Source organism: Aptenodytes patagonicus, chromosome 12 (assembly GCF_965638725.1).
Source record: "Aptenodytes patagonicus chromosome 12, bAptPat1.pri.cur, whole genome shotgun sequence".
Lineage (NCBI taxonomy): Eukaryota > Metazoa > Chordata > Aves > Sphenisciformes > Spheniscidae > Aptenodytes > Aptenodytes patagonicus.
In genome coordinates, this window is record NC_134960.1 from 13,454,998 (window position 1) to 13,599,176 (window position 144,179).

Here is a 144,179-nt window from a genome sequence, read left to right on the forward strand (position 1 = left end):
TCAGATTCCTATCCCTGATGTCAGATTATCCGGCCTATATTTACCCGCGTCTTCATCTTTGCCCTCTGTTACTCCACTGACCTGTCTCTGTATCCAGCATTAAGCCCATATCTGGGCTTATTTTCAGTCCTGTTACTGTTCTGCCTGGGTGCTAACAGAATGGCAAATACACCATCCCACTTGCTTTAAATTGAGAAATACCCAACACCAGTACTTTTATGGTCTGCAGCAGGCCCCCACCGCATTTTGAGCACTGCTTTTGGTCCTAATAGATTAAAATTTCTCTTGTGTCATCTTTGTTAGTCACGTCTTTTTTAAGCTTTCCTTATCAAGACTGTATTCTCTTCCATCAAGTTTATAGCAACTACCTATTTTGTCTTCCCATATGCTTTTTTTTTTTTATTTTTAATCGCTGCCTTCATATCACTGTTGAACCTCCTGGCTGTATAACCAAAGATTACCTCATTTTGTAGTTTTTTTAAAAAATTATATTTCTTTTGTCTAGCGTCTTAAAAATTTACATTTTGTTTTTAATTTTCTTATTTCTAGTCAAGTTTACCCAATTTTTCCTTCTAGTTTTAGTTTTTTTAAAGGAGGGGTAGAAACGGAAAATACGTACATTTATATGTGGGTAGATGTGCATAGATCTGTGGGTAACTCCAGACTCTCTGTAACCACCAACTTCCAGGACACTGATTTTTGTCTCTAGACATTATAATACGGCTCCAAGTAACATATCCAGGATCTCATATTGAAAAGCCCTTCTAGAAATAATTTCAGGAAGCGCAGAGTGCCCAGTTTATCCTGGGCTCCAGGATAAGCAGGCTCCAGCAGTTTATCTTTTCATCACAATGATGAGCTTAAAAAGTAGCTCATCTGTTTTCTGGTGGGCCCATTAGTCCTGTTTCCTGAGCTTTATCATCACGCTCATTGATACGTGCTCGGTAGCCGTTTTAGTCTATAGAGTATGTAAAATTGCTGCTGCTTCTTCCTCCACTTACTCGACCCTTCCTGAATAGGTAATACCCAGTAATTGCCAGTCCAGTCATTTAAGTCATTCCGTTGCATTACCATATTCTAAAGCTTGTATCATTATTTTTTCTCAATTGTGAGACTGTGCAAACGTTCTTATTGTACAGGAGTACTAGGAGTAGGAATGAGGAACTAGAAACCTCTATGCGCTCGCTGATAATTCAGTACCGGTTATTTACAACGCTAAATTTCAGATTATATCACTTTTGTTACCTCTACCTCTTCCTCTTCATGTGTGATGGGAGCAGGATACCCAAGAGAGCCATCTTCACCCTCCACTTCTCTGCTGCCACTCAAGCCAGCTCCACCTCCTGAGTCAGACCTGGACACAGAGACAGTTCAGAGTGGGTGTTTGAGTTAGCACAAAACCTAAATTACTAAAAATCCAGCAGGTGAGCTGCCTCAGCAGGGCTTGCACGCTGGACTCAGCCCAGTCAAGATGACCTTCCCCACCATGGAGCTCTCCATGCCATAAACCCAAGATGTGCAGTGAAGTACAGCCATTTCCAGCGTCTGTCTTCATTTATTCAAGGGATCAGAAGAATCGCTGAGGTTTTATGAATAACTTTACAGGGTCCCTGTAGTGTCCCATACTCGGTAATTCAATCTGTTCTCCTTCCTGTGGTTATTCCCAGCAGCAGACCCTTGCTGGGTGTCTGTAACCCACCCAGTCTTGCACCACCGTGCTCGGTGGTGGCTGACCCACAGGGCTTCCAAAACTGACACTTCACAAAGCTCTAAGGTGCATATGTGGGTTCCTGAGAAAGCAAACACTCACTTATCCCCAGGGAAAGCCTTGTCTTACTGTCTCCTCAGCAAAGTGCAGCTATCCGCCCAGCTACAGAGAAGGACTCCACAAACCTTGTTAAAATCCCATTTGCTTTTATTTGACGTCACTTTGCTGCAGCGGGAGGTGGGATGCCCCGAGAAGGTCTCTCCCCCAAACACTCGCCCTGCCATATCTTGCCACGCACCCTCATGAGAAAACCCAATGCAGCATCACGACCAAGTCGACAGAGGAACAAAACCAGGGTTGTTTCCGTTACCGCGCAGTGGACGCCCTTTTGCTTTTGGCTCTTTCTGCCCCTGGCAGCGTGCAAAGCCCCATCCCCCCTTTCTACCCCCACCTTGCTCCTTCCCGCCTGCTCTTGCCTTTTGGCTCCTCAATGAGGAGATGCGCCAGATCTGTCCCTTTCCGCCGCATACGTGGCACAGCCACGCTGCTGACCACCTCTGCGTGCTCTCGCCTCCCCTCAACCCCCAGCATAAACCACAAACTCAGGTAGGCTCCCTCACCTGCGGCTGCCGACCCGCAAGGGCCGTGCTGGCTGTGCACCCTGCTGCTCCGCTGCCACCACTGAGCATCCCGGGCAGCAGGTCCGAGCTCGCCTCTCGCTTCTCCTCCCCCTTCTCCCAGGTCTCCTCTAGGACCAGCGCCTCTGCTAGCAAATTAACCTGGCTCCGTTGAGCAATGAAATACCACTGTAGTCCACTTGTGACTGTCAGACCACAGCCGCTGCCCTCAGTGGCAAAGCAGCAGGCAGCTCGGCTGCACCCTGTCTGAGGCAGGCACAGCTGCCTGCCCTTAACTGGGATTACCAGAGTGCCCAGCTCTGAGGCAGGTGCTATAAAACACAGGACAGCCCAACCCATTGCAAATCAGGAGTAACCAGCAAAGTCCATCAATTTCCCCTAGGAAAAGAATAAAACCAGGTCTACGAGATGAGCTCGGCTTGCAGAGCACCCTCAAGGGGCATAAAACATCGGTGCCCTGACCCGCATGGGCTCTGCCAAACCCCCAGGAGCGCGGTGCTTCTGGGAAAGGCTGCTTGGGCGAAAGCAGGTTTTTCCAGCTAATTCTGGATTCTGACTGCGAGAGTCCCAAGGCCTGGCCTTCGCAGGAGCTGAACACCTGTAGTTCCGTCAACCTCACCAAAGATTTGGGGGATTTAGCATCTCTTAAAAGAAAAAAAAAAAAAAAAGCAGCTCTCCATTCACATCATAAGATCTGTCTCCCAAAACACCAGCCCTAAGCGAGGCAGCAGGAGGCAATACTCGGAAAAGAGGCCGTGGGACTGACATATGCCATGCCCATGACTGTAAGCACAGTGTTTAATAGCACAGTGCTATTAAGCAGGGATCTGGAATCTCTCTCAACTCATCGCATTGGGATATTTAGGATTTGATAAAGCACCAAGCTTTGAAGCCGAATCCTTCCTTCCCCAATTAGCACATTTCAGCACAAAACTTCCTTGAGATCTACTTACCTCTGATTAGCACAGGCACAGCCAGAGAGAAAGGAGAAGCTGCTGGTCACCAGTTCCTAGGCTTTAATTAGCTGTGTTATTCCCAAGGGATTATTGCAACAGCCAAGCTCTGTTGCCGGCTGCTGCAGCCAAGAAGCAATTATATCAAAGTGCCACCTCTTTTTAACAGTAGGTAAAGATGTTTAGGGGCACATCTAATGTGCAGCATTAATACGTTGCTCATTCACAAGCTTTCCCCGTTTGGAAGAATCCCAGCATTTTCTTGTTCAGCAGCTTAGCTTAATTTTTTTTAAATGTGCAGCCTCCTGCTCGAAAGGATGTAATTGCTGGGGAGTATCTTTTATCGGCAGAGGCTCTGGTCAGCCCGTTTGTCTGCCGAGGCACAGTAAATTGTCAGGCTCTCGGCTGCTGTGGCATTAAGCCAGAGTCATTACAGCCTACCCTGACAAAGCAAAGTCCTTTATAGATTAAAGATCCTAAAACAACTGAAAACTATTAACCACATTTTTCTGATTCTGCATGTTCAGTGTTAATCCCCCCAGTTGGAAACTTCACCATCTGCAGCTACGACTCCAGCCTGGAGTCCCCGTACCAGCCGGTTTCTCATCCACCGGTTCCCGAGAAGGTGGTGTACAAAGCCAGTATTCCTTAAGCGGACGCAGCAGATGATACAGGTTTGCCTTTCCTAGCCTGGCTGAGACCGATAGTCTGGTCCTGGCTCCAGTACTGCCTGCACCGCATCCGTCAGCACCCTGCAGTGACTGGGCGGGCGCTGGTCTCTGGGTGCAAAAGTGTGGGTCCCCCCGCGGCTGCTGACCAAGAACCTGACCCTCCACCAGCCACAGTAAATAAGACTTCAAGTGCTCAGGCATTAGTCGTGCCCGTTCATCTGGGATAAACATGCATTGTCGGCCGGGTTTTTTCTTTTCAGTTTCTAACTCTGGCATGTGAAATGAAGCCTGTCCCCGGTACAGCCCCGAGCGCGGCGGCGCGGGAGGTGCTCCTGAGCAACACCCTCCCCGCAGACTGACGCATCGGTGAAGTGGGATGTCAGGAAGAGCGGGGGAAATGGTATTATCTAGACTAGATGGTAGCTTTGTGCCTGGCTGCTGGAATAGCTTCCTAAATGTATTCCTGGAGTGGTGCTGGCGAGTGCCAAGCGATAAAACGGGCCCCTGGAGAGGCAGCGGGGCTGTGGGCTCTGCTTGCCTAATTGCATTTGAGCACAGCTTCTGACAAGTGCATCTTTCTTTATCTCGGTGAAGACTGACACATTTCCATTAGCTCGTTTGGCTGCGGCCTCCATTGTGGGGCACTTTTCTACCTGAGGAAGCAAGAATTGTAGTGTTTGGAAACTTTGGGAAGGGAGGAGGCTGGAAGCTGATGGATTTACTGCCTACGGCTACGGCCCCCGACCTGCCCTTGAAGCGACAGTTCTCTCTGTGCCCCAATGTACTTGTGTGTCCCTGCTCCAAGCTCAAATACAGCTGAGGCCGTGGTACTTGCAGCCAGCATCAAGTTTACTAAGCCAAGATGTGGCCGATGGCTTCTGATATGATTTTGCAATATTAATGAAAAGGTGTATGACGTACGGCTACCCCAGCCCCTTCTCACAGCTCATTCGCAATGTTGTCTTTCTAAAGGCAAACAGAGCAAACTGAGTGAATCATGAGAGGATTACGCGTATCTATCTGTGCAGTATTAGTATTTCTGGGATCTTATATTTAGCATAGTCCAGTATTCATCCTTTTACACTCTGGAGCCCCCAGCCCCTTCCTCTGATGGCTCAGAGTGCTTCAATGTTTGAATGAGCCCTCCAGCAGGCACAGCCTCAGTTTAATATTTAATGACCAAGACAACCACATTTGGTAATTCCAGTCCCTAAGCTCTTAAGATGCAGAGCTCTTAGCTGAAAATCTGGATTTCAAAATTAGAACTACCCCTCCTGGGCTTTGAAAATTTACCCCAAATTCAGAACACCCCAAAAACTTCCGCAAGGGTGTCCAGCCTGCCCAGCGCAGAGCGCCCACGGCTTGTGCTCCAATCCCAGCAGGGGAGTAAAAACAAAGACCACAGAAACACTCAAGGGAAAAGCAGAAGAATCATAAAAACAGGCTACAGAATGCGAATAAAAACCAGCTGCCAGCACTGTACGAACCAGCAAACAACGTGATCCTTTTCCTACTGCCACCCAGCACACACTGAAGCTTGCCGCGCACTGCCTTTGGAAAGCCCTGACTCCACTCGCCCTCCCTGCACGAAGAGGGAAAACAACAATCCACCTACGAAGACTTGAGCAAGGACAAGTGAGCAAGAGAAAAAAAATGACGACAGCGAGCGGCAGTTGATATCAAGGCCATATGCACATTGGCTTGTTTCTGCCCCGGCAGTTGCTTAGAGGCCTGCTGGTACTGCTGCGTCGTGCTGCTGCCAGTCTCTTTGCGCGCTCGTTAGCATTTGGCAATTTGAGCATTGCTTTACCTTTGATTCAGCAGAGGGATGAGCTGCTTTTCAAAACGGCTCAGGTTCTCTGCTGCACTGTGGGTGCTCCTGGCAATGCACAACCACACCTCACGTGTCAGAGAATCGTTCCAGCCTGGTGGCATCCCCAACTTCCCAGAAAGCGCAAAAACATGAAAAGGACTTCACCATGCAAATCTCAGCAGCCCCTTACACTCTTAGCAGCCTTGGAGGATGCTGTCGGTTGGGGAGATTAGCCCAGGGAGCACAAAGGTAATGCGAGAGTATCCCTTGCGTGATTTCCTCAGCCGCAGATGAGGCTTCAGGCGGGCGACTGCTTGCATCCTCCCACTGCGCTCCTCACCACATAATGCTTAAAAATAACGAGTACGTGACAGTGCCTAAATTTACTACATCATCTCTCTGTCTCTGATCTACCCGATTTCCTTAAGAAATCTGCTCATTGGTCTCACCCTAAAAGAAATCTTATTCCTCTGTACCGATCCCTCACATTCTAGCTGGCAAGCTATCACAAAACCTTCCTGCGCCAGGAGCTGCACTGAGCAGCTGCTCCGTGCACTTTTGCCCTCATTAAGTATCACCCTTTTGATGCTTCAGGGCAGCAGTAAACACTATTGCTGAGCGGCATTGTGTAGGACTGGCTTCATCGCTGAAGGTTGGGTTACTTTTATACTTTTGTCACCGAACTACTGGAGTGAAGATTAATCAATGGAGTAATTGCAGAACTCTGAAATCTGCCTGGCTAACCTCTCTTGTGGGCTTCACAGTCACGCAGCAAATCCAGCAGACTCCCACAGCGAGACGCTACCAACACAATGTCACAAAGGAAAAGCCATTAGTGAGCAATTACATTTCAGCAGGATTTCCCCTCTCCACCACAGCCTAATGAGGATAACCAATTCAAGAGGAACTGCTGCAAGAATGAATGAATAATGAGAGAAAGAGGATGGGAGTTCCTGTAATCGGGACAGAATAAGAAACAACCCCACGAAGGAAAAGAAAAACACATATGCTGGAGCTCTGCTCCAAGCAACAGACAGATGTGGACGTGCGCTCGCAGTTACAGGAGGCACCAACTGGTTTCAAAAGCATCATAGAAGCCCAGGGCCAAGACAACAGTCGCTACAGACAGCGTACACGCACGTGATCACTTCACTCCAGAAGCTAATTCAATTTTTGGGAAAGACTTCTGGCTACCGACAACAGGTCACTGCAACAAAACACCTTACTTCTTACAAAAGGGTTAGCACCTCTGTATCACCCACTAGTTCCTGGCATACCGTGCGCCATGAAAAAATTAATGCTCCCTTGAGATAAGAACTTCCTAGAAATCAAATTTATCTGAGCAGCTTATTTTTTGTTTAACCTAGGAGCTCAACTAAAATTAGGATATCTTTTCTTTACAGTAATAAAAATGCAAGTTGAAAAAATCTATATAAATGCTACCTTCTATTCAATGGGAGAGTGCAACTCTACAGATTCTGCCATTTGAAGAAACATTTGCCGACGTGGCCCTCCTTTGACCGCAGTGCCGGCGATGGAGAGCTCCGGTACAGGAGTTAGCTGTTAGGGCACAACTTGCTCCCCCTCCTACAGGGCACCATGGCAAGATAAAACAACTCAGTGCAAGGCATTTCTTCCCTAAATGGAGAAATACCCAATTACACTTACCTGCAACGGACAGACTTGCCTGAAACTGTTAGTATTGCAGTAAAAACCAGCCAAAGAAAAGATCAGCAGGCAGCACGCAGGCATTCAAAGGCCCAGCAATTTTTCTGCGTTTCAGCTGCTCTGTGCCTTGCTGCTGCTGCGACAGCATGGACCTCGGCTGCGCGCAGTGACATTTGCTCTGCCCAGCAGAGCTGGGGGAGCCCTGAGCTCACCCCCAGCTCCGCAGCTCGCTCGGCACTCACCGACTGCGCTGGAGTCACGTCTGCAAGGTTCAGCAACCTCTTCCCATGACATCCACCTTCCTCCTTTTAACTGGGACTTAGCGCGTCTCAGTCACAGCCATGGAACAGAGCCATCAGGGCTTCTTTGTACCTGTCTCTACAACGTACACGTAATCTTTTCTTGCTAGTTACACAAGAAACAGAAAAGTTTTTTCCCATTGCTTGCGGGAAGCATCCGGCTGGTTGAGCATGACTTGGTATCTTTTAGCCACTGTGGTGAAAGGTAAGGATGGATAGAGACTTGGCCAGGTGACAGACTTCCAGCAGTGGACTAGTAACCTCAGTTTAATCTTTTGTTTAATTCAGAAAAAAAAAAACCAAACATAAATCAAAGGCTTTTGGGTCAAGGACTGATAAAACAAGGAAGTTATGACATCAAAACATTATTCAACATTATTTCCCTTTAAAAGAGCACTGAAAAAAATCAAGGCTTTATTTGAATAAATGTTACACAACATTCTTTATCATTTACTTCTCAGCAAGCCTTAAAGGGTGAATCATATTTTCCTCATTCAAGTCTACAAAATGAAAGAGGCATAGAGACCATTCAATATACAGACAAGAAGGTAGCACGGAGCAAAGCTTAAATATTAAGCAACTAAAGCAAAAAAGTGAAAAGCAATACATTACTGTAATTCTCTATCATTAGAATATCCCTGACAATTTCATTTCAAAATGAAAATCTGGTTTCAAACAAAATGGCTGCAATACTTTCTGTGAAAACAAACGCAAATACAGTTAGCTACCTTGTCTATTTTTATGCTATTTGCTTATATACCCATATTCTCCAATGCAGAGACCTGCATCTCTCTTAAGTGTATTTTTTATATTTCAGCTGCTGTGCACAAGTGCTCACAAAGGTGAGGAAATAAGAGCACTGGTTAAGAGTCAGATGTCACACAGGCAGGCACTACTGGCTTTTACTTACAACATCAATCAGTTTTCAATCCAATGTGCAATAACCCTGCTATTACAGTCCTGGGCCTTCTTCCTGAGCAGAAACTGTTTTGTACCATGTTGTTTGGTGGCTTCTTTTTTGTTTGGGTTTTTTTTCGCGTGTGTGGATAAAAATGTAATTTATTAGGCCAAGACCCTCATTCATTGTCAATACAATCGGGGTTTGGTCTCCGGAGGTGAAAGGCTAGCATATACACAACATCAAATCGCTTCCCCTTTCCTCAAATGGGCTGTCTTGATTTTTCTAATTTGTAGTCAAATCTCAGGCCACGAACAGGACCAGATTGCTGATCCTCTTCAACTGGTGAAAAGGAAAAGCACTGTGGAAGAAACATTAATCTCAAATTTAAAAAAAATTGTAGTTTATTATGAAAAATGGTACAATTTGAACCTACTGTAAAGCATTATACAGCTATTTTTTAAGAAGTAGGCAGTAAGTATTCAATTTCTGGCTTTATACTCAGAGTTTACCTCTGAAAAATAGAAACTGAACCAACACGAAGCATGAACCGCCTCAGCACGTGTGTACTGCTGATACGCCTATCCTGGATTTGGATGCCTGTCCCAGCCTCTCACTTCCCCCCCCTCCGATTGTTTAACAAGTATAAACCTGGTGCCAATATCAAAGCCAAACGATAGAGTTGTCCTAACTTCAAATTCTACGTGATCAATTCAGGCTCCATACGCGAAGGCTGTGAAACTGCCTTCGAGCCGATACAGATGCCTCTCAGAAAGGTACCTGTTTTTAAATGATCTAGACAAAGACACTCTATTTTCTCCAATCGATTCAGGATATTAGTAAGGAGGAAAAGAGTTTACTACAAGTCTTTTCACTTCTATAGAAACAAAAATTTGACTTTTAATAGATTATGTGCACATTTTCATTTCTTCAAAACAAATATTTATTTTCCCAGGTTATATAATAAATCCCCTGCTAAGAACTTTGTAAGAAATGATACTGCTGAGAAAGTGTGCACACAATGTCAAATAATTAGTGACAAATAAATTAATATTTAATAACTCAATATTTCAGCAGCGTGTCCAGCATTCACAAGTTCCACCGAAATAAGTCTTACCGAACACCTTCGGGGGAGGGGAATAAAATGGATAAAACCCACCGGGTTTCTCTTTTTGATTTACAGCTATTCAAAGAAGTCAATGCGACTCAGATCAACAACCATCAGAAACACTAATAAAACCTTTGCTCTACTAGTTACCTATCTGAAAGATATTTATGTCAAAAGGAAAAATTAACCCATGATTTGAAATAGAAATGCCATTCCATTTAATCACTCTCCGTTCATGATTCCCATCTTGTTATAGTATTATAAGCAAAACGCTGCTCTCTGCGTTGTAGCCCTTCTTAACGTTATTCCACAATCCTCAATTCCCTAAGTGTTACAATAGCATAAATAAAATGCAACCATATTCACACAGAAGGAGCTTTCCCATAATACAGGGAGACATGGAGTTTGCGGTCACTGTCCTTTCCATCATCCCTATGGGAAATATTGGTCTCATATAGCAGGACTGTTCATATTTTACAATACAATTGGTTTTGGACATGCTTTTGATCACAGATCACAGCTCTGCTAACACCTGCACTAAATACTAACTAAGCCTCATAGAATGGAAAATCGCAATGCTAAAGTTAAGAATTAAAATAAAAGTTCAAAAGTTACAGTCAACTTCCCAGGCAATTGGCTCCATCACTGGCACCTATCAAAACATACAAACGTGACTGTCACATTACGAAAAACCCCAGTTATTTGCAGTGATTCTTCATACTAATAATTCAAGTGGTTCCTTGCATGTAAGTGTCATATAGTCTTTAATAATTTCATGCGTCATTTATTGCAAAAAAGTTTTATAAAATATTTCCTAACATCTTTTTAAATTTTAAAGAAAATGTACATTAGGTACAGATGCCCTAACAGGGTGCGAGGGGGAGCTTTAACATATTTACCCCCTTTCCCCTCCAAAAAACGTTTACTACTTGGTGAAGATATCAGAGGAAAAATAGGACAATTCAGTCTCAGATTTCTTTCAGTCCTGATGAGCTGGTGCTCTTCGTGGCAGTGTAGTGAGGTTCCATAAAAACAGCAGTTGACTAGTGTCTCTGAGCTGAAAAGGGGAGAGAAAGGGAAAATGGTTAAATGTCTTCCAGTAGATATTGCAAAAGTAGGTAAGCAAAATCTGAGGTGGCCAGAAAAGTTACCAGTTCACCTGCTTTGTGCGTTGTGTGCAGAAGACAAAAAAAATTATTTACGTTATCACAAGACATACACAAGTGAACAAACTCCTCAGTTGACTGGAGTTTTAAGAGAAGCTACCGTAGCAATCTATGCTATATCTCACCCCGTTTCAGCATCCAGAGAGAATTTCAATTTTTAAAGACGTTTAAAGATAGCTAACGAAGGAGGGACATTGATACACAAAGTCTATACGATGATGGGTAGTTCACAATACAAAGCTAAATCTGACACTCTAATGCCATTCCAAATGCAAGACCTAAGCGTGCACGGGAGCACTGCAGTATGAAGCTGCTAATGGTGTTTCTTTTCCGTTAGTGCTTATGTTTTCCCATTTGCTCCACAGAACTGGAATAAAATGATGATAAAGCAGATAGAAGCGGTCCAAGTAATAACTGCTGCATGAGACCACCACCAGTCAGTAACCATTTAGGGTAGTGCAGCATCAGTGCAGCCTGCACTGACCTGCCTCTTGCAGAGCGTGGAGAAAACATTGCTCTAGAATAACCTAAGTTGGAGGAGACCTCTGGAGATCATCTGCTCCAACCCCTTTGCTCAAAAAACACACAGGAGAACAAAAAAGGTTCCAACAGGACCAGGCCAGTCTTGTTGATTCCTTTTACCATTCCGTTGAGCTTTTGACTGCTAGGATTATTTGAGAGGTATATACACATTTTCCAGTACTGACAACAGCATTGTGAATAACACAACTGAATTTAAAAAGAGAGACTCATAGCATGGGCAGGAAAATTCTAAAGTTCTTTCTGAACAGACAACTCTTCTGAATAGTATCGAAAAGAAATATAAAAAAAATGAGAAGTAGGAGAGAGGAATTTGTGAAAACGGTCCTGCCACAAGAGGAGGCAGGGAAGACAAAGGGGATAACTATGGAGTTTCTCAATTGCCCGGTTGCTCACTGTGCCACAAAAGGACAACATAAAACACAGAAAAATAATTCTTTTTATATCCTATACAATGCAGTAGAATTAAAATAGGAATGAAATTTTGGGAAAGTTGAAACAGAAGCAATGAGGACTAATTATGAAATTTAACAGATCCAGGCAAAGACGCACTGAGCTGCTATATGCTGACAGTAGACTAGCAGGCATTCATTCCAATACCCAATAGGTCCTCATTGGGGTATGATACTCAGGATTGATATATAATTAAACCTATTTTAGCTACGGTCCACTCCAAGATGCACGAGATAAACCTGCAGAGCCTCTACAAAGAGAAGGATGCTAGACAAAGTTCCGCTGTATTCAATAGTACTTACTGTTGGTGCAGGTAACTAAACACCACAGTATTCCAGGCTGCAAAACAACCAATATTGGGTATTAAAGCATACGACCAATAAGAAATTCTCCAAAATAAGATTAATACTACATTAGCATCATGTATCCATGAAGTCTTGCAAAAAGAAGCTTTTATAGTATGTCAGAGAACCAGACTCTACTCAGAAATATCAAAAAGCCCGTAAAAAGTTGGATGACAGTTCAGCCAGTGTGTCCAAACACCCGCACTTCCAAATCCAAGCCTCAGCGACACTATTACTAGCCAGCAAACTTCTGTGATCTACAAAGGAATAAACGAGACAAGAATGCGGTTCAGTTATATGAGCATGCATACAACTACGACTAGGTGTAAGGAAACGACCAGTTCACTTTAACCCGGGTGTTCCCTCATCCTGATGGCAGGCAGTTTTACTTTTCACACCCCGTCTACCAACTTAGCAACCCATGCAGTTGCAGCGATTTTCAGAATCAATACTTGGCAAAGGCTGTTTGTTACAAACCTGGCACTCGTGTTCCTGCCCAAGTCAGTTCCTACAGCTTCCTTTTGCTCTTCGATTCTTACCGTTGAGAGATTCCAGAACGCCCTTAGCGAACACCAGGAGCTTCGCTTCTCCCACTGACGTTTACATGCCATCCCTAGTGACTCCAGAAACATTACTAGTCTTATTCTCTATTATAGTCCAGTCTTCTGTTTTACCAGCAGCAAATCTCAGTTTATAAAAACTGAAACCAATGCATATCGAATATCTAATCCCAGACCTAATGCAACGATATAGTACTGGATCAAACTTTTTAATGTTAATAAAGTAAGAATCATGACTTCTTCATGTAAATCTAGCTCCCTTTACAGCAACTGTATGTTCTCCTCACTGCCCTATTTCCTGTCCATGGCAAAAAAAGGTACAAGAGACATGCATACATCCCTGACAGATCTAAGTAGTAAATACATATTTGGGCTAGAGTTCCCAATAATGTTCAGTATCTGCTTGGCTTTAAACACGTGCTTTAAATTTCCTGACAGACTTAGGCACGCACCAGAAGTTAAGCATGCCCGTTAAGCGTTACTCCCCCAGATCAGGGCTTTGAAAAGGGGGGGGGGGGGGGGAAGAACCAAGAAAACAAACTTCATTTTCCTAGAAGAGTGGCTCCCTAACTCTGGTCCGTATGTCATCTGCGAGTTTCTCACTGAGATCTTCCTGCTCACGTTTTCAATTCTTTTCCTTGTTTTAGGTACTGAACTTCTTTAAAAAGACTAAAATGTTACTAAATTCTTTCCTGATTTTACTTTTACACATCAGCAAAGGCAGGAAGCCGTGCCCACAATCGCAAGCAGCAGATGAACTGCCCACAAGGCAGATCCTACTAAGGCGTGATCCACGTAGCAAAAATGTTCGAGGATTGCTGGTTTAGGAGACGAAAATCTTTATTTTTATTTTTAGGGTTTTTTTTACCTTTACATTATACCTGTCAAGTTATTTAATCTGATCATGTAACGCAAACTTCAAGAAGCAAGCCTAAAGAGAAACTTAGCGTGGATCTTTCCAATAAAATATGTATCAATCCTGACATCAGGTTAGCTCAGGGACAACAGCTGTATCTGAAGTGTTCAAACAGAAGAGGGAAATAAAATAACAGATTGCTCATTACCTCTGTCCTAACCTGCTTTGCATATGATTAGTTGATAGCATAGTGCACCCTTCACTTAAGGCAGGGCTTAAACCAGACAGACCTGCCAATTTCACTGATAACTTCAGTGCCCCCAGTCTGAATCCACAGTGGTCTGTCAGACACTGTAAGGGAGCAGCAGGACTCGTCAGTCTGATGTAAAATGCTGCCATTTGTTGAGACCTATGGTAGAAAAAATCCAGTTAACAGGAGTAAAGAATTGACGATGGTTTAAAAAAGAAAACAATTAACCTCCTTGCCTGCCTGAATTCTTACTGGGTGTACTACTTTTGCTTTTCAGAAAACAGCATACCATGAAAAGATGCTAAAAACTCACAGAAAAATCAGATACCAACTTTTCTGAGCTTGCGCTGGACTCTACCAGCAGAGTTAAAGGGAAATTACACATCATTTAGCAAACAAACTAGCAGACAGCAAACCAAAGTACCTACCTATACAAACACCTATGCAAACACTTACTGCCCACTGAAGAACTTGGTGCTCAAAGCCAGGGTGATACTATGAAATTTTGCTGGACAAAGTAACTACCTAGAATAAGTAGAAACTGAAGCAATGGATTATAATTCATGGTTACCATGACCTTCCTGTATTTTAGAGTAAAAAAAGCAAACTTAGGGCACTATCTATTCAATATTGATAGCATTTTACAGCCATTGTGCAATGCAGCCTGTGATAAACCAGATTTTTTTGTATACTGAAAAACGCAAACAAGTGTGACAGCGAGGCAGACGACTTGCCATTGCAGCAATACAACTGGTAGCTAAATCCAGTTAATCATTATTTTCTTCCACGTCTTAGATTTGTCTTGCTTTCTAAGATGTGAAAACCACCAGCTCTTCCTCCCCTTTTTAGGACATGACTCAGAGGAGACACCAGTTTTCCCCTCCAGGTAAAAACCATAAAGATGAGATTGTGCCTTCTTTTGGCTTTGCACCTTCACAAAAAACGTGCATGTACACTGCGTTTGTTATGGTCAAACTACCAAGAATTTCTTTATTATAGTAATTAAATTTGCTTAAAAGAGAAGCAGATGACTCACAGTTGCAGAGTATATTGGAGTTTCTCTGTATTTTGCCTCTCATTCTTTATTACAAGTATTATAAAAACTTTTCCCATTTGGTCGCTCACACAGTCTTCAAACTGAAATTCAAAGCCTTCTTGCCAGTAGCATTATAATCTTTGTTGAAGTGATTATAGGATGGAAGAAAACTGAGACAACAGAAGGTGAAAGAGCAAATGGACCACTCACTCTCATGGATGTTACGATTTGGAGGCAAAAATACAGGGTAAAAAGTAGATTAAAAAAAATACATGTTTATTAATTTCAAGAGTGTTTCTAACTATTGCAGAATCTCACTATTCCAATACATACTAACCATACACTTGTTACCTGTGTGTTTAGAAAAATTAATGAATATGAAATATTTTCTGTGGGAACCTCTGTATTGTCACAGTGAAGTTGACTTCAGAGTGCTGCAAGTGGATTTAGTCCAGACTGGTGAGGAATAACCTTGGGCTGGATTGCTATAAGGTATGAAAACCGATTAGGGGATGTCTGATCTGCCCAGTTAAAATACAATCGGTTTTACATTGTTTTATTTGGATCAATAGCAGTGTTTTGTATAGAAAAGGTTTAAGGCAGGAGTATACAAGATTAGGCTCCTCAGATATAGTGACTGAAAAATAAAGCCACACACGTGCCGTCACATATCTTATTCTCCTTTTATTGTGGAGGAACGTTTCTTACCCTGCGGATTTCCCTGGTGTGAACCATGCGGAGCAGGGACCGGCGACCCAGAGAACAAAAGGTACAAAGAGCGGAGTTGCCACAAAGGATGAAGTCTCCCTGGGTCCTCACAGACAGCGCTTCTACACTTGCAAGCCGCCTGCGACGGCTCAATATCCATGTCATTAAACTCCCCGACCCTCGTGAAGCAAGTTGTCTGTTTTATCAGTCATTCAGTGAGTTCATTCACTTCATCATGTAATCCACGCTTTTAGGTCAGTGATAGCAAAGCCTAGGTCTGAGGGTACGGCTCTCCAGTGATGTACAGTATGCTCACAGCAGCCTGGACTCTGTTTTGAAGCAGTTTCATCCAACCGCTGGAGACTATGGAGTCATCATAAAAATTACCACCAGTAATATACATAAGCATGTGTGTTAGGACAAGCACTGACGTGGCTTATGGCCTTTCACCACTGATGTCGTGAACGTCTGCCCCACTCAACTGCATTTTACACAGCTGCTTTCCTGGGAGTCATCACTGTAATATGGATTCTGATTTTTTTGATGTGAAAATTTTCGTGATCCTGTGTACTCACTAATGCCCAAAGAGAAGCACTGCCTTTGAAAGTATTTGTTTTCCTCTCCAAAGGAAAAGCAGAACGACAACAGGCAGCCATCAAGAGGAAGAAAAGGCAGCCCAGAAGGACAAGGAAAGTAAAAATAGCAGCATCTCCCATCACATACTGTGAAGGAGAAGATACATAGCTCTTAAAGTAGAGCGCCCAAATTTAAAAACAGTCACAGTAACATATATGCAACTTCTTTAGGGGTCTAATACTTTGTCTATATGCCAAACTACGTAACAGAAGAAACAGCACATTATTTTACTGCTACAGATTCAAATTTTAACTACTTAGGAAGAGTTAAAATAGGCTTCTCTTCCAGATAATGAATTACAAAAAAGCAAGCAGAACTGTGGCATTCCTCTACAGCCCAAGACAATCTTCAACAACAGAGCCTCAACTACAAGGAAAACCAAGAGCAGTAACACATTCTTCAGTTTACATGCCTAATTCCCTGAAATATATAACACAGTATCAAGAATTTCTAAAACCTGGCCAAAACCAGCTTTTTCATATAAACTTATCGGAAGATATTAGGTTCCTAAATCCCTCAACACTTGAAAAATCTCAAGGAAAGATTTTTTTTTTCCCCTGAAAATAATTGAATATTGCTAATGTGATATTCCAACCAAAAAATATTCAATGCTCAAAACCTTCAGCTATGATTTTTAACACCAACTTGTAGAGAGAAAAAAAATCTGGCTTTTTGTTTTTTTGTTTTGTTTTGTTATTTTCCCTAGCAAAAATACAGGAAAACAGGTTTGCTTTTTTTCTTTTTTTGGGAGCAAAGGTAGAGGGGGGAGCTATTTTTAGTATCAAGCCTTCTCTCTCTTGTTTTTCTTGAAGGACTCAGGAATCAGGAGTGATTTGGGAGCTTTCACAAACACATTCCCAGCGTCTTTCATGACACCCAAGTTAAATGAGCATCATGAAACCAGTAAGAGTAACCTGATAATAATTTCCTTCTCCTACTGCTCAGACTTCAGCCACTTGTTATTACAACCCCTAGCAAACACATTTCTTGGTATTTTTACCAAAACAAAAAAAGTTTGTGTGTCAGAATCAAAATCTCTGCCTACTAAACAAACACAACTTTGTTGTCAGCCACCTTCCAGTTGAGGTTCCACACGTGTCACCAACAGGAGAGCAAAAATAACTAGACCATTCCTAGTACCAGCAAATGTAAGGACGTGTTCCTTACCACATTCATCTGCATTCCTGTATGAAGTACTAACTGATTTTAGGGCTGATTTTAGAGGTGACCTCTTAGAAAAGCTGCCACAATATGCCCCTTACTAAAATCAGTATCAAGATTACTTCAGTTTTAGATGACTAAAGAACTAGATTACATGAAACAGTCCACAATTATTTATGAAGTGCCATTCATACAGATACCTATGTGTCAACTGAAGCATTTAATCAGGTCATACAGAGCATCTTGAGCTTCTAATCCCAACTAAACTTCTTTGAAAAATCCAGTTTTTATGGATTTAGTTCCTTTTCACCAGAGATACTAATTACCAAAACTGGCACCATATGCTTTAAAACTCTGAACCACTGCAGACGTACAATTAAACACTAGTGTTTCCTAAAGCCAAAGAAAAATCCTAAATGTTACTAAATAAAAGATGATGCAAAATTAGCATTTAAGTAAATATTTGCTTGGAATTGTACCTGCTTACTTTGCTGACAAAGCAAGTACCCTCTTCCCCTTTATGCACCTGTTAAAAACAGGCAAGGACAATTCTGTCACCAGAATTATGCTGCGTTTCTGTTACAGAATCTCTTAGTGATGGTAACAAGCTAGTGAGAACACAGCTTGCCTTCCAAATCACAGATTCATAGCACATGGCTGGCACATATAAGAATATTTCTTATTCATATTGCATATTTGACATCAAAACCATTAGTAAGCAAACATGAAAACTGACCTAGATCTATTTAAAAAAACAAACAAACAAAAAAAACCCACCTAATTTAAAGTTGACATGTTACATAAATGATGTCATCCAAACATGATTTTGCATAGAAGAGGCCCCTGGCAGGAGATGCAGTGCAGTTTTACTGCACGTGGACGCTAAGACTCCATTGTTAGAAGCCCATACTTCCATTATACCAAGCGTGATTCCTGCATGACTGTGAACAGGACGCATGAGGCAGAATCCTTCATTATATGCATATTTCTACAAAGATCCTGTTTTTCCAAAATCAGAATTGTTAATAACAAAATTACAGAAAACAGAGATGTGACAGGGTCAAGATAGATGATCTATTCTATCCCATACCCAAACGCAGGATGAATTTAACCCATTCCTGACAGAGGTTAGCTTAATCTATTGTTTTTAAAAACCTGTAATTACGAAAACTATGCAACTCTCCAAACAACACCCAGGGTTTCACTATAACAACTGGAATAAATATTCTAGTGCCTAATCTGAACTCCCTGTCTCATAATTTTTAATATTATTTCTTGTCCTAGTTGCAACTAAACAGAAGCGTGTTTCCCCTCTGCTTCTGCACCTATCCTGCAGGTATTTGCAGACCTCGAATACCCTCAGTTCCAATAGTCCTTTCTTCCTTCTCTGGACTGAGGAATAAAATCATTGGCATAGAAACTGCATTACAGTAGTTCAAAATATGCATGGTCCTGATTTTGAAAATAACTTCTCAAACACATAGCCCAAATAAATCCCACAGATCCATTTGTCTTCATGCACTGAACGAGCAAAGCCCAAATTTAAACTCACAGCAGGGGACCCAATTTGTTCCCTGTGCCAACTTATACCTGCAGCCCACGTTGTTAACATTATCCCCTCAGACCACAGGTAGGTAGGTAGAGAAGATCAAAGACTATACATCTCCATCGGCAGAAGCACAGGAAATCACAGTTTTCAGCCCTGTGCGTACAGAAACTATCTGGGAAGGTTATGCAGGCACGCAAGACCATCTCTTACTCCCATTTGTCTCCCTATTGGATGTGGAAGTTGGCTCACGTCTTCTAAGGTATAAAAGCCCTGGTCTTATCAATGACATTCATCTTCCACGCTGCTGCTTATCCTACTTCACGCCAAGAACATTGATTGCTTTTTCTTGGGGGAAAAAAAATGGAGCCATGGATCCGAGTTCCCTTCAACAATCGGTACCTGGCAGTAAGGTTGCCAGTGCTGCCCCAGGGAGAGTTATCCCCAGCTGCTGAATTTGGTAGCAACAACAAAACTGTGCAGGGGAAAAGCATGGTAGCAAGCCAGTCACCAAATCACTGTCTCCACAGCCATGCCTGGGAACTGCTATTTTGCCTTGTGTTCACAGAAGGGCAGTTGTGTCACAGTTTAGTTTAAGAAAAAAAATCATAAATTAATCTAAATTAGTCTGGATTGGTATACACATCCCAGGTATTACAGAAGACAGACTGAAATGTATGAGTAAATCATAGGAAACTATAAGGTGCTATTAGGATCTAACAATTAAAAACCAATGATCAGAGATATTTCTGACTTAGGAAGAGCCACTGCCGTTCGGTAAGAGTTTTGTAAAACCCCATCTAAATTACCGTGAACAGTTCTTGCCACCGATGTCAGAGAAAGATGAGTTCAAACTAGAACAGGTGCATAGAAATGCCAGTAAGATGAGCAGGCAATAGAAAAGCCATCTTACAAGGGGATCTTATTTTATCTAGTTAAATGGCCACACTCTATAAATACGCTAACAGGATGACACCATAGGATTGAACTATTGAAACTAAAATACAAAGTTGTCACACAGAACAGTAGTTGAGGTATTTTAAATGTTGAATAGGAACTTGCCATCATAATTGTTAAGGACATGTATCAAAACAGAGGTTCTTCCCATTACAGATTAAGAATAATTTGAAGCTGGATCCTTACATCCACATCTCACAAGCTTGGATCTAACGGATCTTTAGATAGCTTGACAGCTACTACAAATTTTTCAATGCTACAGACCTTCAACTGTCCTGATGTTAAACATGGATGATCTCTGATCACTACAGTCATGTCAGAAGAAGCTTTAAGGAAGTTAGTTATGCAAAACCTGTGTTGTTATTGATACTTTATTTTATTTATAGGTACAATTTTACTATATTATTGCAAGTATAGCCTGTCTATATCCCCAAAAGGTATGCTACTATATCCTATCCAAAACAACCAAAAAGACGCACACACTTAATGTAAGCACAGCTTAAACTGACAAAATCCTGTAGCAAGTCACTCCATTTCCACAAGTATGAAGTAGATTCTAGATGAAGTTCAAACAGTTGACTGTGGGACAATGACACACATTTCACCAAAATTCTCCTACAAGCTCTCTAAAATAGGAGAGCACTACTCCCTTCTACTGAACTTGCAGAGTAATGTATTATTCTCCAACAGCCAACTCATAGTTCTCCTTCCAGTATCACATCTAGCTCAATACACCAAGTTCCTCTCTTTTCCTTAAGGTTCCCTATGACCTTTCTATTTATACCCTTAAAAAGTAAACTGAAAATAAGAACGGAAAGCACCTCAGCCTTTAACCACTATAAACTCTGTACTGTAAGATCACTTTCAAGTTTGTTTTTAAATAGTATACCTACACTTTTACCAAGTGGCTTATGACACAAAATACTGCCATCTTACTGACCTTTTAATCATAAGCTCACTCTACTTAATGTCCAGTTCACAGTCTTTATCTACAAGTTATTGTAGTGATCCTACTGCATTGACTGAATTTGCTTATTCCTGTAGGCATTTATTAGAATACAATTATAAAGAAAGAGGAGATGAACTGAAATAGCCTTTCACTGATTGTCAGCCTCCTCCTTTCCAGAATTCTTCAGCCAAGCGGGCAGCTCTATTTTTTCACTGTACTTTGCAGAACATGCATGAGGACAGATGATAATGCTACGGAGGACTAGCTACTAAGCTTTATTTTCCTAATTCATGTTCCTATTCTACTCTGACAACTTTAGCAAGAGCTTATAGAGGATATGAATGGAAATCAGTTTCAGGAGTTAAGAGAGTTAACTAGAAACAAACCTAAGGCTACAAAAAGCAACTCTTACCCCTTCCTCACTTCCACTGATGTGCTACTTCTTAAACCTAATCACATTTAGAAACTATGTTTTGTTTTTTTGTTTTGTTTTTTTTTTAAAGTATTTTACAACATGCTGAAAAAAATAAGTCTTCTCAGCCTTGCACAGTTGACCTTAATTACCCCCACTAAACACACCCCTCCTGGTGAGGCAGCCGTTAGTTGTGTAGGTTTCAAACTAAAGATAGCACTGTCTAAAAGAAAATACCATATAATCAGAGATGATTATCTCATTTAAGTGTTGACATAAAGTTGCAACTCCGATTAGAAAAATAACAAATATTTGTTCAATTTCCTGTAGAACTCCACTTCAGAGACATACAAGCATTTCACATTTGCTTCTAGCTTCACTCATGAAGCGATCACACCTTCAAACACTCCCGTTAAAGGAAATCTTTATAAGTTTTGGAATAACTACTCTCTCCCAAAACATCTTAACTGAAGCTAAAGATCTTCAAAGAAAAAGTAGGCTTGTACTAGAAACTCATCACCACCTGTCATGTTTTCCCCCCTAAATTGAAAGACCATACATATTCAACAACTACACTGAGGAATTTCATTAATTCAGAAAGACATCATTTGCAATTTATTATATTAAGCTGATAGAAAACTAAGTCACTCTTTCTACTGATGTTTGTCTTCTCAAGACACAGGCTGCTTGTAACAGTTGCACAGCTCAATTACACAGATGCACTATCCTGGCACCGTACAGGCGTGCTCCTGTCATGAGTTATTTGATAAGTCATTTAAACTGTCAAGCTAACTCAGAGGTGATAGATGCGTACCCAACCGCAAGAACAGTAGTCCACACTCTTAAGAGTAGGCACATAAATATGTGGGGTTTTTTTCAGTATATAGTTAAAACAGCACTAAGCTTTGTCTAAGTCTTCAAAGCTAATCTACATGCAGCATCCATACTGCCATAACCAAGGTTACTTACTGTAACCAGACTTTACATTAAGCCAAACATTTTCTCCACTGTAAACTCTGTTATATCTAGGGTGTTAGCTACTTCAGAGTGAAAGGAAAATCGTGGACAAGTATGAATAGGATATTTTCAACCTAATGTAACATGGTGTTGTAAAAAAAAAAAAAAAAACCCAAAAAAAACCCCAACCCCTATTTGTTTTGAGACCTGTTAAGTCTGAAGTGATAATGCACATTCACTATAAAACTTAGGAAAGACTTCTTTAAAAGACCAATCAACTACAAATCAAAACTAAGACTCTTTAAATGCCTTTCATAAACAGTTCTTTTGAATATAAAACAATCTGAAGAAACCCCTCTCATACTTGTTGCTCTCCCATCTTACCAGTGAACACCTGAGCAAACTTTGACTATATATGCTTTAGTACTATTCTAACTTTATAGAAGTTAAGAGATAAGAGTACAAAGCTTCCAGGTCTTTTAAAGAAAAATTAACAATGTAAATATTGATTTCACCACTACTTGGCTCAGAACAACTAACTTAAAACCAGTTCACTTGAGCTTCTAAACCTCAAGGAACTAGTGTAGACACCTAAACCACGCTGTATGGGTTCTTGACTTCAAAAAGCAGTCTGCTTTAATAACAAAGTACGGCTTATTTACTTAAATAGAGTAACTGTTTCTGTTTGCAGGAAAGAATACATAGAAGTGAAACAGGATTTTTTTTTTCCACGTTATGAAATTTATTGTGTGTTTATCACATTCAAAAAGCATTGACCAGTGGTTTTTTTTGTAACTGTTAGAATGCCAAGGTAAAGCTGGTATATTTAGAAGCTTAATTAGCACCTAACAGATTACTGTAAACTTGAAGAAAATTTGAACGGCCATGTATTTGACACTTTAGACTTCCAATAGTTCTGTGGGCACAACAGAGTAATTTAAAAAGGTAAAAAAGAAACTGAATGCTTTGGAAAGATCAGACAGAATCATGAACGTATGAAATTTAATCTTAAGTTAAAAAGATTTTAAGGGTTTGATGATTAAATCCTTACCCCCATTTTCATGTCTGTTTAAAATCTCAGTCTAAGCTTAAATTTTTACATCTGTCATGATTGCCTACATGGGCAATTATGGAAAAAACAGGATGAAAACTGCTTTGGGATGAACGCTGAGAGATTCTTCACAAGGCATTGCAAGGCTGAAACAGGAGTGGGTTGGAGAAGCGACAGTAATTCACATGGAAAAAAATGTAAAGTCCGTTGCATGAAAATGCCCCAATGTTGAGCAAAAGACATGCAAGAAAAGCTGAAGTAGCAGCGGAGAGTGGGTCTGATTAGTTTTTGATAGATGGAGAAAACTGAAAACATTTCCCCACTGTATAAGTGACATTATCCACAGTCTTTATTCAAATATAGGGAACAAAATCTAATTAAGAGAGAAATTTTATAAGCTTTACAGAAAGCCCTCTACAGAGCTAGTTTTGAAAAAGGGACAGATAATTGCTTAATCTCAAAATTAAGACTGAAGTATACCAATAGTACTTTACATCAAGCAGTTATCTTTAAGAATGCATGAAAAAGGACAATTTATTTTTAAAAGGGTGTCCTCTAAATACGGCATACATATAAAGTACTCTAACATCCTGGATTTTTTTCAAAGCTTTTTGAGAAACACACACAAATAATTCAGATTTAGTCAATTTTATTTACAGTTTGTTTTTTTTACATTTCAGAGCATTACACAATTACATATTCTCATTTTCTGACCTGCAAACAGATACCTTAAACGGAAATATTAAAAAAAATGAAGTTAGATACATCCAAAATGCAACAATTACACATCTGACAATTCACAAAGTGTAATTTACTAGGACGTATCCTAAGAATTTAGGAACAACCAGTCAGGAGAAAATCTGACCAATTTCAGCAATCAATTATTTACACATTCAAAACAAAGCCTCTCTTAATCTAAACCTCCAGGCAAATGGCCTGAAAGATTTCTTCAGGAAGAAAGACCAGAAGTTACGATTCACACCTATGCAGCATTAACAGCCCTTGATCCCAAATACTGAGCGACTTCTCAGCTTTGTCTTAGAGCTACAGGCATCCCTCTCAGCTTCTCAGACCCTGAAGTGTTATATTTGTGCCCCCATGTGCATAGAAAGGCTGAGTGTTTAAGTGGTCACTACGATAAAACCCCATTTAATCTGGTCTTTAAGTTACATGAATTCTTCTTCCTTAAAAATTTCAGCAAGTCTTCTAATGCCATTTAAACTGGCCTATGTGGATTGGGGCATGCCTCCTTCAGATGTTTAAGCGTGCTTTGAACCAATTTGCACTGGGCCAGACTAAATACGTTAGAGACTATTTAAAATAATCTTTAAAGACCATTTCGACAAGGCTTACATTTCTACACTTCCCTGATGGGCCACCTAAAAAAAAAAAAAAGTCACAGCTACTACTTTCATCCCTTGTGTTAACCCTTTGCCACACAGCAACTAGTTATATACTGGGTAGAAACTACTAAAAAATTCCCTGCAAGTAAGCTGCCTTTCAGCTGAGGCTATGGCTCCTATGCATTGGGTGTTTGAGGAGTTTTTTTTTCTTTAAAAAAAAAATTCTCACTTGAAAAATACTGAAGTTCTCACTTTAGGCTAATTTTGATTGCATGTTCAATTTGTTTAACTGTCAGGAAACCGCTACAAATGGAACAACTTTAGTATAAAAAGAGCAGTCAACCGAGTGCAACTTCTGACTTGGCAAGTCCTTCATGGTAGTTCTCTAACTAGGCTATGAATTTTGTGGAGCCTCCAGATTTCTTGCCTACCTTACTTTCCATGTTCACGTTTCAAACTGTGTCAGCAGGGCCCGAACTTCGGGAGTCAGCTGCTTAGCAGCCTTAGCTGCCTCTGTGACGGCCTTGCGGTAAAGACCCTTTCTCTTCTTATTAAAGCGCAACTGGAAGCTTTCTAAAAAGGGGGATAGTTGTGCAAGAGCAAGAAAAGATGTTGTTGTGGAGCCAAACCATGAGATACGAGCCTCCTGTCGAACTAAAAGGCCATTATCTTTCCGGCTCACAGTTATGGTAAGAATACGGGCTGGCCACCAAGGGAAGCCATAAATCTTGGCCCAAACAATGTCCCCTACACATACGGTCCTGCCATCTGGTGTGACACACTTAGAGACGTTTTTGGAAAAGACTTCCGTTTTCAAGGAATTACTGAGCTTTTTCTCTTCCTTTGAAGAGGAGGAGGAGGAGGAAGGTGCATGCATGCTGCCTGGAGGAAAATCAAAGCTTTCAGTAGAGCTACACTCAGAGTTGGTAGATTTCAAATCATCTGTGCTATCACTACTACAAACTGATGCACTGGAAGAGTCAGATTTCTTTTGATTAAGGGTCATGTAAACCGTTATATTGCTTTTGCTGCCTCTCTTGCCCAATGTCTGGTGTTCATCCTGATCAACAGTTACATGCACTTCACTTGTGTCCTGAACCTCACTGCTGGCCTCTTCAGGGCCTTCTGAGGGGCTCTGATTTTCTGAAGGGGCCTCACCTGCTGAGCGGGTGGAGGAGCAGCGAGACTGGGGCTTAGTTGCCATCTTGCCACTCCGTATTTTCTCAAGTCCTGTCTTGAGAGAAGAGTCATTTTCTTCATTCCGATACCTTTGTGGCTTTAAACGCAATCGGGGTGGGAGGGAACCTGAGCTGGTGTTCTGAAGACGCCGTGTGAAGTGGACCTTTGAATGTGCATTTTTGGAAGAGGAGGTTGCACTCTGCTTCTTTTGTGCCTTTTCTTTGGCCATTTTCAAGACTTCCCGAGCTTTTGCATGATCCATGTTTTTGCTCTGGAGAACTTTTTTTGTATTTAACTGCGCTTTTGAAGTGTTTGCTTGTGCGGAAACTTTAACTACTCTGCTTCTGCTGTGGGCAATATTTGAAACCTTGACCACAGCATTCCTTTTCTGGCTTTCATTTTGGCTTTTTCCATCCACTTTATGATCAGTCTTAAGTTTTTTATTCACAGTAGTCACACTCTCATTTCTTCGTTTTTTGTTATCCTCATATTTTGAAGAGTCACTTGCATTGCCACCTTTTTTTATTTCCTTTTTTTCTGCAACAACACTGTTTTTGCACTTGTCACATAAGACCTGCCGGGGTCGTAGTTTGATAGCATTCATGATAGAAGTGGGTTCCTCCCTGTACATTTTACGCTTGGGCCGCTTAATTTTCCGGGGTGGAGGCTGAGGTATTGACTGGTTATATGTGTCCCTGATAAACAAAGGAGGAGGATATGGCGCTCCCTCATGAAAGAGAGGAGGTGGTTTAGAAGTCCATAGGCTTTTAGCTATGCTAGGTTCTGATGGCTGCGTGAGAGAAGAGTCATCAGGGACTGCAGCATTAGATTCACACTTCACCTGTGCCTCATCTTGGAATGGTTTACTTTGGAGCTGCATGGCTTCAGGTTTATCCTTGTATTCCCTTTTAGGAAATATGGTCACAGGGATTCCATGGGGTCCAAACCTTAAAGAGAAAAAAAAAAATTAAAGGTTTTGAGGGATCTTTTGCTGCATTTATTAAAAACCATTTGAAAACCTGTCCAAATTACGTAGCCACCATTTGAAAGACATGAGTCCCAGGAAAATTAAAGCTTCATATCTAGCCTTATGGTAAGCTTTGAAAAAGCAGGACACCAAAACCAAGTCAGTAGAGAACATGAAATACATAACCTCACTTATTATCAGTTTCTCTTGTATCAATAAGATGCCCTGAAAACGTAACAAAAAAATATCACCTAGAGACAGCAGTAAAAGAATTAACTTTGTACTTTTAGAAAATGCTTATGAACATACAAACTACACACTCATCTCATCAACTCCAAATCTACCCAGGATTAATTTCCATACTAAGTCAACTTATGCGAAGGAGGCATCTTCAGTAACTTTTACAAAATTCTTCCACTTATAGCATAGCACAAAAGGCCGAATATGTTTCAGATTTAATCAAGGCAAATACGGGCTGCATAAATACTTGCATTGAACAGAGTGCCATCATTCTTCATCCACAAAAGATTACCACTTGATCATCTGATGCATTACAGCCCAAAACTTGCTAGCCTATTAATTTGAGTTTCTTCCAGCAAATCTACCCTTATTTCAACACAGTACAAACCATTCCTCCCTGTTTTGCGAGCAAACACTATTTTAAACCTTTGCTTACTTTCCTCCAGACAGCTCTAGATATCTGCTGCCCCATTTGATACACACAGGACTTCTCACCACCCTGATCAGCTCTGAGAGAAGAGAATAAAACATCCCAGTATAACTTAAGACTTTAGCTCAACTTTCCTATAGTAACAGAAGTAGCATGTTGCCTAACAGGTAACCAGTACTTTCTGCAAAGGGTTGTGCTAAGGGAAACGTTTTATCAGTTTGCAAGGCATTATGCTTGTCTTCTCCTGAGAGGAATCAAATGATAAATACATTCATTTTACAACAATGTATCTTTCAGTGCCCAGACCAAGGCAGGAGGGATTAAAAAAGCTTGTTTAACCTTCCTTCTGTTCCATTCCACAATCTACCAGCTGAGGTACCAGCCTTACACAGAGCTGTCACTAGGCTGTTCACTGCTCTTGAGCCCTGCCTGACTCCAGCTCCCCCCCACATACTAGTGTTTGGCTTATATTAGTTGGTATTTTAATAGTTTGACCTTAATGCAGTAACAACATGATAGACAAGGTTGCAATTCAAATGCCAAATCATCCATTTTGAACCACTAAAACACCATTGTGTTTATCCCACCCCACCTGACATGAGAATGAAGTAATTACCCAAGATTTGTCCTCAGGTTAACACTAGTTCATGTTGCACTGCAGCTACTCAACTGCAACATCCTCTTAGCTGACTGAACTGAAGTTTATTTACAATCTATGGTTGCCTCTCAACTGACGATAACTGCTGAATACTGGTCTATTTTCCATTCACACTCCTGCAGGAAACATGCAGTTTATACAAGTGCCTACACGTTGGCTTTATTTCTTCAAAATCGGTTTTGAAAAAACATCAACGTATGTGTCAGAAGATTCTTTACACTGTCACCAACAAAAGCTACCACTTGTTTGTCCTTTTGCTTATCTGTTAAGCCTCTTTTTACACTTAAAAAGAGTTGCAATTGAAGCAAACCACCCATCCAAGATTAAATTACCCATCCAGTTTGCACTTCATTACAAAAGGAGATCAGAAACAGCAGACAACCTAAAGCAAGGGGCAACCAAACACTGTTTTCATCATAAAAAAAAGGGAAGTTGAACAGGTGACAATTTACAGCTTAGTATCAACATGGGCACTGTTGTTACCCTACACCTAGGTACTGTTACATCCATACCTTTGAACTCTGGAGACAAAAGCAGGAGCCCAGGTGGGCAGCTAGAGCAGTTCTGTCCTTATCCACGGGCTGATGAGTGCTCTTGACCACAAAATATCCCACCACCCCACAAAAGTTCATTTCTGAGGTTTGGACCCACTCCAGTGGAATTCCACATGTCCCTCCAGAAATGAGCAGCATAACTAAATGCAGTCTACTGCACTAGTGAAGGCTACAGTGAATTATAAACATTTAGCAGCTGATACAGGCATTTCTCCAGACTACAGTCTGGCATTAAACCACAAGGGACTCACTCATAACGAAGTTTTAAGTTCCCTAAAGCCCCAGAAGTCCACCAAGCGTAAAGAAGTTGCTTTTCCACAAACACTTTTCCTTCCACTAAGGATTATGCGTAAGTTATTCAATTCCAAGTAGGGCTTTAAAAGAAACTATCAGCTGATAATAATTAAATTAGTAATATTTTCAGTGTTACTTGCATCAAGAACTTCAGCTTCTTTAAGAGCAATTAAGATCCAGATCCCATCTTTCACCACCTGATAAAGATTACAGGATTTGGGAAAAAGTTAATTTATGATGAGAGTTGAGAACAAGACAGGGCAAGATCTCTGCTGTGCAAGTTTCAATCCCAGACAAACACCACAAAAGTAGAACCAGACAGGAGTGTGGTATCAAACGGGCAAAACCCATGCAGAAGAACATCACTTACAACTCTTTCCACTGTCTCAGGAACTTCATTTCCTAGCCCCCCACAAGACATTTCCATAGTCCAATGCACAAGCCTTTCTTCTAGAAGACATTTATGCTGACTCCGTATTAGGAAATTAAGCATTATTAGCAGTGACCAGGGAAGAAGTGGATGAAGAGGACTGCAAGGAGGTTCTCCAGAAGGATCCCATTTAAGTACTTCATCTCTCTTTTCCTAGATTTTCGTTCTACACCTCACAAGCAAAGTCAGCACAATGAGCACTCCAAATGCATAAAAAAGCCTAATGGAAAGCTCAGCATGACTTGTACCATGAAGGCATCAAAAGATTAATATTGCACCTTAGACTATCCTTTCCTTCAAGCATTTGCATAATATACAGGCCAAACAGCTGAAGAACAGGACAGACGAAGTGGAATTTTAATCTAAGATGCAAACCTTCTTTAGTAAGATACAAAACCAATCCAGACACTATTCCTGTAAACGATGTGTCAATACATAAAGATATGACTAGTCAAGGCATAGTCCACCTGAAGTACAAGATAAATTTGGTAAGCCCAGAGACTGAATATTACTTCCAACAGCTGAGTGTATGGTGCCTTCTCTTTGGCCTCATCCAATAGCAGGTTGCATCCATAAACATTCAGTTTTTAGATGATCTTTGTTTCCTTCTTGCTGAATGAAGTTCTCCAGCTACGCAACTTGGAAGAATGATATGAAAATTAAGAAGAGAGAACAACGGCAGAAAAACTTAGGAATGAAACAGTAAATGATACAGGAAAGAATGAAGACAAACAACAAAGTAAGAAGAGAGTGAAGGCAAAACAAAGAATGGCCTATTTTTCTTAAAAGAAGCAGCAGAATGAAGACGTGATCTTAACAAACCTATTCAAGACAAGGTATGACACAGCATCTAATTAGTTCAACAGTGAACACAAGTATTTATTGCATATACTAGAATTTCAAGCCCTATTTTCATACGTCAAGTTGGTGGACCTTGAAGACAAGTGCTTCTCATACAATCACAATAGTAATTTTTGTTATACCAACTACATGTTTGAAATAGCTAGAAGTGCCACATGTATGTAGGTTAGACGTAAAAGTTGCGAAAGCTAGCATTCGGTTCATCTACTACAGAGATGAAGATGGACTAAAAGGCTACCATATAAAAAAGGTTAAAAAAATCCAAGCAACATAACTCAGTTGTATCATCATATTTACTGATCCACACATCAGTCAACGACTGGGCAGTAGAAGATCACCTCTTAAAAGAAACTATTTCAGTTACGCTACATCAGTGGGACTACCTACATATTTCATTTGTCACATGTTGCATGTTTAAGTACTATAAGGAATTGCCTTGTCTTTATTCTAACAACAAACTATTTTTTTTTTTTTTTTAATATATTGATCCCGAGTATCACCTGTCCCTACTATAGTATTACTTTCCTCCAGAAAAGGCTATTCTTGGAAAGACATACACGAATTACTGTCTGCTTAAAAAAAAATCCATTTGTGCATAAGTTCCAGCTGTTCATTGTACAACCCCCTCACACATAACATAATATAGTTCTACCTCAGACTATCACTTGAAGGAATAGACGGATTCATTGTCGGGGGATCTAAAATTGAAGTGTTCGGAAAACCAAAATAAGAAATAGGTATTTCAACTTAATTTAAGGCAGTTCTGGAAAGCAGTGCACTGCTGCTTCATACCTATTCAAAATTAGAACCAGTTTTCTGTGTTGCCAGCTTCCTCTCCTGTAAAGGTGTCCTGGCTCTTTTTTGCTTTGAGAAGACGGTTGAGACCCATCATAAGAATCTTATCTCCAAGAAGTTTTACAAATAACCAGAGCAATCAGTAGGACCTAATCATATTTCTGCTATACATATCACTTCAATATACATATGCATTAAAGACATAAATAGCAACAGGAATACCAGGAACTATAAATAAGAGACTAATGGGGTAGAGGAGATCAATTCTGGCAGTCCAGTGATCTTTACCCTAGGAAGAGCTTTCAATTGACTAGGGTATTCAGAGAGAGAAATATAAGAACAGTCAGGTTTTATTTCCATAGTTTGTCAACTGCAAGTTAATGAATAGGTAGCCATGGCATCTTTTGTAATGATGTAAAAGCTAGCTTAGGTATTGAACCTAGAAGCCTATCACTTAAAGCCATATAGATTTGTATTACAGATATGGAAACTTAAGTACTTCAAGCAAAGTAAAACCACTTTTTCCAAATCTAAATTCTATAGCAGAATTACTACAATGAATACATATTACTATTCAATTTGTATGCAAAACACAGCACAGTTAAAGAGTATTTCTTAAAATAATAAACATGAGATAAGGAACAAATGCCATTTAAATTTGTAACTGTATGTACATAAACATCTAAACAATACATCCTGGGGCAAAGCGTTTTTACTTTACTATGTAGTCTTAAGCTCTCATCTTTAGCCTCCAATGTCTAACTTCTCTATTAAAACAAAAATGAAAAAGCACCTTGTTCTGCCAAGAAGAGCCAGAAGGAGAGAACCCACTGAACCAGTTCAGAAGTATTTCACATTTGTCTGCGAACACACTGAATTAACGTCAAAGCAGTACAGTAACTTCCACTGTTGTGATAAGTGTTAAATCAAGTCTGTTGTAAATGACCACGATCAAAACTCGTCTTCACCATTAAGTGAGACTACAGTAATCTCTGATTACCTTTTTATGCATTGCTCTTGTACTCAATATCATCCTTAGTGTTTTGCAAAAACCAAGACAAGCAACAACTGAAGCAATTTTTATTGCATGGATAGAAGTTCAAAGACTCTGAATGCTGGGAGTATAATAATATGCAGAAATAATGTAGAGCTAAGTATATATTTCATGCATGTATCTAAACTGAGGGTTTAAATTATAATATTCAATGTAATATACAATTAGATCATAGCTATTTGAACACAAAGTATTTGAGAACTCCTCAAAATAATCTGTATTCAAAATGCAGATTATGCAATAACCTATTTTTTAATATATGGTTTACTTGGTGTGATAAAGCATGATATGGAATACATTGCTTTAAGCGGTAGGTACCTTACTGAAAAAGCATATACAGAAGCCCAACTATCAACTCAATGGTTTACTCACCTCCTGAGCAATGTAACACTAGGCTAAATAAACTAGAAAAATGCATATCTCACTTAGAGCTCTAAAAACATGGCAAAGGACTGCAGCGTAAGTGACTCTGGAAATAACCCATCATCAAGAATAGATGTTACCTCACCATCACAAACTCTCAGCACCAAGAAGAATTTGGTTAAAGATATCACAGTTCCAGTTAAGTAACATGTGACAATCCACATCTAAGCAAACTAATAGGAAGCTTACATACTCAAAGACTTTTACTAATCAATGTTATGCTTAAGTGTTTTTCAAGCAGGTACACTTGCCTGAAATCCAAGCTCTTGTTTCTGGCACACTTTCAAGGCAGAGGAAAGACAAGAGCAGGGTATGTGTAGACTTGAGTTTGAAAGAGTATCTCAAGAAAGCCGGTTAGAAGTATCCAAGGCAGCAGCTGATTTTAATCATCCCAATCCACTGTCACCTGGGTCTCCTACTGCAATCACTACCCAAGTGGAAACCAATTAATGGATACCAAGCAATACACAAATATACCAAAGGCTGTATTAGCTTACAGTACACCTCTCCATGAAGTTAGAAGCCCTTTGAAAGGCTTCAACTTCCAGGAAACTGAATCACAGAAGTCCATGTAGTCAAGAGGCTGATGCAGACTTTGAAGAATTATCCACTGTAGAGACAGAAGAATCTCTAAGTTGACAAGCTTGAAGAGTATGCAGGTGGTCCCCTAATCACTGCTTTCTCCCCACAGAAGTGGGAAGGTACCCCTCCACCTTTTCATTGCAAAGGATTTACAAGTGAATTCACAGAATTTCCTTTGGTTTTCTGTTACTTGGAGTTCTATCAAGGATATAAAAGTAGACTTCAAAAGATAGAATGCTTTAAGTTTAGGCTTCCCGCTAACTACCACAATTTTACTGGCATGCTTATAAAGCTGCAGGTCTGTTTAAACTGAAATTATCTTTTAATTTTTACATCTGTTGGCATTATTAGTTTCAAATGTCAGTTGCATTTTAAAGGAGATGCTTTGCTGATATATTTGGAAGCGTTACACAGTTGCAAAACTTTATGATTAAGATAAAATACCTTGAATATACACTTCAAGATCATCCACATACCAGTCAGACCCAAGACACATGGAAGAGAATGATACCATTCATTAATGGATGAACTTTAAGCCAATTCAGTGTCAAGATGGACAAGATTCATCAGTCCCGTAACGGTGTAAAGAAACAAAAATTAAAATCATTTAAAGCATACCAAAAATTTCACCTCTACCCTGTCTCTCAACACTTGAAGCCCAGTCAAGTCAAGCTACTCTCAGAAAGTAATGGCAACCCATGCTGCTGCAATACAGAACAGCATACCATAAGAAGAAAGGACAGTTTAACCATCATCTGTTGCATCACAGTCCAACAAAGAACAGTAGTAGACTACAGCTACTTTAGGAAAGGAAAGTTTGAGGCACAATCCACAGATGTCCTATCTACCAGCAAGATTAGGGCTTACTGGTTTGAGAAAGAAAAGTCACGCTCCTCGTACCGGCTCAAAGCCAGAAGCAGACTGGCAAGTGTTTTCAGTATAAGCAGCAGCTTTAACATGCTTTATAACTATACTAGCAAAGTCCTAAAAGCTAGTCCAGTTTTGTTAGCCATTTTCACCTTCCAAGTGAAAACTTGGAAATGAGTAAACCTTTCAAAAAGCGTTTGATAAATGACCACAAATAACACTAAGTTTTGGATGTAGATAGAGACACAAGAGAAACTATTTTCATATAGAAGCTGAAACATTACAAAATCATAGAAAAATTTAGGTTGAAAGCAATATCACAAGGTCTTCTGATCCAACCCTGTCCTCTAAGTGAGGCTAAATTTGACACTATACCATTCAATATAACCTCTGTAAGTCACAAGCAAAGTACATGTAATTTACTCTCTTAACCACACCCACACATCACACCTATGCTTCGTGTTCTGGGGATAAAAGCAAATATCAAAGAAGTGTTATGGCTGTTCTTTAAATGCTAGAATTTTGCCAACCTCCTTTATACATCTGAGAAACAACAAAAGAGAACAGGTGATGAACTGTAGGAACACCTTGCAAACAGAGTGTAAGTTTAAAAAAAAAAAAAGAAAAAGAAAACCAAAACACAACTCTCACACAACCCTGAGTAACAGACATTTCTTTACTGTTGAGAACCTGTATCATAGATCAGTACTTCTACAGAACTTAAACCTTCCCCAGACAAGGACAACCAAATGTTGTCCCTATTTATTAAACGAAGTTATTAGTAGAAGAGAACTTAAGAGGAGGGAGAAACGTGCCAAATTTTTTCAAGTAAGACTTCTGCTGTTTCCTTCTCGCATCAGTGAATCTTGAATTTCTCAGCTTGGGAGTTCCTTTTTTTCCCCTCCCACCTTTCTTGGCGTATATGGTTACAACACACTAGATTCACCCTGTGGAGGTAATACAGACAGAATGCGAGCATACATAGACTGCAAGTTTCAAGAAGTGCTACATGTAAATGATTTAAAAAATCTAACAGATCTTCTGCAGATTAAAACAATACAAACTAGGGAATGGATGCAACAGTTCATTATCTATCCTTATTCTTCTGCAGCGGAAAGTTCAATGAATAAACTGGGAAAAGCGTAGGATTCAAGAGTCGCCAAGAAAGAATGCTGACTGAAAACTGCTACTAGGATTATAAGAATTTGAAGCTGTTTATAAAAGTTTATTTTCATCATATAGTTCATGCATACCTTGCTGCAGGAAGTCTTTCCTTATCTTCCACAACTAAACCCCAATGAAGATATAATTTCAAACACCTGTCTACTAGCAATACACTGAGCATCTTTTGGATATCTAAGGATATCTACACTCATCAGGTATTTCCTCACTGTCTACTTCCTCCAGGTGCAGAGCAAGATTTCCACTAATTCTGAGCCAGCAGGTGGCATTAACATCTCATATACCCTAAGCAAACACAGTGTTAGCCAAATGCTGGATACAGACAAGCTTACAAGCCCTATTTAAGCCCCATACCTAACGAGTAGTTTTCAGTGACAATTTGTACAATGGCATGGAAAATTCACTACAGTCGTGCATGAAGCATTCCACTATCCACTCCGACAAAGTAAGACAGGATTGCCTTCTCCTGCCTGCCTGATGGTTGGCTGCATTTCTGGTCTCTCCGATCAGCACAACTATCAGGTATCCACTGAGGAACTCGCATCAGAACCTTATCCTAGCATGCAATAAGGCACTTAAAAGGTAATGGCAACAGTAGTAATAAAGTATAACAGTAGGATCACATTTTTAATTTGTGCAATAAGCCTTTAGAGTAACAGAAGTGGAGATATGTTCCTCTTTAAATGATGATTTACTGTGTAAGAAATTGATTTGGGACTCAGTAGATGTGGGTTCCTATTTTCTGCTGATTTTCAAAACTTCCTGTGCTGGTGCTGACAGATACACAAGACTGCCATTAGTACAGGCAGAGAAAATACTTCCTTACCTCAAATAAATGTAGGAATAAAGTCCACTGAACACTGATGTGCTTGTGCTCTTGTGTTATAAACTCCTAAGTGGACATCCTATTTACAGGGGGTAGGAGGGGAAGAGGAAATCGGACCTTTAATACAAACACCACTGAATTCATATCAAAGTCCACAAGAATAAAATGCAAAGTCAGTGCATCATTTCAACAATGGAAACAGAATTAGGAAAAAAGACAAAAAAAAAAACAACCAAAAAAACCTTTAAAACCAGAAATATATGGGGACATTTTTCCTTTTCTATCACCTTGAAGTTCAAGTAATTCAGAACATGACTTGAGAAGGCTAAAAAGAGTCCAGTGGACAACAGTCATTCAAACTTACTCTTAGTACTGTACGGAAATAGCACCTTCATTGCCCTGGAGGGGAAAGCAGAAATTAAGATCCAAAAAGGACTAGGAATTATTGTCTCTGAGTATACGATGAAAACAGTATTAGCACGTGCAGTGAACACATCAGCCACTTTTTGAAGCTATTGAATGAGTAAACTCTAATACAAAATTTCACTTTTATTTAATAAGAACTGGCAGTCTTAAGATATTGATCCCCTTTGCGTTAGGAAAGTTTATAACATTATTCCCATGCACCTGAATAAGCTAGTGGAGACAGCTTTCAGTAACCACCCATCTTCCATACTAGAAATCCTAGTGTTTTCATGTAAATGCATGCTGGAATTCAGGTGGTTTTGATTTAACCCTACCCTTCCTTTTTTTTTTTCCCCCATATATTTTTTTTTGGTCCAGTGGAAAAACTTGTTATAAGAATTCCAGGACCTGCCACAGATACGGAAGGAAGTTAATGAAAAATGTTAATATTCTACAAGTCCATGTACTGCTACACAAAACAAAAATAAACAGATATAAAGAAAAGCTGATACCTAAACAGTACTATCATTCAGTCACTTACCATCGAAGTCATAAAGTCTAGAATAAAATTTAAATCTCGGACATTCATGTAACACCTGTTTTCTGATAATGCTTCAATTTCTTACAGGTAGCAAGTTCCTGGACTATTTCTAGAGTTCACTAACCACTGTATTTCCTGCTCCGAGACATTTGAACAGAGACTCCTATTCATTTATAAATATTTACTTGTCACCAGCCAAATATTATAGACCTTACATCTAGAAACTCAATTCTTCTTGTCCAGGCACTCTGAAGAGCTTGGCTTTTGGAATTTAAATTTCACCTTCTGGATTCCCATGTAACAAGCACCTCTGAAGAAAGTCCAAGATCATATGAATGGAGAGAAAGGAATAAGTGGTTCCACTGCATAAGAGAATCTGGGAATAATAGCACAAGCCTTCATGTATCACTTTTTCACAGTTCTTACTGTAAAGACTTGCCCGAGGGCCTGTGCTTAAGAACAGGGGAAACTGAGATACATGCTTCCACTGAAGCCACAATGCAAAAGCAGCAGACAGTTTGCCTGCTACAGATGACCTTTACTGCAAAGGGCTGCAGTAGATCTGCAGAGAGAAAGATCTTCAGCACGCAAGAAAACCTCAGGCAAATCAGTGGATGTTTGTGGTCAATGTGTGTTTAGTAAGATATGATCTCTTTCAGGAGTATGGGAGAAGCTGATGCTTTCCTTCTTCACACATACAGACCCCTAGAAGTACAGAAGCACGTGCTTTGTCACCCTGCTAACCAGGGCAACAATATAATTTTGCTGGTATAACTTCAGACCTACAAAAGAATCGATGTTAACTAGCATTACAACTTAAGTTGTAACGCCTCCTGGCCTGCTTTGAGACATTTAATATTTCACACTAGAGGTGAGTACAGTTTGCAGATCACATTTTAGTACGTGGCTTCAAAAGACAAATTGGTAACTTAGCATTTCCAACCACAACAACTGACAAATTTAAAACTTACTTCCACGACATTATCCAGAACTTGGGTTTTGGAAAAGGCCTTCTGTTTCAAAAGCCAACCAAGAAGCTAGGCCCAGGACAAAAGTGCTGGTCCCTAATACCTTTCCTTTTAGAAAGCATTGACAATATTGATATTACAGGAAGTTATTAAACAGCTACTAGTAATGTAAAAGGGAGTGATAAAAGACATATGACCACACATGCAGCTTAAGTTGGGGGGGAAAAAAGCACTGCATTTTTTGCATACCGATTATTTTAAATAACAACCCTGGTCAAATTTCACTTTTCTCTCATGTTCTTCCATAGTCGTTATAGGTCTAGAAAACAAACACTAAGACGAAGAGGTATTTTCACCTGTAAATAGTAGTTAGATTGTTTATAAGATATACAGTATCACTGATGACTTCTGGCCTCCCAAGAACCCTTTGCTATATGAAGGCAATGAAAAAGGCAAACCCCAAACCTCACAGCCTGATAAGGCTTTAAGTTATTTTGTGATACGTAAGTTCCCCCTCCCCCCCCAAAACGGTATTTAAGAACTATTAAACTTCACCCCATTCATTGCATATAAGGAGCAATCACTAGTAATAACTGTACTTCAGGACTATAACAGCCTAGCTTGAAAAGCATTATTCTGAAAAATAGTATGTACTGAAAAATAAGGTTACCTAGGCAATGTAAGACACAAGTCAACAGGAAAAACAGATCTCTGGGTCTGTACGTTTGTACAAAGACTGGAATAAACGCCAACATCAGTAGCTCAGGTCCTTTTTCCCCGGCAGACAGGGATGCTGGAGGCCCGACGTGAATCCCAGCCGAGTCAAAAGGATGTGCCCATGTGCTCGCCCCTCTCCCGGCTCCCCCATTTGCTCACCCCCACCGGGGACTACTTTTGTTAAGAACAGCGCTATAAAACGGGCGGCCGGAGAGCCGCCGGCCACCGCTCACACCCCGCGCTCCAGGAACGTCCCGCTCCCCGTCCGCGAGTTGAGGCCGGGGGCGGGCGGGGAGCGCGGGGCTCGGCCCCGGGCGGGAGGGGGGGCCCTGCCCGCCCCGCCGCGCTCCCTCCACCCCCTGCTAGAAGGGTCGAGGAGGAGGATGCCCGTGAGCTGCTGCCACCGTCCCCCGGGGAGCACGCGGGGGCAGGAGCCCCTTGCCCCCACGCGGACCCACGGCTCCGGCCTCCCAGGGCGAAGGAGGGGAGGGGAGGGGAGGGGAGGCTGCTGCCGTCGCGCCCCTCGGCCCCTGCCCAGGCCGCTCCCCGCCGCGTGGCGAGCACACGAGGGCCTCGGGGGGGGGGGGCTGCCCCCGAGGGCAGGAGAGGGGCAGGCGGCTCTGGGCGAGCTCGCTGCCCCCGTCGCTGGATGGGGGGTCGGGACGGCTCCCCCGTAAGATCTCACCTTTTAGAGAGGTCCATGAGGACCCCAGAAAAAAGCTTCTCTCCCAGCCGGAACGAGACCACGAGGGCGTCCTCGATGATGTGATCCAGGGTGACCCGCACCTCGGAGCCAGGCAGCAGCGCAGCCTCCGCCTCCCCTCCGGCCGGAGCCAGGGGCACCGGGGACTTGGGCTCGACAGCGGCGGCATCAGCAGCATCCGGCTCCTCCTCCTCCGGCCGGTACGGCTCCTCCCCGGGCTCCGGCTCCGCGGAGCCCCCAGTAGCCGGCGGGCAGGGCTGCGGCTCCTCCTCGGGAAGTTCAGGGTGCCCAGCAGGCGGCGGGCAGGGCTGCGGCTCCTCCTCGGACTCCGGGCTAGGCGCTCCGCGGTGCTCGGCCTGCGGCGAGCCCACCTCCGGGGTGGAGGGCGGCAGCTTCTCCGTCCTCTCAGCTTCCGGCTCCCGAGTGCCGGCCGGGCTCCGGGCGAGCTGCACAGGCGGCGGCTCCTCGGCCTCGCCGGGAGCAACCTTCCCCCCGTCGGCCTCCTCCCCATCAGGCACCACCGACTCCACGGCCTCGGTGACGGCAGGGAGAGGGTCCGCGCCGGCCTCGCTGCCCGGGATAGGCTCCATCTCGGGCTCAGCTTCACCAGCCCCCCCATCGCCCGGCACCGCTGCAGTCGCTGCCGCCTCCGCAGCCATAGCCGCCATTTTCTCTGCTGCTTCACCGCCGCCTCCCTCCAGCAGCGGGATCGATAACCACGGCCTTCCCCGCCCGCCTGGGAGGGAGAGCCCGCCCCCTAGGCTCGCATCCGGCAGTCTATTGGTGGGCGCGGTGTAACTTTCTACTTCTACTGGAGAGCGGAGTAGTCCGTCAAGCCCAGCGGGAACTTCTCGTTGGCCAACGGGGACTTCATTCAATGAAGAGTCGGGAAGAGGAAGAAAGGGTGTGGCTTAGTGCTTTACGGGCCGTTACAGATTAGAGGGGTTGGGCCTCTAGGGCTGCTCCGTCATCTCATTGGTGGAAGGAGGAGCCGCTCCCGCGGGAGGCTGGTAATTGGCGGCGCCAAACGTCCATCGGGGGGCGCGAGGCAGGAGCCGCGCGGTGGCCGGCATGCGTGCTGCAGGCGGCCGGGAGAGGGCGTGAGGGAAGATGGCGAGGGCAGGAGGGCGGCCCTCAGGGGGGTTAGTTCGCCCTGGAGCGGCACCCCCGCGGGGGAGAGGCCGTCTCTGCCTCCCAGCTTGTACAGCGCCGCGCTCGCCGCCGCGCGGGTGCAGGCGGGGGGTGCTACCGGTCTGTGGCGCCACCTGCCCCCGTGCTGTGGGGGCGAGCGGGGCCCTTACTGCGGGGCGGGGGGGTGAGTGAAAAACAGTGCGGTAAGCGGGCGGGTCGCTGGGGAGAGGGAAAATGTGAGGAAGGCAGAGGGCCTGCTGTCTTTTGTGAAGTAAATCGACACCTTAAAAGATTAAGTGGCATGAATTAGGTACATCGGATAAAGGTGAAAAGCGCAGTGTTGAAAAGGGGAGAAAAAGAGTTAACGTTTTCCCTTTAGATGTTCTGAATCAGTGATTTTTCTTCCTGTGGGATCAATAGTTGCTACCGTGGGGGCATTTTTTCCCCCCGGGTAGGAAATCTTGTATTTTCTAAACAAAAATTAATGAAAAAGGAAAGGTTTTAGTCTGTTATATGTATGATTTTACATTTTGGAAGCCGAGTCCTTTGTAGAAAGGAGGGATTTGTTAGAAGGGAGGATGGATGAGAAAGAAAAGTGAGAGCAACTAGAGACAGAAAGACAAAAGTGATCTTAAAGCATGAGTGGTTTTATTCTTCCTAGTGCTATTATGAGAGATATATTGTTCAGCAACAAATGAAATTTTCTGAAAAGTAACAAGTCAAATCTATAAGATTTTCTTTAAAAATAAAGTATTCCTTTTCTTTCATGTTAGCGACTTTTATTGGCAGACTTCAAAGTTGCTAGCAACCATATGCTTACAATAGAAACAGCTACACCCTGGGTTGTCAGGTAAAAAACTTATAAATAACGGGCATGAAGAACTAACGAAATTTTTGCAAGAGTTATGAGAAAAAAATCCTTGATCAGATTTAAGGCCTGGTACTACACTCACCTTTTTTCTCTTCATTGTAGGAAAAGTGAGTGATACGTAGTTAAAGGACTACAGTAATGCAAAGAATTTTTTTTTAGTAATAATAAATGAGGACATGGAATAAATAGTCTTCTGTAACAGCAAAAAAGCTATGTATAACTGTTTACAGGTAAAACATGATCTTGCAGGCTGCTAGCTATAGGATTTTAGTAAGTAATAAAGACATGATTAACCTACTCTGTTGTCCTGATCATAGTGGTTTGACTTACGTAACAGGCATAAAGACTTCCTTTTGTATCTGATAGTGGTTCACTTTGCATGGCGAACATAATGTTTGCATTGTTGGTGGTGTAAAGTGTGTAAGGAACATATGGCAGCATCAGGAAGAACAGCCAGACACATTTCTGGAGACAAATACATTAGAAATACAGTTAAAAGAATTTGCTAATGGTAAAACTGCTTGCTAAAGATAAAACTGCTTAATAAATTTTTGTATGTTTTACCACCATATCTGTTAAATCAATGGTTTGGTAGTGTGGGTGGGCAGAATAGAATGTGTTTATTGGGGGAAGGAGTAGTAGATACTGAGTTACAAATTTATTTTTTTCCAGCCATGCTTGCAGCTTTGTCAGTCTGTATCAAAGAGAAACAGCAGATGGATTCAGCATATGATCTGTGGCTTAAAAGAAATCAGATTTGGTAAGCTTTTCCAAAACTACCTACCATTAATATTACATCCTAAATCATTTTGAAACAATTTTGTTAGACCATATTTGTAAAAGATCTGTGTTCCTTATCCTGAGGCCATAATGCTTTGAAAGATGGCAACTGTCTAGGCAGCCCTAAGGCTGAATAAGTTCTTTGCCAGAATTCTGGAGAATAACGAGAAGATTTGTGTTGCTACTGAGTTACCTTCGTTTCAAAGCTACCCCTGTGCAAGGATTTCAGTTTTAATTCAGATCTGAGATTTCAGGTTTTTCTGTATGTTCTGCCAAGGAGAATGCAATAGTGGTTCTGGAAGGTTCACAGGAGTTGCAAATGGTTCGTAAAGAGTTCTCATCTTGAAGAAGCCTGGTGTAAAAGAAATGGGTCATAGGAGTGGAAGGAGGATTCTGCTGTTCTTTCCTCTCATTTTTGTTCTGTGTGATTATGATAACATACGATGTAGAAAATGAAGATTTGTTTCCCAGAAACTTTTTACCTTATTCAGATGAGTCCTTGGACAGATTAAAGAAACATATTAGTGAAGGTAGCTCATACGTAACACCAGAATTGTTTTTACATTGCTCTCCTACGCAAAGAATTTCACTGTGCTTGGAGGTACTCCAACTCTATTTCAACAGCAGACCAAACCATACTCCGCATGCACAGGACTGTTCTGCACGTTAGAGGTATGATCATCTGTTCGAATGCTGTTTTCCTTATTACTGTCTTACACTAGCAGTAATCTATTTGTTCATTCCAAGACTAATATTGTGGGGAAAAGGCATGACGTTAGCTAGAAGGGCTGGCAGGGTACAGGAGTATGTATTGTCACATTCTTTTTTTTTTTTTAATTATTTTTTATTTTTTACTCAGGAGACATAGTAGTATATTTCAAAACCTTACAAACACTTGCACTCAGATAGAAGTTTGCAAAAGCAAAGTTGCCAGACAGCTTTCATGCAGGGGAGGCCAGAACTGTCATGGTCCTTACTATAAAACAGCATGGCTTGTGTAGATACTTTGTACGGTTGGTGATTTTAATTGTGCTAGCCGGTCAGTTTAGTTAGCCACAGTTCATTTCTGTGGTGCTGCTGTGCCATGGTATAGAAGGATGGCAGTAAATTCTGAGCCTACAAGAAATTACCAACTAATACAAAGAGACTACTCAGCCCTTGAGCTGATGGGACATTAAGATCCCATAGCTCAGCCCAGCAGGCTTTTTGTTATGTTAAGTTCAGACTTATGTAGAGGATGGGCGTAAAATGGAAGATTTCCTCTTGTAAAACTTCAGCGAGGTTAATGCTTGCTGAAATCCACCTTGCTTTTCAGCAGGTGTTGCTTATGGCAGACAGTTACCATTAAAATGCTAACTGTCATCTTTTACATCTACTGGAGTCCCCAGCAATCCTTATGCTAAGCATAGGAAACAAATCTGGGTGTATGGCTTGTTAACACTCTGAATTGTTTCATTGCAATAACAGAGGAGATTATGTGCTTGACCCAAGCAGTTTAAACTACTAGGGGGTCTTAAAATAGAATGTAAACAGCTCTTTTGCAGTATCATTTGCATGTTGAAAGGTGTTATATGTGCTTTTAAAAAGAGATAAATAAGGGCATTTATATACCACTCTAATGGCCAACAGAAATATGCTACCATAGGTAACCCTTAAATGAAAGTATACTAACAGTAGGCACGTAGATGCAGGATGAAACTTGTAAGCTTAACAAAAAAGCACTTGCTATAGAATTTTTTTTCCATCCCAAATTCCTTTGTTCAGCATTTAATTTCTGTTTATTTTAAATCTAGCCTGTAATCTCTTTAAGATAGGGTTTGTCTTTCTGTGGCTGGTTTGCATAGTGATTGGCATAGTTGGGGCCTTGTTTCTATCCTGGAACTTTTAGAAACTGCCAAAATAAAATGAATGAAGTTAATGAAACAAATTGCACTAACACACTTTCTGTAGATCAAAATGAGTTTCTGTGTCTTCAGCAAGTGGCAGAAAGGACAGAAGTAGAAGGGAGAAACTATGAATTCAAGGGAGGAACTGATACAATTAGAGGGAATAAAATGATGAATTTGAAGGCAGGAAAAATGCAAAGCTCTATGAAGATGTGTTAACAGCATATTGGCAGGCTGGGTAGCTAAAGAACTTGTAGTAAGTTTGGGTGAGTGAGTGAACAGATGTGATATGGTTGCATGATGCCTGTAAGAAGTAGATATGATTGTATCTGTATGCATGGGTATATGCAGGTAAAAGAATTGTTTCTGTGTGTGTAAGCTGGGACGCGATAAGGATCGGGTCTGGCACACTTGATTGTTTAAAGGCCTGTGCTGCTCAGTATTAGTGATACTGATTTGTTCTGTCATGACCAAAATGTATTATTGCACTGACCTAACTATGAATAGAAAATCTTGAAGTCTGTGAATAGTCACAGCCTCTATGTGTGTTTCAGTTAATAAGTGCATTGGGTTAGGGTGAGTGTAGTTTAAGATGATGTATAGTGGTAATATCTGGGCATCAAGTTCTGTGAAAGTGCGCTACCATGAAAGAGCCAACACAAAATGCAAGGTTGTAGTGGAACAATATACATAACCGGCGTATAATCAGGGTTGCGGTGAAGCCAAAGTGCATGATTGCAGCACATCTACAAATATTCAGCTTCCTTGAAGCTAATTTAGCTACCAATAACAGTGAAACTGTGATAGCAGTCTCCAGAATGGGCTGCACCCTGGTAATTGCCTAGTAGCTGGAATTTGTGGTGTTACTGGTATCCAAGCTAGCTGGATATGTATTTAAGTTCACTATGCCTGTTCATGCTGCAACTGATCTTTCTTACTGTAGGCATATGAAAGCTCTGAACGAGTGTGTGGATTTATAGGGACTATTTATAGTGTCTTGGTAGGATAGTAGATATTTTTCCTAATATCTAGACTGGGACATAAGAATTCTAGATTAGAGGTTTACAATTTGAAGTTCTAACAACCTTGCTGAGACTTTGTGACTCCACACATTAAAGGGATTGTGGTTTATATACATCCAATAGCTCCAGTCTTTTGCTGGCTCTTCAGCAACAACACCGAGAAATATTGTACTACAGGAAACATCATACTTTTCTTCCTGCGTCAGTCTGAATCATAGTGGTAATAGCTTCCTGTGACTGCTATAGTGACAACAATTTCCCGTGACCCTGAGGAAGGTCTGAGGGTCTCTCAAAAACTTCCACAAGTCAGGGTTTAGGGACCACAGTTTTATGCTGTGTTAGTAAATCCATTTTAACATTATTCAGTGTTTGCAAGGCATGATCTGCTATTGTTGTGAAATTTTCAAGGCTTTCCTATTTAAAAAGTAAAAGTGTAACCAATGAAAGCTGATGTATGTAAGCAATGCAGAGGAATATAAGCAAACAAACAAAGTAAAGATTGGGTCTTGATTGTATGCTGCAGACTTACTGCTTCTCTAACAAGTTAGGAAAGTAGTGCTCTTAAAACAATTGTTAATTACATTTAAGCTGTTTTGAAACTTCATTATTGATTTATTACAGAAAATTGGTATGGGAGGAGAAAATCAGTCATTCCCGTAATGTTTGGTAACTGATTTTTGTAGCCGTGTGAATGTAGAGCTCATTTTGTTAGATTTATGGATGATCATTAAAGGATTTGTAAAATCTCACTGCATGCACACACGCCCCAGAAGTCTACCCTGCAATTTGAAAAGTTAATTATATGCTAAATTTCTTGTGAACAGGAGATGAAGTCAACGCTTGGGGCTTTACCTAATGTCCATATGGAGAATTGATTTAAATCAATTACCATAGTTGGGGTTGCTTAAAAAAAAATTGCAACTGTAAGTGAGCCCTTGGGGCGAAGCACCAGCATTAGCTCACTGCTGACATGTCTCACACTTATTTTATAATTTTAAAGAAATGTGAGTGTGAAACTACTTCTTGTCTTATCTTGTAATCTGACTGATTTCTGCTGTCTTCTGAAATGTGTGCATCTGTAGGTACTGGTGGTATCCACACTATATCTCCACATATTTTTCCATTCAGATAAAATAAAACAACTTTGAAGATGCAAAATTGCTAATACTATTACTGTTTCATATTTTGGCATCTAAAACCTTATCTCTAGTTTTGCATGCATACGTTATAATGGTCTTTTAATAGAAGATCTTTCATTATTTTAGTATAAATAAATAAAAATAAATTCATAATGCACTAAAAACTAGGTCTATAGTGTGTCTCAAACCGTGATCGTTGTTGTTAAATGATTAACTTATTGATTATAACTAATTCTTAGTAGATCAAGTGCTAGTCCTTTTCCCACACATATATGCTAGTCGTCTTCCACAGTTACTTATTATCAGTATTAAAAGTTCTGGGTGTGGAATGAATTCATTCATTTATATGATACAATTTTGGAGTGCCCAGCTAGATCAAGCAATTTTATTGAGTCTTGGAGACTGAGTAAATCAAAATTAGTCTAAATGTGACCAAGACATCAAAGAGCAGAGTTTGCAGGGTATCCTTTTCAAAAGTATTGTCAGGACAATTCAGCCTTCATAGTGCTGTAGGCCAGAGATGTATCAGTGTACCTACAAGAGGCTGTTGGGTTATGACACCATTCTGTCGGCACATGAGCTGCCTTGTGTCTGAGTCAGGTGTGAAATACTCCAGTTCATTCTTGCTGGAGCTACAAACCTCATGATGGGCTGGCAGCCCATCTGACCACCTCTTCATCAAAAGTGGCAGGCAGGGAAGTACTTCTTCCATTCCCCTCCTCTGATAGACCAGCTGGATTCAGTCTGGGAGACGGTAATTGATTGACGTGGGTCTAAATGACTTACAGTTCATTTTCAATAGTGGTTTAGGTATAGAGGAAGGTACTTACATGACCTAATTTAAGTGCCTAGATTAAATGGCCAGTTCAGGAGCTCTGTTAGTAAAGAAAGTAATCGCTCTCAGGACAGTGGTTCAGAAAGGGATGCTAAGCTAACTCTGAAGTGATCTCGGAATACCATCTGTCCTTTTGACTATACGGGTACTCTAGTTTCACAATTTAAACATTGAAATTGTGATTATCACCTGTACTGCCATATTCTCAAGAGGTAAGGAAGGTTCTACAAATGTTAACAAGTGTCTGTTTGGGCAGTAAGTGATCAATCTGTTGAGGCATCTAGCTTAATTTTGTCTTAATTTTGAGTGCTAAGACTAAGTGTTTTTGAAAGCGTAAAGGCCTTAGGCTCTCTGAATAATTTTGTAGATAAAACAATATTTATGTTTTCAGGGCTTACATGAAACATAATGCAATTTCTGACTCTATTCAGGAATCAAATTACTTATATACATTCTTTAAACAGACTGAGTATTACTTATAGAAGTGTTCTTCCTCAACAATTTTTGATTAATTTTCCTTGATGGTTTTAGGAAAGTTTAATTTCCCTGTTCTAAAAGAATGTGGTTTGCATCTTCTGTGTTTTGCAAAGAGCAGAATTGTAGCTAGTGTATTCTCTTTGGATGACTCTGTTAGTGCCAAGAGCAGCATACTTGGGGTCTGTGTTACTGATTTTAAGATCTAGGGAAACTGAAAACTGGTTTCCTTCAGATGTTAATCTTTTTTTTCTTTCTTTCTGCCTGTTTAAAGATCTCCCTGTCTATGATTTGTAGTGAACAGAATAGGATATATTATTAGTCAAGTTTTAGATGATCTTTTAGCCAGAGTCTCATGGTGTTTTAGCATAAATATAAGGCTGTATAAAAAATCTAATGTAAAGGAAGCCATTTGCTTCAACTAGTCTATACAATGTTATTCTTTCCTGTGAAAATGCAAGTCTGTATATTTGGATATGGTCAGTTATTTCTAATTTTGTGACTTAAATTAAAATGTGTATGTTACAGTTTTCTCACTTGTCATGAATATTTGTATATGCTCCTTCCTACCACATGTGGCTGCGGCTTTGGCACCTTGATCACACGTCCATTCACAATTGCGGATTTTTGCAAGTAAAAACTTATATTTCAGTTTCAAGATGATAAATTTATAGGAAAGTCATGCATGTTCTCAAAGTGTCTAAATATTCCTAATCAAGCTCCCTGGGTTTGATAGGGGATGGAAAAGCAACTGTGTCTTGCCAGACATTTAGTTGTCTTATGTAGACATTTAGTTGTGAAATTCTGCTGTAGTTCTCCAGATTCCTTTATCTTTAGGTATAACTTACTGCTCTAAAACACAGTCATGGCTTTCAGAATCCATAGGGTTGCTGAAAGCTTAATTTAGCAAAGAGGTTGTTTAGTTTTGTCTCCCATGTTAATTTAAGAATTTACACTGTCAATCTTCTAAAGATCTCCCCTGTGGTTGTTAGATTCCAGCTCCTTTCCTCCTTAATGATCTGTGATGATACCACCTCCTTTGATATTCTACCAGTAATTAGTTAAAAGATACCTGTTCTGTATTCTCTAAATCTTTACCCCTTCAGTTGTAGATTGAAGAGAAAACTTTGAGTATAATTTTTTTTCAGTCCTTATTTACTTGTTTTGCAGTGAAGTTTACGGCACAGTATGTGTCAGTTACTCATTGAAATATGGTCCTGATGTGGCAAGCAGGACTGGGCCTTACCTGAATTTGAGTAGGAGATCCTTACAGAATACTCAAGTGATTTACTAATTGAGTCAGTAACAGTCTTTCCCTGAATCAGTGCTAAATCAGTATCCTACACTGAGTAATGGCTCACGTAACAGAAGAGTTTGCTCACAGAAACCATTACAGAACAATTCCCTTTATGGATACTCTGTTCTGATTGAATAAGGCTTTCCAAAGTGAGGCCTTGCCATGCAACCTGTAATTTTCATAGTGCAGTTTTTAACTGTGACTATCCTTCGCAGATACCCTTGCTGCTGTGGCATAATCTCTTCAAGCTGCCCTAGCACTAGTAGAAATGCCCTTGATGCTTATTGGTGCCACAGCTGTCAGTGTGGAGAGCCCTGCAGTTGTGCCAGTTCTAATTGCTAACTGAGTTATTTCTTTTACTTTGCATAGCAGAAGAAACAATTCCAGGATTTGTTGTAAGGGCCAGTCATTGCTAATACCGGTATGTTACAGGGCCAGTCATTGCTAATACCGGTATGTTACGTAGCCTTAGCTTGAGGTTTCATCCTTTGAATGGCTTTCTTTGAACCTGAAGCTCTGCTCTAGGACTAAACTCACTTTTGTCTCTCTGTATTTTTAAAGTAATTGTCCAAGAATGAAGAAAATCATTCCTTCAAGGAAGCTGTTCCAGAATAGGGATTGGGGAGTAGCCCTTGGAGTGTTCCTGGAGGTACTGTCTTTGACTTGAAATGTAAAACAAGCAACTGAAGTTCTCCTGGTACTTCTCCTAAGAGTTAAGACATTAGTCTTGATGACTTGGATATTTTCTTTTCTGTGGTGGTGTGGTTTGTTTGTTGGGGTTTTTTGTTGGTTGGTTTTTTTTCCCAGTTAAATTGAATGCAGTAGCCTTAAGTATTAAGTTGTGGTTGAAATGTGTTAAATTCTGCTCTGGAACAGGGTTGGGTTTTAGTGACTTTCCCATCTGAGATGAAGGTTTAGAAGCTTCTTTTTGGCTTTAATTCCCTGCCATCATGTCCTCTTTTTATCTTGTGACAGGTACTGCATCAAGCCATGATAATGATGTTTTTTAGAATCACTAGGATACTTCTGAATCACCCAGAGATCACTTGTAAAAATGGCAGGTTCTGCAAGATTTGATGTCGCTTTATATCTCGAGCAATATAAACCAGCTTCTTAGGATCTATGTCCTCCTTCCTTAGCTCCTGAGTTCCAGTCAAGAATGTCTAATTTAATGAATCCTGTGTGTTATTCATGGACATTTAGGTATTCTTTAGGATGAAAGGGGCTATTTGTAACTAAGATTGTGTAAGAATTTACATTCTAAGCTCTAGTTCTCTCTCATTACTTTGGGACACCTATGGGAGAGATTTCTAGATTTCTGTCTGAAAAGTATTAAGGGAATAAATGGAAATGAAAAAATGGTTAATTTATCAAAAGCCAAACACTCTGTAGCTCTAAGTCTCAGACATTCCAGTTGGCAAAATAAAATTGCAGTGTGATTAAATGATCACGAATTATATTTCAAGTAATGCAATATATCTTATGAATATTTTGTATGTAAGTGAGTTCAGAAGATCTCCTTGGAAATGGAGAAATTTGTATGGCTGAAGGTATGAAGAATGAGTGATACACTACTGAAAAATGCAATCAGGTACTTAAACGCTATCTAAACAAATACATATTAAGGGACAAAAGATTTGTGTGCAAACTTACTGTTGGCATTGCCTGACTCTTCTGTTCTTACCCATGCAAAGACTGTCTTTTCTTGTTTTTTTGTTTTTAAATTAAGGTACAAATACAATTATTTTATCTATGAATACATCATCTTGATCCATTAATTTCTATTCAGTCTCCTTTAATTATTTAAGAATGCTGTTTGTGAGAAAGCTCCTTGGAATGTTTGTGACAAATAAGCAAGGCAATAAGTATTAGTCAAATATGTCAGGGAGACCTTAAAGCAGCCTTTCAGTACCTGAAGGGGGTCTACAAGAAAGCTGGAGAGGGACTTTTTACAAGGGCATGTAGTGATAGGACAAGAGGTAATGGTTTTAAACTGAAAAGGAGTAGATTTAGATTAGGTATAAGGAAGAAATTCTTTACTGTGAGGGTGGTGAGGCACTGGAACAGGTTGCCCAGGGAAGTTGTGGATGCCCCATCCCTGGGAGTGTTCAAGGCCAGGTTGGATGGGGCTTTGAGCAACCTGGTGTAGGGGAAGGTGTCCCTGCCTATGGCTGGGGGGTTGGACTAGATGAACTTTAAGGTCCCTTCCAACCCAAACCATTCTATGATTCTATGTGACAGGAATATGTTTAATATGAATTAAAAATGTTAGAACTATGAAAGATGAGTCTTTTAAGTCTTACATAAAGAGAACAGCAAGAAAATATAGTATACAGATATTTCCTGGAAATTTCCAAGTAAACCAAATCTTTCAAATTCCTTTTAGCTTGTCAGTAGTTCTTTAACATTTTGTAGCTTTGGTTGTCTCTATCAGATCACACCCAGCTTGATTTTCATATGGGATGAGCACAGCAACTGTATTTCCTTGCATCAGAAAATGGGAGCTGGAAGTATTTGGGCAGCACCTCTGAAAACCATATTTACTATTTACTGATGGTCACCTGTGTTTTGGGAGAAGAAGTTGTATTGAATGTCAGGGTACCTGGAAAAAGCAATAAAATCAATAATCAAATAATAGTTGGTATTCAGCTGAAACATTAGACTTCCAATTACAAGTACTAAATCTTATTATTTAACAGAGGATTTTGCATGTTATTATATTACACTTGTTTTAAAATATCTGACATCATATCTGTTGCTTAGGATTCTTCACTGAGTATTTGGGTTTAATATTAGTTGTTTGCAGAGTGTCAATTAGATGTTAAATAATTCTTTTTATTGTTGCTGAAGAAGTCTGCTGCTGCAGGTGAAGAAATGTCTAGGAGGTCACTGTCCTTTTGGAATCTGAAGTGGAGTACAGTACATCTATATTCAAATTTGTGTTTAATGAAATAATAAAGGGGCAAAGATAGGGACAAAAAGTGTCCTATTTGGATAGGGTAGCCAGAACTGTTACTTACAACTTGGATTATGTTTGATTTTGTGAGGAAATAGGCAATCAGTCAATTACTGTTGCATACATGTCGGGGAGGGAGATTACTCATATGGAAGTGGAAAGAAAATTTTTTCAGAAGGACAAAACTGTCACTTTGTTTTTCTTTCTTAGCTGGTGAAAGACTGAGCAGTGAAGAAGTTGGGGTTTTTTGCCTTATGACTGAACTACGGTGGGAAAAAAAACACCTTGATAAGCAAGTTGAAAAGAAGATTGAGAGTTTTACTTGCCCCTTTTGATTTCCATTTCTTTCTTTTACTAAGCCCATATACTACCTAATTCATCTGGGACTTGTAAACTAACTTGTAAATTATATGGGCATATAATTAAGTAACACTGCTTTAACACATTGCCCGGTGTAACCCTAGTTACTGTAGCAGCCTATATGAATCCACTCCAAGGGGAAGGTAGAACACCATTACTTTAAACATTGTTTCTCTTCTACCAGAGAAAGTTCCTCTACAAGTCCGCACAAGGGGGTGTATTCTACTGCTGTGTAAGCTGCTATTATTCATTTCATGAGAGAAGGACTGAGATCAATGTCTCATGCAGTAGTTTGGCTGACTAGTAGCACTCTGTTAAGCTGCTGAAAGTTGTTTGTGTTTGATTATAACTGTTTTTAAATGTTTTTTGTTTGGAAGGGACCAAATTGCAGTAAGTGAAAGTACTGTTGAAAAGTTTCTCAGGATTTTCCATGCCATTCCTAAACCTTTCCCCAAAATTATTTTTGGTGTTGAGCACATGCATTGCTATGTATTATGTAGTTAGTGTAAGATACATGAGTATTTACCTTTAAATTATATGCAATATGTGTGTTTGCCAAGTTAAACAGGATACACCTTCCTTTAAAGATGAGTGTTGGGTTTTTCATAGAATCATTAAGGTTGGAAAAGACCTCTAAGATCATCGAGTCCAACCATCAACCCAACACCACCATGCCCACTAAACCATGTCCCTAAGCGCCTCATCTACACGTCTTTTTTAAATACCTCCAGGGATGGTGACTCCACCACTTCCCTGGGCAGCCTGTTCCAATGTTTCACCACTCTTTCAGTAAAGACATTTTTCCTCACGTCCAATCTAAACCTCCCCTGGCGCAACTTGAGGCCATTTCCTCTCGTCCTATCGCTTCTTACTTGGGAGAAGAGACCAACACCCACCTCACTACAACCTCCTTTCAGGGAGTTGTAGAGAGCGATGAGGTCTCCCCTCAGCCTCCTCTTCTCCAGGCTAAACAACCCCAGTTCCCTCAGCCGCTCCTCATAAGACTTGTTCTCCAGACCCCTCACCAGCCTCGTTGCCCTTCTCTGGACACGCTCCAGCACCTCAACGTCCTTCTTGTAGTGAGGGGCCCAAAACTGAACACAGTATTCGAGGTGCGGCCTCACCAGTGCCGAGTACAGGGGCACGATCACTTCCCTGCTCCTGCTGGCCACACTATTTCTGATACAGGCCAGGATGCCATTGGCCTTCTTGGCCGCCTGGGCACACTGCTGGCTCGTGTTCAGCCGGCTGTCGACCAACACCCCCAGGTCCTTTTCTGCCGGGCAGCTTTCCAGCCACTCTTCCCCAAGCCTGTAGCGCTGCATGGGGTTGTTGTGGCCCAAGTGCAGGACCCGGCACTTGGCCTTGTTGAACCTCATACAGTTGGCCTTGGCCCATCGATCCAGCCTGTCCAGGTCCCTCTGCAGAGCCTTCCTACCCTCGAGCAGATCAACACTCCCGCCCAACTTGGTGTTGTCTGCAAACTTACTGAGGGTGCACTCGATCCCCTCATCCAGATCATTGATAAAGAACTTGAACAAGACCGGCCCCAAAACTGGGCCCTGGGGAACACCGCTCGTGACCGGCCGCCAACTGGATTGAACTCCATTCACCACAACTCTCTGGGCCCGGCCATCCAGCCAGTTTTTTTACCCAGAGAAGAGTATCTTGTCTAAGCCGTGAGCCGCCAGCTTCTCGAGGAGAATGCTGTGGGAGACGGTGTCAAAGGCCTTGCTGAAGTCCAGGTAGACCACATCCACAGCCTTTCCCTCATCCGCTAGGCGGGTCACCTGGTCATAGAAGGAGATCAGGTTGGTCAAGCAGGACTTGCCTCTCATGAACCCGTGCTGGCTGGGCCTGATCCCCTGGTTGTCCCGCTCATGCCTTGTGAGCACCCTCAAGATGAACCGCTCCATCATCTTCCCCGGCACCAAGGTCAGGCTGACAGGCCTGTAGTTCCCCGGATCCCCCTTCCGGCCCTTCTTGTAGATGGGCGTCACATTGGCAAGCCTCCAGTCGTCCGGGACCTCCCCTGTTAACCAGGACTGCTGATAAATGATGGAGAGTGGCTTGGCGAGCACCTCCACCAGCTCCCTCAGCACTCTCGGGTGGATCCCGTCTGGCCCCATAGACTTGTGAGCGTCCAGGTGGCATAGCAGGTCGTTAACTGCTTCCTCTTGGATTATGGGGGGTTCATCCTGCTCGCCGTCCCTGTCTTCCAGCTCGGGGGGCTGAGTACCCTGAGGATAACTGGTCTGCCTGTTAAAGGCTGAGGCAAAGAAGGCATTGAATACCTCAGCCTTTTCCTCATCCTCAGTGACAATGTTGCCCCCCGCATCAAAAAAAGGATGGAGATTCTCCTTGGCTCTCTTCTTGTCATTAATATATTTGTAAAAACATTTTTTGTTGTCTCTAACGACAGCGGCCAGATTGCGTTCTAGCTGGGCTTTTGCCTTTCTCATTTCCTTTCTGCATGACCTAACGAGATCCCTGTACTCTTCTTGAGTCGCCTGCCCCTTCTTCCACAAGCGGTAAACTCTCCTTTTTTTCCTGAGTCCAAGCAAGAGCTCCCCGTTCAGCCAGGCCGGTCGTCTTCCCCGCCCGTTCTTCTTATGGCGTATGGGGACAGCCTGCTCCTGCGCCTTTAAGACTTCCTTCTTGAAGATCATCCAGCCTTCCTGGACCCCTTTGCCCTTCAGGACTGTCTCCCAAGGGACTCTCTCAACCAGTGTCCTGAACAGGCCAAAATCCACCCTCCGGAAGTCCGTGGTTGTGGTTTTGCTGGCCCCCCTCCTTACTTCACTGAGAACTGAGAATTCTACCATTTCATGGTCGCTAAGTCCAAGACGTTATTATATGAATAACATCTAAGACGTTGTTATATGAAAAAGCAAATTAATAAATTCTCTAATTATTTCCCCTTCATAAATGTTAGTGCATTGGATACACAGCAGATAAGAAACATTGTGATGTCCCTCTGTTAAAGCACTGACATCAAAATACAAAATATATTCTAAGGTGTGATGGACGAACACCTCCTTCCTTCAGGGCAGGAATTAAACCCGTTTGCTAGAATGTGTTTATAGGCATTTAGGGCCTTTGAAAACAGACCTTCAATCAGTTGGTGAAAATCCTCAATGTCCAAAGCAAATGGTAATTTTGAAAATTTAGAACTATTTTTCCTCCATAGTCACATGGCAAATCATTGACAGTGGTGTAAACACCACCATGTTCCTGTAACTGCTGGAGGCAGCTGCTCAGCAGGCCTAAGTAAGAGTAGCTCTCTTAAACTGATGACTTCAGTTCGTGTCTGCTGAGCATCAAGACCCAGTTCGTTTCTGACAAATGGAATCCTTTTATTTCTGCAGTTTTACCTCTTCCTCATTAATAGCTCTTATTTCATCTAGGCTTTTGTTCTGTCATGTTCCTTTTGTCATAAATATTTCTCTTAGCCATCTATGAATAATATACAGGAAAATCATTGAACAAGATAATCTCTTTCTAAATGAAAATAATTTGACCAAGGTCTCTCAAGTATATTTAGTTCTTGTGCTTAATTCTTGAGCTGTTTATTCACGCTGTCCCTTTTATACAATTCTTTTTAATTTTTAGTGCTATTAGTAATTACCTTTCCTCCTTTAAATACTGTGTTGAGCTGGCAGTTAAATTGCTTGTTACAGTCACTGGCTCTTAAAGTGCTTTACAGAACACTGACTTTACATAATCTACATTCTTTAAAAGAGAAGGAAGGAGGGAAGAGTAGGATGATTGTCTTAAATTAATACTTGATTCAGTCTGCCATACCGACTTGTCCACTAGCCTTCAGTTAAGAGCTAAGATCGAAGCAAAATGATCAGTGGGTAGCTGCAGTAACATCAGTGCAGGAAAGTTTTACATGGGAGTATGCGTCTCATGATGGATCTGAATTCAGCCTAGAACTGTTTATTACATACCAAGATCATGAACATTGCATGATTACAGAAAGTGAGTTGAAGATAATCTATTTCCTTCCAGATAACTGTCTGCATCTGAAAAGTTGCCTCTTCTTCAGGACACAGAGCCAGTCAGTAGGTGACTCTTGACAGAGCATGTCTATATAGACATGCTCAGATGGTGTCACATTAGCTTAGCCTATGAAGCTACATTAATTAAGGGCCTTGCAGGAGGACAGCTCTTTTCCTGCAAAGGCAGTTGTATATTAACATGTCTAAAAGGTGGTGGATTGACGTTGGTTTATGCCCAACCATTGCCCAGTTCAGGAAAGCAGCACAAACATGAGCTGCATCCATCTCAACATATGGACAGGTCCACAGATCAATAAATCCTCTGGCAGGGATGGAACATACTAGTGCTGTAAAGAAACTTATTTTGTGGATGTACAAATGATTTGCTTTGCAGGACTGTGAAATTAGAATATTTTATCAGATGTTAAATGCACAAAAGATAAAATTATAGATACATGTGTGCTCTTTAGGATCAAATACCTGTTACTATGAGTTGACTTACCACAGCAATGAGTTCAGTATAAACAGATATTCGAGCTTTTGTACTGTAAAGTTGTTCCCAACAGTATGACCTCCCTAACCCTGTTCTGGAAGTTATTCTGGAAATTATTTCTTGCTTGATCCAAGTCAAGAAATCTCCTGGTTACTGCAGCATCTTTATAAGAAATAACTTGTGTATGTAGTGTTTCAAAAGTTGAAAGGACGAAAAAAAGCCTAAGGCAGGACTGGCATTTGAAGTAAAAGAGCCTGTTGGGGCTTCTGAGTACTTCCCGGTTTTGTTTGTTTTTTCTGACCTGTTCCTTTGTCCCCTTATTTCTAGGAACATCCTAGCTAGTTAATATTACCACTATTTGAATGAGAAGAAACTTAGGCACCGGTCTTTGTTTTATCTGTAAAATTGTTCCCGAGTCTTGTCTTTTCCGCAGTATTTTCTATGTACTTGTGTATGAATTACATGAATTTTATTAGCTCTTGATTTCTGTGGAAGTGTACAACACAAGCGGGCAGCAGCATTGCTCTCTTCCCCAGTAATGTATGGCACCTATCCCTTTAGCTCAAGGGCTGCTCCACAAACACATCTCACTCTGATTTGACACAAGCTACCGAACAGGAGTACAGAGATGGAAATATTTATTTGGGCAGTATATTGCCCAAGGGGGTTTTTTGGTTTTGTTTGGTGTTTTTTTTTTTTTTTATTTTTCCTTCCAATTAAAGTACTTTCAAAAATGCAGATTGCAAGGTACGTGGAGGTCTCTTTATACATTTGTATGGAGCACAAAACAATTGGGCCCAACCCTGGTTGTAACCTTTACCTGCCACTGTAATACAAACAACTATGCAGCTTTTCCTGCAGTGCTGGAAAGACTATTTGTATCACATATAAGCATGTTGCATTTTATCCTCCAGCCCATATTATAACTGCAATGTTGTTCCTATCCTGATCCCTGCCTGTCTCCATGCAAAAATACCCATCTCAAATTAACGGCTATATTGTTCAAGAATTAGTTGGTTTGGCGTATGTTGTGGGTTGAAATGCATATGCTACTGACATGCCTGTAATGCATTGGTGACATTATCACTGGAGCTAGGATAAACTGGGAGGCCTAAACTCAAGTATAGGTAAGTTAGCATGGTAATTAATTTAGAATTTATCATAGAAGTCTTCTGAGCAAATTACAAAGTCTCTTTTGCCTTAAATAATATGTCAAAGCAACTCTTTTGTTCTTTGGTTGTGGAAACACAGTAGTGTTTCTGAGGTTGTTCTACATCTGTAGACCAGCTTTGTTGACCCCAAGATCAAGAGAACTTACAGCTGTTGAGGTGTGGCTTTTCCTTACCTGCGGTCCCTGGAGATAAATCTCATGTCTAATAGGAATAACAGGAATGGTAAAATATTGACCTTAATTACTTACAGAAATGGGAATCCTACATAGTCTATTCTCATTTAGGTTTTTGTGCTGACAGAGCTTAAGAAGATGGGACAATAGAGGAAATAGAATTGACTAGTAATCATTTGGAACCATTGTACTTCCCAAGCTGAAGCAAGCAGCTGCCCACACATCTCTGACACTGTGTCCTTCTCTTTGTCACTTTATTTGTAGCCACAGCTTTGCTGGCTGTGAAATATGGACAATAACTTTTCATTCACAGAAGCGTAATGTGGTTTAATTATAGTGAATGTTTAAAAACAATTTGAGGATGAAAAGTGCCGTGTAAGTGCTAAATGTTATCCTTGACAAAGACACGGTATCCAGATAACTAGATGCATCTGAAAGACTAATTATTCCATAAATTACAAATTAATTTATCTCCTTAAATTAAGAGTTATTGACACATTCAGCTTTCTTGCTAATTGGTTTACATGACCAATTGGATGTATTTCAGTAAAATGGCTGGTGAAGGCAAATGTGTTTTCCAGCTAGACATTGCCTTACATGCAACAATTATATATGGAGTGGCTACAAATCACAGCTAAGCACTGCAGTAAGGTCAACAAAATAGAACAAATTTGTATTGGGATTTTCTAGGTAGATTTCAAAAGTGTGCTTAAAATTGGCAGTCCCTCTCGAAGTCACCTTGACTTCATGGTTTACCTGAATAAGAGTGAGTAACTTTTGTCTCACATCCTTGTCTTATTGTCCACATGCCATTCCTAACTGGTATGTTTTGTAATTGGATCTTCCTTTGAGTTTGCTATCTACTATCTATCCGATGTTTTGAAAGTCATAAAATGGAGACACTATGGAGCCTAGGATTCCACACTAACTTGGTTCTTTCTGCCTCTCTTGTGATACAGTTTTGAAACTGTTCAAAGGTGAAGGGTGTGGCATAAATGACAATGTATCCAAGTTTTTCAAGCCTTTCCCCCTCCCTTGAAAAGGCCAAACATAAGTATTGAAAGCTGTAGCATACTGCATAGCTGTGCCATCCAGTTAAGCTCTCAGTTACAAAAAACCCCCTAAAAACCACAACAAAAAAACACCAACAAAAAAACCTCCCAGCTGGTACTGAGGTCTGCAGTTCTCATGTGAGGAAAAAGCCACTCTGAGCTGGAATCTTCCCATACCATGTAAACACATCAATATAAAGATATTCAGGGTAATATTCATTTCTGATATAATTCCACTGACTTTTTAATCCAATTACACTGAGGATGAATTTGTCCCTCATGGTGTCTGCAAACACACACAAAAAAGCACTAACAACAGTTGGAGAGGTCATGGCCCATTTGTGTATGCTAATGTCTCTGTGCCTGATGTGCACATTTCATCTCTTTATCAGATGCTCTGTTCTCTGACTAAAATTAGAATAAACACTTGCAGTTAGCAATTTTCAATGTCAGACTTTTTTTCCCTGGAATTTTTTTTTGGTAACATTTTGCTAGAGGATTGGTTCTCATTCCTTCTTTGTCTATCTGTTTCTCTTTTTTTTTTCTGTCTTTCCACAGAGTTCCCTTTTATCCACCCTCTTACTTCCTCAGGCCTCATCTGATGTGCATGGTTTACCAAGTCAAGAAATGCTATCATCACAGACAAGTATTTTCAGCTCTTCTGATCTTAAAAATGTACCTCAAACTGTATGTGTCCCTGTCTACTCTGTGTATTTTTGCGTTCTTGATAAAAATAATGGTCGCTAATGTTTAATAAAAATGACAAGTTTATTATTAATTTTAAAATATCACAGCGATTGAAGGGGAATATATAGGGAAATAAACTACAGAGGTTGCTCTCAGTCAGTCTTTTGGGGAGGGGGGTGGAAGGGGAGAGTTTTTGTGTCCTTATGACCTTACTTTCTTTGGAAGACAGTACAAATTTTTAGCTATTCAAATTAAGGTCCTTCTCCCCCTTTCACCTCCTCCCCCAAAATGAGGACTAGCTGAGGACTTAGTTGCCATCTTGTCAGTAGCCTAGGGGTATGCATATAGCATTCAGCAGCTGGAGCTGAGTGCTGTCATCCCACCTCATCTTTAACAGTGAAGTTAATCTTGCAAAGTCTCTTCATTTCTCTGCCATGTGCTGAACGGCTTTTCATTTGGATCAAGAAATATGTGGTACTTGGAGTTTCAGGTGGGAAATATCTTCCTTCACCTAATAAAGGATAGCTATGCTATAACACTGTGTTGTCACATGCCTTAATTCCATCAGCAATTTTGTGTTTGTGCGATTGTCTAACCAGGCTTGGTTAGCCTAAAGTTGTAGAGACCTTTCTTTGCTAAAACCGTATGAGCATTAAGTATGCAAGGGAGAAAATGCTGTACTGCTTTCAGGACGCAAACATTCCCCTGCACATTGACAACAAAATATGCTTGGCATGCAGTGACTTTCAGTACTCCCTGAAATAAGAGCACTTAAAAGACACAGTCTGGCCACAAGACTGCAGAGTTCAATCATTAACACAGTGAAATGACAATGTGAATGTTAGGTCCTGATTACTAAGATATCTGCACTTCTGACCACTCTAATTCTTTCTAGATCTTAAACCATTTCGCTCTTTTCAATATATCACATTGTGTTCCCTTACAGATCTTTATTCTTGCCAGTGTCTCATGTTCTGTTTTCTTGTGGACTTTAAGTTGTAGAACCTGTTGTGCTAAGTGTATTTCAAAACAAGGAAAAGTGTATCACCTGTATTTTATGCATATCTGATACGCATGCTTTTTTACCGTTACCTAATCTAATTCCAGGTAGGATCAATTTATGGAGTATTCAGGCTCAGCCTGTCTTCCTGTCAGAGCCCATCAGCAACACTCAGCATGGTCCTTGGCAATTCACTTCCTTTGATGAAGTCAGGTCACTTTTTAATTGCTCTTACCAGGTTATCTTGTGACTTTTAACTCTGAGAAAACACTATTTGCAATTGGTTTGCACATCAAGAGAAAGAATCCTTCAAGCTAAGAGCTTGCTCTGTTATCTTTCAAGGGTGTGCTTGATTGTCAATGGTTGAGAAATTGTGTTGCCCTCATTCAGAGACTCCCTTTAACTCAGGCCTTATAACTATAGAAAAAACATTCCATCATCTCCAAAACAAAATAGGCCATGGTTCTGATACTGTAATCGATAAACCACTGTGGTTTGTTATGTCAGGGTAAGTGATTGGCAGCTGGTCCACAAAACCATGTCAGAGATGATTAACATAAGAGACTTGATTATCCTGTCACTGATAAGGACACAAGGTGATCAGTGGAAAAATTTGTAGGATGGTAAATGTTGCTTGTCCAAAAGTTTTGGGAATGTAGAGTTGGTCTGACGCAGTCAAAATGGAAACTCTAAGAAATCCTTTTCTTTGGTCCTGTCACAGACAAGTCCATAAAATTACAAATGTCAGGGTATAACAACATCTCTGTCACTGTGTCATTCAGCCTGTGTTTAGCCATGACTTCTGCATACCTATCTATTGGCAACTCTAAAGGCAGAAGGTGAATGTAATTAGAACTAATCTTGGTAATTTGCAAAACATTGTTCCTTTTAACTGCATTCCGTAAGATAAGAGTGGCTGGATTTTGCTTTGAGCTCTGCATTTGTTGTTTGTCACAATCATTTATCTGTGTTCTACTGACAGTTGAAGTCAATGGAAGTTTTGCCAAAGCATAATATGCAGAACTGGATTCAGAGAGGGTGGTTTTGTTAGCAGGAATCGGTGAAAAGTTTTGACAGGTGATTTTGGGACATTGAGCAGGGTTTCAGAGCATTTCAATGAAATTTGAACTGTTGCATTATAGAGGTGGGCATTACAAGGACCTAAGCAGGAAGGCTGTGTTGTCTCGCAGAATGTTTTTACCCACGTCACGCAGTTCTCCAGAGCTGTGCGCAGCCCATGGAGTCTGACAGCAAGGCTGAATTCAGGACTGCGAATGCGCCTCTGTCAGAAAGCTGGAATGGGGTTGTTCAGATTTTTGCAATTCTTCCGTTGGTCAAGTGACTTCTGAAGCTGCAAAAGCCCAATTTTTATGTTGTTGAGGTTATCAGGAACGCTTGCATTTTTGTCATGTACCGAAGTCCTGTCTTTTTCTGTCTGGTTAATATCAATTCTTTGTGTGGAATCTACTGAGGCTGTATGGTATTTTCTACAAAGTATCTTGCGGTATCTGTAGGCCAGGAGTTTCAATGCTGTAATTAAAGCATATAACATTGTATTTTCTAGGCAAATGCTCAATGTCACCACACTTTTCGTTTGTTTGTTTTGTTACTGGCTAATTTAAATACTAGAGAATAAGTTGTGAAGTGCAGTAATATGCCTGCCTTAGGGAAGGAAACTTGAATAGTGGTGCTCAGTAGGTACTGCAGATTCTTAAATGGTAGTAGAATGCATGAAAATAGTGCAGAATGTTTAAACACACTATGTTATTTCACTGGGGTAATAGCAGTAATGTCTGATCTTGAATTACATATGAAGGATGATGCAGTATTAGTATCTTTTATAACACAAATTCTCTTATTTCTAGAGTTGTCTGACTGAAACTCTCTCGTCCCACCCCCCAGCAAATAATAAAAAGAAAAATGAAAGCCTTCAACAACTGTTTCACCATCCTTGTGAGGAAATATATTGGTGTACCTATGCTGCATTTCTCTATAGTTGTACTAATCTAATTCCCCATGTGGAGGCTTATCACAGAATAAGGGCCAAGTCTGCAGTACCAAGGATATGCTGATGTAGCTGTATAGCACAGGGTTTTTTAACAGATGGAGTTCCTTCCCCACTACAGCTAAAACCACCATGTGGAATGGTACATACTCTACTAGGCTGGCTTTGCCAGCCTAAATTTATTTCTATTCACTGGAATGGTTGGTTAGAAGTGTGGTTGTTTTTCTTCATGCTTCTAGTAGGCAGAGTTAGGCTGCAAAAACGTTAAGAACTGATTTAAAAATGCATTTTTCCCAGTAAAGTTTATACTAGTTTGAAAAATACAGAAATTAAACCACAATAGGGATATGTCCTTCCTTTTCAGAATGAAGTATTATCTTGCAAAAAACGCATTCATTAATAGGATTCCTCTGTTTAGGCTCAACCTAACTAATGGAATAAAAAGAGAGGGAAAACTGTTAGAAAAACAAATGAACTGTACCATGTCATTCTATTTATTATGGGGGAAAGATTGAGAATGATTGAAAACTGCAACACTGCTTCCAAGCAATCTGCCCTTCATACAAGGTTCGTTCTTTGTGGTTTTGAGGTCTGCAGTCTAGATAATTAATGCTGGAGCACCACTGGCATTTACTATTACTTTCACCCCCTTGTCATTGATTACTGTGTCCGTTAGATGTTATGTTTACTGAATGTTCCATCACCAGTTCTTGTACTTCAATCTAGTATATGTCTGGGGGTGGTCAGTTTGTTCTGCTTTGGCATCTGTTCAAATAACAAAAATGTTCTGAAATGCAACTTGAATTTCATGATGTATCCTGTCAAGTGACACATTTCTGTAGTAAATAAGGTATGGTGAATCATACAATGCAATGTAAGGGTCTGTGTCCCAAAAGAATGAACAGAATTAAATCATGCTATCTCTTAATGATAATGGAGAAGTTGCAGTTAGGATTCCGCATAAAAGCTAAAGCAGCCAAATATCTTAGCAGTGGAGGGGAAGGAACAGAAGAAGGAAGGAGAATCTTTCTTATTCTCTCTGACGTGAAGAATCAAAGATGTAAAAATCAGTATTGTTTAAAATTCAATAATTGGAATATAATCAATCATCACAAAGCATCCTCCATACCTTTAAGGAAGATGCCTTTAGGAGCAACTTCTGATTTGATACATTTTTGTTATAACATGATTGATACAGTTATTCAGTCGCCTTGTGCTATCAAATTACTTTCACTGAGGCTCTCTTGAAAAAAGACAGATAGTTACACTGTTTTTAGGTTAGATGTCTAAACTACTGATGGCTCCAGAGGGAAAACTACCTATCTAAACTTTAGTGTTGCTCTGAGTAACTTCTTTTTTCCCAAAGGGTTGCCCTCATGCAAAAAGTTAGGAAGTTCTTAAGGTCCTTGAAATGAGTAAAGGCAGCAATCATATGGCATTGACACCCTTTGCTGATGAGGTGCTGCAATCAAATGGTAGATGGGTTAAATTCTGCTCCTTTAGGATTTGCATACTAAGTTTTTCCAAACCTAAATCCAATCCATTACTTCTTTTTCAACAGAAATTTTGTTTTGATTTTTTAGTAAAGAGATGTTGATAGCTTACACACAATAGTAGCATCTTATCAAATGTTGAACAGAATGGAACTAATCAGGAAAAACCCAAACACTTATTTTCGCAACCTAAGCCTAGAGATTGCATAAGTCTCACTAACTGCATAATCATAAGTAGTACATTAGACTTTAATATTGTAGCATGTTTTGTATTTTTAATAATCCAACCTTTTTGTAATACATTTTTTGTTTGTTTGCTTCTCTTTGAGTATTACATTCCTTGTTCTCCACTCAGGCAAAATTCCCATCAATTTCAACAGGAGTTTGCCCAGCAAAGAACTGAACAAGTAGGCAGTAAAGCCCTTGGAATTTTGCCCAGTGTTTTTCACCTGGCAGTGTCCTTTTAAGCATATTTCATAACCTGGCTTACCCTGTACTTGCAGGCATAGAACAGACTTTGCAATTGTCTCATGTATGAAATATGAAAGTTTTTAATGCTTGTGTAAGCCACTCTATTAAAACAAAGTATTCTTTTATACTTCAAAACACTGATGTCTATTTTAATACATTGTAATTGGGGAAATTTGGTACTATTTCTCTGGTTTTTCATCATGGGTTCGTATATATGTATGAATGGGTTTCTTAAATTTTTATCTCTGTGGTACAGTGAAATTTTTGTAATTGTAAGGGTTTTTTCCTCTATGGCATACATTTAATATAAAAGGGATTCATGATACTTACTATGTTTTTCCCTCAGAATAAAATCAAATTGGCTGATTGATGCAAGCTTGGACCAGTGATAGACCAGATAAATACTGCTTCTGCATTCAGATTGGAGGCCAGGAATTCTTTGTCACATCAGTAGAGAGACTGTAGTTACAATTTGACTGTAGTTTTGCTTTTTCTACACCAATCTCAATTTGATTCTAATTTCTGAAGTCACCCAGGGTGAGTCAGACCTGGTCAAGCCAAAATAAGCTCTTGAATCATTCCCAAATGATGGAAAAAATGAGTCAATTCAGAGAGCTAAGCAAGTAGAGACAGTCATGATAGGCATAAAGCAACCACAAAGCTTTATATGGTTCAATGGGAGAGAAGGTCCACCCAGTGAGTCAAGGCTGAATATAACTGGATTTCAGAGCTTTTTTGTTAGCAGAGCTGGTGAATGGCCAGAAGAAAGGTATGAGAGCTATGAATGGAGAGGAAAAATGGACCGATACTTATGTTATGCGACTAGTTTTGGATTAATGTAAAGCAATACACCCAGAAGGGAATAGATTTGAGCTGGGGCTTGGACTTAAACGTTCTTTTGAGGGGAGACTAGGGTAATTAACAACATGGAAATAGGCAGTGGACTTAAAACTCTGAAGGCAGGTGATGAGGCTGTGACACATCTTACACAGTGAGAACACAATTTCTTGCATTCATTAGCATTTTTGTTGCCAACTGTATTGGCCTGGGTACACATATTGCGATTAATAACTGTGCTTTCTCAATAGTTCTGGGAAAATCTGTGCTACTGTCATATAACACAAGGAATAGTTACTATTTTGCACAAACTGCTGTTAGCTGTGGGAAAACTTCTCATGCAGAGACCTAGAAAACAGGAGAACTTGATATAACACAGTAACACATCAAAAGTCATGTTTAAATATGCTTTATTTTTTGATAGTACCGCTTCCCGGCTGTTCATGACCGTAGGCAAAATACAGTGCATGTGCTGAGTCAAGAATCAAGAAGAGTTACTATAATATAGAGTTGGCTGTATGAGTGTGGTTACAAAATTTGGTGAAAATTCCTTATATAAAGGCAGGACCTCAATGATAATTTTAATTTACAGTCAGGTATGTACCAAGACAAAATCCTTTTCTTTTAGCTCTTTTCTCCTCATTTGTAGCCTATTGCTACTACCTCATTACTACTCTGTTCTTTGCTAGTGCAGTAAATCTGGAGACCTAATGGTGCACAAGCCCCTTTGAGGACAGCACTGACTTTTAAAATATTCATTTCTATGCGGATCAGGGATATCCCAGTCTGGCTGTAATCAGAGGAAGAAGGAAGGAGACAAATAATCACTGAACATGACTGTTTAGGGAGCAATTTCTGTCAAAAAAACAATCAGCAGTGAAGGTGGATATGAGCTGGCCTTGCACCCCGAAGCACAAGTAAGAGTGATGTGGGCTTGTTTGATAGCCATAGTAGTATAATTGCTTCTTTCTATTCCTTCATCCTCTAGCCAGCTGCTTCTCCTTCACTATGCTGAAATGCCTGTTGTTTCTCTCTGCTAACCACTGAGTAATGTAGGGCTAGTGAAAGGTGCCAGACTGAAAGCAGTGGGATCTGCACTTCCTTGTTTATACCCAGAGTGCAGGTATATCACGAGCCCCAACAGTGCCCCTTGCTATACTGGTGAGATACTGCCCTGACCTGCAGGGACAAATCATAAAGCAGGGGATCCTTCAGGGCAGTTCAGTTCTTGGTTATTTTTTTGTTTGTCAAAATGGTGCCAGCTGTGGTAGTGAATTGCATGTTCTGGAACAGCAGTACAACTCTGCTTCCAGCCAGTGATCCAGACAAAGATCAGGTCATAGCCTGAGTTATTCCAAATGGAATAGACCTTTGTGTTATGAAATCAGTTTGCAGCAAGTCTCCAGCCACTGGGAGTTGAACTGACTACCAAATTTATCTCACCTAGGCTTAATGAACAGTCATCAGGTAGTAATGATCCTACCAATCCTGATTTAAATGTAAGTTATAGCAGGGGTTGGATTCCATATCCCTAGAGTAATTTCTTGTGCCGTTCAAACTTCACCACAGTGTCTTGGTGAAAATGATTTAAGCTAACATGTTGTACTGCATGTTGGCCAGCAGCTAAGGGAACCTGTGTGTCAGTTACTGTGGCTTAGTGGTAACATGTTAACTCACAGTAACTTCATTGTGTGCCTCAGCCCTGTGTTTTATTCAGAGGCATAACTCTATGCTTTTTTTTTTTTTTTTTTAATATCAGGATAACAACACTAGCAAGGGTGTGTCCATCAATGCCACCTTCAGTGGGTAAACTCTAGATTTTTTTTTTTTGAGAGATATTTAAACATTCATTATGATAGTGAAGAAAACAAACAAACAAAAATTATATAAACTCATATCTGACCCTGTGTGAAAAAATAATACAGAGGCCACACCAACTCCAGAGCTGGTTCAGCCAAGCAATGTCACATAAAGCTCTCTTTCTCTTTAATTTTTTTTTTTGGATCATGTCTGTATGTAGGTCACAATGACTTAAAAGAGAAGGTGCTGACCAGACAAAAAACAAACCTTTCAAAAAAATACCGTTGATGTAGGAGAAGGATTCTTTTTCAGACAGAAGACTGAAAATCAGTACTGAAAGGATTTCACTGTTCACTGCTATTTCAGTTAGTTGTGATTCCAGTTACCAGCGGCTGAGCAGAGGGGGGACCTGCCGTGGTTGTGTTCTCAGCTTGCCTGTCTCCTGCTTGTAAGCTTATCCAGTGCACAGCAGCAAGATGCTATGAAGCTGGTTCAAGCCATTTCTCTTCCTGACTTTTTGTGCTGTGATGACCCCATATAAATCAATTCTAGCTTGATCATCCTTCCTCAGGAATAAAGAAGAGATGTGAAACCTCTCGCTGCAGCTCCCCATACCGGTCTACGTTTCTGCTTTCCTTCAGTCCCTAATTACAGGGTCTGGACAAAACCTGCTCCTGCTGCTTCCACCCTTGTGAACATCACTCAGTGGCCAATAGCCACCCTAGTGATTCTGTGCTTCCCTGCAAGAATTGCTCCTTTATGCAGGGACCTACATAGTCCATACATCTTTTCTGAGCAAACTACTTCTCAGCTTTGAGGAGCCTGAAGAGGGGAGGGTAAGCAGATCTATCTAGCCCTCTGATCAGCCTTTGTGCAAGCACAAGAATAGCAGCATGTAACAATAATCTAATAAGCATTTCTTCCAGGAGAGGAAGCTGGAGGCAGTGTTGCAGCTGTGAAGAGTTAGGGAACAGAAGGTCTAAATGCCTCTGGTCAAAGAGCTCTTAGTGACACTTGGGTTACAAATAGTAATGCTATTTGGCAACAGTGCAGATAAAAAACCCCCACAAAACCAAGGTATAAACTGGGCCTAAGAGTACAAATCACTTGTAGAAAAGCTGTATAGAAATGCAGATTGATGTTTTTGAAATCAACAGTGGAAACCAATAGATTCCCCTTGGCTTTAAAATCCGTATTATGCACCCAGATTTTGTATCACAGTCCGTGCATGTGTGATTAGCAAAATTTTTTTTTTTTTTTTCTATGCCAGTCCCTGGAGATAGCAATAACTTTAAGGCATTGTGCAGCAGTGGAGGTGTACTTTTATGGTGGATTATCTTTTCCAAAGATTAAGACTTTTGCAACAAATATGCTCTCAAAGGATGATGTTCCTCTGCAGGAAAACATTTTTTTATTTTGAATGAGAGTGGTCTTTCTGATACTTTTTTAAAATTTCCAATTTTTTTTTGAGTTTTCTGCAATATTTTCAAAAGATTGTGTTGATTTTATCATCTTACCAAGTTACTGTTATAAAGCCATTATTTAATTACTACATTTTCTAGTAAGCTAAGAGTTTTGGTAAACTCTTAGCAAAATGAACTTTGTCAAAGTTCATTTGCATAGTAGTAAACAAAAAAAATCAAGGTGATTGACACTATTTTGAATCCTTGGTGGATTATAAGTGGTTTAAAACATTTGAAAATTATTTTCCAGGTTTGTGCCAAGTATAACTTTTGGGAGAGATGGGGCAAAGAGGTGGAATCTGTTTCATGTTTGTATTTTCCTACTACGTTGTGAGTTTCATTTGTGGACAAAGGACATTTTTCATTTGGCTCAGCAGCCAAGGTAGAAAAGGTTGATTATATTGTCGTAGACTCATAATTTATGTTGGAAGGGACCTCCAGAGGTCAGCTAGTCTGACCCCGTGCTCAAAACATGTCTAGTTAAAGGCATGATGCCTTAAAGTTTAGATGGTCAGGGCCATCTCTACTTGAGTCTTGACCAGTGCCAAGGATGAAGATTCCACAGCCTCTCTGGGCTACCTGTTCCAGTATTTCACCAGCCTCATGGTTTAAAATAAATAATAAAATTTATAATAGCTAATAGAATTTCTCATGTTCCCAGTTGTGTCTGTTCTTCCTCCTCTTATCAGCATGCCTCTGAGAAGTGTCTGACTTCATCTTCTCTCTTTCCTCCAGTGAGGTAGTTGTAGAATGCAATAAGGTCTCCCCTTTGTCTTTATTTCTCCAAGCTGAAGATCCCAATTCTTTCAGCCTCTCCTCATACATCGTACTCTTAAGTATTAGCATCTCCACAGGTGGCAAGAGGAAAGCTAGGCATAAAAATGTAGGCAAACCAGAGGTTTAATCCTCTAAGTATAGCTTTAGTTGCTGTTAATTATGAAGTGTTTTATTGCCGATTCCAGTATTGCTCAGTGGGAGACCTGCTCCTGTTTTGTATTAGCTCTATTTTTTCCATATGTTAGCCTTCTTTCCCATCTTCTTCTCTCTGTTTCAGCATTTTTGTTTCTCCCCTATCCCGTCTGCCAAAATGAAAGTCATGAAATAGTTAATATGGGTATGTAAAGCATCACAGGCTTGCATGAGCCTAACATTCAAAGGAGATCAATAGAGCAGGATAAATGATATTTATTTCTCTTCAAACCATTGTCTCGGCCTGCCTGTTTTACAGGCTCCAGAATACAGTAGGACAGTGGTTTACATCCAGCATACCCTTGAAGACTATCCCATAATCACAACAGAAACTCAACAATCGTAAGAGAAGGCGAGAGCTAATTTTCAGATATGCTAAGCAGCAGTGGACCCACAGACATCACTCTCTGACCTTGAGAAAAGTACTAGCTCAATTCCTCTGGCCTTTGCAACACATTATTTGTAAAGGATATTGACAGCTTCAAGAGAAAAGTGTACTAGAACTGTAAAGAATTAGTAATTAATAACCACAAAGGGCTGAAGAAATTTGTATTTCAATCCTCAGAGACAGAACTTGCAGTTCAAATCAATATCAGAATGTCCTCATCACACTTCTCTCTGCATTAGCAAGTTGAGAGGGATTTCTATGATAAAGCCTGATCTTGCCGTCATCCTGTCTTTGCATGCAGGAATCATTATCATGGCTTATTCTGCATGAAGAATTCTGCATTCTACCAAGAAGCAAAATGAAAAAAACAAGCACAATGAAAGCAAAAGGCAGCCCACCTTGAACCAAGCCAACATTGTGTTGCAAGGTAGTCCTTAGCAACCTGAAGCCAAACAGAGCCCCTTTGTGTTAACAGAGAGTAAACTCAAGCAAAGATGATAGTGGCTTGTTTACAGAATCTCATCAGGTGCTTCTAGCAAAAAAAGAGCTTTGAAGGTAGGTGGAAGACTTGCTGTTAAACAAGCGCAGTGTAGCATTTTCAATCAATATATTTAATAATCTGCCTATGTCTCGAATTTTGTAAATAGGACAAAAATTCCAGTATCGTGCAGGAAGAGCTTAAGTATTTTGGTTTCTTTAAATCTCCTGTCTTTTAGGACACAAGCTGCAGCTAGCCTTATAAGCCACAGATTTTGGCACAGAAGTCTTACCTGGGGCATACCTGAACGTTTATTCAGCTAAGAAGCAGAATTAAAGCTTTATCACTAGATGGCAGTATGGCTTATGACACAGATGTCTACCTGATTTTCAGAGTCTGCTCTGAAAGGCCATGCCTACTCTGGAGAAACATTCACAGAAATTCAGTCTGGGTTTAAAACCACCTCAGCATACTCCCCAGGGGAGTCACGAGGATAATCCTGGGCACTAGAATCCTGCATTAATGGTGGACGCAACTGGTTTTTAAACTTTGTGCAAATTTTGTCAAAGCATTTTCTGTTTGAGGAACCAGAATATTGGGAAGTTGACACCCTATCCAGTCACTGAACTAAACATCCATATTTTTAAGGATCCTGAGAATGATACGTGATCTGTGTATGTTACCAAACTGAGCCATTCAAAAATGCAAGTTTAGGTTAAGAATGAAGTTAAAAAAATAAACAATTGTCACTGTTTAGGTTTTTTTCTTCCCTACCGCTTTCTCATCATTTAGGGGGAAAACAGCTGTTGTTTGGTACTATGAAGTAAAGAAACTTTCAAGTGGAAGTTCAGATTTCGAAGTGTTTTCCAGATTTTCCTTCTGATTCCAGAAGGAAGCTTCAAGAGAAATATGGCTTATTCCAGAGTTTAAGACAAAATCACAGGTGTTAACCACACAGTCTCATTTTCCCAGTTTTACATCAGTGTTTTTTGGTTAATAACAGCAAATTTATTGCTAACTGACTCAAGAATAAATAAAACCATTGAAGAGGGACACTACAGGCTAGATGTATTAAAAGCAGTTAATAGAACAAGCAGATGCAAGGATCTGCTTGTTTTGGAGATGGTGAAGAAATGGCATGTGAGATGTATGTATTTTCTCTGCTACAAAAGTATATTTATTTCTCCTGTTAAATGTATCTAAGGAAATATAAACAATTTCAGATTGTTGTAAAATATGCAGTGAGATGTGACTGTGTCTCACACAGATCAAAGACAGCTGAAGCCTAAAAAAGTACTTCTATGCAAATAAAACTGGCTTTTCTCATATTCAAGAAAAGAAATGCATCCTTCTCTGCATCACATATTTTCAAACTCTTTCTGTTCTTACACAATTAACCTGCATCAGTATTTTCGGTGTAGCACATTATAAAAACTGCACTAGCGTAAGAAAAATTCACTCAAATACTGGTTTCTCATGTCTACCTTTGAGATTCTTTGAGACAAACCCCTTGTTTGTTTGGCTTACTGGGGTAGCAAATAGCTTATCACCATCACCAGATAGCTGTCTGTTCCATCTAACTCTTCTCTTCAGGTGAGCTGCAGGAGAAGAGAATAGGGGAAAAGCTTGAGAGAGTGAAGGAGATGGCAGGGAACTAGTAAACATTATTTTAAAATATAAGAAAAAGTCAACTGCAAAACAGATGTGCCTTCAAAAAAAAAAATAGTGGTGTCTAAATTTAATGTTCCCCTCAACAGAGATTCAGGAACTGCAGCTGAAGGAATCCTTTGGAATAGCAGAATTTAACTGTGCTTGGGGTTTATGTGCACAAATACAGCGGCAGGCAGTGCAATAGATGGAGGTTAATACACTTCAGGAAAATCGGTGGAGATACAGGGCAATGTGCTGGAAAAACCATTCTATCTAAAAGATGGAGGGGTGTCTATTGTTTTAGCAGACAGCAGTGAATCAGGATTTCTGGCTATTAATCCCATCTCATATGACCTGGGGCAAACTACATAATCTGTATTTAAAATACAGTATTATTGCTTTAATGATGGGGGGCTGGGGAGCAGCAGTCTGAAAAGCAGGATGCATAATAAAGTATGCTGTGTTTATTCCATGCATACTGAACTCTGAGTAACCCTTGCAGTAGAAGAAGTTCCCCTGGCAGGCCAAGTGGGGAATTTGGCCTTTCTTTAGCTCTGCAGCTTTGTGTATTTGCTTCAGTAACAATTGATGATCCAGATACAGCGATGCTGACATTACAGAAGTAAAGATGCATGAAAATAAGGAAGTTGTGAAATTGCAGTATCTTAAGAAAAAAAAAAGAAAAAGATTTTTTTAATGTCTTCCATGTTGGAAATAAGAAAACGTTGTGTTGGCATTTTCAGTAGAAACAGTCTGTTTCAAAATCAAAAGATGTATTTCAATTTATTGGAATGACCTAGAAAGTTTTCTTTTGAGACATACGAAACACATATCTGTATTTCTAAATGGGAAATTTTCTTATTGAAGCTGAAAGCTAACCCCTTGCTCAGCACCCGTTGCTAGCCTGCATTTTTCATCATATTAAAGAAAATGCTCTGAATATCCCAAACCAGAGGGAAAAGGTGAAGGGAGTAGGACTGCTATCAGGGTACAGTTATTAAAAGGCACTCAAATATAATGTATTAATGGATTTGAAAACAAACATTTCAGATATTTTAAAAATGTGTTTGTTTTATAGCAAATTAAAAATAAATATTTGTGGTTTTTCCAGTATTAACTTGGATTAAAAAAAAAATCCAGAAGCAGCATGGTATGTAAAAATTACTCCAACAAAAAACCGTACTTTTTCATATGTAAGCTATGTATAAGCTTGCATGTTGAACAGAGATAATGTAATTCAGCAACTACACTGCAAGTAGAAATATTTTCTAAGGAGGCAGCTTTAGTTACACATTTGATAAAACTAGGCTGGCCATGGATATGGGAGCAATTTAGACTAGACATAGTGCTGGGGTTATTTGAGACCCTTACATATCTCTCTGGACTGCTGTCACTCTCTTTGAGCACATTGATTCCTTAAAATAAAGGAAAAACAAGGAAAAGACAGAAGCTCTTAATGTCTTTGTGCTTCCTTGAAACAGTACTTAAAACTAATGAGTTTTTCTTTAAACAGTATAAGGCAGAAACAGAGACAAGTGGAAAAATCATCTGTCCCTGTGCTTCAAAATGTGGTCTTTTTTTTTTAAATGACTCCTTACCAATGTGAAGAAATCTTGTGTTAAATAAATATGACACAAAGTTCTGCAAAATCCTGAACACCTCCAATTCCTGTTAGATTCTCAATTAATACAATAAAATACATTGCCTTGCAAGACTAAAAAGTAGTCTTTTATTAAGTAGATAATGTTTGTTGTTAAAAGTCCATCATTTCCTTCCTTATTATCCATAGGGTACACACCAGTAGCCTATGCTTAACAAGCCAATAATGTGAGTAAAATTGAGGAAGGCAAATAATGTGTAATTTCCTTTTTTTAAAGAACTTTCCATTTTCAATGTTCCTTATATTATATCTCTGTAGATTTTGAAAACCTCTCTCTTCTGTATAGCAGACAGCACTTAAAAACTGATTTATTGTTTTATAATGTGATTTGTTTGGGAGGAAACAGCGGCTCTTAGCAGAATTCCTACAGAAAGAACAAGTTAAAACATTGTGTTACATATTGTTCTTTATCGACTTCAGTAGACTTAGTTAAAGGCAAGCTCTGTGCAGCATTTTTCCAAGAAAGCCTAAATCAACATTATGTACACTAAACCATCAGTTGCTTAGTTTCTTAGGTGGAGCAAGGCATTCTGTGATTATTACAGTGCAGTGAATGCTGCCTGCAAGAATGCAATCATAGGGCGCTGCAGAAGAGGTATGCGAGAAGTAGTAATAACTGTAAAATATGCAAGTCAGTTCAGTGCATGTGAAAACGCAAGCTCTAGGACTGGTTTCATCAAGTTGTCCAGCTATCATGAGAGGCCTGCTGCCACCAGAGTCCATGCAGAACTCCAGTTTATACTGTAGAGGCAGGATAAGTTCCTGAAACACTGCGTCCTGGTGTCATCCCATGTTCATCCTGCTGCCTTCTAAGCCTAATTTGAATAAATTACCATGCAAATTTTGTAGGTAACTATAGCTGTAGAGAGGAGGCTTCCAGAGCATGATACCTTCCAAATACATTGTGGCTAAGAAAGAATTTGATTTTTTTTTTTCTTGGTGGTGGTGCTGGTCTGTGGTGGTGACAGCCTATCGCATTCAGTTACCCTCCCTGCTTTCAGTTCCCACTAATTTTAAATGCAGGTACAGTGCACGTTCATTTTATATTGGTACACAGCTTTTTTCCCCCCTTTTGGTGGTGACTGAGGATTGCTTAGAAGACCACAGCCATGTGACGGAAGTCTTCAAATTAGACTAGATTGCCTTGAAGATAAGCTCCCATTTGGAACTATGTTGTCCTGATGTGTCAGCAAGTACAATCATATAGATACTATCAAGTAATAAAATCTTTACAACACGTCACATGAACTATGTAGATAAAGGAGAGATGACTATTGGGTTTTGGTCAGAAAAGTCCAAAAGAGTAGTTGTAATGATTCCTATCTTTAGGGATGTCAGTTACTAAGTTTATTAGAACAATAGTTACTTTCTGTTAGGGACTTCTAGTATAAACATATGGAACAAAGAAATATATAGGGGTAGTATCTTTAACTCAGTTTGCTTTTACCAAAAGACTCTGCAGATGAGGTTGGATTATATCTTTCATTTTAGCAACTTCTTAAAAATTGTCTGTATTAGACTAAAACCATTGAGGTTCAAAATGTTCCATAGTGGCTCTTAATCCAAAGATGATATTTCAAAGAAACCTTAATAGTTTTGTGTGAGCCAAATCAATAGTAGCCAAAATTAGTTTTACTGTGCATTTTCACATTACATGAGTCAGAAGTGGCATAACAAAAATCTTCAAGTCTTCTGTTGTAGTCATTACTAAAACTTAAAAGTCAAGATAGCTTCCTATTTCTGCTATCAGTCCCCATTACCATTGAATTGGATGCAATTGATAACATTAGTATAAGATAACTAATTAAAGGGAAGAATCCTGAAGAAAGAAAAGAACAATTAGATTCACAAGAAGTTGCTGGTATGAATCTTACTGTAAAACCAAAACATTTTAGTATGTCTGTTAATGATCTTAGTTTAAAAGGTGGGGAGCGTACCAATGAAACTTGTTGTTGAGCTGGAAAATGTTATAGGTCCCAGTCACCTCTGTTCCAAAAAGGTTATCTGAAATTGGAGTAAGTGAAGAGGAATACTTGAATGACAAGAGGAAGACAAAGTCTGTCATTTCAGATGCGTCTAACAGAGTTTGGCATGGCTTAGCCCAATTTATTTACCCTAGCAAAAAAAGAGGATGTAACTGCTCGCTAAAGCACTTCGGGGTAAACTCAGAAAGAAGTCCTACTTAAGAGAAGGGGCAATGCTGGCACAAGTACAAACAGGCTTAGAATAACCATGCATTAATTTAAACTAGAAATTAAAAGGAGATTTTTACATACCAGGGAGTAAGCTGCCTGCTAGAGTAACAAAGACAAGAAATTGTATAGGGTGCTATCGTTTCTAGAAGAGACTGAAATGATAACAGAGATTTCCCTCCCAGTTCTTTGTTTTGGTGCTTCTGAGTCCAGGAGTGCTGATTTGATTTACTTGGGTGTTGGACTCTGAAGAGACAACAGGAAATAATGAGTTCAGAGAATTTGTACTGAGCCTTCAGCTTGCAGAAAATTTGTTCGGTGAACCTGAACCAGGCACACTTCACTAGCTCAATTAGCATGAGCATAATTCTGCTTTTCCTCTCCAGAACCTTGTTTACGATTATCAGTTTGGACTTCTTTATTCTTTTAATATAGATGATAAAGTATAACTCATACCATGATTACAGTGAGCATTTTTCAGTGGCATAGCCACCTTGTGCCGATATTCTACCAGCTGCTTGTTCTCTTCTCCATGCCAATACTTGCGTTATGCCAGTACAGCTGTTTGTGTGACCATGTGAAGAACTGGATCAGAGCACTGATCCAGCTGAAAAATACCTTTTCATTTTATCTTTGGTATTTTTAATTCTGTCCTGGTTTCAGCTGGGATAGGGTTAATTTTCCTCCTAGTAGCTGGTATAGCGCTGTGGTTTGGATTTAGTGTGAGAATAATGTTGTTGATAACACTCTGATGTTTTAGTTGTTGCTGAGCAGTGCTTACACTAGTCAAAGACTTTTCAGCTTCCCATGCCCTGCCAGCAAGAAGCTGGGAGGGGGCACAGCCAGGACAGCTGACCCAAACTGGCCAAAGGGCTATTCCATACCATGGGACGTCATGCTCAGTATAGAAACTGGGGGGAGTTGGCTGGGGGCGGTGACCGCTGCTCGGGGACTGGCTGGGCATCGGTCCGTAGGTGGTGAGCAACTGCATTGTGCATCACTTATTTTGTATATTCCCCCCCCCCCCCTTCCTTTTCTGTCCTATTAAACTGTCTTTATGTCAACCCACAAATTTTACTCCCCCCCCCCCCTCCCCCGGATTCTCTCTCCCATCCCACTGAGGGGGGGAGTGAGCGAAAGTCTGTGTGGTGTTTCACTGCCTGCTGGGTTAAACTACAACAAATTCAAATCAGACCCTTGCTCTGGTTGCTACACTACTGCATAAAAGGTTGTGCCAGCACAAAACAGGAGGTGGCTCAAGAACAGCTAGGAATCACTTGAGCAATTTAAGCAGCACTGTCATGTCCTCAGGCTGCTCTCAGTCGCTGTGTGGTTTGTAGTCACTGCCAGCCCAATGAAAGGGCTACATGTTGTTGATGATGATGGTGCCATTCATCTTCCCCTCCTCTCTCATACCTCCTGTTGTACTGGCAGGGCCTGACCATGCAATTGAGACAGTTCAGAGAACCAAATCAGCTGAAAACTGATGGAACCACCTGAAAACTAAGCACTTTTTTCTTTTTTTTTTTTTCCCTTTAGGTTTAGTTTTCTGTCTTTTTAGTTGCCCAAACCAGACCTCAGCAGTCCCATTGAGGTAGCACTCAGAGATCAGGAACACCAATCAGGGGCAGCAGAACCAAGCACTTCTTACAGAAGCTATGCCAGCTTGTACAGCTTGAATGAATTTGTTATCTTGCCCTCTGGAAACTACCTTTCTAGAGATCCAAACAGACTAAAGGTTTTTCTGATAGAGTGTTTTGGCAGGAAATTATCAAATGTCCTTTTAGGGAGTCCCAAGAATATTGGCTTTTTGGAAGATCTGTGCTTTCCTCCCCTGCAAATGTTTCTCTCTCTCAGCTTCTGGTAGGATTCTTTCTTTCCTGTTTTTGTTAGGCAGATCCTACCCATCAGAATGTCATAAGTGGGGCAAGGACAGGGTCTGTACTGTGTCACCTGTAGAAGTCCTGTAGAGCTGGCTGGTGCATTTCTGTTAAATATTTGGACTCTGTACAAGCATTAGCTTTTCAATAATTCAGCCACATCTTGTTGGTAATTTTCTGCTGCTTACGAGTTTAGAATAGTAACACCTAGTACGATACTAAATGGATACTTAATAAGGCAATATTATAATAGGACTCCCATGGAATTACACATTACATTAACAGCAAATGAGTTCATTCTGAATTCATTATGAATGATTACTCTGAATACCAAAGGAATTAATAATCATTAGCCATTTACTATGGAGGGTTTCTGAATAATTGCCAGATACAGCTGTATTAAGAATTTACAAGCTTTCCTGATCAAGTTTCATTCTGAAAGAATCATTAAGTGTAACTTTCTTTTCACTGGAGAGTTCCTACTTTTATTCTGAATCTGTACTCCTTGTTCAATTGCATTCCGGTTCTAAAAGCACTTCAAAGATAGTCACTCAGCCTAGTTCATTCACTAATGGAATTACTTTCCTTATCTCCATTTTGTCTTTGAGTGTATCTCAGTTGGCTTTATACAACACATCTGAAAGGTTAATAAACTTTAAAGCACGCTGGGAGACATTCAAGGGCAGGGTGACTCCGACATGACAAAAAGAATGCAAAAGCGTTATATTTATGACTTTGTGGCAAGTAAATTCTGAAAGTAAAGATATCCAAGGCCTTTGATTTGGTTCCTGAAAGTTGCCTCTGTTCCTACTAGCATTTGAAGACTCAGCTGTTTTACATATCAGAGGTAGCTGACTTGGGAGACAGAGGGAATTAACTGCTCGCTTTAGATGAACTTTTCCTTTGGGTATAAGCTTCCACAAGAGTTTTACTTCTTTGACAACTTATTCATGCTAACTGTCTACAACAGCCACACAGTTGCAACTCATGTCATCCTGATAAATTCAAATACAGTGTTGAGCCTTCCTGCATAACTTCTCATTGTAACTAGTAGTTTGATTCCTGCCCATAGTCCTGACAATATATATTCAAATATGAGATTTGCCATGTGTTGATGTTAGATCAGTGATTCAGGTTTCAAAGTTAGGTAAGCACAACTGTGAATGCATGGTTTTGGGTTGTTTTGGGTTTTTTCCCCACTCAGTGAGACAAATTCAGTGTAAAAAGCCTGTGCACCTTAGACCTTGCAGGATAAGGTTATGCCATTTCCTTGCTTTCTGCCTGCAAACAGTGCTGCTCCATCGAAGCATGCACACCCTTACTTGTGTTTCTCTGTGGCAGCTGAATCCACTCAGTGGGTTTCACAAATGCCAGCCTGCCACAAAGAGCATTTGCACATAAAGTTAAATTCATTAAATTGTGTTGAAGTGTTAGTTCAACTGTAGATGATTCCCACTGATTTCAGGGGAGCCAGCATTTGGCCTCTGATCTATAATGTGTAATTAAATCTGTATGAAGTAGTCCTGTGTGTTGTTCATTGCCAAGTTAGCAATACAGATGTATTTGTGTTTAAGCAAAGGCTAATACTGTATGATATTTCAGTGATGCCATAAACCAATACTTAGGAAATCATCTTCATTTAGAACTATGTCCCAAAATGGAACGTATGAAGATAATTGCTTGTATAAATACTGATGTATTTTTAGATATTATATAAATATAAATGATACATTTAACATGACTCTTACTGAGCTGATTATAACCAGCCCAGGGGGACTTTATTTTTTTTTTTACAGTTAGAGAACGAGGGGATTGGCGATTCATCTTGGAGATTCAGCTGTGGCATGGGGCTAGTTGCAAACACTGACATGCCGTAACTGAAGTCAGGTGTTTGCATGGGTGAGGTGGGGGCTCAGTTTAGGACATGCTGCCTGGCATACGGACCCTGACAGTTGGCCACCAGATGGCAGACACAGTCTCCTAAAGAATAATGATATTTTCTTTGACCTACATAAAGAACAACTACATCTTTCTCCATTGAAAATGATAGATAGTGCCAAGTACACTGAAGATAATGGCCACTTTCTGAAAGCTGTTTTCAGCTTTTACACCTGAAGCTTTTTATTCTTTTGCCTTTCTCTGTTATGATTCTCACCTTGTGCCAGGGAAATATCTTTTATTTTTCCACTGGTCTCAGTTATAGCTGTTAATTCAGTTGGATTTGAACTGAGTTCTGTTAAGCAGAATTATAACATAACCGAGGTTGTTTGCAGCAGTGTGCAGGCTCTACATTGTAGTAGTTGGAATGGATTAAATACATATAATGTGTTTAAAATACATGTATACATAGACATAGATAATTTTGTTTTAATTTATTCTTTTTTTTACTGGATAATTCTGGAGTTCTCTGCACCATTTATTTCAATGCTCAGCCCACTAAGGATGAAGCACTGCTGTAGAGGTATGCAAAAACAACATCACACGCTCACAGCTCTGAAGAGGCAGGAAAATCACAAATATTGTAAATGCAAAGTGTAAGGTCATTAAATGGATGCTGGTTTTAGCTGAAACTGAAGAGAGAGGGACTTGGATGACTAACCTTAGCAATTGTGCAAGTGACTGTAACTTCAGTAAAGTCAGAGGGCCTCCATTCCTTTATTCTTGGAATAAACATTGTCTTGACATGGTATTTGGAAGACTACTTAAGGAAATTCTTCATTCTCCAATACACTATTGAATTTCATTACATTTTATAACAAAAAAGGCAGTAATGAAGATAAGGATTTATTTCAGAATAAGTGAGCAGAAACATGGGTGCAAATTCACAATGCACACAAAAACTCCTCTGCACAGACAGGTACAGATGACGGCACGTTTGCTCAAAACCTGTCCTGGAACTCTCACGTACAGCGTAGCGTACAACTCCTTGGAGGTGAATAAACTCATACTTAGTGTGTGGCAAGAGTGACCCACCCAGTCAAATAGTTATTCATTGGTAATTTACTGTACTATACTCTGGCTCTATGCCTACCACATTCGAACTGCAGGCAAGCTCTAAGTATTGCATAGTTGTGTAGACGTCAGCATTTTTATATCACATCACAAGAAAGCTATCAATATAATTTGATCTTTAGAGAGAGAGAGAGAACATAAAAGCTCAAGTACTGTTCATATAATCTGATTATCTTTTTCCTGTTTCACAGAACTGTGGTGTTTTTCTTATCCAGTTTGATCTATCTTCCAAGGTCCCTGTGGTGTTACTATGCCGGTGGTATTGTCTCCCAATAAGTTTTAAGTAAACACAAGAGTTTATGGCTTGAGTTCAGTTACCTTCTTCACAGGGTTGTGCATGTCTCTGGAACACTGAGAGCCTGGTGCAAGACAGAGGCCTTCAGTGCTCAGCTAACCTGAGGACAGACTCACTGGTCACCCACTCCCCAAAAGCACAGTTGGGGCTGGACACTGGTTATCTTTCAGTATACACAGAGCCACATGGAGATGGCAAGTATCTTAACTAGAGCCTTGCTCAGCCAGTTGTGCTAAGCAGCTGTAAAGATTCTCACAGCCCATCAGTGGAGCAAGTATAAAACTCCCTGGGTGACTGTTTGAAAGTAATTGGTCGCTCAGAGCTCTCGTCATTTGCTTCTGAGGGCTTGTTTATTATAAGAATGTTTAAATGAATGTGCCATCCTCTGGACACAGGGTTAATGCCTGGACTTAGGATTTCTTACTAGCTGCATCATCCATTCACTATATCATAAGCTCTGATAGGTCACTTTTTCTCAGTGTTTAAGCTTTCTCATGTATGAAATAGGCTTGATGATACTTTCCTCTAAATGGTATTTTCGAACCTGTGTATGACTGAAATTGCTAGGGTTTTTGCCTCTATTAATGGCATAGAGTTTACACTGTTCCAGCTTAACTGGTATCTACTTAGCTTTACCATAGCAATAAGAACTGAGGCTTCTACATATGTGCAACCACTTCATTGTTTTCCATGCTAATGCTGTTTTTCTTTATATAGATAGGGCCTAAGCATCTGGGTCCAGCTGATAAAGTAAGTTTCCTTTTCAGTTGTCTGCTCCTGCACAATTGGTCATTGAGTTCAGCAATCTTGGGATTAAGCTGAACGAGTTTTAATTAAAAAACTAAAAGTGTCAAATATGGTTGCGGGACAGTCAGAATCATTTTACAGACACTTTTATATCAAAAGTGCAAAGGAAACACTAGCAGTGAAACAAGTTTCTCTGTTCCTTCCCTGACTCTTATGTATTTGTAATTGATACAGAAACTCCCAGTTTCATACTTTTCTCCCACACTCCTGTGTTTTGAATGCTAATCACAGGACACAGAGAATGTTCACAGAGGGAAGGTATACGGCTCTCTTTTATTTCAAGTATGGAGACATCCTTTTAATTGCATGCAGACAGCAGATGGTATGGCTTTTGTGGTGTCATGAGCTCTAGCACAATATACTCAGCCACTGCACAGCATGGTACGATTTAAAGCTGAGTAAATATGGGGAGAGTGGAGGGTTAGGGGTGGGAAAGCAGTAATTCCTAGGACAGTTGTTCCATTTTTATTTTACAAATTGTCCATGATTTTGTTATGCTTCACTCTTGTTCACTTTCTGCATCTGTTTTAGAAAACTGCTTTCCTGCCAGGAACATACACCCAAACAGTTTTAAAAGGATTGTTGTCAACTTCAAAAACCACATCTCCATTTGAAAGTTTTATGTTTTCTTTCATAAGAAGATGTAAGATTTTGAAGTTACTTTTTCTCAGACTTCAGAAGAGGAAGTAGCTAAAAAACCCCCCAGAAATAATATAAATTCCCAACTAATAAACATGAGGTAAGATCTTTTCCAGTCCACAGGTATAATCTCTCACGAAACTGACTCTGAATTTTCTGAAGCTTTTTCTGGTCAGAAAATTCTTTTCCATTAGAAGTCCCCTTCTCGCCTGATTCAGACTTTTCACCCATCAATCAGTATGTTATTCTGGAATCCCTCTCATTTTTCCCCTGTAAGGAAAAGTTTTGAAACTGCAAAAGTTTTCCTAAGACAGGAAATGTTTTCCTATTCAAACCTCGTATGCCCTGTGTATCCTGTAGTTGGTTTAAAGGCTGTATAACTTAGAGCCAGCAGAGGCTTTGCATAAAAGAAAGCAGCTTAGTAAGTAAAATAAAAAAATAATACAAATTAGAAAGGATTGTTTTCATTGAGTTGCAACATACCCTGACAAGTAATATGCCATTAAATATATATGTATATATAGCAAATATATTTAAGTAAGTTTAATAAAACCTTAAACACCACCCCCCCCCCGGCAGATACTAATTTAAGGAGTTATTGTGCACACTGGTATGCTGTGAAAGAACAGTTGGGTACAGGCTGTCTTATTTCTAGCTCCTCTTGAATTCAATGCAGGTATAACATAATCTACATCCAGTCCCGAATCTGTGAGGCTACATCAAGACACAGCCAGTATGTGACCATACGAGAGAGGACCCGTAGGAGGCCGGATTCATTAAGAGGCACCATTCTGTCTCAGCTCAGTAGAACAGCTTGCAAACTACACTACGCTCTCCAACATGCAGGATTTAGAGCACAGGCTGAGGGAGTGTACAACTGACTGTGTGAACTCAAAGACAATGTTATTGGTAATAAAACTGTTAGATGTAGCAATGCTTCTGATTTGTATAGTTTTACTGTAATGATGTACCATGATTTATGATATTTAACATTTTACTGAAGTTTCATCCCATTACTGAAGTTTGTCCATTCTCTGATAGAGTGGAGTATGAATAAGTCTGTTAAGTAGAAATACAGAAATGGTTACATAGAATACATTAATTTGAAAGTATAACAAGGAGAGCAGTGGTGAAGTTTAGTGGACCTTTGTTTTCCATGTTTTTAATCACCCAGCCTGTGTTCCTGTTCTTCTGATCAGTTTCTTGACTCTAAATAGATATGTTCTTGCATTACCATGTGGGATTAAATTCATTGCATTTAAGAAATGGAACCCACATATTATATGTGTTTTGCATACAGCAAAATTGTTGAACGCTGTTATATATTTCTCCAGACTTTTATAAAACCAGGGAAAAGTAGATTTTCAGTTCCTTCCCAAATTTATTACTTTAATAAAATAAAATGCCAATCTATGACACCATTTTCACATAAATCTTAGGAATGTTTTTGTTCAGATTAAAAGAAGTTGGTCTGTATTCTCAGCCAGTGGAGCTATGCCAATACACAGCAGCTGGGAATTTCCTACCCTGCTATCTGTGTGTGGCAATGGATTCATTAGGCATAGGACATCTCCTGTATGCATTCTAAATTACCCAGCAGACTCTCTGACTTTTAACATATGGTTATCTTACATAAATCAGAGCTCTGCTTTTCCACAGTAAGTATATTTTTTGTACTTTGTGCAAACATTTGCTAAGAAATGCAAAGCACTATTTGTCTCTTGATATTAAATACGGTATGGGAACATGGTGCCACAGACTAATCTAATGTCCTTTACATCCAAGTAGTGTAAAATATTTCATAATTCTTTTTTCTGTGTGGAGATAAGGTAAGAAAGACATGTGCAGGTGCAGTAATTTACCCAGAATCTTGTCATTGCCCATATCCTACCAGAATTACTTAGGAATCTGTGCAGCTTGTTTCTTATTTTCATATTTTAACTAATATATGGTATGCTTCCAAATACAGCAAGGCTGTGATCTCAGGACACTGCTTTGAAGCTGTTTTCTCCCTGTTTCATTATAACGTATTTAACATTATTCCATCCTGATTGCAAAATCAGTGGAATCTCCAAAGTAAAAATATATCACTTTGCTTAAATACGCACTAAAACCAAAACCGAGCTTTTGTCCTTGATTTCTGCTGATCTCCAGATTATTGTCAAGGACGTATAATTGAATTATAACCTTGCTTTTCATACAGGTCAATGGCATCCACACTAGTGACTCACACAGATCATAAAAGTATATTTCCAAGGGGTGTGGGTATAGGTGGGCTGAACAGCTTGGGCTGGTTTATAAAAACGAGGGCCTCAAGCCATCTGCGCTTATCCATTCTTCTTTGTTCCAGCTGCTATTCTGCTGTACCAGCCACATCACCAGGGCAACATGGCATTTGCAGGCAAATACGAATTCGAAGGCGATGAGAACTATGATGACTTTGTGAATAAGATTGGTAAGTGTGTTTTGGGGTGTAAGTCAGTCTTAAAGGTTTTAAATTACTTAAATATGGTTTTAAAAAAAAAAAAGGTTTTTTACTGAAATGTGCCGAGATCAACAGGGGCTAAGACTGGTAGGAGTGCTCTGCACTTCAGCAAGGAGATTTAGTTTTCATTCTTCTAAGAAGCACTGTCAGCTGCAGGAAGTATTATTCCTTTTCAGTGGCAGCAGAACGAAGGGCCAAGATGTATGCAGTATAATGATCATGAAGATCACTTTTTCTGTCCTTAGTATTCATTGGTGGGAGTATAAATTTAGTATGAAAATGCTTGTCAAACTCTTACACAGGAACAGGTTTCTGTGAATGCTTTCAGAAGACTGTGCAAACCTGTTTCAGATTACCCTGCAAAATCTCTTAGGGACACTATGATCTGTGTGCATAAGTTCAGTGCTTGTGTTCATTTATTTAAAAAGCAATAGCAAATAGGTATATGCAGCTATATAGCAAAGGCACCAAGTTCATACACATTAAATGTGTAGATTAAGTAGAAGGGAATATTTATATATACTTTGTTTCTATACATTTATTCTGTGTATCGTTTCTCAGGAAAAAGAATGCAAGACCAAAACTTATTATTTTAGCAAATGCATTGATGTACCTGTATCTTCCTTTATACCAGTAATTTAAACTCAGAGCTTTGATACTGCTGTAAAAAAAAAGAAAAAAACACAAAACAAAACAAAACCAAATCAGATGCTCAGACACCAATGTCTGAGAACAAGCATACCATTAGCACGCTTCAATTCAAATACAGCTGGTAGGCTATTAGATTTGATAAACTGTATGTTTCTATTAAGGTCTCCCCAGTGACAAGATTGAAATGGGAAGGAATTGCAAAATAGTCACTGAGGTGGTGCAGAATGGAAATGACTTCACCTGGACACAGCATTTCCCAGGAGGCCGCACCACGACCAACACATTCACAATTGGCAAGGAAGCAGACATGGAGACAATGGGTGGTAAAAAGTTCAAGGTAAATTAATTTAGCTCTTAAGTTCTATGCTGTTTCAGTTTTTTAATGTAGGGTGAAAATCAAATCTGTCTCAAGGACATCTTCCTTAAATTGTTTTTTTCATCTGTCATAGCTTAGAAACATATGATTTTTTCCCCCCATTTCTTGATGCCCCTAGCAAAATACCTAAACCTGATTTTAAAGAGAGCTAGAGCTTCAGAACTGTACATACTAATAAAGAACGAGGGTAGAGTGTCAAGTATCTACTGGTGTCGCAGCTCAAGTAAACACAGTGCTCATTAAAACGCTAAAGAGCTGGTTGGCAGCTGTGTCATTGTCCAGCACCATACAGCAACTGCAGCACACTGAGGCGAGTGCTATGGTCCCTAGCTCTGCCCATGCCTGTCAACAGTGCTCACCTTTTGAAGTCACCTGTGCCTGAGCCTTAAACAAAAGACTGTGTAAAGTGAAGGGAAAAAAAAATACCTCTGTGTCCTCCTTCTTGTTTTAAGTACAGAGCAACTTGCAACTTAAGCAGCGTCTAGTGAGAGGGAAGATTGCACAATATTGATCTGCTCCTGTCATGGACAAAACTTTGATACAAAACCTGCTGTAAAATGGTTGCTTTACTTACCTTATTAATTTTTCATCTATTTAAAGGGATAAGACAGTTTGGGACAGCTAAACTCTGCATTTGTGAGGTGTCCAGAACTCTACAATAGATTACTGGATAAATGTTTTATACAGATTGAAGAGACAGGAAAACCAGCAATTGCATTAGGGAGCTGTGACAAACTGAGAATAGCAACAGCATTGCATGATTTCCAGAATGCTTTTTTAGTCATACCTTTCTGATTATGAGAGGAAAAAAACCACGTCTTTGGCTTTGAGAAATCTTTGTGAAACCTAACAAATAGAATAAGACACAATTCTACTTGGTCAGTTTATTGCAAATGTAACAATTTTGAAATATTACAAATTCTATTCTCTTCTTTTTGGCCCAGGGCACTTCAGCAGTCCAAAGCCTATTAAGTAGCCAAAGATGGAGGCAGAGTAAATGACTCTCAGCAGAGAAATCACTGCCTTTTAGTATAGTGTCACTAAACAAGACAAACTAGTAAGATGGTTTCCTCTTATCTGGTAAAAAATGTCCACTCATCCCTTCATTTTGCAAATTACTTTTTTCTCCTCTAAATATGACTGGCTCATCTGCCTTTATTACTAAAAGCATAGGCAAGACCGACTAGTTATACAGACAAGACTGATTTTGTGGTGGAACTACATATCTAGTTTTGGCAGGCAGCTGAGCTGCTGTAGTATTTGTGATCTTCATAGTAGCATCCTGGCATAATTCTTCCATACAGAAGCAGCTCTTATAGCTATTGGCACATATTATAGTATAAAGGTGTGACTGCAGACCATGCAGTTATGTTCACCTATACTTAAATGAGCAAGATGAGATGAATTCTAGTGTAGTTAGAGGTATGAAACTCAGGATCTAGGGTAAAGATTCACATCACTTGTCCACAGTGACTTTTGTGCTGCTTGCAGGCAGGTTATTAGTATCTGAGAATGCTACTTCATACAATCATGCCTTTTACTTCACTGTCAAAACAAGAGAACCACATAAAACACTGAGGACTGAATGAGAATCATAGTCAGATCATTTTTAGAGCTATGAAGGAATATTGTCTGATTTATTGTGTAGATATGGAACTTGCATGTATTGTTAGATGAACATTTTTCTACTTCAATTGTGAACATTTAAGAACTAAGGCACAAGGATTTTAGTCTTGTTCATAAAGCTGCATGTGTAATACACAATTTCTACTTTTTTTAAAAGTAAAAACTTTAAGCATCAGGTGTACAGGTGTTTACAGTGTGTCTTATAATATAAATGCCAGTAACCCCAGGCAACATTAAACCTTTCTCTATTACTCATTAAACCTTACTCTATTACAGGCAACTGTTAAAATGGAAGATGGGAAAATAGTAGCTGCTTTTCCCAACTATCATCATACTGCAGAGATTTGTGGAGGAAAGCTAGTAGAGGTGAGTTCTCAAATATCCAGATTAGTGTATGAAAAAAAAAAAAAGAAAAAAACAAACCTCTAGAGCAGCAGGCTTAAAATTTTAAGTTTAGAAAAGATCTTTATCTAAAGTAAAGCAAAACTATTAAATAAGTTTTTCCTTCACTCTAGATAATCTTCTACAATTTTGTGCATGTTTAATCCAAAACCTCAATGAACAAGCTTTTAATTATATATTTTTGATAAATTTGAAATGTAGATTTTACATCTTAGGCACAGACACACAGTTTTATAGCTATAAGACTGGAATGTTCAGACAAATATTCCCAATTTGCCCTGTCTTTGTATTCACTGTGCCTGTGCCTCAAGAATAGAAAATAATTTATATAAAACTTTTTACCTACTACTTACATGTTTCTATAAAGTTATTAACCTTGTTTCATTCTTAGAAAACTATCCAGCTGCAAGTCCTCACAGAATTTCTGTAGAGCCTTATTTCCTTAGTCTTACCAAAGAAAAAACAAAACACAAGAGAGGTTGGATTTCAAGTAGTATCCTATTTTATCAACGAAATGGCAACATAGGTTTGGAAGATTACTGAAACTACAATACTTATAGTAAAACTTGTAAAACAAATAGGATTGTCAAACATCATGATTTCTGAGTCTCAAAAATTTTCCTGAATTGACTTATGTCTGTGCCAGTTACCTATGTCTGAATGCATCTTCAACAGAGACTAACCAGAAGTAAGTTACTCTGTGGATCAAGAAAGGACACTCACCCTCCCTGAAAGTAATAGTGTCAATCATTTATTGCTTTTGGTGAACAATTATCTCACTTGTCTGAAACCCTGATAACTTGGAGTTGGTAAAGCCATGTCTAACGCAGGATACGTTTAAGTTATCCCTAAACCCCTCTTTAGAAGTTGTGTTTGTTGTGTAAGAACGTTTTTGCGCTCTGTATTTCAGAGTTGACAAGGACATTCAGCTTATCTTCTACCAAAGGGTAAATGTTGCTTCAGTAGAGGACAGACTCTGTGAGCCAGTCAGCAGGTCTTTTCATCTGTGACACTGAAGCTCTAATTACACTGTTCAACCAAATTTTTGGTTTGTTCTTTTTTCCAGACTTCTATTGCTTCTGGTGTAGCCTACAAAAGGACCAGCAAAAGGATTGCTTAAGGCAGTAAAGCCAGTCTCTTCCAGCGCACTGAAAAACAAACAACAGTACAAATAAATAGAGTGCTGATTGTCTTTCCCTCTCTCTTTGTATGAATTGTTTTTCAGAGTAGTGTTATCCTCAACATTAATGCTTACCCCATTCCTAAAGATCCGACAAATACTCAGAAAATCAGAATGCAAAAATCAGAAGATGCAACAAAGCACTTAATGATGGTGCTCCAGTCTAAGTATTTCAGGATATGATACATTTCAGGTATCTTGCATTAAAAAAAGGCTTTTAATTACTTTTTATATTTTTTCCTCAATAGAGATTGCTAGGCTTTCTGGCTGCAACAAGGGTTCATCCAGGCTCCATCAGTTTACCCAAAACAGGCTGCACCTGTCTTATGACCAGGTGTTGGCTCAATATATTACTTACTCTGTTTCCAAGGCAAAGCATAATGCTGAACTCTAATTAGAGAAACATGAGTCAAATCTGAAACCTGTTCAATCCTGAGACATTCTTTTGGTACTTGCAACAAACAGATCTACCGATTTAACAGAATTTTGTTGAAATTCAGCCTCTTCAGTTATATGAAGTCATATTGGGAAGTAATAAGGGATCTTTTCAGGTTTACTCCTCATTTCAGTTCAAGTCAGCTCGTACGTTCCTCTGCAAATAATAATGTGCCATCTTAGAACATCTGGATTTAGAATGTGCCCATCATATGCAACATTTAACCAACTACACAGAATGACCTGTAGAGTTAGGCACAAGTAAGCACTGGGCAAGTGTTACATGAAAATAAAGCTCATACTAGAACTAAGGGATGGTGGGGTTTTGTTTGAGCCATTCACACCCACAAGAACCTGCTCTGAAGATGATGCTGATAGCTGGCGATCCCCTGCTTTGAAAACGAAATGGAACCAGCCACCACTAATTCCAGTTCTAGAAGCAACTACATTTAGTGTTGTGCAACTGGCACATTTTGTTTTCACATTCTGCATGTGATCAAGTAACTCCCTGTTATACAGACAACAATGCTTTGAAAGGAAGGGTGGGATTTTTATCTAGGCTCTCTAGAAAGCATGTAAAGGGTGCTTTCACATAGAAAAAAAAGCATTGCTGCCTTTTCAACTGGAGGACATTCTTTAGGCTTGTCTTGAAATGGCAGTACAGAGAGCAAAATAAACACTCTTTAAAAAAAAAAAGGAACTTGTGCAAAATTATCACTAAGAATCCATCAGTGTTTGGCCCACATTTGCTAGTATCTAGACTTTGCAGTAAAAAATAGCACTAAGCTAAATTTTATTAAGCAACATCTGTACACTTTACTGATGAGCTGATTATAATAATCAAAGAGCATTATATCAGCTTTGTTCGCTACAGTGTGTAAAACTTGCTAAAACAAAAGGATCAAACAGCGGCTTTGACAACTTTGCAAACACCAAGTTGTGGCTTTCTCACAAGTAGGGAGATGGTAGTAGTTTCCCTTTCCTGTTTAAAAAAGCAGGAAGCTGCAGCTGTAAGATTTAAGTAAGTTCATTTTAACCTTTGATGCCTGATCAATATTAGCAGACTTTTTTCCACCCGTATCCCTGCTGCAGCTCTCATCAGGACTCAGTAATACAGTTTTTTAACGTTGGCTTTCTCATTTGTTCAGTTACATCTGCAATGTCCTCCCATGTAAGGGGGTAACTAGTGCCATACCCCATTTTGTATTCCTAGCCATGTTTCGCTACATTTGCTTTCGCAGCAGCCTTTCTTACTTCAAAAGTCTGCCAGGGAAATATGAGTTAATCAGCATGTAAAAATTCTGATCTATGACTATGCTGCAACTAACAGCATCAAACAGCACAAGCACAGGGTGTAAAGTTTTGCATCCATTTGTTTAAAAAATAACTCAGCTTTGCATGCACCTCTGCAGCTCCCTCCAAAAGTAATTGTGGCAAAAAGTCTTCAGAAAAGTGTCTTTAGGTTGGCTGAACTCTTTTACATTCACTCTTCTTGAGGAGGTATGTTTTCACAAAAGAAAAAAGTTAGTCACATGAATGAAAAAGTATTTACCTGGAAATTAAAATGTGTGAAATTGCCACCAACATTTAAAGCATTCTGGAGAGAACTGTCAATTGAAGCAGTATTAGACCAACTCAAATTCTCATAAATCTTTTCCCTTTCAGAATCTGCTGTTGGACTTAATCTGCCCCAACTCCACCCATGATACAACGGCACAAAGAGAACCTAGAACTCAATGGACAATTCCTGCTTAGAAGATACAGTCACCAGAAGAAAGATTGAATGTACAACCGTGTTCTCCTATTCAGACTTTCAATCTCCTCAGGTAAGATGGCACCCGCAAGACACACTGGCCATGTGAGCTGGAACAATCCGTTCTTAGATTATTTTACGTCCCTACCTTGTCTCTGCACATTTTCTGCCTGTTTCTTCAGCCATCTCCTCATCCCACTTTGTACCTCCTTATATACACCAACACTATTGGAATAGGACCTTATTTCTTGTGCAGTGACCAAGTTCCTCATCTGCCTAATCCTTCACAATTTATTACTTGGCAAAGCCTTTCCATCACTTTTGTCCTGCCACTCTTCTGTTCTGTAAACATTATGAATGCTCAGATCAAGTATTTTTAAGGTATAGACATATATTCTTTGTTAGCTCTTAAAAGCTAAGGAGAAACCACTAAAAAAAAAAAAAGGGTACTTCAGCTACGTGCTTGTTTATTGGAAGCTTTCATTGGGAACTTAGCAAGTATTTTCACAATTAAGCACGATGGCAGTCCAAAGTATCACACTGCACATGACGCAAATTATAAGAGTGATAAAAACTAAAGAAAAACCACGCAACAGTACTGCCACATATGTTTTTCTTTACATCTGTCGAATGACATAATAAAAGATACACTAAAGTCTTCTGAAAATAAAGTTTAACATAAATACAAAGCCAACAGAATGAAAGATGAACTAAGTCCTCTAAACTTCTAGACTGATTTCTGAAGAATACTGCCTCTTCATTTACAGTTTGCTTTTTTTTTTTTTAAATAAACCAAGATTCCTCTAGCCTGCTGAATGGAAGAAATTATTAGCTTGATGCCAAAAGTTGCATTCTCAGAAGACAGTTACACAAACACACATTAGCATGCAGGATAATTTTTCCCCTCCACCCTAAAATACCCTTAAAAACAATCCTCTAAAAAATATAATTTAAAACAGCACTGTGACACGTGACTTGAAAAAATTTCCCCAAGTCAGTAAAAGCATATTGCACATTACTTGTATTCTGTCCTGAGAACCTTCAGAGAAGAGACAAACCCAAGAGTACTGCCGCCTTCAAAGAAATTTACAATAGTGGTTGCATATATCAAAACAAAAGTTTCACATTTGCAGAAGTCCATTTCTTGTAAATATCTACATTAACATAAAAAAAGCCTATACAGTTTTTTTGAACCATCATCTCTGGTTTCAGTTGAAAAAGAAACCTTTGGATATGTGGCAGTAAGGTGTGTGTCTCATCGCAAAGAAGCAACAGGATCTTCAATTTGCCAGCTACATTTTCCAAGAGAATACCAAGATGGTATTTAAAAAACTAAGTCAGCATTGTCTAGCACTGCAATCAAACTCTAATTTCACAGTAAAGTTAACCAGTTCCCTATCTTTGCCCCCATTAACACCAGTTCATCTGACCTGAGCCTGAGCTACTGCCACAAGTCATTGAGCCCAAAAGATGAAATAACTGAAGGCAGCGAACCCTTCCAGAGTTTTTCCAAGAGAATTTCTTCAAGTAACATTAAATCCCTGATAAAGCTCATGAACAGTTTACTAACAATAATCTCCAGTCTCAAAAACAGCAGCATGTTAAAGATCTAAGAGATGATTTAAGGTTTTGGTTTTGTTTCTAAAATACTTGAAGGCAGAGTGATGTTCTGTTCAGCAGCACCACATTTAGATTCCAAGAGAATTTTAAGTAAAAAATTATTTGATAGTCTTCTGGCCCATTTTTCTTTTTTTCCTTTTATTCTAAAGTCTTACTCCTGAACTATGACTCCTGCTTAAAGAAAATGGAAAGTGTTCTACACACAGATTTCTGCATAAACGAAGTTCACATTTAACTGATACCAATTTCAGTATATTTTAGTAGAAGTTTCCAGTAGTATAAGCTGCCACTGTTCAAGAGACACGTCGCTGGGAGAGGAGAGCACTCCATGTTTTCCAACAGCATCCTCTGGATACATTGCTACTTGGCCAGAAATTCAACAAACGCTCCAGCCTGAAATAACTCTTCAATGCAAGCTTTCAGCCAACTCTGACGAGTCACTAACTGAAGACTAGAAGGAAGTACTCTCCACAGGGTTTCTACACAGATGCCTCTCAAAGTGACACTGAGCGAGGTATATTAATGAATTTCTATTTCTCTCTCTCATTAAGAGCCAAAAGGTACAACCCTTGGCAGAAAGGCACCCAGGTTCCATTGATCAGTGGATCCAGATCAATGTCCTCCGAATGAGCAAGTCATAAGGATTCTGTTCCTTCATGGTTTTCATTCAGATACACATTTTGTAGCACACACAGGGTCTCTTCTTCAGCTTCTATTCATACCACCTTTTTCTCCCATCAATATTTATCCGTCAAAACACCCAGCTGCATATGAGTGATGACCACTGAAGTAACTACTGCCATAAGCCATGGAAATGCAGAGTCTGGGCTCTGTTCCTAAGGCCACCTGCACAGCAATGGGCGTTTGGATGGGCAGAGTCTGGGCGGATGGCCGAAGGCTGGCCTGAAGAGCTGCATAGGAGTGCAGCGAGCTGTCAGCACTCCCAGCAAGCAGACCGCTGGGCCTGTGGGCCTGTAAGGAGTCACGATAAGCAGAGCACAAATCTTGCACTGGCGACTGGACCTGGGAAAGCGTAGCTGAATGCTGGGCTAAAGGGTGATAACTAGATTGCTGGAAGAGAACTTGAGTAGTGGCTTGATGGCTCAGATTTCCCACTGCTTCCTGTTCTTGATGTTGAATTGTTACTTGCTTTTTTACGTTACTGGCTTCTTTGATGTCATTCTCATAATATCTGAAACAAATTATAAGTAAGATTTATCAAAGAGAGAAGTTCTCAGAGCTTGCATATATCCCAAAAGTTTTCACCAGTCAGGCTACATCAGGTTTTTGGCTCTAGCTGTATATGGTAACCCTCAGTTGCTTTTACAATTAATTTCTAATTATCCTGCTGCAATCTTCACAGACTAATGACAGGTTTATGGATCATTTTGCATCACAAGTATGTTTTTACTGATAGACTGGTTATCTTGGAACCTTAAGTCCACAACACAAAGACATTTTAAAATAGCCTGTGTAAGTATTTGCAGAGTATTAAAGTGCATAGCTATAAGGCAAATTCTTGTTAGATATTAGGAAGAAACATTTTCACACTTTTGATTATCATGACAATGATGAAGCACTGGAACAAGTTGCCCAGAGAGGTCTGGAAGTCTCCGTTCTTGGAGATAGTCAAAACTTAACTAGACAACACCCTAAGCAGTCTGATTTAACTTCAGTCGGCCGTGCTTTAAGTAGGAATTCAGAAGTTACCTCCAAGGTCCACCATCACTCCCAACTTAAATCATTCTATTAAACTTTTTTTTATTTTCCATTAAGACTGTATGTGCTCACATACCAGACCAGTTTTGATGCATCGCAGTCATGTGCTTTACTGGAGAAAAAACAAAGAATAGTTCTGAAATGTCTCCTTACTGTATTCTTGATGTTAGACATACTGGTATCTCTCTGCAGTATATTGCAGGTACAATGAAAAAACAAAGGGAAAAAAGCTTTCATCAGCCATCTGTGGAAGCTTCCATCCGATCACATAGACAACCAGTACAAGAAAACATAATGAACACTAAATTGTGTGCTCACTGCAAATATTGTTAAAATACAGTATTTAGTAAAGTGACCTGATTTTTCCCTTGTATTCCTCTCCCCAAACTGAAGATTGAGATTACCAATGTAATACTGTACTCTTGATTATAGCTAAACAATTACTTAAAAGAAAAAAAGAGAAAAATAATAATTAAAAAAAAAAAGGAGTATTAACATCTTCTAAGAGCACAGGCAGGTTACATTCTTTCTGATCTTACATGAGCATCATTTCAATGCATTGGGCAAGATGTTCCCAGGAATAACATGTTAGCAATTCAAGCTGTGTTGTCCAGGCAGGAGAAATCTGCATACAGATACGTGAGGCGCACACACAAGCTGCAGCAATCAGAGATGGACGAAAATGGAGGAAAGTGTGATCTACAAAAGAAAAAAAGCGAGGATTATACTCTTACTAGTCACTGCAGTGAGCCTATTATGTGTATACCTGGCAAAACAGGACAAAATTAAATCCTCAACTTTCTTCCATGCATCTCAGAGTATTAACTCATGAGCAGAAAAAGTCTCTCAAAAACTGGATGAAGCTTTCCTGAAGATCTCTGTACTACCTGTTTGTAACTACTATCAAGGCTTCACTATAGTTTCTTTCATTTCAGAAAAAGCCACGAAATAGACTATGCTGAAATTTGTAGACTGGTCTCAAGTGGACCAACGTTAGGTATTGACAATCACACACATATTTACATTAGTGTTGAAACCAGCTTATGACGATGCTGCAGTTCATTGCCTCTCACATTGGAAGCGATGCTGCAAACCAAATCACTAAAAGTCCCATCATTCTAAATACGTCATGTCTTGCAGCACAGGACCCTCTAAAAAATACCATTTAAAAAGATTCATACATTGAACTGCACAATACCATGTCTGCAGCTGACAGTAGTTCATACTCTGTGGCAGATCAAACATTAGACCCCATTTCTGACCATCTTTCCAATTAGTGTTCTAAGCTGAAGAAAAAAAATTGATCTCATCTAGAGATTTCTGAAAAGAGACAAGGGGCTTATGCAGAAGGAAAGGACACCGTACCATTTGCCATCTGAAATAACTGCAAAGAGAAACCGTTCTGCACAGATAATTTTGTGCAATCCATATTATGACAAGTTTTAAAGCCCTTATCTCTTTCAGATTTTTGCCTTTTGCCAAATGGAAGATCATTCTAGCATAGCCTCTTACCTTGCACTGAGAAATCAAGGAAATAATATGCGTATTTCTCCATAAAAGCTTTGATTTTGGTCAGTGAGGTGATCGGCCAGCCATTGTGAAGGTCATTCTCGCCAATGGACACATAGAGGTAGTAGTCAATGTAGTGTGCTGGTGTTGGTAGACAGAGGTTCCAGTTGAAGTTTTCCAAAAGCAGCATTTCCATTCTAAGCAAATCTTTCTTGTTCAATAGCACATTCACGTTGCACATGTATGCCAGGTTATTTAAGTGCTCCAACTTTGGAACTTTATCTTCTTTTTCTTCAAATTTACCTGCCAGAAGAGGTGGTTTTCAGGTAAGATTTATCATTATGATTGAGTGTCCAAAAGCCAGCAAAGAACACTCCCAAAACCAGAAAGTTTCTTTTAAAAGCACCTTTTATCATTAAAGATGGGAAAGTACAGTGACACAAGTAGGAAAGAAGCCAACAGACTGGTCAACATATTCCTATATCCTTTTTATGGTTTTGTTTGTTTGTTTTTAATTGTTTGTATAGTATTGATGCCAAAACCAAGATTTTAAACTCATTAGGATTACAGAGAGTTTTTTCTGACCAATAACTGGAAGCGGTTTGCTGAAGGGCATTCAGTGAAGTGTGAAGAAAGAAAGCAGCATGGGGAAAATACGGCAAAGGAAGATCTAATATTGAGGGGAAAAAACCTCCTTTGGGTGCGGAAGCTAAATGCCCATGCTACAAAAAGGAGGACATTAAAAACCCTCGGGCAACACCACCTTTGCCCTTGGTGCTTCAGAATTTCTCTTTGTTCCTTACTGTCTTGGAGGGCCTCATTAGCTAAGGTCACTGAAAGGCTAGGAGAAGTACACTGTAACCAAGTGATTAACATAAATAATTCCTATGGGGTTAGGAGAGAGCATACATTTTCAGAGTCAAGATAGCTGAGCAAAGCTGCACCGTTTTCTAAATTGTATTTACTAGCCTACTGAAACAGCAGTAGTCTCTAGAATGACTCAGTTTTCACCAGTAGCTACAAAGTGCTGTCCTTTTGTGCAGAAAAACAGGATCTCACTCTATTCACCCTTCTTTCATAAAAAGCATCCAATATCAGATTTGATTCCCAGGATTAGATCTATCAGTAATAAAGCAACACTGTTACTTTGCTGCAAACTTAAGAAAGCAATTAAGTCTTCTTAAATTCACACTGTTGGTTTACCAAGCCAGAAATGACCTATCTACCAGCAATTCCTTGTTTGAGAGCTAGCAACAAACAATCACCAGTAGTGAGTTTCCAGTACAGCTTAAAGAACACCCCTGCTGCAAAATCCAAACCTATAGCTACTTAGAAGTACTCTGTAGTTATTTTTCCTCTTTGTTCTTGAGGGCATATATGCCACAATTGATTCTTGCTTCAGTTGTCCTTCCATTGCCTCTGTAAGAGTCCTCCTTTACCAACACAGACCAATTGACAAGATATTAGCATGTCATACAGCTTCAGAGTATCCTTGTCAAATCTAAAAACAATTAAAATGAGTATTGCACTAGAAAATTATTTTAAAAGGAAGTAAGATCTTGCTATCCATTTAGGATAGCAATTCCATCCAAAGTGTCTCCAGTGTATTAAAAACCTGACAATTTTCTGTACTATTAGCAGCTTAAGTGTCTTTTTAACACATTTAAAAATGGATTTTCCATCTTTAAGCCTGTTCAGGTATCATGGATATGAAATGCATTAAGAGTGTAATACAGCAGCCACCCCACCATAAAAGAGCATAACAATAACAATTAAAAACAAAATTCATCCATCATATGAAGTAGAACAGAAAAGGATTGTGGGCACGCTGTCAGTGAAAAAACCCTTAAAATTCAGGAGTCTGTATACACGTTCACGAATCTGCTCGTCACCTGAATTTAGAACTGTTTAAGAAAAATGAAATTTAAGAGAAAAGTTAACCCTTTGTTTTTTCCCCACAAGGTGATATCACAGCCTGATACAGAAATTTAAGGAGTATGCTAGTGGAAGCACTAGCACTAGGAGAAACCACTCCATGACCAGGAAACTAAGGACAAGATCTGTCATTCTGGCTTCCGTAAGTTCTAGTTCCTTCTTTCTTCCCACTCAACCTTGGAAATTTCAACAGGTCAGACTATAGTCTGGAGAGCAGACTGTCAGCACAGTAGTGTTGGGAAGGTATCATGCCGACATAGGGCAAAAGTATTTGACTTGATCAAGATCATTTTTCTGTTAAAAATAATTGACAACAGCTATATTTAGTGATTTAGATTACCAGTTATTTATTATTTCCCCCCTTCTGCTTTTCAACGCACTAGTTCCTAGCTTTAATGTTAGATAATAGTGGCCACTGCAGCAGATTGGAGACACTGAGTATAAATGTAGCTAGCTAATTTAAAGAAAGGCTCCAAAACTGAGTTAGGAATGGGGGGAGAGAAATCAACTCAGAAGTTTTGCTTCCAATAAACTGTAAAATTTGTATACGAGCTACTTCCCAAAGCAACATACAAGCAACTTGATCACATTTTCTTTCCCAATTCCACCTTGACCTAAACACTTTGCTTCCAAGTTTACCAAGCACTTCCCACCTATTTTTGAATTGAAATCTGAAGATGACAGCAAAAGTTAGTTCATTCCATCAGACCAAATAGATCAGAGGCAAGCTGGGAAAGAACGTGTTTAAGATGTTTTTAAAATGCAGTGTGTCCTTTTCCATTTCCCTAATTTAAAGATATCGGAATATACTAGTCCTATTTTTGTTCCTTCAGTTACACCAGAAACTGAGATTTTATGCACAGCATTTTTATGCTGAGAGAACCAGGACTTCCAACACAATTGCTGCAAGAATATTAAAGGCTCAGACAAGACAGTTGCAAGTCTAGTATTGACCAAACAAACAACACTGACTGGATTAATCAACATCATGCTTTGGAAAGAAAAACAAAGCTGTTTCAGCTACATTATCACCTGGAGTCTGTAGTTTGGAGTTCATGAGAATTGTGTATGAGTCATTTGCATGCTTTTGAAATGCCACTGTAGACACCTCAAATTAAAAATTTGCTGTTGTGTTCTGAGCTCTGGTTACTGATAAAACCATTTAGTTGTCACTATTGCCCTCAAAAATAGTTTTGTTTTGAGGTAACAAAATCATAAGCCTTTAAAGGAATACTTAATTTAAGAAGTAACTGGATGCTGCAAATTTTTATACAAGGAGGCCTACTGAGGTCAATAGGATGAATAAAATAAGATGAACGTGTAATGTAGGTTTGCATTTGTGACCAACTTTTTTGTAAAATCTAAATAGATGGGGGCAGCATGGGACATTTTTAAGTGTGTAGTATTACTGTAATTAATGATGCAAAGATTTTCCAAGTTACTTTAGATCACGTTCTGTCCCACTCTGAATTCTACAATCAGATGCTCCCCCAGAAAAAGAGTGCTTTTTATGTTACACATTCACAGTTTTGTTCTGATGAATGAAAGCCAGAGTAAGTTCTGTTGTCAAGGGCTTAAGTTATAAAGAGTACGTTTCATTAGTACATTTGTCACATTATCAAAACAGCCTATCAGTCCATGCCAGCTTTTCACTAAGGAAAACTAAAGGTCTCAGAGGAGCATCACTGCTGTCAAGCGTACCCTGAAGAACTGATTCATCCACTGCAGGAGGCAAGAGTTACTATGTACACCTAGCTATGCAGCATGCAGTTCAGACTGATTACTGGCGGTTGCGTAGATGATCTTCCTGGGGTTTTGCATGGGTAGCAAAACAAAAGCAGGACATGCAGGCAATTTGTTTTATTAAATTTTCAGAGGCCTTGAGAAGACCAAGGGACAAAAAGGACTGCCAATTTAAAGAGTCATTAAAGTGTGAGTACTTTTTGTCCCATAAACAATTAAAATCAATCCAAAAGAAGGATAAACCAGTCAAGCCCATCTAGCCCAGCATAAAGACCTACAGCTGCTTACACAGCTGAAGGACCACTTTTCTTTTTTCCTACATTGCTCCAGAAGGTGGTACAACAAACTTCTGAGACTCTCTCCCATGCCACCCCCAGATACAAACACAGCTTCTAACTGTCCTCTAAGCAAGGCAAGAAAAAGGCTATTTTAGAGATAGCCTGCTTAATTCCTTTTTCTGCAGTGTCTGCAAAGTGAGCAGTCAGGGATTTTTCATGTCTGTACAATACCTAGCACACATGCAAACCACTTAGCTCAAGGCACACAAGTTTTTAATGCCTTACTATAGTAAAGTTTAATTACTGAAGAAAATATTCTGTACATGTTACAGCAACAGGGAAATGAAAAAAAAAAGTATGGACTAAGTTTTGCACTAATCTATACCCTGGACCGACACCCACTAGTATCTTTTATTGAAAATAAGTAGCTCAACTGTCTTTGTCAGAACAGTTACCTGCTCATGAAAGTGTGACAATAAATAGAGCACAGTCCAATAGAAAAGCTGCCTGATGTCTGACAACAGCTCCACATAGTCAATGGGGAATTAGGTGATAAAGGATTATCCATACCCTAAACAGCCCATTTAGCACAGGCATCTTTTCTTGCTCTAATTTCTTTTATTGTCCTGAGTTAACTCAGCTGCTGAGAATCCGCTGGCTGATTAAGGAGCTGGGCAAAATAAAGCCAGGAAAACCACAAGAAGCACCCAAGTACTCTGTAAAGTGATGCAGCACTGGGCGTGCTGAACAGTAAGCTAGCTTTGCTTAAAGCAATACTTAAATTTAAAAGCTGTTATGTCTCCACAGCAGCAGAACCCTCTTGAGGAAGAGGGGCCATAAGAACTAGGACTGCTGGAACATTCAGTGCCACTGAATGGCTGAGAGAGAGGGAGGGAGGGAGGGAAGGAGAGAGATGTGGCTTTTATCAGGTGCTGAAGCACCTGCTGCTGGAGAGGGTTAGCTCTTCAGGGAAGAAAGGAACAGCTTTTGAGACCCAGCTAGGATTTTATAGCAGCAAGCAAAAGCTGCACTGCTTTAACTATACTGATACACCGTAACAGTACAGCCCCTGTATACCGCAGTTACAAAACTCACAGAAGAAACAGTTGCAGCAGTTTAAGACTTACTGCCCAGGTGCTTGCTTTCTCCCCAGAGTTTACTGCTCCTGTGGCTGGACCATCTGAATGGATTGTGTCAGTGCATCTCATCTACTTTGGGGCAGTTGGTTTGCAGCACTTTCAGCAGGCAATTTGAGCCAAGTAGCACTAAAGCAGATGGGATATCTTTACACAATCCCTTTTTCTAACAGAGCACTTAGGGCTAGAGCACCTTAAAATGTCACAATCATTTTCTGTAATAAAGTGCCCGATGAAGATGTAGTTTAGAACATTACAACCTGCTGCTGCTCAGCAGTGCTCCTCTACAAGGGGCTGCCTTCTCAGCTGTCAGGTGGGGTGAACTGAAAGTTCCTCAATTCCCTTCAGGCAAAATGTTAGTTAAACTAGATCAATCCACTGACTGAATCCATCAGCCAGCTGATTTTGTCTGGAGAAAAATCAGAGCTTACTCAAAGCACTGGGGTGCTTTGGGGGAAAGGGAAAGTAGTAACATTTTCAGTCGCTTATCTGTTTGCAAAGTGAGCATGCAACCATAGCCTGGTGCAGAGATAGCAATCCTGGCTTCTGTGCAGGTGTACTGGTAACTATCCTGCTCTAAATCCAGTTGGCTCACCTGAAGATCACCAGTCCCAGCTGCCCAGCATTACTTCTCACCAAAAGCCAGCATCTCCCTGACCTAACAGCAGTCAACCTGAGCAATCACTAGTCTGCTTCAAGCAAGGGACAGATGGAGCAATTAAAATCACTGGACTTCTCTAATGATCTTGCAGCAGCAGGAACCTACAACCTCTTGTATTACAAGAGGTTATTAAAAGAAGGTCTTCTAATCGTGTACCTAGCCAAAACATCCACATGGACCAAGTCTTTCTGTATTACAAAAACATGTTTAGTTTATGATTCTGATTTAGATCATAAAGTTTCCCTTAATGGAAGTGAAGGAGACAGACTATTCTAAATACATTCCTGAAGTAACTGTGACATCAATTTTTCCAGCAACTTTTCTGTCCCTCCCCCAATAGCTTTCAGTTCACCTCTAGATTACTGTGAACAATTTTTACCATTCTTTTTCAGAACTGATTCAGAGGAAATAATTACCATTGATGACATTAGTAAACTTCAAAGCTTTTATAGCTGTTCTGAGGAGCTAAATTATCTGGCAGGAATTTCCAGAGGCCTTCTCCAATTATCATGCTGTGCATACATTGCAAAAGAAACATACATCTTCCGGCTAGTGAACGACTGGATGATTCAAGGGACACACCCCCGCATTCCTCTCAACTGCAGCAAGTCCAGGCAGAACATTACTTGGCTCCTAGTGCAATTTGTTTGGAACAGTATTATCTTCTCACTCCCTCTTCTCTTTCACAATTATTACCGAAGTGGGAAGCACTATCATCCTCCAGTTTCCCTGTCTGGGGAAGCTGATGAGCCAGTCAAAATGCATTTCTAGAATACAGCAAGAGAAATTAGCTCCGGCTAACTAAAGGACATCTAGTGACATGCTATGTTCTCCATCATGAGAGCATTGCTGTTGTATGCTATTGAAAATAGGCGATGGCAATGTTAGTAGGTAAAGGGGGGGGGGGGGGGGGGGGGGAAGAGACAAGTTTTTGAGATCCTTTAGATCCGAGATAGAAGCATCAAACTTCAAAGCTAAACACAAGTTTACAACACCTTCTCTGAGCTTAAAAATTGTCCTCAACTTGCATTTAGCTTAGAAGTTTGTTGCTTCCATTTCAAAAGTTGTGTGTCTAAAAGCTTCTCTATTGTGCCCCTCCCAATCCCCAAACCCCTCACACTTACAGTAATTAGTGGGAATAAGTAATCTTGCCTCTAACTACACCTCATCTTGCTTGCGGTCTGCACACTACCCTTAATCTCTTGCTCTTTTCTAAGGAAGCAATCAGAAAGAAAACCCCGAGTTTCTCCAAATGTGTTTATAACAATTATTGAAAGACAGTCTGCATTAAACATTCCTCTTGATATGATATAAACACCACAACTATTTAAAAAAAAGGTTAGTTTTTTTGCTCTCTACAGTAAAGGCATATCATTTTTTAGAAGTACAAGCATCTTGCAACAGAGCCTGAAGAGCACTTTTGCTGCAATCCTCTGCTGAAAAACTACTGCAACTAAAGCAAACTTTTGCTGCAACTTCCTACAGTAATGCTTTGCGGGAAGTTCTAATTACTGCCTTTGCAGTAACAGGCAAGGGACTAGTTTTATTCTTTGCTACAATGAGAACTTTCACGGTGACTTCAGGTCGATACTTCTGACTTACTCAGAATCTTTTACTACAAGACATTAAAAAAAAAAAATCATAGTACAAGTTTTCTTCCATTTCATATAATTTTGAAAGTAACAAAACACAAGAATTGCCACTTACTGTAAAGTGGCTTTTCCTGACTTGACTTGCATCACTTTGAACTACACGTACCAAAAAAGAATATCCTTATTGCACACTAAGATGGCCCAGACAGTAAACAGAGCTTACTATGCTCCCAAAAGACTCCAAACTGAGCCCTAGCATTTTAAACCTTATCTATACAAGTTAATTAGGCATTAATTTTGTGCAAAGCTGCTTTGGTTCAACTTTCAATGTTTTGTTCCTACATGTTGGTAGGAAAGCTGCCTTTATGGTAATAGGCCTTTTCCCCTTCCTTTAAGGGGTGATTTATTTCCAGATCAGGATGTATACATGCTACTGCATTGCTCTAATCTTAATTTTAGAAAGATTCTCATACTCATTAGCTCACTAGACTCAGGCTTGCTCTTTTAAGCAAATTGCCTTTTTTTTTTTCTTCTTAAATAGGCAGAAGTTGCAAAACATTTCCCTCTAGTCTTACCATAGGGCAGTTCACGTGAACTTCCTTTTGCTTCACAGTTGCCTAGAGGTGGCCTAAAGTTGCATTTTACTTCCGTCATTTACATAACAAAAATCTTGCAAGCTTTTTTGCTTCTTTTTAAATCCTAGAAGCTACAGAAGTCAGCAGTCCAGCTCTCCCAATCTCATATAGTGAACCTCTGCCCAAGATCTTACTAGTATACCAACTCTGACAATTTATACAAAGTTTGAGGGTACCGTTTTCATCCTATCTGTGTAGCACTAGAAACGTAACCTATAGCTATAAATTATTCCTCTAAATCCAAATGAAAAGTTATTAGAACTGTTGAAGCATCAATTTTATGCTGGGGAGAAATGGTGGAGTATACTTGAAAGCATCAGATTTATCTAAAGAAAATCCTGTTCTCTTTTCCTGAAGGTAACACTCATCCATGCACTTGGGAAAAAAAAACCCAAACAACAAAAACCCACACACAAACCCAAAAAACTAGCAATGCTGCAAGGCATCTTGTAGTTATGAGGTTACCCAAAAAAAAGAAAGAGATTGTCTGAAAGCTGAAGGAGTACATCTCTGAGCAGGCATCAGTCTTCAAGCTACCTGAACTTGGTATTTAATTCATTCTGATGTGTTTGAAATTAAGGGTACAGTTTCATAATGATTTACAAATCAGCCCTAGCCCCTCTCCCCTCCATTGCACCAGCCTGAGGCTGGTCTGACCCCTTGGAAAAATACATCTCTGGTAAATAAAGAAAACACTTCCTCAGCTGGGATGGTTTTCTGCCAATCTACTGGTCTGAAGGAGCTCACCAAAGGTTCAGGTCAGCAGAACTGCAATATCCGAGAGTCACTTAGGCTGCCTTAAGACTGCACCTACAGCAACCATTTACATTCTTCTTTGTTCCGATTTTAATATTGGCCTTTTTTGCAACATGAACCAGTAACTGCTCCACATAATTCACCATCTTCTCTGGAGTCAGATAGACAGCAATGCTTAAATACACTAAGTGTATAGGGGTTTTTATTATTTTACCATTATCTCTGCAGATTAAGCTCTTCAGAACACCACCAGCAAGGAAAAGCAGTAGCAGTCCCGTGTCCTGAGGGGTAAACATATAGTATCACCTTCTTTCCTCAATAGCTTCTGGCTCTCCATAGTTTTTTTTTACCTTAACCAATACGACTACTTGCACTTTTCAGCCATTAATGCTAGAGTTTGCATAACTTTTGTTGTCCACAATAGTGCATTGCCCTACATGGCTCCCATATGGCAGGATAACTTCTCTGTAACCTAGAAACAGAGTTCATAAGTCTGCAAGGGTAGACTGCAATTCCTTGAGGCACCAGTCTTGCTTTTCTCTACTTGCACAGCCCTGGCTGCAGAGAAGATTTCAAGAAAGCACTAATAACAAATGTTCAAGATCATTTGCTAAATGGATGCCAATACTGAAACTTTAGTATTACAGAACAATGCCTAGCTGTTTGATAGGAGCCCAGAACAAGTAATACGCATTCCAGCATCATCAACACATCCACTAAGTGCCTCGAGAAGCACATTTTCCTTTGGCCCCTGTATAAGAAACCTCTGATTTGCAAGGAACTGATTATGCCCAGCAATCACAACAGAGGCTCCAAGGACAGACCTCCAGGAGAGGCTGCGTGTTACACATGTCATTCCCTACTACCAACTCTTTCTTGGAACCAACCTCTCCCACTCTTGCCACTTCCTTACCACCCCATCACCCCCTGATCTTCATTGTCCCCTTCCACTGACCCAGCTTCAGCTGCCAAAACTTCCTCTGCTCACTGACACCGGCATATAGATGTGTAGTGCAAGCTATGCAGTTGAGCAGAGTTTATTAACAGACTGCTTTATGCCTTGACCTGGGCTTCATTAGGCCTTACCCTAAGCAGGTGGAAAGCTGTTAACACAGAGAAAACAGCACATGATGTATAAGGAAAACAACCATCTGCTCAGAAAAAAAAGCCTTAATAGACAGCAGCCAACTTACTTGCTAGGAGCAGACAGGCAAATGAAATGATGTGCAGTTGTTTGACAGTGATATCATAGCGATCCATAAAGAGGTCCAATAAATAGATAGCGAGATGCCGGGCCGTAGGGCAGAGATTGAAACGGTTGCTGAGGACAGTCAAGAGATCAATGAAGTATCGGCGCATCCCAATCTGTGGCGAATGAGCCTTATACATAGGCAACTTAAGTTCCTAAAGGAGAAAAAAAAAAAGGGGGGGAGGAAAGAAAGGTACTGAAACAAATACCATTTCAGTGTCTGGAATCCCAAACCAACACCCACCACCTGCTATGGCAAATGCTCAGCAGCTACAGCACTATGATTGACACAGAAATCAGGGCTGGATTACTGCATGTTTTGACAGTCAGTTAACTTCTAACACTTCGGTCATCCATGCACTTTCCTCACAAGCATTAAACGTGGTCTAACACTGTAAATTACAGTTTAACTCAGGAACAACTCACTGTTGCTTTCTACAGAACACCAAACTTCCTGGCCATGAAAATTGTTCCTGAAGGACTCCTTTTTAATTTTGTTCACCCAAATTGAACTGTTAAGTAAGGTTTTAACAGTTTCATAGGCAAGAAGGGCAAGGTACATTTCTCTGATATTGCCTCTTCCTCAGTTGCCCAAGTTACTACATCCTGTGCCAAAACACACGTAGATGTTCTTTATTCTGAAGACCTATCTAACATTAAAAAAACCAAAAACCCCACAAAAACACATCGTGCATGGCTGGAGCAAGAAACAAAAGTAGACATTAACAAGAAAAACAACATTGGAGAATGATTAAACTTTTCTAATTTTCTGTACTAATCTACTTCAGCATTATAAAAGCTAACTATTAAACTGACAGACTGTATTTCACATGTAATATACACATTTTCATTTTAAAGGCAGAATTATATAAGTTTTTGGTCTACCTATGCTAGATCTTCACCTGCAAGGGTTTTACACACAAGCTTGCAGTCACTATGCAAAGAGTAGGTTAAGAGAAGGAGTGAAGTTTCTTGGAATACCCACCAACTAATGCCACTTAAAAGTTGACACTTTATCATTTTAGACATGGTTGTATACTAATGCAGTTACCATTTTGACTCAAATCAAAATGGGCTGAATACATTTGATAGGCATGGATTAAAAAAGAAAAAAAACACAAAACCATTTCAACAAGGTGTATCTCTCAGTAATTCAGATGCTGCTTATATGTCATTTTTGTATTACTTATATTTGAAAATAAATTAGAATTAGTACAGTGCTGCAAGATAGACATGTTTTATAGTGGAATACAAAGCAGTACATAGAGCAGTTAATTCTACTAAATAAATCAGGACTTAAGAAAGCGTTCAGAGGAAGTATCTATACTGGCTACCCCATTTACAGAAGCAAGAGGCACCACCTTGCACAGCTGGTGCGGTGGCTGCCCACACTCCTTTCATCCCTGGAAGGAGACATTCCATGAGGAGGTTCAACTTATCAGGAAAAAATAGCTACACAATCAGGCTCAGAGGGGCGCACATAACTGGAAACCAGGGAGGCTCCAGAACGAGAAGCAGCTTACAAAGACAGCAAGCGGAGCGCTGTTATGGATGATTGCTTCCCAGGCCTTTTTAAAGAAAGTCAGTGAAAAAACACATTCCGGACTGAACAGACACATGCTGTGGACAGGCAAACAGCCCTTTGAAACCTGGGACAGCCTTCACTGGGGGATTATAAAGAAATCGCCCACCAGTAACAATTTATAAAGCAGGGAGACAATGGAACATGTTCCCCCCCATTGTTTTATACCCAGAAAACCCCCATAAATTTGATTTTTCGATTGCCTTATGCACAGAGATTTCAATCTGTCAGTACAACTGACATACACAGGTTCAGAGCAGGAGTTCCTAGTATACCCATAATATGAATGTTCTGGCAGAAATGGTTTCAAGCTCATTGCTTACATCAGTTAAAATAACTGCATTTTTTTTAACGTCTCTACAAAGCTCAAGCTATCATAAGAGGTGGCAATTCTACCTCTGAAATATTTTGTTCTTCTAGGTGACTGGTAGGAGATTAAAGTTTTATTTTTTGAAGTGTCCTTACTGTTTCAACAGCTATGTCTCCCAGCAAGATTATACTCTCTATATTCTTTGAGGTCAGCATATATATTTAATGTGAAATTTGCTTTTTAGACCATAACAAATGCAAGAAATAAACAGTAACTCTAGTTATACATCTAGTAAAGAAATCTGACGTGTCTAAATATTACAGTTCAGTGGGTGAGCATTAGAGGCTCAGAATGAAAGCAGAGATCAAGAGACTTGCATCTGAACCTCAGATGCTCAGAGGCCAGAACTACCCCCACTCAGCCCACTGTGCTAGAAAATTCAAAGACCAGTCGAAGCACTGAATTTAAGCCAATAGGATTATTCTGCTACTGGTTTAACACAGACATTTACTCCAAGACATCTGCTTGCTTATTTATTTTTAATTATTTTTTGAAAATCGGTCACTAGTAAAGGGTGTAGGTGAAAGGCATTCTCATTTTGTGCACCAAAAAACCCACGTGGGCTTCCGTATAACGAGTCTTAACAGCACAGACAAGGTTCAACTTCAGGATTAACGTTAGGAGGAACAGAGCCACGTGCTGTGGTTTCTTACAAGATCAAGTTCCTAGGTATTAACTGATCCAGGGTAATTATCTGTGTATAGGCAAGAGCATTGCCCTGCACCACATAGCATGAAGCAGCTAATAAGTAGTTCAATAGGACTGCTTTTACACTGACAGATCAGTCTTAAATGAGGAGATTTTCTTTTAAAGGCAAGCGAGCGGTACATAGTTTAGCAATGTAAGAGCTCAATAGCAGGCTTACAGTTATCAGCAGGGCTGTGGGTATGCACCCCTTTCCATCAACCCCTCCCCGGGTTCTTTAGCATAAGTTGGTTAAAAAAAAATTAATTATTCCTTTGAATTAAAAAAATGCCTTTGCTGCTTTGGGAATACTGATGCAGGATTAGCAAATACAACTCTATGGAAAAAACTGAACTTTTGGGGAGCAAGAATAAAATAAATCGTTTCCATCGCTTAATTTTTTCCTCTATCTCCAGTAAAGCAACAGAGAAGAAACTGGGAGTCCTGCTGTCTGCTGGAATTGCCCTTTCATATGCTGTTTCTGCTTATCTTTGACCTGTTCATTTGTATCTACGTCAACAACTTTGCTTTGGGCTACTGAGCAATTGCCACATTGAAATGCTAAAAGCGGCAGCACATGAGAGGCTCACAGGTGTCTCGGAAATTACTTAACAAGCTTTGCTCAACATATTGATCAGTGTCGCTCCACAGAAAGCCTCCAGAAAGGCAGAGCATAGCATTTAAAGGGATCACCGCTTAATCTCGAAACCTGAAAAGTAAGGCTTGGACTGAGAGTCAGTCTTAAGGGCGAAGACAATTTTTAAGCCGCCACCTCCTACCAGCTTCAAGACCTGACCTTCTAGAAGAAGGGAATCAGCGTAAACATTTTAAGTGGTGTTAAAGACGACAAATCTTCCTCGGCAATCGCATCTGACAGCCAGCCAGGCTCCAGACATTAGCCGTTCGTTCACTGCAGAGACACAGCTCATCACCAGTAACCTGACCACCTCAGCTGGCACCATTCATTACCTGAGCTCAGGAGACAAGATTTCATCTGTGGTTCGGGTGGTTTTGTAACCGGGCTGAGCAAATGCGCTTCAGAGTCCATCCCTAGAGGAGATACTAGGCAAACAAGACTTAAACTAAAGCTTCTGAGCAACCACGTGAAGGTTAGGCTTTCACTGCCCGTTTGAACTAAATCAGCCAAACAGCGATTGAAGTGGCGAGGAAGAAAATTTAACAGGATCGCTTCCTCTAGCTCCTTTGAAGCAGCAGCTGGTGCAGGCCAGTCTGCCCAGCATTTATCTTCATCAGACGGTTTGGTGTTCAACATGGCAAGAAATTCCACACGCGCATTCTTTCTGTCCAATTTCTTTTCAGTAAAACTGTTCTCCCACTGCTATAAAGCCAGTAATGAACTGACAAGCAGTCAGGAGAAAAAACTTAGCAGTAGAAAAGTTAGCAAGTGATGTGACATTATGGTAATAAGTCACACTAATAATGATCAGTTCTCAGAACAAAAGTGGAATTCATCAAGGTATTTTAGAACAACTCTCAGATTTTTTGACGAGGAAAATGAAATGCTGTAGCAAATATGCCTCGGGTTCTGAAATTCAATTCGGGGAGATGTTAACTGAATCTGGTTTTCTACCAGGTCAGAGCACTTGGACTTCAGTTGGGGTCTGTTCTGTCCCACAGGTCAAACGTGCAACATCTCCTGACTCTCTGCAACAGTTCCCGTGTTTCTTACTGCCCTCCTCCCTCTCTCAGCACCAGCCATCTCAGCTGCAAGATACCCAGCTGCAGCACACAGGCGTCTCCAGAGAGCTGTGTGCTCTATGGAGAGCCAGGTAAATTACCTTCTCATTTCTGGAGCAAAATGAAACACCAAAACCAGAGCTACTCAGTAACAGTAAAGCCCATTCATCTAGAAACAGATGTTACAATACTTGCCTACACAGATGCAGGCTCTATTTGCTACTATGAACTTCATACTTCTCTCATTATTATCCTTCTTTGATCTTATTATCTACTTCTGTTTCTGGATATGCAAACAGAATCCAGCGCCTGGCCCCTGCTACCACAGCTCACAGATCTTGACCACCAATCCTAACCTGAAATCTGAAAAAAGGTTCCAGCTGATGAACAAAATTACCCAGTGAAGGTATATAACTAAAGTTTCAACAAGATCTCCATGATTCTCCTTAATCTAGTGTTAAAGTATATAAACACAAGACACCACTTGCGTGGTGTCTATATAAGGCATTCAAATTTAAAATGAAAAAAAGATAAAAAGAAAAGGAAAAAGGCTACTAAGTATTTGTTAGAAAACTAGTAAAAACCATGGTAGCTTTGGCAATCATTTAGCTCTCTGTATGTTTCATGTTCTGGAAAAATAGCATGTATGTGACCTCCACCAGATTCTTAAGAATTCCTGTTGTAAGAATAACTGATACTGCAAACTTTTTGCCATTAGAACAGGAAAAAGAAATGTCTGTAGATGAAAAATAAAGGGAAAGCTTATCTAGCAGGCTTTTAACAGTTGTTCTTTGAAAGAGACAAACTCCTTCCTGTTTTGTGTTCTAACCAGTCTTCCAACTGTGGAAGAAAGGTGCCAAATTGATCTCCTAGATATAATTATTGCACCACACGAGAAACCACTAAAAGCTAACTTCTATTTATGCGGGCAAGAAGATGATATACAAAGAAAAATTTAGACTATACTCTTTTATAGGAGCTTGAAAATTCAGAGCACTCTGCATGCTTCTTTGCAGTAGACTAGGTAGCATGCTACAAATTTAATTCTGCTACTAATGTCATGCTATTCTCCGTCCTGCACAGAACAATCCTCCTGCCCCTGCACAGGCTGCAGCACTATGCCTTCCAGTAACAAAATGACTCATACAAAGCTTGCTGGTAAGTGTTTCTGTGCTTAGGCAGCTGACTGCAGTTTAATTAATTGGTCAGAAAGGTTAAGAGTTAGTGTGTTTGTGAACAATCTGATAGTAGAGTACGGCTGATGCATTTGGCTTTTACTAATCTTCAAGCTGGCCATGCAAACTCAAAGGGAAGGGCAAAGATACATGACAGGGCAGCGCTCTTAGGGTATGGCCAGCAGGATGTGTGTCCTCGCAGAGCAGAAATGCATGGTGAAAGTCTCTGAAAGAGTCACGCTTGCTTCATCTGTGCAAGCACAAGCCACGCTGTCTTATAACAGGGAGACCAATGATTATAACTGTTAGAAGATACAGCAATAAGGGACGGTCTAGGATTCACTGCAACATCTATTACTCCTCTTTTCAGCCCTGCTGTAATCACATCTCTCAGTCCTGAAAGTTACAGTGTTTCCCATTATTTAAGCAACCTTCAGTTCTTTTAAACAAATCTTAATCAGGCCCTAGGAGAAGTGTCAGTCTTGCACAGCATCTGGATTCAGTATGTAGGAGTAAGAGACAAACCTGACAGAACTACATTTCAAAAAGGACGTCAGATAGTTCCTCTCATTATTTCCAGTGAAAATTTAAGATCCACATACTTTCTAATAAGGAAGGGTGCATGGGCAATATATCCTTTAGTTTTCCCCTCATTCAACAGTGACCAGTCAGGTGGACAGAGCAACAGCTTAAACACACTCATTGCACTGCCTAGATCAGTGCTGCCAGCAGCTACCCTTACTGACTTATGATACATTCCACTGATGTGTGAATGAAACACCATAAATTAAGATTTTTCTCCCATTACCGCTGTTCCTGCACACTCAAAGGGAGCAGCAAATTCACGTGCATCTCCCACAAAGGGCCAAAACTCCGGCCACATAAAACAGAACCTCAAGTTCCAACCTACTTGATGACTTTGGCTTACACTGGGTTGTTTCACTTACTCTTTCAAAGAACAGTAGCACCTTCAATAGTTTCCCCCCCTTTACCTAGATTAAAGGCCATCTCAGACTACATTCTGTGCTCTTCATGCATTTCCCCTACCACTCACCTCTGCCTTTCAAAATATCTACAGATAAGCACAGACTCCATTCCTTGAGATCTGAGCTTAGTGTAGACAAATTAAGGTTCAGGCATACTACTGAGATGTCACACAAAAAACCTGTGGCAGACCAAGACAGTATTTCAACTGTATGTAAAAGTTTTTTGTGCTTGAATCCACTCTACCCTTCAGCATCCTCACAACAGTCCCAGGCATTCGAAATTTGTGGGAAAGTTGAACTAGTATTGTGCTTGAAAAATCCATTACTTCACACGTTCCACTGTGGTATTTTATCAAGCATTTCATTAAGTCCTTCTCACACACTTCAAAGTATTCAGAAGTTCAGCAGCTAATCTGAGAAAGATCAGAGAAAGGAGTGTGAAAATTGAAATTCCAACTCTAAGGAAAAAAAGAAGAGAGATCATGAATAACCATGTACTTTATTAGGACACCTGTTCCTTTCAGCTCCATGCACATGCTGCCATCTATAACATAAGCAAATTACAGCTAGAAACCAGTAATGCTATTGTTGCTGATTTTCAAAAGCTGGAGTTTGTGTGTGGTTTTTTGTTTAGTGAACAGATTATGCTTTTGTTGCTGGACTTCCAGTCTTGGATAAAAAAACCCTGATATTAATACACCTCAATGCCTGTTACACCTACTTTCTTTTACAGCTGATTCAAACTGGAAAGGTGCATCAGAATGAAAGGTTAATGTTTTATCCTTCCCTTAAATGAAATGGGAAAGAGCCCAAAACCTTTTGCATGTCTGCAGGTATCTGGGACTCCTGAAGTTCTCATCTAGGTTTTGTTTTAAAAACAAAACACAGAAGCACCACCTATGCAATGCCCTAACACGTTCCCTCTGTTCAGAGTGTGTATAATTGTCTAGTCTGCACCAATCCGAATTTCAGGCTGTGCCAGGCAGATCTGAACATATCAAATATACCATTTAATTAATTAAGCATCAGAGGGGTGAGCAGTTTTTAAAATAACAAGGACAAGAGTGGACTTATAGGCTAAAAGATAAAACAGTACCTGTTACATCAAGACCTTCATGCTACCAACAGGTTAAGTAAACCAGATAATTTGGCAGAACTACAGAAAATAAAGGGACATATGCTGGGTACAGGGAGAAGAGGTTGTGTTTTTACTGAAGTTTTTACTGAACAAAATTAATAACAGGATCTGCACTACTTCTAACAGGATGATTTAAAGCTGCAAGAAATGCATTTATGGTGACAGTGAAGAAAAGGGCTCTTCACAACAAACCCTGTATGGATTACACTCCTGCTTCAGAGACTGCGGTCCAAGCTGAAACCATGGACAAAGCCGAGGGAAATGCTGCATGTCAAAGTAGAATGAAACACATCACAGTGGTAAACAGCATTTCCTCTTTAAGATCTTTAAAACAAGAGGAGGTGGGAGACAGGTGTGGAGGAGCTTTCACCTGGAGGAAATCACTCAGACATTTTTACCGCTTTAACAGCAAAGGACTGTTTGCTTTCAGGAGAAAGAGGATCAGCTCTCCTCACCTGGCCAAAAGTAACTGCAGGCAGTTATTTGGACTGCCTTTAAAAAGATCAAGTTACAATTATTAACCTTTTAAATTCACAAACAACAAGTCCTGTAAAATTTGGCCCTGCTCTGAGAAGCTATGCAAGAGAGAAATAAAAAGGGAAATGCAGGCAGATCTAGAAATTCTCATTAATTGCAGGAAATGAACATATCCTGGAAGGAAACAGCCCAACAAGCACAAAAATGGGGGAGGAATAGCAAACAGACATCACTTATTTCTGGGACACTCAGACTGCCTTCTAAAGCAAAGTATTTCCTCAACTATGAAAAACAAACAAAAAACCCAACACTGACTTGTTACTCAGCTTTCCACACTTGTGGGGTATTCAGGGCTACTGAAGCAGGGAGAGCAAGTTTTGCACAGATGTTGCAGTAGTTCCACTTCCATTGAGAGAGGTCTCTGATTTTTGACATGAAAGTCAGCTGCCAGGCACAACCAGTACCTTTCCATTATCAATAACATAGGGCCATTGTAGAAGTAGTTGAAGCACCAGAAAATATTAGCACATACACGCAGCACCTTTCTTGGCTTGGTGCATGTTAGACTCTCCTAGTACAAACAAACAGTATGCTCCAATTTCTATTTTCCTTCCTGGCTCAGTCTTGCAACAGGTTTAATGTTCTGGCCTAATCCAGAGGAATACTTTAACCTCTCATTTAAAGTGTGTAACACTTTTGGAATTCAAGTGTTTTGCTCCACTAGGTCAGCACGCTCAATAACTAACACAATACAGTCCCGCTAAGCTGAACACTACATCCTGATAATCACAGCACAGATATTTTACTAGTCAGACAATTCGGGGGCTATTAATTTCCTTTGCATTGAGCTAGAGCCTTTGGGAAGTCACGAAGCCTCACAGCATCTTTCAGCCCTCTCTGAATTAGAAGCCAGGTATACCACACGCATTCAGTATCTGCTGTCATGCAGAACATATCCATCAGATACAGCACACATCATCTGTCACAAAGGACACAAACTTTCAATGAGATTAAGAAGAACTCACAAATCCAACTGGGGGGATGGGAGGGACAGCATAACATTTTTTGCAGTTGTTAACATAAAACCTGGTTTGTTTCATAGTAGGCATACATCTCCCATACTTGTGTGTCTAAATTATTTTGGGAAAAAAAAAGTGTTTCTAATGACCTTTCAGTTGTTTTAGGAAGAGAGCTATGTTATTTAAAAGGGACATTTTATTCCTCACCTTAAACCCAGGCTTTAAGTATGTTCTTCAAAAAAAGTGGGATAGCCTGCAACACGCATTTCAACCTCCTTGACAAGCATCTTTAAGTAACTTCCCTGACAAATTCACATGCTAAAACTAAGCCCTGTTTATTCTCACCCAAGACCAGAGACACGCACTGTTCCAGACTAGGACTCCTCAGCAAGTATCTTAAACCAGAGAGGTCATTTAGGCTTGAGGGTACCATTGCCTGAATTTTCTGTATTCCAGTATTAACATGCTAATACACTAATAATACACTAACACACTAATACTTCAGTGGGGATGCTACTCCTGAAGCTTATTTTGTTCTATGCCATTGCCATAGGCATCCCTAAAACTGGTCCATGCTCATAAAACTGACTCCAGTACCTCAAAACTACTTATCTTCCCAAACTTTGCTGAAGGATCCTTTTGAGGAGTTCCATGACGTTCTGCAGTAAATTCTAACACTTTAGACATCAAAAAAGCAAACCTTGGCATTATACTTAAGAGCTGTTTCTGCAGAATATTGCTTGGGGGGGGGGGGGGGGGGGGAAATCACAGAAAGTGAACAAAAAAGTTTTAGGGGCTGTGATTGTTTTTGCTTGATATACTTGCACGCTGGATTCTCACGTAGTACTTCCTTCAAAAAGAAAAGTCATCCTTACAAGGTGGGCAGAATTAGGATTAAAATTTTTCAAGCAGAAAGAGTTGTAGACCTTCCTCACAGCAGAAAAAGCAGAGCAGCCCAGAGACCCTTCTCCCTCTTTGCAGGTTCTTTAAATTTAAATAATTCTTGTCATTTCAACTGGCCTAGGCTAGTCTCCATATACAAGGAGGTTTTAGCATCTAGAGTAGTCAGATGCATCCAGAAAGCAGGGTGAAGAATGAAATAATTGATTAAAAACTAGTGAATGCAGTAAATAAAACCCAAAGCTTCCCCCCACCTTTTAACGCCTCGTCAGTTGGGATTCTCTCAGTTATTCCCCCCTCGCGGTAGGGCCAGGAAGACCTGCCTCAGCTGGAGGACATGAGAACAATCACAGAGACTGATAACAATTAACTCACCTGACATAATTTATTGCTAAATGCCTATAAAGAAGTCAAAGGCAACAGAACATCCAAAGCATTAACTTTGCTAGCCATAACTTTAGTAACGTAAAAGCTGTGTCAAGTGCAGGGAGTCAATATTTGCCGAGGGCTCTCTCTCACGTTACCCAACTAACTGCGCTTGGAGCTTCTCCAAGGTTGGGAGTCTACCTAAGGAAACGTGAAAAGTAAACGAACAGCCTCAGTTCTACCCGCTCTCCGTGCAAATACACCAGTTCAAACAGCAACCGGACTGTTTGGCGTATTGCAGGACATCTTACTGGTTTTCCAATCCACTCGTAAAGGATACATTAGCTTCTAGAAAAGCCATTACAAGCCATGTCCGTACATCTTTCAGCTCCTCGACAGCCTGCCAGGGAACAGGATCCCACCTTTTACTGGGATCTTAGCATTTAGCTGTTGGAAAAGAAGCAACGCTGTGTCTCCAGATCCTACAACACGCTGATTTTTTGCGGGTCAACATCAGCATCCTCTTAGCATTTAACGCAGTGAGTCATCAACACCCCAGCTAAGCTAAAGCTACCGAAAAGTTGCAGGCAGATATTTTTAGGTAGCAGCTTTCACAGGTTCGGTTTTGAACAAGTCTCGATCAAAAAGGAGAGTACAGGGAAGAGCTCGGTGCAAACCTGCTCCTCTGAGACCTGCCGAAGGCGAGTTTTCCAACACCGAGCCTCAGCCCGGGCAGTTTAACAGCCCTTCCTCCGTGGGCCGGTGCCCGGGCATTTCTGCAGGGGAGGAAAGCGCGCAGGGGAGAGCGAGGAGGAGGAGGGAAAGGAACAAAGTGGGACCCAACCTTCGTCCTCAAGGTCTGGTGGATGTCTGCTGCCAGCTCCCCTTTCCACCACTGCTCCTCCATCCTTTTTCTTCCCATCCAGACAAAGCTCTGGGAGAGAGACGGGACCGCTCTGCTGGGAGGGAGAACAAACCGGACAAGTCTCCCGAAGCCCCGCGGCTGTTTCCGCCGGCCCTCCCCGCCGCACCGGCGGCCGCCCCCGCGCCCCGCTATTACCGCTAATCATCATTTAACGCGTTGATGCATTCGCTACCTTCAAGGCGCCGCAAAACGCCCCCTCCACGGGTCGCCCCCCGCCCGCCCCGCAGACCTGCGGGCCGCCGCGCCCCCGCCCCGGGACCGCGGGCCGGGAGCGGCCCCTCAGCGGGCGCCCGCCGCCCATTTGGGGCCGGTGGCAGCCGGGGCGGCGGCGGGAGCCATCGCTCGGCGCTCTGTGCCGGCGGAAGCGCTGCCCGCGGCGCGCAAACCTCCGCGGGGCGGCCCAGGCCGAGCACCGGAGCCGGCGGGAGGAGGAGGGGGGCGAGAAAGCGGGGGGGGGGGGGGGGATGCTGCTGCCCCCTCCGCCGGGGCGGCTTTTAGGTTAATTGGCGCTAATTAACGGCTGGCTGCCCCAGGCAGGGGCAGTTCCTTCCCCTCCGTGCCCCTGCGCTCCCCGCGGGCCATCAGCTGCAGCCCCCAGCCCCGTGGGGTGGGATGGCACGGCGTGGCACGCGGACAGGGGAGCCCCTTCCCAGCAGCTGCCGAACAGGGGGGCGTTAGGGCAAACCAGCAACGCCTGGACGCGGCTGACTTGGGTCTGCTGCGTTCAGTTGTCCTCCTGGCTGGACTGGAAAGGATAGTGCAAGCAAAATTGCCAGAGAAAATGACATATAAAGCTTCTCCCAGTAACGAAGGCTCTGAATACTCAATAAATATCCTCAGCATTAACAGAAGAGATTGATTTTTTCCTTGTTTTATGATTCCCAATACGAGATGCCTTCTCTTAAGCTGCCAGAAACCTGTAGATAGAAGCGCTTGCTTACGTCTGAGCGTGAGGTTTAGCAGGAGCACAGCTCCCTTTCAGGCCACATGTCAAGATTTCCCTCTCACAGTGCCAGAAAGCAACTCTGTCCTGTGTATACTGTGAGCTGGGACTTACCAGAGGATGCACTTCCCCCCGTTCTCCATACTTCAGACATAGCCCACATCTCGTGCCTTTGGGACTGGTCCCATCCTTGTTACACAGCAGTGCACAGCACCAGCTATAGTGGGACCCCCGTGTGCTGCCACAGAACTTGGAGATTCATTGTTTGCCGTCAGAGGTCAGCCTGGCTAAAGCTTCAAGACTGGGTGTCAGTCACTGCTTTGCCCTGGGCGCCCAAGGTCCCTCTCCTTTCCAAGTTTTATACCCAAAGAGCCCAAGAAACTCTCAGGCACCACATAGCTTTATTCCCAGGCCTCTGAGGGCCATGTTTGTAGTCCAGTGGATATTTCAGCAGATTGACCTGAAATCTTTCAACAAGTGTTTCTTAGCACTCTGCTTCAGCAATTCCAGGAGCCAAAAAATCACCACACAACCTGTTTTATACCCAAATCTCACTGTTGATCCCTTAAGGACGAAGAATTTTCATGAGAAAGTTTACCAGGCCTAGCAACAGCTTTCCCATTTAAAGAACTAAATTTTGTTTAGAATTAGGTGGGTTTTTCTTAAAAATAATTGCCAGTCATTCTCCACTTGAATTTGCAAAAGAACCTCACAAAACGTTTGTTCCTGGTTGGTTTCCTAAAGGAAGGGAGCAACAAAAATCTGCCTGCTTCAGTCAAAATAAATATTTGTGTTGATTTTAGTGTTCCTGGGAAACTATTTTTGTCATCAAAGAAAGTTGTTGACCAAATCTTCTGGGGAAAATATACCCCAGTTGTTTATAGTCTGTGTTTGCTGGCTTGTTCCCTGCTACAAAAGAGAAGCAGTGAAGTGGCGACAGCTATTAAGCCTACAGATGAAAGCTGCCACCAAGTGTCCATCAGAAATAATTTTCCCCTATTTTCTTTTTAAGTACATGCCGGTATCCCTTAAACAAAGTACTTGTGTGCCTTAAATTAAGGCAAAGAAAAAACTCTCTTGTCTTTTTGCTTAAAACTGAGCATGTGCTTAACTATTTTATTGAATAACAGCCGGAGCATTTCTTTACAAGTAGTCTGTTCGTGGTTCATACAATAATATATTAATTTTGTGTAACAGTTTTTATATACATGTATTATAGCAATATAATTCTCATTTTTTTACAGTGTAAATCAAACCAATAGTATTATTTGAAAGAAAGAGTATCAGTTCTTTGAAATAAAGTTTCAATAATATGAACATGGTATGGATTTTCAGAAACTCACGTCCATAGCATCTATTGATTTAAAACTCTTGCATTTAAAATCTGAATTATTTAAAAGTATCTTGAGATTCCACGTGAAATAGAAAACTGTTCCGTATAACGTCAGTTTTAATTTTGCAGCCAAAAGATTTTATTTTCCCAGAATATGGTCCATGTGTTTCACTTGTTCCATTTGAAAATAAATTAAGTATGATGTATCAAAAGTTTCCTTCAGTAACTGCACTGATATTAAAAATGGAAACAAATCCTTTCTGTAGCACGGCTGTTAGCAGGGCTCAAATAGACTGCCCTGTTGATTTAAAAAACCCCAACCAACAGCATCTTTGGTATCATAAAATATTCACAGTAACAAATTAGCGAGAGCAGTAATTCTGGACTCGATAAGAGCTCAGACATAGCCTTGAACCTTGGAATTGCTTTATTTTGAAGGACGGAGTGCCAGCAAGGCCATGTACATAAAACAGGGAATCCAGTACTGTTCTGTTTGATAGTCAAATGAACAACACAGACGTTATCATTAACTCATTGATATTGTAAAAATTGACTGCAGCTACAGCCTATCTTTTTCCATCCAAATGGGATCATTCAAATCCTCATCAGGTTCTGATATAATGGGTAAAGTTTGGGTTAAAATATGGGCTTTAGCCACAACAGAACTGTGTTGACTTAATTTTCAAGTGTTTTAAAAAATGGACGGAGACACATAAAAGTAAAATCCCATGGAGATTCCCAAAGTAGGTTTGCATGGAGTTTATATTAACTTTGAGAAGTTTTATGTTACTCTTTCATCATTAGTAAGTCATGGGTGGGTAAAGCACAGGTGCAGAGTCAGTAAAACTTCACTGATGCAAGTTGAGTTTGTAAGTCAATGAAATTGTTAATGTTGAGGGTTTTTCCCCTTAAAAATCAGTTTAAATAAGCAAGTTAACATCTTTACCACTAGTGCTACCATTCTGAGTGCTGGGGCAATAAAATTGCTTTTAGGCGACAAAGCTATCTGAAAATAACTGAGGACACCAACTGCAAAGTGACCAAAAAGTGGCTCAGGCAACCCACGTCTTACCTGCCAGCACGAAGGGCTCAGAAAAGGCAGGGTCTCAGCTGGGGAAGCAACGCAGGGGAAATACGGCGGTAAAGAGACAGCACCAAGTGCAGAGAGAGGCTGTGCCTGTATCAGCAAGGAGCTGGGCCGCTCTTGGTTGAGCCTGTGTGGAAAAAACAGGCTTTTTAGGCAAGTCTCGGGTATAACACAGGCAGCACCGGCATCTGCTCATGCCTGTGCTCCTGCCAAGGGGGCTGTGTGTCTCAGGAAGACATTGAGAAGCCCCTTGTTCACCCCTCTACCTCACCTGCTACTGAAGGTGGAGAGGAGCTTCCCTCGTACCCAGCAAGGAGGCCAGTACAAACAGGGACCACCTCATACCTCCACGGGGCCCGGGGCCCAGCACCCCCCAGGGCTCCTCCTTCCCCAGGTGAGCAGCCCAGCTTGTTACTACCCAGGTGCCTCCCATTTCACCAGGATCCCAAAACTAGATTGGCTCAGCAACAGCTTGAGCACTAATTTAAGCCAATTTGAGTGCTTTTACACAGTGTAATAGTTTCCTGCTGATGAAGAGGAAGTGCTTTATTAGCTCTGGTTCTCTACGTCTGTCCTGCTTCCATTCCACTGCCCTGCCTGTGTGGTTCTGTGGTCAGTCATGCATTTTTGTTATCTGATCTACCTTACTGAACCTAGTTTTTCTATTAGGTTAGTTTTCTGCAATTTTGGAGGGTGATACTGGTTCACAGAGGGCTCTGAAGCTAGGACAAAGCAAGCAGTGAGGATACACAGCCCCAAGCAGCAAGAGGTAAGCAGTGTTAAACTGGGATGACGTGATTTGTGGAGTTGTGCCCAAATCTGGCTTGTCCTGTTCCCTCTAAAAGCCAGCACTGATGGGGCTGGGCAGTGAGGGCCTGATCTAGCAAAAAATGCATAGGGGAAGATCCTGTAAGTTGTGTGGAACTGTGCCTTCATGTTACTGACTTAGCTGGATGTGCTGGTTGTGGCTGGGATAGAGTTAATTTTCTTCACAGTAGCTAGTATGGGGCTATGGTTTGGATTTGTGCTGGAAACAGTGTTGACAACACAGGGATGTTTTCGTTACTGCTGAGCAGTGCTTACACAGAGTCGAGGCCTTTTCTGCTCCTCACCCCACCAGCGAGCAGGCTGGGGGTGCACAAGAAGCTGGGAGGGGACACAGCCGGGACAGCTGACCCCAACTGACCAAAGGGATATCCCACGCCATATGACGTCATGCTCAGCATATAAAGCTGTGGGAAGAAGGAGGAAGGGGGAGGATGTTCGGAGTGATGGCGTTTGTCTTCCCAAGTCACCGTTTCGTGTGATGGAGCCCTGCTTTCCTGGGGATGGCTGAACACCTGCCTGCCCATGGGAAGGAGTGAATGAATTCCTTGTTTTGCTTTGCTTGCATGCACGGCTTTTGCTTTACCTGTTAAACTGTCTTTATCTCAACCCAAGAGTTTTCTCACTTTTACTCTTCTGATTCTCTCCCCCATCCCAGCAGGGGGGAGTGAGCGAGTGGCTGTGTGGTGCTTAGTTGCTGGCTGGGGTTAAACCATGACACTGGATCAGGTTTAACACAGAACCATTAGCAAGCTGATCATGGGAGCTCTGTGCCCTCACAGATGGCAGAGATGAGGGTAGGGTGAGAGCAGGGCTGCCCCAACCCATGTGGGGTTCATGGGTTTGGAGAGCTGCAAACTGCTTTCTTCTGTTGTTGGTAGAAGTAAGCTATGAATGATTTTTTTTTTTTAAAGACAATGTTACAGGATTAGGACTGTTCTTAGGAGCTGTAATTATTAAGCCTGGCTGGCTGGCATGAAGGGCTTTAACCCCAGTGAGCTGCTGTTGGGTGTGTATCCATGCCAGACTAAGCCTGTGACAGTGCAAGGAAAGAACAATACCACAGATAGTATTCTAGGGTTTAAGGAAAATACTGCTGTGCTTCTATGTAGCTTGAAAAGCATGTTTTATTCAAAAGCTTTTAAATGGTTGCAGTTCCTAGCTTTCTGCTGATGCTGAGTGGGTTGAGTCGGGATGCTTGTGCCTTGCCTTGGGGGACTGAGAGCCCCCAGGGGAGGCTCGCGGGGCCTTTGCTGCCCAGCAGCCTAAAATATCTGAGCTTTGTGCCTGAGAACTGGCATGATGCACAAGCCAGCCCGCCCTGAATTTCCCCTTCAAGCACACCATCCCTCGTCCCTGCCTCTTCCTGGGCTGAGCACTCATTTCCTTGTTCCTCCTCTCAGCCAGTGGTTTATGTGGAAATTAGAAACGCTGTGAACATAACCTTTCTTGTAGAGGTCTTTCACTTCTTGACCTGCCTGTCAAGCACCCAGGGCGACATGGCCTCTCCTGCACACAGTCACTGAAAAATGCAGGGAGGAATGACAGGGCCATTACGGGGGTTACGGCAGTGCTGGAGTGGGGCACAGGGAGCTGCGGGTCATGGGCTTGTGCTGTCCTGATGTAACTCTGTATTGGGGTGCTGACTGTCGAGTGTTAACTGGTGTGACTGAGGGCGGGCTCACCTGGAGAACAGGGCAAACCAGAGCCACTGGTAAAATGCACCTGGATCCTCCTTAGTCCCCCAGAAAGATGTGATCAAGACTTGAAGGCATTGGTCTTGCCCAGTCTGCTTGGGTGAGTGCTGAAGCTCAGCAGCATTGGGTGCTTGAGCAGCATGTTGGGCACGTGGCCAGGGCTGCACAGGGGAGATGGCACGTTGCTCTGGTGCTTTCCCTTCATTTCCAGCTGTGACATCACATAGTTATTTTCCAGACACTCAATATACAGTGAGTCCACAGTTAATGTTTATTTTCCACAATGAAAATCTTTTTTTTTATGTTTATCTTTTCATTGTTAGGATTGAAATGTATGGTTTAAAAAAAAAATTACAAAAATAAACCTCGAGGTCCTTTTGTGTAGACCATCCCTGAAGCGAGGGAAAGGGCTTTGGGAGGCTGAGTGAGGGGGTCAGAACCTGCACCAGGCAGGAGTTGTCCTGGGACTTGGGCTCATCCAGAGCTGAGCGCTTCCCACTCTGATATTTGTGCAGAGTGCTCAGACTGCCTGAAATCACAGCTTTGCCTGAGCTGGAAGTGCACTGCTGCATGGCACGGGGGATGGACATGGGAGAGAGCAGAGATGAGCTCCCGTGGCAGAGAAACCCTGCACAAGTGTTCATGGTCAGGTCTGTGCTGGTCTTTAATGAACCACAAGATGAACCAGCTGAGCTTTTTCTCTGTTGCTAACTGAACACTGAAGGTGGGTGCTCCTGCTGTTCCTTGCCTCCCTGCCCTGGCACACTGGATGTGCCGGAGGGACTCACTTGTGCCAAAACATGGTGCAAAGGGCAGCTCTGATACTTGCAGTGAAGGAGGCTGCTGCGGCATAACAGGTCTTGCACGAGTGTGGCAGAGGTGGATGGCATCCTGCTCAGCCAGGACATTCCTCCTTCCTGGTGGCATCTGCCCATGTGCTTGCCCAGCCACCACCATTTCCAGCTCTTCTCCCACAGCGCCAGGCAGCTGCCTGGGCTAGGGCGAGCAGCCTGCGTGGGAGCGGTACTCTCTTGAGACAGCTTGTCTGTGAAAGCCAGAGCTCTTTATCTGGTGTCTTTCCAGAAACTTTGTGTTTCTGGAATAAAGAGACTTTATGTAAATCTCAGTTTTAGTTTAAAAACAAAGTAAATAACTGCTTGGCTGGAGGACAATGGCAGCACAAACCAAAATGCAGCCTGAAGATGCAGGAGCAAGCCAGAATGTGTTATTTTTAAAATTCTCTGAAGTCTAAGCCAGTCATTCTGAGTTTCATGTGGGGTCCCCCCCCCAGCTTTTAATATTTCAGTGATTGGCCCTGTAGTGACCCAGATACACTTGTGCTGTGCCAGCTGCCCTTCCCTCCCTCCTCTCCTGGGAGAGGCAGGAGGAGGGGAGTCTGCAGCTGCTTGAGATGATTCTTCTAGCAGGATTGGGCTGAATGGGGACACTTTGTTCAGCATGCAAGTTGCTCTTAAGGCATCCTAAAAGGAAATTAGCCTTTTTTTAGAAGAACCTGTGCAAGAGGAACCCACGGGTATGCGTTCAAACACTCATGCCTCTCTTGCAGAAATACTTGTGATATGTAGTATCTTTAAATGACTTCAGCCCAGTGGGAGGTTAAACAACCTGGAGAAGCTGTTCCTCTCCCTCTTGCCTGCTGTATTTTATTGGTTTGAGTTTTCCCTTGCTCCAAGTCCTCGATGGCAGCAGATGCCCGGGGCTGGGGTTTGAGCTGTGCGGTGTGAGGGCAGCACTGTGACCTGGTGGGGCGGCGGGGGCAGTTCCCGAGGGTGGACGGGAGCAGGCTGGAGCCAGCGGTCCTGTGCTGCTCCTGCGGGAAGGACCTTGTAGCCTCAAACTGAAAGCAAGTTCTGTTGTACTAAGCACTCAGTGGGGGTCAGTGGTTTTCTTTACAATTTGCATTTTGATATTCCAGACATAAGACTTGCTTGCAGGTTTTCTTTTTCACTAGAATAAAAAGGATGCTTTGCCAGGCAGTTAATAACTTCCATTGCTTCTCATCTGGGGAAACCAGCTTGTGTCCCCTGACACGGGGAGGAAACGCTCCCTGCTGGGGCCTGCTCTGGAGATAACAAGGGAAGACTGAGCTGCTGAGCTAATCTAATTGCTCACTGCTGCTTCCCCTCCACCCTCCCCTTCTCAGGATTATTCCCTGTGGTGCTCTCCCATCCCCTCCCAGCTCTGGTACCTGCCTTGTGCCAAGTGGGTTCAGCTCACTAACCTGACTACAAATAAAACCCAAACAAACAATAAACTAAAAAAAAAAAAAAACCCACCCCAAAAATACCCACTTCTGGGGATGGGTAATGCATTGAATCAAGGGGAAAGGACTGAGGAGGGAAGCAAGGTTTCTCTCTTTTGGCAGCAGTGGGCTGTGAGCGCTACTGGGTTAATTAAAGCTGTGCTGTGTAATTTCCCTTTTGGGTGCAGCACAGCTGGGTGCTCTTGTGGAGAGGCAACATCCTCCCATGTGTCCCACCACCTCCCTGGAGGTGCCTCTAACATGCACGGGTGCTGGGGACCTGCGCTGGGTAGAGACCAGCCAAAAAGCGGTTATTTCCCCCGCTGGGCTCCTGGGCTGTCGTGGTGGGAGTGCGGGGCTGGGCATTGAGGGAGAAATGCAGTTCTTGAATTACCGCTGCCTTTGGGAAGCTGCCTGCAAATGCACCCCAGGACACCCTAAATGAGGGAGCTTTGGAAAGAGAAATATATTATCTGAGCAAGCACTGTCAGGGGGAGGACACCTGCCATCTGGGCGAGCAGCTTCAGGGGAACCGATAGATCCTGTTCTTCCACCTTGCAGATTTTCTTTCACAGAGAGCAGAAAACTCTGCTCTCCCCAGCTTGCTGGGCTGGGAGGGTTGCAATAATCCTGTTGCACCTGCCCCTACAAAATCCATCGCTAAACCCAACAGCCTCTGTGGAATCTGTAACATAGTTTTGAAATACCTTCTGGGAAACCGCTTTTATAAATGTCAAGAGCATTCCATATGTACTTTTGTTCAGCTTTATTTTACAAAACGTATTTGAAAAGATTTTTGTAAGATATAACATAATTACTGTAGTTCACAAAAATCATGCAAATATTTTGACTTGTAAAAGTAAGATTAAAAAAAAAAAATCTTTGTTCTTATGGGATATCCCTTTAATGTCTAAATATGAGGATTAGAGGAACTGGGAGTTCATGAGAGTTTTCGCCAAGTGATAAAGGAGATGAGAAATATGACTGGAAATGAAGAAGATGCACCTGATAGCAAGGAAGAGAGTCCTCCCATCTGGCTACTGAGACAGAGACCTCTGTGTTACAGGAGTGTTGGACGCCCTGGGGCAAGGCAGCCAGACTGAGCGGCTTTACAGCAGAACTCCGCTCTGGTAATAGCGAGCCATTTTGGAGTGTGTCCCTGTATTAGCTGATACAGGGGAGGAAAAAACGTCGCTAAGCTCAGCTTGGCAAAAGCAAAAAGCCCAGCTGAGTAAAACTTCAGTTTTTGACTTTTCTAGGTTTTTTCCATACAGTTTAGAACTAAAACATTGATTTCGGAGCATCTGTAATGTTTGACATACAACATCAAAAAAGCAAAGCAGCAGTAAGACAGGGTCTAGCTGTAGCATTAAGCCCTTGAGGATCTTGGCAGCACCACAAGTATCTCCTTCCAGCAAATGCTGGCAGGGATGAAAGGAGGGGGTTGTTAATGAATCTGTTTCTGGAGTGAAAAGGTTCATGCTGTCTTTGACAGTTGAGTCTTATCTGTAAAGTTCATCCTCCACTGTGGCTCAGAGGCCACAGGTATTTGGCTTGCACAGCCCGGTTTAGGCTCTGGGCACTGCTTACCAATGCTTGTCTGAAACCAGATGCAGGACTCCAGCGCTGGTATATCGAGGCTGAAATCTGAGAAACGCCAGTGGTCCTCGGTGCAACAGCTGGTGTCGTACAAGGAGTTTTACCTTTAACCTTAAAACCGAGATCCCTCTTCTGTGTCATTTCCTATTTAGACTGGATGCCTTTGCTTATTAGTGCTGCTTTGGTGGGCTGAGAGCTGCTCTTACTTTTATAACTTTAGCTGACAACTTCCCAACTCTTAAGTAGCTGGTAAAGTGTAGCTCTATTAACAAGGATTATTACTATTATGGGGTGTAGAGGGCGGAGGCGCAGTGGTACAATCTCCAGCATCAATGGCACTTCTGAGCTCGGCTTTCAGGAAATGGTTGTTAGTTTCCATGCTTTATAATAATAATATAATAACCAAAGCATTCTGCACCAGTATTTGAGTTACATGTCCATGGCGTGTTGGAATCATCATGGAAAACATAATGGGTGGCTTCAAGATTTAGAGATTCGTGAGGCTGCTTAAAGGTGAGTCCTACTAGTCCTGCTACCCTGTGGACTATTTGATGACATCAAGTAAATATCTAAATAGCCAATACAGGCTGTTAGCGCCAAAAATGTGGAATGGTATGATAATCCCACACCATGTCCATGTACAGGCTACACTTTGCTGGACTGAGGTCTTGTGCATTTCCTATTTTTTCCCACAGGCTAGTTTCTCATCCTATATTTCATTGAGGTAATCTTGGTCAGGATATATCAGGAAACCAGTAAATAAGCTGTCTGTCCAGTAGGGATCATAAAAGAGCCCGTTTTGTTCTGAGTAAAAGATCTGCAGCCATACCTCGTCCTCCTGCTTCAGAGAAAGGATGGTTGATCCAGAGGCAACGTCATGGTTTCCAGTGTTGGCATCAAAAGTCTTGATCCGGTACTGCCCATTGTGGACCAAGCCGATGGCCAAATGTTTGTTGGCCAAAGTGATATCATAAGTGAAGTAGTAAATACCTGGGATGCTGCATATAAACTTCCCACTGGAAGCATTGTAATGTCCTCCCTCGTTCATCAGGATCCTGTCAAATTTGATGGGCAGCCTTTCCCTTGGGTAGCTCTTTGAGACTGCCACGGAGAAGGCAGATTTGGCTTTGTTGGCATTGCAGGTGCAGGGTCCTGGCATCCCGGTCTCGCCCTTGTTCCCTTTGGGCCCTTTCTTTCCCGGTGCCCCATTTTTTCCAGGATTACCCTTTAAACCCTTTGGCCCTCGTGGGCCTGCCTTGCCAATAGCTCCTGCTTTCCCCTTCGGTCCTGGCTTGCCAGGGTTTCCTGTTCTGCCTTGTGGACCTAGAAGACAAATAACCTTTTAAATTTATTAGTGGAAGAGATGATATGGTAAGTGGAAAGGGGTTGTATCATTGCAGCAGTATATTTTCATTTAGGAGGAAAAGCTTGCTGGTGAGAATCCTGATGAAATACCACCTGGGGCTGGACATGTATCGGGACTGACTAGCCGTGTAGGTAGTAGTAGGTAGTTGGCACGATAACAACGGGACGCAGGAGCAGGACAGTCTGTCCCTTTTAAGGACCAAAAGGCTGGTTCAATTATCTGACATCCCTTGGGTTTTAAAGGAGTGGGATGGGTTTGTGAAGCTTTTGGAACCTAGTTTTGAGCAGACGGAGTATTTTTAATCTCCTGTCTCTCTCTTTTTTTTTTTTTTTTTTTATATTTACCATGAAACTATGTTGTTTAAAAAAAAAAAAAATCTAGGTATAGTAAAAAGCCCAGCCTAGCTGGGAGCTGGATTAGTCATGAACCAGAAGACACCCGGTGCAGGGATTGCCTTGAGATGGGAAGCGAGTTGGGCTCTGTCACAGTGATGCTGGAACTGCTGATTAGTGGTGATTGTGGTAGCGTCTGATATAAGATGAATTCATGGGGATTTATACCCTGTGTCTCGACCTGCTGTAGCAAGACTGGGTTTAATGCAGCTGTGGGTGGAAACCTGTTCTCCAGATTCCCTGTTTTGGGGGTTGGAGAAGAGAATAAGATGCAGCTTTGGCATGCTAGTGTGACGCTGAATCAGGAGTGCACTCCAGTGTGGCAACGGGAAATCACTGTTTTCTCGCCTAGTGAGAAAGAAATCACCATCTCACCATAGCTGGTCCTGATGCTTACTGACTGTGAGGATGGATCTAAAGGAAAGCCACACCTCAGGGTTAAAGAAAGGTTGTTGTTTGCTTTGATTTAGATTGACCGTGGTCAGAGCAGTGCTTGTTATCCAGCTAGAGTGCTCTGGGGAGCAAGTATTTAATTTCTTCACCTGACTTTGTTTCCCTTCAGAGCAGGAGTCAGAAACCACCACTTTGTCCTGTCTAGGGAGCATGTGTCAAAACAGGGAAAATCTCACCTCACAACAAAATAAAGCCAATAGGAATTGCATGCAGCATTAAGATGCTATCAGTAGATAGTGTGAGTCTGAACTCCCCGGCAGGAGCTGACAAGTGGGAGATGTTGGAGAGGGGAGAGTGGAAATTTCTAGAAGAGTTTCCCATGAGATGTCATCTGTCCTGCGGCTCAGATTTGGGATATGTTCCTGTCAACTGAGCTATTGCACTCTTGCTTTTACCTCTTACCCTTGCTGTGTTAAGAAGCGCTTTTCTCTTACCTTCATCGCCATGCTCGCCTTTATCCCCGTCCTTGCCATCCTTGCCATCTTTTCCTGGGAAGCCCATCCTGCCAACCGTCCCTGGAGCCCCAGGCGTGCCAGGGGGGCCGGGTGGCCCAGGGGGTCCCGGCAGGCTGCATGCCAGCTGGGGACCTTCCTGCAGCGCTCCCTTGGCAAAGCCCCCAAGGATGTGGTTTGCCACGCAGGGCACGGTCCAGAGGAGGAGGACGGCGGAGATCATGGCACAGCCTGTGGGGGGGGGTGGGGTGGTGGGAAAAAAAAGTGATGGGACTTGGCTAATACGTGCAGTAGCCAGCATGGGTGGGTACGGTGGTGTCCCCTCCACCGGGGCTGTGTGTTGTAGAGACTTGCATGAAAATAATTAGGCTGTTTTTGGCAGGGTGGGGGAGCTGTTTGTTTTGGTGTGACGTGAATTCAAGGATTTGGCTCACGGAGTTTTCCAGGTCTAAGCAATATTTCTTTTCCAATCTTCCTCTTCTCTAAGCATGTATCTGTGGCCATCCCTTATTTTGTTTTGTTCCCCTCCTTCTTTCTCATGCTAATGTACCTGGCAGCTCCATCCCTTCTCTGAAGTCCATCTGGCTGTGGCTGTTTGGTCTCCCTTTGTGCAGTGAAGGACTGAGATGTAGGGAGAGTCAGAAATGTCCCTGCTCTCTCCCACCAGCTAGTGCTCTCCTTCCCCAGCCTGCCCCCACCCCATGACTGCCATCCTCCCTTATCACTTCCCTTCTTTTCACCCTTCCCTGAGCCTCCTTTCCCCCAAAAGACTGAGTATACCGTGGTTTTGCCCAACAGTATGAACTGAGCCTCTCAGCTAGCTGCGAATGTCCCGCTCCTCATCGCAGCTTGCCTGCATGGCACCACGCAACCTGCAGCCAAATCACCTGCCAAGTCTCTGGCTCAGTGTCAGGGCTGCAGCCATGACCAGCCCCGCTGCAGCCTCCACCGGTGGTTTTCTAACATCTCGCCGTGCCTACCTGCCTCTCCGCAGGGGCAGTAGCTCAGCCTTTATGTTTGTTACTAACATTCACCCTGGAAAGAGAGATAACCATTAAAACCCCGGCCGTTGTTTGTCTCCTGGCTCTGTAAAGTGAGCCATTGCTTTAAGTATAACAAACGCCAAGGGCTTTTTTGAAGCATCCCTGGCTCTGCCTTCATTGATGGGGGAGGCTGAGCCTCCTGGGCTTGTCTCACTCCACTCCTGGATGGGGAGATAGTGATAGAAAATAATTTCTGGAATAAAGCTATTTCCATGAACCTGCTAATGATACAGAGCAGTTATTATACAGTAAAATATCCCTCTGGATGTCTGTGCGTGGAGCTGTTTGCAAATAGCTCTGCTCCATGTGTAACTCCTGAGTAACTACACTGCATCTTGAAATAGTGCTCAGATGCATCAGCAGCTTAGAGAAGATGCTCAAAATCAGGCTGATTGATGAGAGCTTATCTTCATGCATGACCCACCCGAGACTCTGAATGTTAAAAATGTTTAAAGTGGAATTTGGGTTCTGCACATGGTTACAGATACAGTAAAAAAAAGAGAATTTCCCCTACGGTATCAGTTTCTGACTACCCACGGGTAAAGGTGCTCCTGCCATCCCCTCCCCAGGACTGAAGGCCTCCCTGTGCCCGGGCTGAGGATTTTTTCCTCCCTTTGCTCTGCTGGTGAGGGAGGTTATCCCCAGCAGGGCTGGTGCTCCCCAGTGGGAGATGCTGATGGAGTCGGGTCTTTTCCAGTTGCATGAATGTGGAAAGGAGCTGGTGGGGGATGAAAGGCACCCTGGGCCCAATTTTTTTCTTTCAGCTTCTGTAGCTGAAGTAGCCCTTGGAGAAATGAGGCACGAAGCCTAAAACTGCCCTGTACAAATCTGTGGCTGGTTTGCTCGGTAGCTCTTTGATTAGGAGAGATCAAGCTAAAGCCAAAAGATTTTTTTAAAGAAATTAGCCATGTATCACTTTGATACAACTCCTACCCCTGGGCTAAGAGGTGCACACTCTCATTTGATGGAAAAGACTCCTATGAAATTTAGTCTTTTCCCTTATTACAGCTACCTCTCTGATGGTAGGGGGTTACATATTTTACAAGAATCATCCGTTTGCATGGTCTTTCTTATCACATCCCTAAGTCCTGCTAACAAAATACAGAATATAAGCAAGGATTGCAAAGCAAGCAAACTGCCTTTCACGTATTTCTTCAAGCTTTGCTGCTGAAGCAAATTTGTAGTTAAACACAGGTGCAATAGAAGATGAGCTGGGATATCCCAGACCTTTTAATCTGTCAGTGGCCTTTTGGCCAGGCAAGGTCCTACATAGAATCATAGAATCATTGAGGTTGGAAAAGACCTCTAAGATCATCGAGTCCAACCGTCAACCCAACACCACCATGCCCACTAAACCATGTCCCTAAGCGCCTCATCTACACGTCTTTTAAATACCTCCAGGGATGGGGACTCCACCACTTCCCTGGGCAGCCTGTTCCAATGTTTCACCACTCTTTCAGTAAAGAAATTTTTCCTCACATCCAATCTAAACCTCCCCTGGCGCAACCTGAGGCCATTTCCTCTCGTCCTATCGCTTGTTACTTCGGAGAAGAGACCAACACCCACCTCGCTACAACCTCCTTTCAGGTAGTTGTAGAGAGCGATGAGGTCTCCCCTCAGCCTCCTTTTCTCCAGGCTGAACAACCCCAGTTCCCTCAGCCGCTCCTCATAAGACTTGTTCTCCAGACCCCTCACCAGCCTCGTTGCCCTTCTCTGGACACGCTCCAGCACCTCAACGTCCTTCTTGTAGTGAGGGGCCCAAAACTGAACATTGCATGGCATTAAGCCAAATACTGGGAGGCTTTAGCATCTCCCCAGTAGTGTTATGTTTAACTCCGGCACTGGAAATAAGATGCTTGAAGTATGGCATAAATTTCATGTTGGCCTTAGCGCTCTCATCCTGGGATCGGCTCCTGAAGGGGGGTGGAAATGCATATTACGTGCTCCAAATCCAGCGAGGAATACGCTACATATTAATGCTGAGTGGGAGCCCCCCAGTTCAGCGATATGTATAATTAAGAACATGCAGAGGAGTGGGAAATGCAAAACAGATCTCCGGGCTGGATTCGGCTGCTAAGTCATTTTGTTCTTCAGCTCTCTTTTGCTTTTCTTATACCTAAGTTTGTTTGCTGCTGGTGAAAGGTGTCGGTTTAATGGCCTTGTGATACGGAAATCATCAACCAGTATTAATGCGGACAGTTGAATAAAGGTTTCTCGGTTCACAGAAAGGGAAACAAAATGTTAAAATGCCTGTGGAGTGGGGAGATCCTAAAGAAAGCTACATCCCTGCTTCCCTGTAACCACCTCAAATGGAGCAGAAGAGAAGTGAGAGGTGTCTGGAGCTGGATGACACTAATAAGTTGTGGCAAGGAAAAATGTCATTGTGGAGCATAACCTGGAAAAAAGCTGGGACTGCTTCATGTAGAGAAGAAATGGGCAAGAGGGAGCACAGGGCAGGAGGGCAGCTCCTTCTCTTAAAGTTTCTTATCGTAAGTACGTCTATTACCTTCAGACAGCCAAGCTAATTGACCTGATGGGATAAAAAGTGGCAAACACAAAATACCCCGAAGCTGGGAGGTTTGTAGTACCGATACTTGGATAGATGGGGAATATTCGACTATCTGGAGCCGTGCTCTGGCGCAGCTCCCGAGTCGGTGTTAATTAATGGCTCCACAAGAACATTTCATCCCACATCACAGCAGTGTGTGTGGGATGCAAAGCACAGTCGCATTCACAAGAAGACCTATAAATAACCTCTTAAAGAAATCTCTTTGAAAGAAAACAAGCCTTGTGCTGTTCCACCTTAAAAGGAAAATTGTTCCTCAATGTAGAACGTATGATGAGCTCCAAAAAGCAAATTGGAAACAGATCAGCATCTTTCCTCTCTGCAGTATGGGAGGCAGGCCTGGCACTGGAGGCCACGCAGCGTGGTTTCAGCTGAGGTCTTACTTTTCTAATGACATTTTAATTAATGGCTTTGTTGATAGGGTTTTGGAGACTTTTTGGCCATGGCCAATGACTGTTGTGTGGGAGCATGCACCATGCCCCGGGGGTTACGAGAGCTGACTGGTGGTGGAGGGCTGCTTAGGGAGGAGAGGAGATCCTGCGATTCCTGACCGAGCGTGGGGGCCCAGCAATGGCTGTAGCTTGTACCTGCCACTGAAACGCAAATGTTTGGCTCCGGCACCTGGGGAGAGCACACCAGTATCGGGCACTGATTTCAGCATGGGGAAAAGACAGTGGAGCAGCTTCGTTTAAACAAGCTAGCTCGGGTGTCCGCAGCGTAGGCATGGCTGCCAGGCCTTAGGGCTGCCGTGCCCTGGCTTCTCCCTGGCAAAGCCCATGGCAGCACTAGGACTTGCTTGAGGCTATTGAGTGTGTTGGTGCAGGGCTCAGGCCAGAGCAGAGGTACTCCAGCCCTTCACATGTGGAGTGCCTCTCCCTCGGTGACAGCATGTTGGTGATGGGCAAGATCTCATGCATGCAGAAATGCTTTTCTTCCCAATGCTTAAAAATATCCCATCCGTCCATTGATGCACTCTGAAATGACACCTTCTGAAATATTTAGCAGCAATGGTGCTTTCTAGGTTGCTTGGTCAAAGATAACCAAGCCCTTGACTCAGGAGATGGTGCAACTCGTGATGGGCCAGGGCAGTACTGAGTCACTCTGAGGTAGAGGTCTTGGAGGAAAGACCTCTTGGGCTCCCAGGTGCCGGGCAGGCTCTGGCTGAGACCGCATGTTCTCATCACGGGTGGGTCAAACCCCTGCCAGCCTCGGGGCCCCAAGAGAGGAGAGAGGCTTCAAAATGTGCTGCAGATGTCTGGGCCCTGAGGTGGGAGGATGAGGCTCAGACAGGTGGAGCAACAGGTGCCCATCAGCTGGGTTTTAGAGGCAATGTTTCCCTGTGTCCTTCAGCTGAATCAATGGAAATTGCTGCTGTGGGGTCCCGGGCATCCCCTGCGATCAATGTAGTCCGTAAAACTGTGCTGTGGATCCTGACTAGGTAATTTTGGGGAATACGTGTCAGGAAGCAAACCAGGGAGGGGATGATTTTGGAAAATGTTCACTCCTGAATCTTAGAGCTGGAGCACAGCTTTATAGAAAATACCTCAGGGCAAATAAAGCAATAAGGACAGAGCATCTCTGATTTGCAAGTGTGGTACATGCAGAGCTGAGCATTTACTGGCTTCTCTCTTCCTAATGAGCTGCATGTTTAGGGGCCTTCGCTTATAGCTATGTAATAAAATGTAATGAATGACTCAAAGCAGCCATGTGTCTGAAATGGGATATTCTGAGTCTGCCCCATGGCCTTTATCTGACACCCCCTTTCTGGTTTAGGATGTCTCGTTGTCATTGCTCGTTGCTTTGGTGGGTCCTTCTCTTCCTCCTGGAGCTCAGGCCCTTGGCAGAGGCTGCCCTGTGCCCCGGTTCTCCTTGCCGCAGGTGCCTGGGAGGGGATACCAGGGTGTAGCTTTCCTCAGGATCAAGAAATGCCAGGAGCGGGTGGGCTGCCTGTCTCCCCAGCTGCCCTAACCAGCCTGTTTGAAGCAGACGCTTGTACATACAGCAGGATTTGAACCCGACCCCTCCATGCTGAAACCTGAGCATCCCATGAGCTTCTGTAGCACGTGGAGCATCTGTGCAAGGGGACTGCAAACCCATGCTCTCTAATAACTTTTCTGTGCACGCTCCTTGTCCTCAGAGCTACAGCGCATCGCTCTGTCACCTGAGAGCCTCCATCCTTAGGAGCTGTGTCCCCACGGGGCTCCTTACAGCCCCCACTCCCAACCTGCAGCTCCTGTTTCTGCTGGCCGCTGCAGCGTGGGATGGGCTTGCTGCTGCTGGAGAGGCCTCACAGGCAGGAGCTTGGGGGGACATATCTCTTGCCATGTCTCCCCTATAGCTTTGGCTGCCACAACATCCCTGCTCCGTGTGGCTCCTGCAAGCCCCTGTGCGACCACCCTCATCCCAGCCCTGTTGCAGGTGAGCTTCCTGAGCCACTTCACAGTTCCGAAGCCAGACCAATTCTACAGACCTGTATGCATTAAAAAGGTGTTTCTGTAAGAACACATTTTGCCTGTAAGAGCGAGTCCCAGGCACAAAGGATCAGTTGTACTTTCTGCTACTTACAGGGCAGCTGGGCTGAAATCCCGTCAGAGGGAAAATCCCTGAGGGTTTGCCAGACGTGGGGTGGTTTGGTGGCATGTGTGGTGGCCGGATGGTGATTTTTGGCCAGGGAAGCCACCCTGCGCCATGCAGTGGTGGCATGTGCCTGCCCACAGGGAGGAAAAGCGCAGTGGGGGAGAGAAGAGGAGAGAGTCTGGGGGGAATTGCTGCTCGGAGGGAGGGAGGGAGGAGCAGGATGGTCTGATAGCCCGAGAGGGGACCCAGCAGCCAACAAATGACCATGACTTTCTACTCTGTTTCCTTTCAATACTCGAGGCTTTCTTAAACAAAACAACCATCTTCCTGCTTCATAATTTCCCAGTGTACCTCAAGGCATCTTAATTAGTCTTCAAAATAATCATTGTCCCAGAGAGCCCAATTCTCAGCTCTGGTGGTTATCCTGCGGCGTCCCCGGGGTGGAAGCACAAGGAGCCCTTGGGCGCACGGGGTTTATTTAGATAAAATAAGGTGTGCCACCGGTGACAGCAGCTGAAATGGATGTATTTAATTTCTGATATAAGCCAGTGAAGTAGTCCTACCAGATATGAGTTTGATCTGTTATCTGCTATTGCACAAAGCAATGTCAAAGAAGATAAAGGAGAGCGATGCATCTTCTGTGCCTGAACCTGCATCACCATGTCAGCTTTAGGCAGCCAGGGATGCCTGTGGCAAACCTTTCCTAGCCCTGAGCTAAAGCCCTGTTACAGAAGCTGCCGATCGGTACCAGAGCGAAGGGAGAGGCTGCGGTTTCGGCTGTGCGAGGTGGGTGCTCCCAGCAAAAGTCTGAGGAACATTTCCTTCCTGGAGTATTTCTTTTAACTGGCAACGTTGCCTCTATGGATTCCTGTGCAGGCATTGGAAACCTGAGTGCTCAATGATTTAGACCATATTTGGTAAGTTTTCGAAGTTAAGGTTAAGAGGAGGGAGAAAAGAAAGAGAAAAGTGAATCTACTCACCACGACTAATCTCTTCAGTGAGATCTTGACAGGCGCTGGAAACCTACACGATTTTAAGCAGATGTTTTGCTGCAGATCGCTGTCACGCGCAGAGCCCAAGCCCCGTCCTGCCGCCGCAGCGTCCTTCTGAGGGGCGTGCAATGTTGACTTTGGTCTTTCTTTTTTGTTAACGTTTTACTCCTTTTTGTGCGGATTGCTAGCTTCCTGCAGCAGCTCCAGGTTTTGGCTCAACGTTGCCAAAGGCATATTTTTATTATTGTGTAATGGGTCTGCGCCTCTTCCTCTGTCACGTGGCACGGGAAGAAATTTTTATGCACATATGGCTGGAAAGCTCTTGATGCTTGGCGAGCTTCTCCCTTTCTCTCTCTCCTGCAGTCTGGCATGAAAGGCTCAGGAGTTGCCTGGATCATTTCTGACTGATTCTGCCCCTCTCTGCTGCAGCCGCTGCCCGCACAAGCAGAATTTGTAAGGGGACGGGTAATGCAGCGCAAACTAGGGAACAACTTTGACACTTGATCCTGGAGCATTAGTAAGGGAAGCAAATCTTAAGGGTGGAAACTCGCTTCTAAAACAATTTAGAGAAACAGGTAATGGCAGATCACCCCAGGCTTGAATTAAAGGACATCGTTGTGAAGCAGCAGCTTTTCAAATGCGAATTTTGAGAGGAAACTAACTGCATGTACCTCAGCGCTGCTTCAGGTGGATGTGGGAGACAAAACACGGAGACTTTGCTATAGGGATGGCAGGGTGGGAATGCTTCTGTCTTCAGAAAGGGTTGGGATTTTGTTTTAAGCTTGGAAAGTAATTACAAACCCCCTAGCAATTGCTTAAGGTAAGGCAGTAACACCAGAAGCAGTGGCTGAAGCCGGAGTTCAGCTTTAGCTCTGCCAACACAGAAGTGTTGAGTCAGAGTAAATCCCGTATCCCTTGTTTCTCCGCTGCAGCGAGTCATGGTGTTACAGCTCTGAGCAGGGTTGATATCCCGGCTTGTACCAGCCCATTAAACCCAGAATTTGCAAATGCCTTACAACTCTCAAAATCGATGGTGCTTCCCTAACAGCCCCCGGGGAGGTGCAGAGAGACAAATGGGGGTTGGAGAGTTTCCTGACCCCGCTCCCCCCCTGCCCACCGCTTCCCTCCCTCCCCGTTTTGCAGGATGCTCTGTGATGCTGCCGGGGTTGGTACGGACCAGACTCTTTTTAAGGCAGTGGTGGGGAAAGTCTAAACAGGAGCTGCAAGATGACCCAGACGTAGAGCCTGGCCCCACGGGTGCCCAGGCTGGCAGCGTGGGAGGTTATGGGGGACCCGTCACCCTGCCGGGAGGGCAGCGATAGCCCTGGGGCCATCATCACCCACGCAGAGTGGATTGCTGGTGCTCCTGGCCGCAGCCTGTGGGTACCGGTTGTGGGTGCGTGGTTCCTGCTCTGCCCCGGCCAGGATCCTACGCGGGGCTTGGGACAGGCATGTGCTCTGTGGCAGGCCTCCAGATCCTGCCCTGCTGCTCTCCAGCCAGTAAATATTTTCTGATCAGTGCAGATTATCAGGTTGGGAGTACGCTGGAAGTATCATTCCTTACTCTGCCAGAATTCATCCTTATCGGAGCTGTTGTGGGGTTTTTTTTAAGCTTTCCCCTGCACTTGCTCTTGGAACATGGTGGGAATGGATATAATGTAAAAATGAAGTATGTATACAGTTCGCTTTGTGAGCTGTAATCAGTTCAGCTGCTCCTGGGAGGGGTGGGAATGTTTGGCCGAGGAAGCACAGGGCTGTTTTCCTGCTGTGCTGATGGTCCTGCAGAGCTCCTTCAGGGCCAGCGCCCCGGCCCCCAGCTCCCTGATGGCTCAGCAATGTTCCCTGCCATTGAACAACCTCCAGGAGAACAACCCCCTTCCCCAAACCCACGCAATCATCACCTTAAATTTCACTGGAATAAGGGCTGTTTTGGAAAAGCTGCCATATGGCTGCAGAGCTCTGGTGTGCCCGTGGGGAGCTGCCCCCTGCCCCTCTGGCATTGAGGTGAGCGCAGGTGGGGACACCCCCAGACACGGGCTCCGAGAGCTGCTCCCCCCTGGGGCAGCTCTGGTGATCAGTCGAATGTGAATTCTCACTTTTTGCCTGTTTCAATAAGGTTTGTAGGAACCCAGTTCTCTTGGAGAGCCTTTCCTGCCTGGGTGTGAGGCTGGAGTCAGCCAAAAGGCTCAAGGAGTTGCACGTGCCTGGGTCCTGCCTCAGGTTTCTTATGAAACCAGATGAAAACTTCCCGTGGGCTTTGCCAGGGTGCCTGCTGGATTGGCCTGGGAAGCCACAGCAGTTTCCTCAGACACTAATGGTGTTGAGAAGAAAAAGCCCTTATGCTTATCCCGAACCTGCCCCATGGCAGCTGTGCTGCGGCACCGTGGCTTTGGGACGGGTGCGAAACGGGCCAGGGATGAAACAATGCTTGAAAATACAGCAGTCCTGCCGGGCAGATCGAGGTGTGACTGGGGAAGTCGCAGTTACTGGTGATTTTGTGCCCGGATCCACGGCGTGTTGAAGGCAGCGAGAGCCTGACCTAGTTTGGCGGCATGGGGAGAGGCAGCACTGGGAAGTTCCTGCCAGGCAGATGGAAAATATGTCTGTGCTGCAACGCCGAGCTGAGCTCACCCAGGGTCCCAGACAGCTCTGCTGGAGAACATGTTTGGCAGTCTCTTTGTAAAATAAAGAAATTGCCTGTTCACAGTGAAACAGAGCAGCCCTGAGTCTCAGTTCTCAGTTAATTTTTTTTCAGCTAGACATTGCAGGGAAGCATTACAAGAGATCCCGTCCGTGCTGCTTTCTAGCAAAAGCCTCCTGCTGTGACTAACGCGGTTTTCACCATTGATCACGGGGAAGGCGGCTCGTTGCTCCAGCGTGGGGAGCCGGCTCGGGCTGACATCTGCCTCGGCATACCCCCGTGGGACATGCGTAGGACTGGGGGTGCAGGTCCCCACCGTGGATGGGCTGCTGGGGCCTGTTGTGGTGCTTCCTCCTCGGCAGCAAAGCCGTCCTGCCCGTGCCGCCCCTTGTAGTCCCCGCACCAGCCCGGGAGGTGCTGCCTCGCCTGGGCTGGTCCCTGCTGCTGGCTGGTGTGGTCCTGTCCCCTGCCCACATCCCCCGCTGGTGACCCCAGCACAACGTGCTGTGGCTTCACATCCTCTAGATAAAGCTTGTCGGGGAACGCAGCACCTACAGAGTAAAAAGCGTAATTGTAGTTCCGCTATCTCCCGTGCACGTGCAAACGTGAGTGCCTAAAGGTGAGCCATTGCCAGCTCCCACCCCAGGACAGCAGGATGGGACCGCGTCCCAGCGAGGAAGGATTTTCCCTTGTTTGCTTTGAGTGCCAATGTGTTTTACCGTTGCAGATACCGACCTTGCAGCAACGACTTTGTAACCAAATAAAATGACTCGGCAAATGCCAAAATAGCTGCAGTTCACCCAGAGGCTGGAGGCAGCCTAAAATACAGCCTTCCCATCGCCCTGGGCAGTGGCAATGAAAGTGTACCTCTCTTCAAAGATGAGTGTAGGTGCTTTGGGTTTGTTTTTTTTTTTCTTTTTCTTTTTTGGAGATACTAATGGTAGGGAAAAAGTGTTTTTCTACCCAACAGGCCTCCTGGCTTAGTGCAGACTGGTGATTTGAGTAATTTTTATGGCCCTGCCTAAAAGGAGTTTGGAAGTCTGTGAGCAGTCTTCAGAGAGTGATTGTCCCTCTCCAAAAGCCCCCATAAAAATGAGTCAAATGTCTGTTTAAAGGATGCCCTTGAGACCATTAGCTGTGCTTAGGAACTGCAGTCCTAACCCATTAAGATAAAAATAAATAGCGCTTATTTTAGGAAGAGGGAAGTGGGAACCAGCCCAAGCACCAGTGAGCCACCGCAAGCACAGTGCAGATGTGTTAAGGTTGGGGTTTTTTTTTTTCTTTTGTCTCATGCACTTTCTAATTCAAAGTGAAATTCAGCAACCTTTTTGACTTGCTACAGTTGGCTCCTGCCTAGGTATCTAATAACACAGTTAGACAAGAAAAGACTCTTCTGAAAATGCCTTGTATTTCCCAAAATACAAAAAAACTCCAGCCCCACTTCTGGAGTCTGTAGCAGCAGCAATCCCAGTACCTGGGGACAGAGGCAGCACTTGCCCAAGCCAGGGAAGCCGGCTGCAAATGTCACTTACCCGTGTCACAGTGCAGTGCCTCTAGCCTTCAGGGCAAAGCAGCAGCCCCCAGAGACAAGTGAAAAATTACTTCCATTGCGTGCGAGCAGTGACAGTCTGTGCAGATAGTGACAGCTACAGATAAAATCCTCTCTCCTGCTGCCGCTTTCCAAGCAGAGAATTTTGCATCAGAGCTGGCTTTTCTGTTCTCAGAGAATTGGTAATTTGCTAAAAATGGTCTTTCAGCTATTCCTAGAATATTGAGAAAATATTAATGTATCAGCAGAATACGCTGTGGGGCTGTGCTGCCTCTCTGGTGTCAAAACCTGCAGCCCAGTGCTTTTGCTTCTGCACATGCTCAGAGTGAGACTTGTTAAAGCAAGAAGGGACAGCCAGGCAAAACCAGAAGCCAGCTGAAGGCACCATTTTCCTCCCCCGGCTTGGGTCTCATGCAGCCCAGAGGCCGATGGCATAACCCCTTCCCAACCAGGATGTGCAGAACCAGGAGCAATGCCAGCGCGAGGGAACTCCTCCTTCACCCGTGCTGCTGTAACAGCCGCCTTGCTAACGGGGCACTACAGCAGGCGACTTCAACCTCAGGCCTTGTGCTCCAGCATCCACTTCCCCGATGCGCTGCTAGCATACGTCGTAGCAGCTTGTGAATAAAGAGCAGCAATGGGATAAAACTCTGCTGTGAGGTGGTGTTGGAGCCAAATCTGTAGTTCTTAGCTGTGTATTAAAAATCAAGAACAAATTCATGTGCAAATGTGCTACTGGAGTAAATGCATCCGAAAAAAAGTCCCACTCTTAAGAGGTGTGGTGGGAGATTATAGAGCAACGGGCCAAGGACTGTGCTTAGATCCAAATGCAGCGCAAATGCAGCGGCTGAGGGAACTGGGGTTGTTCAGCCTGGAGAAAAGGAGGCTGAGGGGAGACCTCATCGCTCTCTACAACTCCCTGAAAGGAGGTTGTAGCGAGGTGGGGGTCGGTCTCTTCTCCCAAGTAACAAGCGATGGGACGAGAGGAAATGGCCTCAAGTTGTGCCAGGGGAGGTTTAGTTTGGACGTGAGGAAAAATGTCTTTACTGAAAGAGTGGTGAAACATTGGAACAGGCTGCCCAGGGAAGTGGTTGAGTCCCCATCCCTGGAGGTATTTAAAAGACGAGTAGATGAGGCGCTTAGGGACATGGTTTAGTGGGTGGTGGTGTTGGGTCGACGGTTGGACTTGATGATCTTAGAGGTCTTTTCCAACCTTAATGATTCTATTCTACGAGTGGCTGGGTGGAGGCTGTTTCTAAAATGCTTTGGAATTACTGGACTTACTTTTAAGACTTTGTAGCTTAGAAATTTTGGGTTTGATAATCTGTCCGCTGAGCAAGGTTTTCTTAGGCAAAGTGAATTTTTTCTCTGTTCCACTGAGGTCTGAAATGCATTTTGCAGAAGCAAAAATCATCACTACCTACCACCCCGGTGAGTTTCTGCTTGGGTCATCTAAGAGAAGTGAACAAATTTGTTTTATGTAAAATAACTAGTCTAAGTTAGAATGACATTTCTGTCTCTTCCTTTGTTGCATCCGGCAAAATGAATGCAAACAGGAGTGCTAACAGAACAACGAGGAGTTGCCTGCACGTGGTTCAGGCCGTGGTGTTTTGGCCTGAACGGAGTAAAGTTCTACCCAAAAGTGGTACGGAAAACTGCAGTTATTGGGTTGCACTAGTGGGCACAGAAAATCCTGTCTTTTCTGTTGTTTTTTCTTTTTCCTGAAAGTTGAACTCCATTTCATCCTTAACTAATTGCTATCATTCCTGCTTCTTTCTGATCCCTCAACAGCCTAAAACAATTATGCTCGCGTAGAACAGTGCATCTCCCTCGTTAACCCACTCAGGAAAGCTATAAAGATCCAATTACAGAGAAATGTGGAGACAGTAAAGAACTACCTTCTGGCGTGTCTTGAAAGATAACACAGAATGCTAAACTTTTCAACAAAAACATAAAGAATGTTTTAATCTACACGTTTTAAAAATGCAAATGTCTTCAAATCAGCTGGCTAGTGCAGAGTTTGCAGACTGAGCGTGCCTCCAGACAACCAGTACTCAACAGGATGAAAAATGAGGCAATCGAAGCAAGTGTTGAAAAGGGAGTTAGTTAAGAAAAGAGTTTTTGAGCTTTGTCAAGGGCAAGATTCGGCGAAAGCTGCCCTGACTGTGCTGGGAGGGCCTGCCTTGTACTACCATTTGAGAATTTGACTAGTCTGTGTGACCAGGCTAAGGAATTTCCTCTCGCCTCGCTTCTGTCTTTGTGCATGCAAGAAACTTCAGCTGCCTCTGCTAGAGTATGCTCATTTCATTATATGTTTATTTTTGTCCAAGCTAGCCTACAAACTTGTTTCAACCTCATTTTAGAAAGGAAAAATTCTTCTTGTGCAATAGGAAGCTGTCTTTGGATACGGGCAGTTACATTGCATGCCAAATCCAAGGGGAAGCAGATGGAGGAAAATTAATCCTCGTGATCAGATCCACAATGTTCTTTAACATTTAACCTTTATGACATAAATAGGACAACGTGTTTTAAGCTTTATTTGTCCTTTAACTGTTAAGACTGATCCAGATGAGATCTACTCTGCATCATTCACAGGCTCACGGAACTGTATT

General features: G+C 41.7%; 4 protein-coding genes across 7 annotated transcripts; 1 reads left to right on the top strand and 3 right to left on the bottom strand.

The window, feature by feature from the left end:
• Positions 1-8,147: 8,147 nt before the first annotated feature.
• LOC143166290 (PWWP domain-containing protein 2A-like) lies at positions 8,148-40,025 on the bottom strand. Of its 3 annotated transcripts, XR_012996383.1 has the most exons (4): positions 39,340-40,025; positions 25,840-26,807; positions 13,966-14,084; positions 8,148-10,813 (listed from the first exon to the last, which is right to left on the bottom strand). XR_012996383.1 is itself a non-coding variant. In XM_076350496.1 (3 exons), exons 1-3 carry the CDS (start codon positions 40,023-40,025, stop codon positions 10,800-10,802), a joined length of 1,668 nt encoding a protein of 555 aa, XP_076206611.1. In that variant the 3' UTR covers positions 8,148-10,799. The 3 variants fall into 3 exon arrangements, 2 of the variants coding, with proteins under 2 accessions (XP_076206611.1, XP_076206610.1); XM_076350496.1 differs by lacking the exon at positions 13,966-14,084; XM_076350495.1 differs by lacking the exon at positions 13,966-14,084 and having other exon boundaries at positions 25,113-26,807.
• A 37-nt stretch (positions 40,026-40,062) lies between these two features.
• LOC143166292 (gastrotropin-like) lies at positions 40,063-89,464 on the top strand. The gene is made up of 6 exons (XM_076350500.1): positions 40,063-40,261; positions 42,032-42,119; positions 85,079-85,183; positions 86,026-86,201; positions 88,143-88,232; positions 89,335-89,464. Exons 1-6 carry the CDS (start codon positions 40,235-40,237, stop codon positions 89,386-89,388), a joined length of 540 nt encoding a protein of 179 aa, XP_076206615.1. The 5' UTR covers positions 40,063-40,234; the 3' UTR covers positions 89,389-89,464.
• Positions 89,465-93,933: 4,469 nt separating this feature from the next.
• On the bottom strand, positions 93,934-118,006 carry LOC143166291 (cyclin-J-like protein). Of its 2 annotated transcripts, XM_076350499.1 has the most exons (6): positions 117,962-118,006; positions 117,709-117,823; positions 106,414-106,624; positions 96,488-96,787; positions 95,515-95,674; positions 93,934-94,448 (listed from the first exon to the last, which is right to left on the bottom strand). In XM_076350499.1, the coding sequence occupies exons 2-6, from the start codon at positions 117,784-117,786 to the stop codon at positions 94,001-94,003; spliced, it is 1,197 nt and encodes a 398-aa protein (XP_076206614.1). In that variant the 5' UTR covers positions 117,787-117,823; positions 117,962-118,006; the 3' UTR covers positions 93,934-94,000. The 2 variants fall into 2 exon arrangements, with proteins under 2 accessions (XP_076206614.1, XP_076206612.1); XM_076350497.1 differs by lacking the exon at positions 117,962-118,006 and having other exon boundaries at positions 117,709-117,897.
• Positions 118,007-127,674: 9,668 nt separating this feature from the next.
• Positions 127,675-137,621, bottom strand: LOC143166153 (complement C1q tumor necrosis factor-related protein 2-like). Its single transcript, XM_076350282.1, has 3 exons — positions 137,366-137,621; positions 130,182-130,430; positions 127,675-128,859 (listed from the first exon to the last, which is right to left on the bottom strand). The coding sequence occupies exons 2-3, from the start codon at positions 130,420-130,422 to the stop codon at positions 128,246-128,248; spliced, it is 855 nt and encodes a 284-aa protein (XP_076206397.1). The 5' UTR covers positions 130,423-130,430; positions 137,366-137,621; the 3' UTR covers positions 127,675-128,245.
• Between the last annotated feature and the right edge of the window lie 6,558 nt (positions 137,622-144,179).

What these genes read in the sequence shown, in the direction of transcription:
- LOC143166153 (XM_076350282.1), bottom strand. Translation starts at nt 130,422, where the DNA reads ATGATCTCCGCCGTCCTCCTCCTCTGGACCGTGCCCTGCGTGGCAAAC. An exon ending in AGGCGAGCATGGCGATGAAG is followed by an intron (nt 128,860 to 130,181) that starts GTAAGAGAAAAG and finishes TTTGTCTTCTAG; the next exon opens with GTCCACAAGGCAGAACAGGA.
- LOC143166292 (XM_076350500.1), top strand. Translation starts at nt 40,235, where the DNA reads ATGAAGAGTCGGGAAGAGGAAGAAAGG. An exon ending in GTCGGGAAGAGGAAGAAAGG is followed by an intron (nt 40,262 to 42,031) that starts GTGTGGCTTAGT and finishes ATTTTTTTCCAG; the next exon opens with CCATGCTTGCAGCTTTGTCA. An exon ending in TGGGTGGTAAAAAGTTCAAG is followed by an intron (nt 86,202 to 88,142) that starts GTAAATTAATTT and finishes ACTCTATTACAG; the next exon opens with GCAACTGTTAAAATGGAAGA.
- LOC143166291 (XM_076350499.1), bottom strand. Translation starts at nt 117,786, where the DNA reads ATGGGAAGAAAAAGGATGGAGGAGCAGTGGTGGAAAGGGGAGCTGGCA. An exon ending in CCTTGATTTCTCAGTGCAAG is followed by an intron (nt 95,675 to 96,487) that starts GTAAGAGGCTAT and finishes TTTCTTTTGTAG; the next exon opens with ATCACACTTTCCTCCATTTT. An exon ending in TGCATTGAAATGATGCTCAT is followed by an intron (nt 94,449 to 95,514) that starts GTAAGATCAGAA and finishes AATTTGTTTCAG; the next exon opens with ATATTATGAGAATGACATCA.
- LOC143166290 (XM_076350495.1), bottom strand. Translation starts at nt 40,025, where the DNA reads ATGGCGGCTATGGCTGCGGAGGCGGCAGCGACTGCAGCGGTGCCGGGC. An exon ending in CTCATGGACCTCTCTAAAAG is followed by an intron (nt 26,808 to 39,339) that starts GTGAGATCTTAC and finishes TTTCTCTTTAAG; the next exon opens with GTTTGGACCCCATGGAATCC.